The sequence below is a fragment of the Mya arenaria genome, chromosome 3 (assembly GCF_026914265.1).
Source record: "Mya arenaria isolate MELC-2E11 chromosome 3, ASM2691426v1".
NCBI classification, from domain to species: Eukaryota; Metazoa; Mollusca; class Bivalvia; order Myida; family Myidae; genus Mya; species Mya arenaria.
The window spans coordinates 27,459,323-27,579,882 of record NC_069124.1 but is presented as its reverse complement, the minus strand read 5'-3'; the positions used below and the strand labels follow the sequence as shown (position 1 = coordinate 27,579,882).

Below are 120,560 nucleotides of genomic sequence, written 5' to 3'. Positions count from 1 at the left end.
TATCTTTGTTTCTAAGTGTATCTATAAATATCTATTCGTTCGATGCTATATTGAGATACTATATTTATAATGGAATAATTATAGTAGCGCTGTCCATATACAGTATGGCTTTGTGATAGACGGTTGGTAGATGCCTTTATATGGTGCTCCACAGTGCTTTAGGAATACATAGTTCCACATATTATCTCAATGTTATAATTCAAAATGAGGTAAGCATTGGTATTTGTGAACGTATCATTCATAGTTTTCACTGGCGTAGCTCCATGCTGGCACTATAGGCCCGGACCTATATATGATTTACAAAAGCGTGTATTTTTTAAAAATCCAAAAATGCATTTACAACTGAATGGGTAGGTAGATACTTAAGATTTAAAAAAATAGACACTGTATTTTTAGCATATTATTTTTTGCTTTTCCATCTTTTGTGATATGTTATTGCAACATTATATATGAAAGAAATAGACGGGCACAATTCGCATCAAACCTATTAAGCGAAACGATTGTGAAGTAAAGATGATTAAAATGAAACTAGGATTTGTAAAATGAAACTTAAATAAAAATCAAATTTAATATTTCGTTCTTCAAGAAAGGCATACGGACCAAAATGCCATATACAACAATTTATGTTAATATTCTAATTCTGAATTCTGATTGTCGTACCGTTTTTTTTTATCGAATTTCGAAATTGAATTTAAATAATTGTAATTGTAATTCAGTAGCGATGCTCCGTTACAAAATCACCGCTATCCATCGAAAGGAAGATAACTCATTAATATAAGAAATGAAATTTATTGTAAGGGTTTTGTCCCCTCGCATTGTGCCAACCCAGAGTAACTTGATCGTTGCCGATTCGTATGGATCGGAGAAAACGTAAGTACACGAAATAACTTTTCCTGAACCCCACCGGTATGCAAACGAGCGAAAAACTTATGGTCTATTCAAATATTTTCAAATGTATTCAATTTGATGGCAAAACAATGTTTAAAAAGGCTAAAATGTGTTTTAATAGGTATAATGAATTTCGGGTTTAAAGCTATTGCAGCCTATATTGAGCGGACATAAGATGATCAAATACTAGCTCACGGTTGAATGGATGTATGCGCTGGTCACATGCACGCTCACGGTTGACCGTACATAAGCTGGTCACATGCAAGCTCACCGTTGAACGTACATAAGCTGGTCACATGCAAGCTCACGGTTGAACGTACATAAGCTGGTCACATGTAAGCTCACGGTTGAACGTACATAAGCTGGTCACATGTAAGCTCACGGTTGACCGTACATAAGCTGGTCACATGTAAGCTCACGGTTGACCGTACATAAGCTGGTCACATGTAAGCTCACGGTTGAACTTACATAAGCTGGTCACATGTGAGCTCACGGTTGAACGTACATAAGCTGGTCACATGTGAGCTCACGGTTGAACGTACATAAGCTGGTCACATGTGAGCTCACGGTTGAACGTACATAAGCTGGTCACATGTGAGCTCACGGTTGAACGTACATAAGCTGGTCACATGCACGCTCACGGTTGAACGTACATAAGCTGGTCACATGCACGCTCACGGTTGACCGTACATAAGCTGGTCACATGCACGCTCACGGTTGACCGTACATAAGCTGGTCACATGCACGCTCACGGTTGACCGTACATAAGCTGGTCACATGCACGCTCACGGTTGAACGTACATAAGCTGGTCACATGCACGCTCACGGTTGAACGTACATAAGCTGGTCACATGCACGCTCACGGTTGACCGTACATAAGCTGGTCACATGTGAGCTCACGGTTGACCGTACATAAGCTGGTCACATGCACGCTCACGGTTGACCGTACATAAGCTGGTCACATGCACGCTCACGGTTGAACGTACATAAGCTAGTCACATATAAGCTCACAGTCGAATGGACTTTGGCGGGTCCCATATAAGCTCACGGTGAACATACATAGACGAACAAATGCTGGTCACTAACATGTGCTCATTATTGTGTACGTTGTTTATGTTAACATGTGGTCAATATTTTTTGTTAACATGTGATCAATATTCTATGTTAACATGTGCTCAATATTATGTATCTTGTTCATGTTAACATGTGCTCAATATTCTGTGTTAACATGTGCTCAGTATTCTGTATTTACATGCGCCTTATATAAATGTCAATCACATGCTCACATTTGAATGGACATAGGAATGAAGTACCGGAGTCGACGACAATGGCAAATAGCATGTTTTAAGAAAACTGAAAATTGCCTTTTTTTAGAAATGAGATATTTGTGGCCACGTAGCTATTAATTGAAAACCCCAGTTATGAAGGCTAATATGTTGTTGTTGTTTTTTATTTTGTACACAAATCAGATGCTTTTTTTTTGTTTTGATCATTAACGACTTTATAATTATAATACATTAAAACTAAAAGGTACGCTTCTTTTGTGTATCTATCTTGACCTTGTACGTTTTAATGTACAATCATTGGCTTAATGCTGATAATTAGATGCATTGTGAAAATTATTAGATAGGACTAATGTCCAGCTGACTCGTCTTGCCCTTTATGTAGATCTGAACGGACAGAGACTGGTCACACCAAAGGTTTGCTTTTTCGAATTTAAAGTGAGCTTACGTTTCTTTTGAATAAGTTTTAATTTATTTTTGCTGAGCCTCTCTTATGCCGAATGAATGGTTAAGCAAAGCAAAAATAAACAATAACTATTAGTTAAGAAAACCGGCTTGTTCGTAAACAGTAATATAACAATAATGATCCGGGCAACAAGCTAGGCTCCAGTAGGTAAGGTGGTGATATACTCTCACCAATGTGGTCATGCGTTCGAGCACCGACATGGACTTTTTTGTCCCCTCAAAATAGAAAACAGTTCTGGTTTCCAGCCAAGAAACATACTCCAGTGTAATATAGATTAGCTGATTAAATCGTATTCATAAACGAGCTAAATAGTTGCCTGGCATTTAAACTAGATATTTGATCTATATCAATAAGTCCCCTTCTTACGCTGCGCAGTCAAAACATTTGAAGACTTGAAGAAACAGAGTGAGATACAAGATATCCGGTGCGATACCTAGCTCTTTGCGCCGATATCTCTTTAACGTGCTCGATGTAGGGCACTGATACACGGGATACAACTTTCCTGGGTCGGACCATTTCTGTGTACACGATTTCCCAGTCCAACCATATACGAGCGCTAGGTAAGGGAGCTACTGGTACAATATTTTAGCGTTTTGACTCGGCCGGGGTTTGAACCCCGACCTTTCCGCACCCGAAGCGAACGCTATACCACTGAGCTATCGGGGCCGGTCAGTGTACATCTATGCTTTTGCTAAATATTATGTACGATGTTCATGTTAACATATGAACAATATTAAGTGTTAACTTGTGCTCAATAGTCTGTACGTTGCTCACGTGTACTTGAGTGTGTTTATCTCAGCAACAAATTGCTGGTATGGGAAATAAACAATAAAGATCATGACTAAGTTGAAATTATTTATTTGAAGACTAAACTTAATGTAATGAAAATTGTGTCAGCTGAGTTATAATGAACAGTCATGTCAATTCCAATTGTTTGAAATATGAATTGATGATCCAAAATTATATTTACCAATTACTACTAAAGATCTATATAGATTAACAATAATATTATATTTTTCAGAATTTTGATCAGCCGACATCATTTTCCTTTAAACCATATACGCTACAGTATATACACAAACATGTCTAAATATGTATTAAAATGTTGTAGAAAAATTATATAAAAAACTGCCTTAAAAATCCGAATAATTATTTAAAGTATATTATCCCAAAAAGCAAAGTCTAATGGAAATTTTATTGTACAACTGTATTGCGTATATATGACTTTGACATTCCAACTCGCTTTTTCTACTTGTTAATTGTTAAAGGAAAAATGATAAGGGTTTTCCAAAATGACATTTTAAGGGATAGATCATAAAATGGCGATGATTTCCATAGTGGCTGACATTTACTATTGGTAAAAAACGAGTTGCAATGTACGGAAACTAAACACTATTGCACATAAATTATCACACTAAACAACCGCCATACATGGTCCCAATACCCGACCCGCTCAACGCACTTTGCACTAAAAACTCTGTTCAGCCCGCATACACCAGGTGCAATAACTCCGGCACTTTATTAAGAGTATCTGACTATAAACCGGGCGGACCACTTAATAAGTAGATGATACACTAATCAACACCATCAACGGACCCTACAGACGGAAGCAAGAGACAGGAAATATACAGTTAAAAGTACAAATCATGTACAAGTAGTAATGATTGAATCTAGCAATAAGTCCAAAGTTCTGGCGGACGGGCCTCACAGGTGCAATAGTCTAGAGTACATAGTGTTTGAGCGGAGACAGACAACCAACACCAGGACCCTCACACCCCCTAAAATATCATCAAAGAGCTCCGCCTCAAGTCGACAGCTGAAAAATAATATATAGAACACATCAGTACGATTTATTATATTTTCATCAGATGACGGAATAATGAGTTTGTTTCAACAACAAATGATTAAACGTGTCTTTATATATAACTCAAAAGTCTAATTAAAGGTATGCAGCCAAAAGTAATTTAACAAAGTCTAGCGAATCAATACACAGTTTTATATCATTTAATATATAATTATATATTTGTCCTTTCTACGCGTGCAGTTTCTTTCAAAAGAAAGCCATCTTCATATCTCTTTTCAGTCTAAACTTAAAAGCTACATATTAACAATACGCCAAAATTCTCGAAAGTTCTTAAGTGTTTTTCCTTGTGCAGAATTTCTAACTTTATCTTGATTTTACAATTAAAAATTAGTTTATCGTTATTATCATAACGATTTATTATCTTTCAAGTTCAAAAACTCTTCTGAGTGTAAATATATACCAATTTTACCGAAACAAAAAGGTGAGCTTTGCTCCTGTTGTAAGAGACTAAAACATTTGGAGATATTGAGGCCACATTATTATATGGAATCAAGAGGTCCTTACCTTCAGCATGTCCTTCCTGTTCATCTTACTGGTGTTGAAGCTCGAAATGGTCACCCACTCCTTGTGGCAAGGATCAGGCTAAAAACAGCAAGGTCACAAATATTCAGACTTATACTAGACATTCAACAATTTTGATATAATGTGAATGACTTTAAACTTCAAGGTATTCACATTAAACATGAATAGAAACCGATAATTAGGCGCTTCTTAAAGTTAAGTTCTTACCGAGACCTTTTCAAAGCAATAGGAGCGGGAAGTCATGCCGTAGATTTGCCTGGCAAATTCCGCAACCTGCTCAGCGCTGAAATACAGTAAGGACATTTACATTCCAGACTTTTCTGTGTAAAACAGGTTTCACCCACTTTAAAAATACTGTAGTACTTAACACATCTTCGTTGAGGTATAAGCATCCTTGTTTCATGTAATTAACCTTAAGCACATTGTTTCATGAAAATATTGTGCATGTGTTTAGTGGAAAATCATATTTGTAACCAACTTTCCAGACGAAATCAACAGACGCGTAAGTATTTTTTTTAATCCAGTAGGCAATAGAACTGTACAAATGCCATATTCATAAAGCATAAAGTGATCGGTCTACCAAAAACAACAAATTAACCAACCTCACGTCCTGCCTGTTTGTCCTCATCAGGCGGCTTATTGCTGTCTCCATTTCAAACATGATCTCTCTCTGAACGTCACCAGCTAGCTGCAGGTAATAAACAACAAACATTAGAATCGACAATCTAAACCTTTTAATGGGCAAATCAAATTGTTATGTAAACTTTCACATTATACAATAGGAACTAGAGGAACGAACTCTATGAAGAGGTTAAAGGAACAAAATTCAAGGCCAAACAGACACTCTGTAGTGACTCAACGAAACAAACAAGAACCAAGTTCTACACACATTCAACGGACACTAAACGAGAAACACACGAATCAAGGCTCAACGGACACAAAACGGACACTCGACACACACGCATAATGTCCAACAAAACACACGAAAATCAAGGCAAAACAGACGCTCAATGTACACACTAGAATCAAGGCCAAACAGACACTTAATGTACACACTAGAATCAAGGCCAAACAGTCACTCAATGTACACACATGAATCAAGGCCCAACATACGTTCATGTACACACAGGAAATTAGGCAAAACAGACACTCGATGTACACACATCAATCAAGGCCAAACAGACAATGTACACACAAGAATCAAGGCAAAACAGACACTCAAACGTACACACAAGAATCAAGGCCTGATGGACACTCAACGAGACGGACACGAATCAAGGCCAAACATACACTCATTGTACACACCCGAATCAAAGACCAAAATACACAAGGTACACTCAAGAGTTAATGCCCAACAGACACTTAATGTACACACAAGAATCAAGGCCTGATGGACACTCAATGTACACACAAGAATCAAGGCCTGATGGACACTTAATGTACACACAAGAATCAGGGCCTGACGGACACTTAATGTACACACAAGAATCAAGGCCTGACGGACACTTAATGTACACACAAGAATCAAGGCCTGATGGACACTCAATGTACACACAAGAATCAAGGCCTGACGGACACTCAATGTACACACAAGAATCAAGGCCTGATGGACACTTAATGTACACACAAGAATCAGGGCCTGACGGACACTCAATGTACACACAAGAATCAAGGCCTGACGGACACTTAATGTACACACAAGAATCAAGGCCTGATGGACACTTAATGTACACACAAGAATCAGGGCCTGATGGACACTTAATGTACACACAAGAATCAAGGCCTGATGGACACTTAATGTACACACAAGAATCAAGGCCTGATGGACACTCAATGTACACACAAGAATCAGGGCCTGACGGACACTCAATGTACACACAAGAATCAAGGCCTGATGGACACTTAATGTACACACAAGAATCAGGGCCTGACGGACACTCAATGTACACACAAGAATCAAGGCCTGACGGACACTCAATGTACACACAAGAATCAAGGCCTGATGGACACTCAATGTACACACAAGAATCAGGGCCTGACGGACACTCAATGTACACACAAGAATCAAGGCCTGACGGACACGAATCAAGGCCAAACATACACTCATTGTACACACCCGAATCAAAGACCAAATACACAAGGTACACTCAAGAGTCAATGCCCAACAGACACTTAATGTACACACAAGAATCAAGGCCCAACTTACACTCAATGTGCACTCAAGAGTTAATGCCCAACTGACACTCAATGTACACACAATAATCAAGGACACACAGACACTCAAAGGACACTCACAATCACAACGTAACAAGGCCACCTTCACAGATGACATACGTATAAACATATCTCGCCTGAACAAGTCTTTCTTAGTAAAACTTACCTGAACGACAGAATCCCTTGCAAATATTTCATGCAGGAATTTATCCTTAAATGCATCCATGTTTTTAATATGCACCATCTGTTTTTTATTGAGGACGCCCTCCATCTCCTGTTCATCCAAAACATGAAAATGTTTAAATGTATACATACCATTTTATACATACAAATTTACATATTTAAAATCATTTCAATTACATACTTCATAAAGCTCGACCTTTGGGTAATTCTTGAGTAAGTTTAAATAAAAAATTGACTAATGAGAGTGTTTTGCCAGTAAAATGTACAGTTAAACATGCTCAGATTGCTGTTGTTATTGTTTAATAACAAGAACATCAGTGCGTATTTCATTGTCATTAATGTGTAAACCTTTAAGGCTTTTGTCCTAGCCTCCTTTTGGCCAGGGTTGTGCCGGAGAGCGGATCGCTGAGTGAATATGATCAGTTGATACTTCTTTACTTTGGCTTCGCTCTTCCAACAAGCCTGCAAAAATATTGGTTTGTATGTTAAACCCATTTTATCTTACACACAGCCGATGTACAACCTCATACAAGATGAATATGTCTGCCTGAAAATGGAATATGTCTGAAACAAGTAAAACTGTCTTCGACCCCACCTTTCTGGCTTCTCGGAGGCCTGAGAGGGCGTCCTGGTGGCGGTACATCCTTGTAAGGAGGGTTTTCTTGGTCTTCCTCCATTCCTGCATGGTCTCGTATGAAAACCTTTAGAAATAAGACAGAGTTTTTTGTCAGTTCCAATTGGCAAAACAAAGGCATATTAACACAAAGTAGACAAGTAAAATATTTTGATTCGTTTTGCATCTAGGAAGAACATTTTAAGGACAGAACTCCGAACAAGATCAGACTGCAATAAAGCTTACAGCTGCAGAGCCGGCTTGTCTGTAAGTGTGTCATAGTGTTTGTGGCTGCTCTTGCTGGGTAGAACAGAGCGTTTGAGGCCACGGAACACACTGCCAAGAGCACGAACTGGAGACGGGTGGAGGGAGAGACAGAATGAGATGGAGATACAGGAATAGAAAAAATGAAGGCTAAAAGATGTCAAGAAAAATCAACGAAATTACCATATATGTGTACCATTTGCTGAGGGAGAAATACAATTGGACAGACCAACAGAGACATACAACAATGAAAACCTACGTTTTGACTTGAGCAGTAGAGCAGTAACATACACAAGCATAAAGTAATATAATATTTATTTTAAAAGAAGTAGCTAAAAAATAATGACATTGAGATGATGATCGATCTGGAATCAATAACCAAGGACTAACATTAACTTCAGAGAATATGAAGTCTTGGTTCATACCTTGAGCGATGATTTTGGGCACCTTTGTTGTCACCCTGGTCACTTGGGAGGTCGGTATGAAACCTGTAAGCTTGCTGAACGTCCTTAGATCGGAGAAGCTGTATAAGAATGAAATACATTAACGTATTGTTCAAAATACAATATATATGAAACCAATTCACAGTCGGGGACTATATATATACATTGGCACTATTGTTGATGCTCTTTGTCACTCCACAACTTTTAAAATGTGGATTACATTTGTGACTGCTACTAAAAAAGACAATTCGTATCATTTCCTTAAAATCTTAGAACTATCATATATATAGAACATTGGAATATCTAGTTTCCTCTAAGAATAACTTACACGTCCATGTTCGATGTAAAGACCTTCGGTCTCGGTATGAACACGACCTCCTGTGAGCCGGTGACGACATCACCAGACTGCAGACTAGGTGAGACAGACTCTAAAGGCAGAGGAACCTCAGTGGCTTCAAAGCAGGCAACCTGAGCAGGGTGGACTTCAATTGTTGACAGAGGGACATCCTCCATTTGCAAGGTGTAACTCGAGCCCAAAGCCTGAGCAAAGCAGATATCTCCAAAGACACCTTTGATAGAACATCTGCCCGAACTATCACTCGACAGCTTGGTAGCGGATTTCTGATCGCGTTGACCCAGTGGGTCAAACTGCTGCAGAACCTCTGCAGCGATTGTGATGGGCTGGAAGGCTGGAATCTCTACAGCACAAGTAGATGATACTGAAGTAGCCATCTGAAAATAGAATGATAAATGATCAAATATATTTCAATGGTATGCATAGACAATTTCAAAGTAACACATTAAAGCACATTCTTCAGAAAAAAGACTAAACAGAATATTGTGGTTTTAGGTTCTTTATACCATCAGGAAGGGCAGTGGGATGGTGTAATGGACACGATAAACCCAAACAATGATGCGCTTGTATAAAGCAATTGAATGTTAGCCAAAACCTATCCGGACCTGACCATACCCCACCCAGTAGTACGCAAAGCTTCAATTTGTATTGCTTTTAACGATGAGCGACTTGTTATATATGTTTTAGGTTAAAGTCTATCAAAACGCAACAAATCAAATTAATGATAGGAGTCAACAACTACAATGATCATTTTAACTTTGAAATGAAAACATGTCAAATTCACTGAACTGAAAAACTGCAAATTGTCACTTAGCGAAAAGTAACGTTATTAATTTCATCTTAACAACAATGAAATAATATCAAAATATTTATCAAATAAATGCATGAACATTGAATACAGTGATATGATACCATTATTCAAATCAAATCGCAGTGTGTGCACGAATATTCGCAAAATTGCAAGAGCTTGAAAATCACTTCTTTTGTGTTTCCAAATGTAAACAGAAACTGCTTGGAAACGTGACGTCACTTCCTATGACCTCATAATTGAACATGTTTATTTGCCGGTAACCTCGATTTTCAGATTGCACATTCAGTTGATTACCGGTGCACTCTAATTTTGTATATTAGGCAAAACGGTTGTGTTTTTTATAAATAAATTAAATGCATTAGATTAAAAGTAAAACAAATACAATTTGTATCATTATAGTTATAGATTGTTTTGATTTTTTCACATGTATTGTTTGTTGTTGTTATCACGCTCCTTGATTATCCTTGATAAAAGTGTCAATGTTTTGTTCTTCAAATTTGATTGACTCTTGTGGAATTTATTGTTTCTGTTTTAAATTTTATTATTAAAGTTTACTTTGTGATAATTCAATTGTTGATTTCCGTGCCATATATAAAATGCTACATCACTGCCAAAAAGCTTGGTTTCTTTTCTTTCAGTATGCCCATGTTAGAATAAAATATGCCAAATTCCATTTAATTCTAATTTAATAAAGTGCACCATTTAATACTTAAAATAGCTCATTCTTTAGGGGAGGACAAACGTTCATGTTTAAAGCCTAATTATGAGGATCTTTTGGAAGGTGAAGCAAACCACAGGTTGATCGCCCAGATTGCGCACCCGCACCCACGAGGATGACAATGTTATATTATTATTGTAAACATTGTTATATGCTATATTATGGGCCTAAGACCTTTATTTACAACAAAAGTGAGTTGATTTGATTGAGTTACAAGCACCCAAATCCATCCAGTCCACCCAATCAAAACAGACACAGCCAACACAAAAACAAAATCGTAAAATTTGAGAAACTGACATAAAATAAAAATGAAAAGAAAAAGTCATTTTAACTTAATTAAATTAAGATAAAAACAGAAGCGATTCTCCGGATACGGTCCCGAATCTCTCCTTGAATTATTTCTCATTTGGGAGATCAAACAATAGTTAAAAACACGTGTGTCTCTAAGACAATTTTCAACAACTGTTGGCCACACAAAAATACACCAGAATAGCTCTCCAATGTTCATTTAATATAAACTAAATCCTTAAACATCTTTGAACAATCTCATAACTTGATAAGAGGTCTCTTTTTTTAATGTTTACACACTGACTATGTGTTGTCAATTCTTATATAGTGTAGTAATACAATGAAAACTACAGGTACAGGCCCAGTATTCGATAATTAAAAAATAAACTTTGTTTTGAGGCACAAGGCAACAAGGCTGTTAAGCCCATAAGCCCAAGGGCGGGAAGAACCCTGAACCCATGTGACGAGATTAAAATAAACCTGGGAGAATTATTTTATCTATTTTACTTGCTTTTAAAGTTAAGTGAACAAGGACAAAACAGCAACAACCAAATAGTGGGCAGTAATTTCTCTGGTGTAATTTACTGCCTTCTAAAGGCTGTTTCCCCTTGCGAAAAGATGTCCATTTTTCCCAAAATTTTATATTTTTTTCCCAATTTGGTTAATGTAGATTACATTAATGAATGAAAAAGAAATGAATTTCTTAAAAACAAAATCTTGACAATACTTACTCTTTCACAGCATAATGTATGCATAAAAAGTAAGAACATGTATATTTACCATTATATTTACTGTTTTGTCTTGATACTCATTTTAGTCAAATTTTGTAAATCAAAGCCTAAAGTCATTCGATTTCAAATAATCATATATAGTACTGAGCAGCTCTAATTTAAAATGTTGATGATGATTTCTAAAATACACAAACTATATTTCGCTGTCTTAATGTATACAATTTGAAAACGAATCACCACCATCAACATCTCCAGCAGTAACAAGGTAAGTTGAACAACAAACGCCAATAGATCAAGTAGAGTACTCAATAACTCTTACGATATAAACAATGTCGTAGAACATTCTAATAATTATACAGCCTTCAGATGATTTTGTAATCATTTACAGTCTACTATCAATCTACAGCGACAGGCTGATCAGTGACTCATGTTAAGTGGGTGGGGAAATATGTTCGATGAATTACAATTAAACACTTTAAACAAGAGTGTTTTCTTGTTAAAAAGTTTAATAAGAAGAGATGGTCAATGATAAACCAATATTGTTTTATGAAAATACCTTTTTACAATACTTGTTGCGTCTAGGAGTTAAATTTCTGAAAATTTGTAAGAGCTTGTTAACAAGTCTTGGTTTCGTTGTCACAATAGAGTAACTAGGGAAATTTTCTGCTTGATACTTGAAGTCACTTCCGGCGTGACGTCACAGTAGGAAATTTGTTCACGGTCACACACAATCAATTTTACATACAATGACTCCCACGCAGTGATCTCCCCTCACGAATTTTGATGAAGTATCGCTGAGTGGTTCTTGAACTTTAATCGAACATATAAACATATTTTTCAATGTATGCTCAAATTACAAATGTAATTGTGCTTTTTTTATGAATCTTCGTGACTGTACAAGTATGATTATCAATGTGTAACTGTTTGCGTATTTAGAAAATGCTGGCTCAGTAAATGGTATTGAATATTTTCATTGATGGTTAGTCGGTCGGTCGGTCTGCAGATCAAATCTTGTCCACACAACTTTTGTCTGCGCAAAAAATCTACATAACAGGTTGACAAATGACAATGAAACTTCAGTGCAAGGCTGCGTAGATAATCATTATTGCTTTTGAGGTCAGTAGGTCAACCGTGAAGGTCAACAGTCTTATCAAAACTTGGTCAACAAATAACTCAAGAACAATTAGACCTAGGACCATGAAACTTTAGTGGTAGGTGAATTGAACAGTAGATGACTCATGTTGTTTTTACCTCAGAACGTCTATTGGTCACAGTCATGAATCTATGTACACATGTTCTGCACCAAACTCCAGAACGGTTGCATATGCGTTCATGACACGTAAATGTCAGTTTGACCAAAAGATGTTCCCTATTGTTTTTGGGGACGGTTTCAAAGTGGGAGGTCACGGTCAACAGTTTGTAAAATAATTTTGGGCCATCAATAATCACTCAAGAACGCTTGAACTACAAGCATGAACATTCAATGACAGTTTGCCCTGGTCAAGTTTCCTATTTTTGGCGAGACGTCAGTCTATTAAAGGTCAAAGTCACGGACATCAAAATCTCACAAAATCCTTGTCCGATGATAAATGTATGAAATGTTTGTCTTCACTTTCAAATATAACCCGAAACACTAGCGCTTTTTTAAGATATGCAAAATGGCGAGCGAGCATTCATACTGCATGACAGCACGAACAAATCAGAATCAAACCTAAGATTTGCATTTCCAATTTCATATTTTTAATTTTGTGAAAGAAATGATTTTGGTTTCATTTCGCGTTTATTAAGAAAACTGTCGTTATTATTTAATTCTTATTTTATATATGCATATTCAGGTCTAATTTGCAAACATTTGCTTACAGAGGTCACGAAAGGTCGACCGGATCATGCAAAATGAACGACAAGTTTATCGTACAGAAAATGAATTGCGAATATAAATATTGGGTCTTCTTTATTCGATAAAGATCTTTGGTTCTGACAGTTGCTCAGTAGTTCTTACATGTGACCCAGTGTCTTTGATGTCTTACAATGAATATAGGAGAAAAAACAAACAAACACAAAATGCTGCATCAATTGAGGTAGTATCGAGACATTTACTTTGTCCGATTGCAATCTAACACCATTTTTTGGTTAAACTAAAGCGCCATTTCAAACGATTGCAACAAAGGTGTCTGCTCTCTACCATGACCATTTTCTTCCGACTTCAATTTAACCGAAAATATCTAAAGATTTAAAGCCTATCCATCAAGCATTGTTGTATGGCCCACGATCCAAAAAATGGTCAGTTTCTTTTTCAAATGGGCCCGAAAGTTTTTTCGTGAACTTGACCATCACGAGACCATGACTTCAGGTTTGAGGTCTAATCATCGTATCGCAAAAACAGTTTGTAAATTGAAACCACAAAATGCCAATTTCCCATTTTATTTTCATTGTCTCATCACAGAATATTTGTAAGTGGTCTATATACAAAGTCGAGCTCAAAGTTGTTCGGTCATTCGATCGTCCCGCCAGTCTCCTCAATGCTGGTCTTGCTGCCACTCTCACCATGTCTCTCCATTAATTTTCCCACAAGGAAGGTTAAAATTACTGGGCTGCGACCAAAAGTCAATATTGCGTGGTATTAAAAAAACAGAAAAAACAACAACAATATGTCCTTAACAAAATGGATAATGCAGCTTTAATTTATGGTATATTCATAAACGAGGTGCGGTCAAAAACTCCCCGGTAAGACTCTGTACGGTGATGGAACGAACAAACTTCCTAGATCGGGTTTGAAGGGAAATGTTCGTGAGAAATATGTCATTTTACATCTCTATGTCACTGTAGATTTATATATATAGTTGAATGGACTGTAAGTGCATCCTCGGTACCAAATATATTCATAAGGTTATGATGAATAGAAATATTGGAATACTAGAGTGGGTCCGACAACGCTATAATATATGCTTTAGAAACGTACTCTGCGAACAGTTATTGGCATTTATCGAAACCATAATCACTGCGTAGCGTCTGTGGAAATTCATGGATCAGAACGGAATATCGACGGTCATGGTGCAGGTTAACAGGCAATTATGACCGGAGCTGACAGAGATAACATCACGAGGAGCGAAAAAGCAGGTAGTTATTAGCATGTAATTTAAATATAACATAAAACTAAATTGAATGTTGCCACTTCTTAAATGTTAGTTCCATTCGATGTATATATATATATATATATATATATATATCAATGGTGTTCGTTAATATTTCGATGTGAACATGGAAAAGGGAACGGGTAAACTGTGAACACCACCACAGAACAATTCAAGCAAAAGGGTAAGCTGTAAACACCACCAAAGAACAATTAAAGCAAACGGGTAACGTGTGAACACCACCACAGAACAATAAAAACAAACGGGTAACGTGTGAATACCACCACAGAACAATTCAAGCAAACGGGTAACGTGTGAAAACCACCACAGCACAAATAAAGCAAACGGGTAACGTGTGAACACCACCACACAACAATAAAAGCAAAAGGGTAACGTGTGAACACCACCACAGAACAATAAAAGCAAACGGGTAAAGTGTGAACACCACCACAGAACAATAAAAACAAACGGGTAACGTGTGAATACCACCACAGAACAATTCAAGCAAACGGGTAACGTGTGAAAACCACCACAGAACAATTCAAGCAAACGGGCAACGTGTGAACACCACCACAGAACAATTAAAGCAAACGGGTAACGTGTGAACACCACCACAGAACAATAAAAGCAAACGGGTAACGTGAGAACACCACCACCGAACAATAAAAGCAAACGGGTAACGTTTGAACACCACCACAGAGCAATAAAAGCAAACGGGTAATGTGTGAACGCCACAACAGAACAATAAAAACAAACTGGAAATTTGTGAACACCACCTCAGAGCAATTAAAGCAAACGGGAAATTTGGCAGCTGACATTTGTTTCACTTTGAATTTTTATTTTCAATTAGAGCCAGGTGCTATCTTCTTTTTTCCATACAGAAATCATTCTTGCTGGTAAAGATTTTCGAATATTTAACAATGAATATTTTAGATATTCTCTATTGATCATCAAGTGTATTTATATAATTCTATATGATTGATCTTTTTCCTACTTTTTCCCATATATTTGCTGTAAAATTATCGCTAACTTTCTTTGAATTGAACTTTTTTTTAATTATTAAGTTAATTTTTTACTTAGATGTTGAATAAGGCTCCTAAGGGCTGTATAGTTCCTTTGAATACCGCGGACCAAAACTGTTGTATGAAAGATGGAGCATTTTTTATATTAAACACATGCTCGAAACGCTTCATTAATATACAAACATGCCGGTGAAGAGATATTCATAATTTCATTTTAATAGAAAGAAGATGCAAATTAGGCTCTTAACTTATGTGCTAAAAGTGTACTAGTATACATTTTTAAAGACTTTCCTCATTACATTTTTGGCACTGCTCTTGCACGAACATTCTCCCATTTCAGGGCCGCCTCCTGGCAAATCTCCACCAACGTACGAACAGGCGACTGATGGAAATCGACAGCTCCAACTTCGAGATCCTATGAACGAGCCACCCCTAGGTCCCACTTGCCCGTTGCCCCAAGCCACCGGACCGTTTCCTCTCACGTCACGTGACATCAACGCCGGGGTCCCATATCCCCCTGGCCACTTCCAAACGACGGCGACGTATGCACCGCCGGTCTTGCATGTCGTACGTAAACGTTTTTTTGGGGGAACTATTTCTAAACGTTTATATAATGATTTACACGCTGTATAAACAAGTCGTTATGGAACCAGTTTGAATTATTTTGCATGTATAGATACTGGTTACAAATATACGAAACAATATCTAAAGAAAATAAGGTCGATCTACGTTTTCGAGCAAGCTCATATTTTCTATTTTGAATTTCAATTGTCGTTTGTCGAATCAGCTCTCCATTCTCTGCCGAATTTCGATTTTTATCTTCTGATCAAACTTCTCTCAGCTAAACATTTGTAAGCTTTGACAAAAATGACAAATTACATTGTAAATAGTAGTGATAAAAAATCAAAGACATATTTTGAAAAATATGCTTCATCGTAAAAATTATACATGTTGAAATTGCCCTATCGAACATACACACGTTATTTGGTAATGATGTGGTATAACATAACTGTAGAATAAGAAACTTTAATTTGCGAAATGTATGAAATGTATATGACCTGTGCTGCTGTACATATGCTTATTATCATTGTTATCAAGATGAAACATTTATGTTTTAATGTTAGAACATGGTAGTCCTGAAGAAGGAACCCTGCGTATCAGCTGTGTATCCCCAGCGAATCAGCTGTTTATTGTGTACATTAAAGATTGATGGTCATTTCTGGAAACTCGCGTAGCTTTAGGCTCAGGAGTGTCAACGCAAGTATAGAGAGCATCATACGATGTGTGCACACGATAATTGCTAATGCCTCCGTCAATGGACGTATTAAGAAGAGCTCTCACAACCAGATTACAAACCGTAAAAAATCCATTTCGTCATTACTTGTTTTTTTCAAGTGAGTTATGTAGAAGCTCACGCATGTGGACTGGCTTATATAAAGGCATTTGCGCAACATAAGTCGGCGCCCGATTACACACGACCGATCAACGTAACGTTGAGGAGACCAAAAGTAAACACTAACTATAACATACTCGTATTGTCATTTGAGAAAATATGTTGGAATTCGTATAGAAGATGACTTATTACTCATAAATGTAACATCCTCTCTTGATGTATGGCCATTTATATCAATTAATTCAAGAACCCAGTCGCTAATTGTTCATCTTCCATTGTTAAAAGAAATGGAAAATCATTGTTTTAATGCTTTCTAAAATGATTTTGTCACTTCGTGCTAACTCTCTGAATATTTTCAGTTGTTAAGATTCTTAATGGCCAGACGAGAAATTCGTGCTTCGAAATAATTTATGACACGGGACGCCAATTTAAATCAATGCCTTGAATATACAGGCAGTTATTGTTTGTCCGCATGATTTCTTAGAAGCAAGATAAGCTTCTTATACAGGAGTAGTTTAAAACTGATATTTGCTGCATGGAAATTAAATATATATTTGAAGATCATTAAAAGATAGCATAGAATGTTTGTTTCGAACACGTTGCAAGTCTCGTGATAGTTTCAAACACTAACCGGTCAAAGACGTTTTAGCCAATGCGCTGTCATTTTCAGCAGTAGTTATCTCTTTCAAACGTTTCAATATATCAATTTAATCACCGACGTTCATCTGTCGGGCTCTGTGTCTTCCTTGTTGTTGCATTTTTCTGCTTCATTGCCCCGTCCGTTCTTTTAGAACACATACTGCGTGCATATTTATTATGTGCAAGTCAAGTGATGGATGTCAATAAAAATACTGACACTTTTTTCAAACTAACTGTGTTTGTCTACCCAGTAGATTTCAACTTGAAAAATACGCAAACATTGCGAAAGATAAATGTGTCTTACGCGACGTTGTTCATCAGGAAGTAAGATTCAATCTACACAACAATATAAATGGTCATGGAAACTACAGCAATTTCAAATTAGTAACTACATCTTTTTCAACTTTCGAACATTACTTTCCACTTTTGGAATACTACCATTAAATAACATTAAAAGAACAGGAAACTGTTTTAATTTTAAAAATATTATGTAAGAAATCAAAGTACATGTAATATGTTTTCAGATATAAAAATGTTTCATGACCCACAATTACCAGCACACACTTCGCATCAGGTGTGCGTGAGACCCGGTTCTGTTGGTAAGGTTAATAAACATTATGACAACCGAAATTCACCAATATTTATTTTACAACTTATACAACTGGTAGTTTATAGATACATTAAATAGATTTGTAAGATGGCAGAAAATTGCACGACTTGATTGATTATGGCGGGAGACTCGGTGTACAGTTAACCTGTCGTCCCTAACAACACCAAGGGTCACCAACATTAACCCTACCTAGCGTCACCATAGAGACGCACCAGTTAGTGGAGAAGACACCATCAGCAGATGGCCTCTGAAGACAGCAACACTAAACTGCCTAGATGCGTATTATTATCAGTTTTTCTCAAGTAATGACTTGACGTAAATCGCCACCGTGTGTTCCCGCCACAGCCACGGTTCGTGGAGGCGTGCGGACTCGGCTTACGGCTGCACTTGAATGTGATACACAATAGCCGTTGACTTGAAGCCGTGCAGGTGGGACGGTGAGGTTTGCAATGGCATCTTGACTGAAATATTGAGGAAACACAAATTTAATAAAAGTGGCCGATTTATGCCTTAATTCTGTTACATAATAAGAAGTATAAGTAACAGAAGAATCATACCATTATACTATCGTAAGTGAGCAAATTCGAGAGACAGGTAATCATTACGACCAACAGTATAATTATAGTTTGTTTACTATTAAAAACATACTATTAAAAGGCAAGGGTGAGCGGGGTTGTGGTTTGAGAAATTTTGACGGCTACTTTTTCGAATAGTCGTAGAAGAAAGAGGAAATAGCGAGGAAAAGGATGACGTTAATGTCTATTTTAAGCTTGGCTACAAACAACTAAATTAAAACAAAATAAGTACTGGCGCCTCGATAACGCTGGCTACATAAAGTTGTAACGGGAATTATGTAATTTTCTTAACGTCATTACTGTCAATATTTTATGATGAACAACAAGCATCAAAAGAATCCTTATCGGTTTTTCGAGTATTTTCTATTTAGCCATAACTTCATACAGTACTTATGAATAAGATATACATGTTCTGTCATGTATGCCTTCACATGTTTATCACATCACATCAAAGGACAAGTATGTTACCTGTTTTATTCATATATGAAACAAATAATGCATTTGAGCAGTGAGCATTTGACGTAATCTTGCAGACGTATGTGTAAAATTATCCTTGATTATGCCAAAAAGTGAACTCCACACATTATTAAGAAAAAGTAATCACATACTCTGATGAATATGTATATAAAGTATTGTGATGCTTAGTAAAAAAACTACGTAACAAACAAACTAAAAGACAGAACAATATGATTTGACTTACCACTTTTCTCAATACAAACTCTATTATGTTATGCAGGGTTTAATTGCGTAGGGCGAGTGACACTACAATTTAGAGATATCTTGCACAAATACTAATCTGTATATAAAATGCCTCAAATTTCAAAAATATAACTTGACATCTAATTTAGATAAAAAAAACTAAATTAAATTCTATAACGGATACAATATTGCAGCCGATAATTGTTGTTAACCTGAGAGTAGTTTACAAAAAAATCAGTAATTATGCAAAATTCCTTTATTATATGTATTACTGTACAAAGATTGCTAAAAAAATCCACCCTTGAAAGAAACAGAGTCATCTAAAGTTTTCTTCCATTATTTTAAAACAATTTCACAGTTGCTAACATTATATGTCTAAGATACGATAACATGCATACATCTTACCATTTATGCGTACTTTTCGTGAATAAATATGGCTACACATGTATAAGATTTATATAGTCGTAAATAAAAACAAAAACACACCGGTTCTCTTCAATGGAGCCAAATTATCTTATTTCAATCAGATATGCTCGTCTTATAGGAACTTCATGCTCTTGTCGGAATTAAGTTTGTCTTCAAACAAGATGTCCACCATAGAATCAAAATTAACTTCGCCATCGTCTTCTTCATGGAGTCATGGAATTCACATTTTCACTAGTACGCAATATGTCAACAATTTTGTGTGGAACAAAGTCACCACTAGTCCACTCGTATTCGATACCATTTGCCCCCTTTACCAATCACTACATTCTACATCTGGAAGTCGTCGTTAATGTTCATGGGAGTGATGTCAGACGTACACTTAAAAGTTGACCCGGCGAACAAGGGATTCCCTACATGGCTGCACTAAACTTATGTCATTACTGTTATAAAAGTCTAGAATGTTGCCATGACCATGGTTCGTTTTGCAGAATGTGTCAAATCTTTTTTTTAAACTTTGTTTATTTTGACGAAGCGTTCGATTCCTTCAAGGAGGTCGTCATTGCATTTGTGTTCATGACCTTGTTTAGACAGTATATCAATGTGATATTGGTTCTGTTCTAAGATTTCAATAGGAACAATATTTCCTTGCCTCACAAACGCACTTGTTGCATCCCACCATAGAAAAGTTGCTGCTCCTAGCCATCTCCAGTATCAAATAAAACGGTCTTTCTTATTTCTCTAGGATACTTCGTTAGCAGCACTAGGACATATGTGTCTTGAGATCTTACAATGACCTTCGCGTGTCAAGCTGTTTATCTTTTATGTGCATACAGAAAGGACAGTGTTAGCTCCATATCAATGTCATGCAACACTGACAAAAGCACCAACTGACCTTAAATATTTCGTTAAGCTTTCTGAGAGACATTGTTCCGAGTAATTCAAACCGTTTTATTGACCTCAGTGAGATCGGCTTCCCTGTTTCATATTTGAGAAGGTTGGAGTTGTGTATGGACCAATGCCTCTTCGGATTTATGTCTGTTAGCGGCAGGAAATCTAAATCATATTTTTCTTTGCAATGACGAGTTGTGCACCAGCGATAGTAACCTGAGTAATTCCGACTGAAACCAATGATACAGCCTTGCCATTTTGCGTGTTCGTTGTTGTTTGCTCGATCGTCATATTAACAGGATTTCTGAAGTTGGGTACAGCGGGCCCCGAAATACTAAATACACTGTGTTTCAGCAGCGCTGTGACACCTGGATGTGTACTGACCTGATACAGTATTATCACCGCTTGAAAAAATATGGCGTAGATTTTCCTTTTTTGTATAAGTTTATGTATGTTCTTGTAAACTCCATTTCACGTTTTATGGTGTATGAATGAAATATTACCTGTTATATGCCATTTTAAAACTTTGTTGAACAGATTTGTATTATTGAATGATTATTAATTAAAATAAAATACATCTTCTTTTGTTAGATTAACCCCTTTTTAAAATTAAATTTGTAATATTCAAAACGTAATTTTAAGTTACGAAAATAAGGAAACATTGGTTTCAAATTTGATGACAAACCTCTTTTAAAACAAATATAACATAATTTTATTTGTGTTAGCAATCTGTGTAATATATATTTTTTGTTATGTTATTAGTTACGTTATAAACTCTATATTCATATTTTTGAATTATTTATAAACCTTCATAGCACTTTACAACGATAAGTTACAAACTTGCGCACAAATAAAATAAGTAAATACGATCATAATGCATGGAATAATAAAGAGCGAGAACACTCTTGAAAAAAAGAAAGGGTATCGTAAAATAAATGCTCGCTACTCATGCAGCCTCCATCAGAACGTGAGCATATTTTATTTTGTGGCGTTTTGCTAAAGCGTTTGCTGAACCCATACCCTACAAAAATGCCCGGGGGAAGCAGGGTCAATTGACAGCTAGAGATCTATACCCGCTCAATGTGTGATATTTTGACAAGTCGAACCAATGCGCCGCAAATCCGTCGTTCATCAGTTCACATTTGATTCACCGATATCGCCTTTAGAGGTTTATGCAATTTATGTTCAATGTTGGATAACGAATTGGATCTCACGCTAACTATGGTTGCAATGGCAACGAAATAAAAAAAAATCTAAATAATGTTCACAGTGGGCCCGAAAAAAAGTACTTATTAACACGATATTGTAATAAGAAGGGCTATAATTTACAGGTTTCCACTCAACCTGTCCCAGACCGGGTCAACAACCAAAGGCCGCCAGACTACATGATTCCTTCGATCATCGTTTGCTTTTGCTGCTTTTGTCCCACCGGTATTCTTGCTGTCTGCTTTGCAAATCAGGTAACTACGACAATACTTATATACGCCATGTGGCAGCTAAAAAAAACGACGGATTACTGCGTATTTTCGCGCCGCTAAAAGGCATGTCTTAGGGTGAAGGTCAATGTAACAGTTACTAATAATTGGAAAAAGTTGAATATGAATATCCCCAGATAAAAAATAAGTCAAATATTTGATAATTTTCGATTCAAAACAGTTATATAGCCAGTGAAACGGTTCGTCATCCTCATAACACAGGCTGAGTTTCTTCTTTCAATCATTAAAAAGAACAGAACTGACATTTTATTAAGACTTATACTAACGTACATCGTTTAAACCCATAATTATTCACTTAAATATGTCGAGTGTATGTACAAGGTAAGTTTAAAGTTGAACAAATGTTTGTTTTACAGAAGCGTAATGCAATACTGATTAACAAAATATAAGGTATACATATGTAAACGCAGTAATGTAACAGCTTAATACACAGCTTGTAAAAGGGGATGAATAGAATGATGTACCATTGCTAAGAATACAGGTACGAATACATAGTGATTCATTAATGTATTTATAGAGCTTGATAAGCTCAAATCTATTAACATAGTTTACCTATTGACAGAGTTTAATAGTTGATATTTAAACACGGAGGAGTGAACATAATAATGACTCTCTATATACTTCTGTCTAATAACTAAATAACATGGGCATTTACATAAAACATGGTATTCATTTTAAATATCAAAATGGTTACAACTCTGAAGGTAGCGTTCATTACGCGGAATATTATTTCTGGCATGTCGTCCAGTTTGTATCCTTAATGTATGTACAGATAATCGTAATCTACAACTATAATTTCGGTATTTTTTGGTGATATATTCAGATATTCGTCATACTGGCATGCATTTGTAAATACCTTATACATTTCTAGAACAGAGCTAGTAGATAATAACAATTCAGTTTTCATTGCATTGAGAGCTTTCTTGTCCTGTATGTTAATTGAAGCAAGGTAATTTAACAACATTATACACTTTGATAGAAATTTGACGCCGCTTTTGTTCAAACTTCTACAATATTTTGGAGAAACGAAACGTTTTTAGATAGAGAGATACTTCTTGTTTATGTTCTGGAATAATATTCAACATTTTAGAGGGACGAATATCCTCACGGCTATAGTCGAGGTAAATTCGGTGAAGAAACCCCTCAAAATCATTAAGAATGCAAAAGACACAGCATGACATTTTGTTAAAACATTTGAGTGCTGTGATATAAACATTTTTAAATATATTGGGTTTTGAAAACTGACTAAATAGAAAAAAGCGTTTAGTGTTAGTTAGTCGATTTTAGATTGGCACAGGTAAGGTACATTTCAATATGTTGTCTATTAAAGTAGCAGAGTAGTTTTAAACATGTGTATTAGCCAAATTCATTTCTTCGCTTCATCCAACACTTGAGTAGGTTTTATTGCTAACACTCGAAACACCGCGCTGACACAAAAGTACTTTGAATGCACTTACATTACTCTGATGAAGTCATATTTGGTTCCACTGTGAAGATGCAAATGGATCGATCAATACAAGCTCTTGCTGAAACTATAAATCAAACGTACTTATATGAAAGTCAAATTTGTCTGGGAAATTACTTTCATCGATTGCCAAGCATCTTTGGCCTGGGTTGCGTGTTTATGGTGACGTAGATAAATGTGATTCACCATGCATGTTTCTTCCGCCATAGCAACTACACATTGTATAAATAACAAGAAGAACGCTTTTTTACTTTGAAATTGCCTTCCTTTTGTGTAAAAATGCATAATGCTGTCGTGTCCACCTCTCACTTCTTCTTAACATGAAGTATGTCCATCTCTCACTTTTTGTATACATGCATGTGTCCACCTCGGAGCAATAGTATTCATTTGGACGTCCGCCTCTTCCTAATGTTAAACATGTACATGTCAAAGACTCACGTATCCTATAGCTAAAAGTGTCAGCCTCTAACGTTATGGTATATATGTAATACGACATCCTTTCACAAATGGAATACATGTATTCGTCAACCTTTCACTAAGGGTATACAAGTAGGTGTCCCTCTGTCACAAATAGTATAAATGTAGGTGTCCATCTGTCACAAATGGTCTACATGTAGGTTTCCACCTCTCATTAATGGTATACCTGAAGGCATCAATCTCTCACTAATGGCATACGTGAAGGCGTCAATGTCTAACTAATGGTACACATATTGGTGAAAACCCCTTGCTAATGTGGTACATATGTAGGTACCCGACTCTAACAAGTGTGTTTGTATGTGTCCTAGTCTCACTAATGAAACATATTTTTGGTCCATTTTTTCAGCTAACCGGTTATGTGATTGAACCAATCTGTTGGCATTTCTCGTGGCCTCACAAACGGCATGATTTATTTCATGTTACAGGTGCATTGACAATAATATTCTAGAGTAATTTAAACTAATACAAAATGTATGAGCTGTAAAATTAGTTGCGACGTCTACACATTTCATGGTCCGGTGCAAAAAAACAAACCGTGTTAAGGTGTGTGCTTTGGTTAGTACAAAAAGTTAATTAAAAATAGAAGTAATGATTTATTTGAAAGTATTTGTGAATAATATATGATCGCACAGGATGTGCTACCTTAAAACGTTTACTTTAATTTACATAAATAATCCCAAACAAATAAACTTATATGCGTGTTACACTGATAAATATCTTCAAAACCACGGAGAACATATACATTGTTTTCATTTCAGGCCAACAAGTTGACATTTGAAGGTGACATCGAGGGTTCCTTAAGGGCCGCTTCCAAGGCACGAAACATGATCATTCTTAGTGTCCTAGTAGGAATCGTCTGCTTTATTGTCACCGTTGTGCAGACCACACTCGGTTTTCTCCAACTCACGTGACTAAAGAGCAACACAGACATAATTGCATAGTAGTACTTGCTCATGGTAAAACATAGGACATTGATCGCCATGAGTTTACTGTTCACAGACTATATGAGACGTTTATTTAAGGAATGAATTGCGGGGTTTATGTCATTATCGGGTTATGGACGCTATTGGGCTTGTCAAAGTGTGTGGAGTCCGAAGAAGTATTTGTGATTCTGAGCATCATTCAGCACGCATTTTTGTAAAAAAGTACGGTAATGTTAAACATTATATCCAGAAGTGCAGAGCATAATTTTGCTTTTATGATATACTTCAAAGTTCTGGATAAATGCGTTTCTTAAACCGTAACAGGCGGTTATCAATACGAACGTGTTAAATAACGTTTATAAGCAATTGTCTTAAATATCAAAGGCATTAGAGCGCAGTCAGTGTTGCGGTTTTTATTTCATTTGAGACTATTTTAAACGTAATTGGATAGGTCATGTTGTCCCCGTATCAGACAATATTCTCAACAACCATTATTCACTAACTTGTAAACGAGAGTTTGGGAAACCGAGAAATGTACTTAGATGACAACTAGTTCTCATAGTATGAGTATTTTTATGCGTCAAAATGATGATCATGGTGGCATGTAATCCCTTTTCTGGATGTTTGGAAAATGCTTAAGTTAACGAGCGTATTTTTTTCTCAATTTTGACAAATATTGAAACTTGACGGGCTCCAATTCAATCATAAAAAGTTCGATCTGACTTTTGATCCAACTTGGTCGAGCTAGAGTACACACATTGTAACCATATTGAAATTGGACCGGCTGTTTAGAACTTTGTAAAAGTAAACAACCCTGTTTACATTTTCGTTGTGAAATAATTTATGATATGCTCATTAATATTTAATAACAGCACATACAACTAAAACAGTCTCGAACTGTATAAGATATGCTATAGATCATGACTGTTTCTGAGCAATACAAAACTGAAAATGTTGAATAATGACGTTTGCTTTAACGCCATTTTAATCAATTGGCCTCATGCATTAGCCAAGGTTAAGCTAGAGAGCGAGTACAAATGTGTGATGCCGGGGACGAACACTAAGCCGAGGCCACTCAGCGTACATGCAATATATAAGTTTTAGGGATGCAAACGAACATTCGAATATTCGAATATTCGATCGAACGTTGTTTCGATGTTTTTGGCTTGATTTCTTTTTAAACTTTTTGACTACAACTCTCTTGTAAATATTCGCTTGTCTTGTTTTTACAACGATTGATCCCTAATGCCAGAGGCGTGAACGTGATGACACTATACACGCGTCATAATTATGCTAGTTAGGGACAATTCGTCGGGACTATAAACAATACCCGTAATTTTACGAAAATTGGCTATTAGACAAGTGACATCAAACAAATTTCAATTATTTTCGGTAAATTTTAATGACCATGCCAATAAAGGATAAACGGAATCAGCCACCAAAGTGGTGTCATGGCTGCCAATTAAGCTGTGCAATATTGCTGAAAACGCCGTAATGATATGAATGACATGTGTTAGTCATGTGCTCTTAACTATTTTTCATGTTTCAATATAACGTCCGTGCTTTGAAATGTAACTGTATGGAAACGCGTTTTAGGACATTGTTGTACAATAGATGAGTAAAATATTCAGGGTTATTTTCGTTTTATTATTTAACTTATTCCCGTGTAGGTTTGGTTTTTCCACGTATATTGGTTCAGTAGAGATCAATCCCAGAACGAGGCTGCGCAACCATCCGTTGGTGTTTCACGACATTCAACCGGGAATTTACGATCATGGCCTTGTTTACAAATATGAATGTTGTGGAATTTAAATTATTTTGGATTTTTGTTTGTCTCAAACTCTATTGTTTTTCGTTCGATTTATTTTCTGTAAATGGGGAATTTCAGAGTCTAAATTTAGGGAAAATCAGGTTCCGTCGCGTGAATCGGTTATTACAAAGGCACGGCTTTAACTGTAGCAAATAATAACAATAGTTTACGACATTTCTTAAATATTCATTTTGGTTAATATCGAATATTCGAATATTCGATCGAAAGATTTACCGAATATTCGAATATCAATTTTGCTATTCGATTGCATCCCTAATAAGTTTATAAATTTAACAAAAATACCTTGTACACGACGTTGATACGGGCACAATGACACGCAGTAATTCAGGGATATATTGACGTCTTATGTTTACCAGAAATTGTGTTTATAAAGACTTTTAAATTTATATTGCACTTATTCTTTATGTCAAATTAAAAAAATAGCACTCTACTAAAGTTTCCCTACGACATTTGTTTGCAAATAATACTTTTTTTTACATTTTAGAGATCAAATCGCGCTCTATTGAATTGATCATATTTATTTTTTAATAAATTGACAGTTAAAAAAATAATAAATGGCATACGTTGCGGGAGGTTCATTTGTCATGAGGTGCCGGACACGATCAAATTTACCCGAAATGCTGGTGTGGTGTGCAAGGAAATATTTATTTCTATACCTACCAATGCTACGCATGCAAAATGAAATTATATCCGCTGTGTAAGTTCAGATAGGGCTTACATACACCTATGATATTTGTTGTATACTTACTGAATACATGGATGGAAACATAAACAGTATAACCGGTATCGTTTAAAAGCCACAAAAGGCTGTCAGTTGAGCTGAGTTGAGAGACAAATTTAATGAATTACTAGTTTTCTGTTATTTTTGTTCATATGCCTACACTTTTAACCATGGCTTACATTTTACCAATGTCTTATATATTTATTATATAACATTTCTGTTCTTTATGTACTTTACCAGATTTGTGTCAATGAACGTGTCCAACTTTTTTTCATAATTTGATGTAAGTTCATATGAACACAATGATTGCTAAAAGTTCATTTTAATCATAGTCCATTTTGTCCAGCATACTTTCAAAGGAGCAAAGTTATGCAATTGATACACTAGTTAGGAAGCACTTTTTCGCCCGTACCAACTAGTCGCCCGCGTTTTTTTTTTATACAAATTAAGTTTGTGTCGAAATGAATCTTCAAGCAAAGAAAAATTATTTTCCCCTGAAAATAAGAAAATTAGCTTCAATATTGAAATTGCACCAGGTTGCACCATATATCTTCCAGCGGATGATTATCTAGATTTTACCACTCAACAAAATGGAAAATATTTCATCCCGAGATACTCTTTAAAACCGAGACGAATGCCCAGATTTATTGAAAGTAGAAATAAATGATATATATTGATGTTAGTCGGGAACATTTGTGGTATTTGTTTAAGAAAATAGAAGTCTGAAGTGGGCGAATTATTGGTACCGTACACTGTGGTTTTGGTGATTTTAATGAGTGTGTTAGACACATGTATTCGTTCTTAAAATAGGTTTTATCTATAAATCTTATCACACTTTAGATCAAGAGCTTAGAATTTTCAGTTGAAAACGTGATTTGTATTTTTTCTCATTTCATGCAAGAAAATCCTCCATTTGTTATGTATATGGTCTTTCATGAGTCGTTATCTATACACATTCAGTTGTTCAAAGTTCAGGGGCAATGATAATTTTACTAGCATTTGAAAGTAGTACAGCTGTTTTGATAGGCCTTTTAACACTTGATATGTAGTAACATGTTTAGTCCTTGTGAAGCTGACCCTAAACATGGATAGTAGAAACCAATATATGCATGGCATGGTATCTGTATAGTTTGATTTTACCCAAGAAACCTGGGACATATTTTATGGGTGTCAATACCTACCAATTATATTACCATGTAGTTGATTGCTGAAAAGGGAGTGTTAAACATTCATTAGACGTGCTTTGTACCAATTGGTTGTCCATATTGGGGTTCTCGACAATAGTGTTTGCCATTTTTCTTAAGGTTTAAATATAAATATAATTAAAAAACAAACACAATATGGGCATTGATACAACTTCTTAGACAATTTCCATAATCCAAATGTATGACTTGTTTACTATTCAATGTTTTTGTTTTCTTTTAGACAGTGATCAGTGACCAAATACTTGTATACGAATATTATTCAGCTCTAATGTCGTATGTTGCATTCGTTTTCTTGTTGTTCTGGAAGTTGACCTCAATTATCTTCAATATGGCGGCTCCAACCTTCTTTCATATCATACTGAGGGATTTAACAGCAATATTAGCAGCTGAGCATAACCATTTATACAATGAAACAGAGACTGCGTTCGAATTTTTATTGACAAATCGTCGCAAAAGTTTGCGGGGAAATCACATGCAAAAATTATTTCAGAACAAATGTAAAAGATCTCTGCATTACAGTAGTATTTTAACATTTAACAGGTCAGCGAGCGGTACAAGACATCAATTACATCACAAAAATGCGATACTAGTAGTGCACTTGAAATATGTTCGTTTAAGTAGATTCTTTGAATAATGTATTTATTATGTACGCAATAACGTATTCTACGTATATGTTGTGTTCCGTGTATGTATAAATAACAAAAGCCAATTCCAAGACATATAACACATATACATAAAATCTGATTATAAGTATAGCACAAACAAATGTGTAACAGTCTCATCTTTCTGTAAACATAATACGTAAATGGTTTCTTTGTCTCAAGTAACTATCATCAAACAAGTATCTAGCTTTGTGTAGACCATCCATACAAAAACAACAACACATGAACAAAAATGCAATACGTCACTTTGACAAACGGGAAACATTCATGTATAGGTCATATAGCTAGCATTTTGATTAGCATGATAAGATTTCTAAACTTGCGACTAACCATGCAATAGAACAAAACATGTATCCAGCTTCGGCTAAGCTAGCCATTCAAAAACAAATAAACAAAATTAAATTACGATTACAAATGTGAAACAATTATAATTATGTCATATAATTAGCATTTTGAAATGCGTTCTAAGATTTTCATTACCAAAACAAGCTATGCGTTAGAATAATAACTGATTATTTATACTAAAACACACACGTACACACACGCACTCACGTTTATAATTTTCAAGGAAGCAATGGGGTTGTAGCGTAAGTATGATCTGTGTTGTTTTGATAATAAATTCGATAAAAAACGTATTTTTTCTCGGATACCACAGTACTAGGACATTGTCAATTTTAAGAACTTTAGCAGGTTTTCTTTAAACGTTCTCATAGTCCGTTATGTTCCTGGCATGTTCCAAAAGTGAATCGTAGATGAATTTGTATTGGACCTGAAAAAAGTCAAAGGTCAAAAGAGTTACAAAGACTTTAAAGGTGGTGAGAACCATATAAGAAACAATTTACAGATTTTTCATGCTTAGAATGAGCAAGTCAACTACCGAAACTGTTGAATTAAGATAAGTTCCTTGACACTGTCCCTGACACATATATTATCTTGGAAACTTGTTGACAAAAACAAACATTTATAAACCTAATGCAAACATGTTATATATAAATGCTACTCACAGTATTAGGTATGATGTCTCTGTTTCTCTGTTTCATTGTCTTCACAGTTTCCACGATGTTTATCTGACCTCGTGTCTTTTCCATGCGATGAAGCTCATTCAAAAGTACTGCGGTCAATCCACTCCGCTCATGTCCCATCCTTGTTATAAGATTATATGTTGGTATTAAGCTGGTTCATCAAAATGTGTTTTAAACATATGTTTTTTGTTCTATGATTACCAGGATTAATTTCAAAAGACATGTCCAATTTCAAAAATATCATTTCAGTACTACCAATAATTAAAACGAGAGCACACATGAATTGAATGAAAGAAATTGAAATATGAACTCAATCGAAAACCATATTCGACCGCTTTAATAAGGTACCTACTCGCAGTGAATCAAAACAGGTCTGTTTTCGGCTAGGTGCGGCTGCCACTTTCTGACAGCATCGAGGCAGTCCAACATGTTTTGTATTGGCGGGAGTGGTTCGTTTTCAGTCCAACCGCTGACTTGAAACTGTTTTATTGTTGTCAGATATTCTTCGTCCTTAAATGGATATGTAAATTCAAAATGTACATTTATATTTTCCATTATAAAATTCAATTAAATACAAATGTTTACTTATAAAGAATAGTGTTAAAGCGCTCGAAATAAGTATACACCTATATATTATGGTGATCTTTTTCACTACAAGTTTACATAGCATTATCACCTCATTGTTCTCGTCCCGAAATGAAAAGCTCCTTTCATTAAATGTTTTGGTCTTCCGTTCTTGTATGAAGTTAACGGAATACCTTCCAACTTTCCCATCTCCATTTCCGCCCATGTACACACAGGTCTAAGATACAAACCAAACAAAATGAGTTTTAATTTAAAATAGACAATTAACGTTATCGGTTGTGTGCTTATAACGTTCTAAAAATGGCCAAACTATCATCGAGAACCGTGTTCAGAGTCACAAGGTTTAGGCCTAGGAGACACCAAACAGGTCGTTTGGTACATTATATCATTCATTTACTATACCTCGTGTGCTCGGCTGGAAGTAGAGGTCAGCATTATGACGGTGATCACGTGCTGCTCTTCTACAAGAGACCAAAACTCGTCCAACTGCTCTCTACATGGTGATTTACACATCAAGAACGTGTTCTTTCCGGAAAAGTTCTAAAATATTCACATTCCAAATAGCAAGGCATCCGATACTTGTAATACCCGAACAAATGGACTAGTGGAATGGGAAGTGGTATATGTATTTTTACCAATTCTGCATTCAATGTTTTGGCAAAATTCTTTGAGTAATAAATTGAATGGAAATGAGATAAATTACTAAATAATACTACATGTCATTTGCATTGGAATATACATGTTTATGCAAAAAACAAATTCATTAAATGAGTCAACGTCAACTTTATATAGCACAGTTCGATTGCATTAAAATTGATATGAAAATTTTGCATACGGTTTAAGCGGGTCATTCGCTGAATACTTACTGGTAACAAGATTGTGCCGAGCTGTTGTGTAAAGTTTGAACAAAGTTTCTTCAATTTCGGGCAGTATGCGTCGACTACAATTAAGGAGCAACGGTTATAGATGATATAATTGCGTTCAACAACTGTTCAAACGGGTCATTTTATTTTGTTTTATATATTTAAAAAGATTTCAGGGTAGACAGAGCACATATATAACAAATTGCACTATTTGTAATTCTAACTTTCTGAAAGAATTGTTTCCATGTTTCCATATTCTGGCCCATTCTGGACCTGCTGGACCGCATTGGTAAGACTTTTTTCAATCAACTGTAATCAATATATATGTATAACTTAAACAATGATATAAAATTATAATTAACAACACAACAATAAAATAATACGGTACTGGTAACTAACAAAAAAGGAATATCCAGCTAACGTACAAGAACTAAACTAATAAAAAACAAGGAACCGAACAAATAAAACACTGGTTTTTAACAAGTACTCTCTGAAAACTGATACATAAAACAATATATCGGCATTGTTTACTTAGTTGTTACATCATCTTACCAGAAACTGTTTAACTAGCCGTGACTGTTTCTCTCCCGTTTCCCTTTCTATCATGAAGGGATGAACCTCTTCAAACTGTCTATGCCAGACGTGATCAGTGCCCATCAGCAGAGCTTCGGCAAGCGCCTCGTGCAAGTAAATATACTGATCCTGAAAAGTAAGAATATGTTTACAAAACATGGACTTTCGAACAAGTATAAAATTAGATCCTGGGGTTTCTTAAGTATCGGGTATCTCAAACGTTCAGGACGCCCCCATGTGTCTTCGAGGTAAATTTAAATATTACGTCAGATGGCAGTTAAATTCGTCCTCTATGCAAATAGTATTCGAAGCATGTACACATTCATATTACGAAAAAACTTCAGGTACAGGCCTGTACGCATAACCTTGGTCTGAACCATGTTGACTCGCTGCCGCCTCAGAGCTTCTACCATTTGCAAAGGTCTAACACAGTTTTCGGTCTTTGCTTGATCTACGAGGTTGTCAAGAGCAATAAACGTGCCTGTCCGTCCCACACCGGCACTATGAAAATAAATTCAAATAATTTCAAAAGAGAATACATTTTAAAGGTAAGTTCAAGGTCTTTCTATTAAACATATAATAAAACAAATGATATAAATCTCACTTTGAGTGTAAGTTATTTAAATAATATATCTCACTTTGAGTTTGAGTTATTTAAATACTATGGAACTTATATCTACCTGCAGTGTACTATAATTGGATCATTTGTAGACTGTGTTTCAACAGCATTCAGAAACTCAACAATGCACCATCCATTGTCAGGGACATCTTTATCGGGCCAGGCCTTGAAATGATACTGTTGAATTTGCCTGAATTCACTTTGTGCCTGGAAAAATATTAAACATCATAACGGTCACTGAAACCATTCACAAAATTAAATTCATGTGAGTAAACATTTGGTGACAATAACTAAGAATTTGATATATGCACTATTTCAAATATAGAAACAAACCTTTTTGGCAATCAATGTTCTTATTTCATAATCTCGAAACTTTTTCACATCAGTTATGGATATGTCGATTCCAGCGAAGGAGCAGGTTTGGCCCATTTCTGGCCAGTATCGAAGGCACTTTACCTGATACAATTTAGGCAATTTGTAACATATAATTATTTTTGGCATTGCAATATGGTAAAATAGTATTTAAGCAAGCCAAACTAGATGATTGTAAATACGAAATTACCTCATATCAGCGTATAAATTAAAGAAAAGTTGCTGTGATTCCAAACATAATGACGCCACACATAGTTTAACATGTTTAGAATGGCAAATACTAGTATATTCTTTAAAGGGTATCCAAAAATAGGTTAAACATATTTGATATAATGATAAAAATGTTTGAAAATATTATTTTATATTGATCGCGGTTTAAACGTTCATATTAATATTGACATATCACATGATAGTAATATCTTAAGAAAATGCCAATGGTGTGCTATTATATTAAGTAAAGTCGCCAGGCCAAATAAAACAATAACAAATCATAGAAAACAAGTTACACAATCATAGATAAGCAAAGATTATTATTCAAGTTGATATTACCGTCGCCATTTCAATTAGATTGGTAAGCATTACAATCTTTTCAGCATTTTCTTGCCAGACCATTCGCCAGAAATCGTCGATCATGTTTTTGGTTGGACCTTCAGAAAAGAATTCATAAAAAGAGGTTTGCATTGAACCATTGATACATTACCTTTTTAACAGTCATGTGTTGCAAAGTTAACTGTATAGAAAAATGTATTGTAATATGAACATATATCGAAAATTTCGTTTTTTTTTTCTCACAAAAAAGTAGAAAAGTAACTGTTCTGTACTGTAAATTTGGTTACAATTGATATTATATCATAGACAAAATGGTGTTCATGAGTTACCTTGAGAAGCGATAAACTTTCGAGCTTTACCGTAACCCTGTCAAGACAAAACAGAAAAATAAACTTTATCAGTAACTGCAGGATGCCTTCTAGTAGGAATGTTTTACATGTGTTAAACAAGAATCATTGTATTTGTTATGTTATTTAAGATAAATGAATTTGCTTACGTCTATGTAGCTCGCATTAATGTAATCGCAGTCGTCATTCTTTTCCTTTTGTAACGGCACGCGGGAGTGGTCATCTAAACAAAAGAAGAAAACGCATGCGTGACAGACAGTGAAGTCACTTGAAAAGTACTTGTTTGTGTCTGGGACGAAGTTCTTTTCAAAAATAAACTACTTTCAGCTTAGACGAGAATTCTTCCAAAAACCTTTTTATGATAAATTTAGGATGTAGTCTGGTGTAACGAAAGATATATGTGGCTATATGTTCGTATTATCTCACATACTAATAACTTATTGCTAAAGTTCAATTAAGAGTAATTTCTAAGCATACTGTTTTTATGTTTAATTTTAGTGTTCAGAAAATTCCCTCATGGATGGTAATCAGTTATACAAGTTAGCCATTTACTTAATTCTTCAGGCATCATCTTCCTCTTTTCTTTTTAAGTTAGGACTGAATGATTTGGTGAATGCTCAAATTACCCATTTTACAAATGCTCAAATTGCCGATGATTAAGTTCGATGTTCTTCTATTTAAATATTCAACCTTCTATCTTACATCAAACAACTGCATGTTTTGTTCTTGTAAATCTAGACTTACATGCATACATCTCCCTGTATCTGTTCTTTCCCTTGCATTCTTCTCTTTCAGCCACTTCGTGTTTATGAACAAGTCCTGTTGGAAGCTTCTGTTGGCCAGATTAATATTATTAATGGTACTGTTTATAATTAAAGATACTAATGCCGATTTTTTACATACCCCAGGTTGTATTTTCTTTTAGATTTATAATTCTAGAAAACGCTTACACCATCCACAAACTTCAGTACCCAAAGTCTTAAATGTCCTACACGAAAGATAAAGCAATGCAGAGGTTGTTTGCTTGTTAAATTCTTCCAGCTACATATCAGACCGAAGATCGGTTGATCAAAGGCTGTGGTCTCTGTATGGTTTCTTGAGGTAACTTACATACTAGTTGGGATCTCCTACATAAGAGTTGGGGTCTCTCAAATGTTAACTTATACAATATTGTGTGTCTCTTGAGTATCTCTAGCACTGAGTGAATTTATACTCCATCCGTTTTAAATATGTTATCTCTACATACCTGAGAAGGATAAGAGTCGCAAGAAGTAATGTAAACATTACAGCTAATATGTTAAAAATACATGATAAAGGTGACACTTTTCTTAAGTAAATAACAATCCTTTGATTTTAAAATTGTAGCAATATATTCAACTGATGAGAACAGATGCACCAATCAGTCTAAACCATTGGCCGATTTGGCCTACGCACACGATTTACACAGCAAACCTGATAACTGCAAGGTATATTTCTTAATATTGAAGAAAAACGAATAATATAACACAATTGGAATCGGAATTTAATTACATCCGTACACATGTCATCGCTTATTGAAATATTGATAATAAGAGTAATATAATCAACACATACAAAACCATAATAAGGCGTTTTGAAAACTTACTGCAAATTCGTCAGTAAAGAGTTGGTATCCTTTTTTGTTGTTGTCTCTGATGTAATCCCAAAGATTGTGAATCTGTATGCCAGGTATGTTATCTTCAAACTTATAGTAATTGACATCTGTGTCCGTTTTATGTGCAACTGAAATATGTTTTTGTTGTGTTAACTGTTACATAACACAGTCTGACGTGGGATAAATGAGTTTGACCCAGGCATATTTGAAAATGCTTCCAAAAGTGAAAAGATAAGTTTAATCTTAGAGGGGACGGTATACAGTGTGTGTATATCAGGACTAGGTATGCGAAGTACACAACATTTTGTTTATTTTAAAAAGGTGAATAAATAGTAAAACGTTATCATTGTAAAAAGGCTGCAAGAATCTAAAAAAATTTTTTGTTATTTTGAAGGTTTCTCTTAGAAATGTAATGTTTTACCAACAATTAAATTTGGATAATCACTTACTTTCTGATGTTTTGGAAGATATGTGCTTCGACGGAAGTGTCTGCTTTGGTGTAATAAACTCAGCATTTTCGTACGTTTTACTTGATTCGTTTGCTTGCGGTTTTCTGAAAGAATCAAAATATACTCGTGACAAGTCAGTCATTGTTATTTAAAAAGTTGAGCCGAATCACAACAATTACTCAGTGGCTACTGACATTATTCGATGTAGCAATGGCTTACCGAGGTCTTCTTCTATAGAAGAAAAATGCCACGCCACAGACGGCCGCGACAACACAAAGAGCTCCAATTACACCTCCAGCAACTGCACCAGAGTGAAAGGACTGTTCTTCATTGTCAACTTCAATGAGGGCTAAAACATCGAAAGCTTACCCTTTATGTTGACTGACACAACTATTGCGATTAAGTGACATAACAGTTTTTAAGTATATCTTAAAGGTGTATTGATGCTTCAAGCACATTCAATCTCCGAAAAATTGAAGAAACCTTTTCGACCTTATGCCACAGGCTATGACATTTCTGCAATGTTATTTTTAAACTTTTTTAAAGATTTTATCCCTTTAAATCTACGAGTATGTCAATGTCTTGTATGTCTGTTCAGGTAATATATTAAAACAATTACAAGCGATTTCTTTGTATTTGTTATATCAGTACTCAGTGGTATCATTAAAACTTACGGGAGTTACATGATGATCCTGTCCATCCCTGTTCACACTCCAGTGAGGCACATTCACCTGTAACACCGTCACATATTGCTCCATTTGCACAGTGACAATCGCGCATGCAGCCTTCTCCATAACTGCCAAGTTCGCATTCTGTAAAATGTATTGACTGGTGATAATAACAAAACAGTTTGATGTAAAAAACGATTAAACACATTCGTGGTATATGGTATTTTAAACAACATAAAATATTTCCAGGTTTTAGTTCAATATACGTACCCCCGTAGTATAACTTAACTTCGCATATTGTCAAAGTACTGCCTTGTGTTCTATTTATCGTTATTATCTGTACAATTCTTAGCACCGAAAATCTGTTGATATGTCCATCATGATGTTGGGTTGATTCGACATGTTCTACAAAGTCCCTAAATGTTGATGCGTTTGACACGTAGACATCTAAGTTGCTGCTTTCTCCTGCCTCTTCTGGATGATGATTATTATTATTATTATTATTATTATTATTATTATTATTATTATTATTATTGTTGTTATTATTAATTATTATTATCTAACTTCAAAGTAATTCTTCGACCTTTATATTGGATAGTAATATATTATTGAGGCTTACCATCCGTTTGGCCATATATTCTGTATCCCTGCATAAGGACTTGCCGTCCTAAATTCAGCTGCCATTCTGGTGGTTCGTTTCCAGACGTAACACTGCAAACATCGCATATTCTGACCTCGCTAATGTAAAGTAGACCATCAATAGCCTTTTCAGGGCTGCAGTCTAAAAATTGACTAGACTGATTAGCAAACGGCTTCACACTACCACTTGATATGATATCCAAATCTGAAAGTAAATACTTCCGTCAATAAATACTCATAAAACACATCATTACAGATATTAACAAACAACAAGACATACTTAAAACGATTTATATCACTTCGCCAATATTTTTTATTAATGTACACACCTATACTGCAGTTGAGTCCTCCATATCCGAATGAACAACCACTGGAGCAATTCCCATAGCGAGTATCACACACGAAATCAGAGCCATTGCAATGACATGGCGAAGAACAGTTGTATCCGAAGAAGCCTTTCTTGCAAGCTGAGGAATGAGAAATTAATAATATTGCTTAAAATTGGTTCTTTGAATGCTGTACTCCAAATAAGGTATTTTCAAAGTTTATTTCATTGGGATTTTAAAAATGAAGCATATATATGCATAATGAAAAAATAAACAATAACATACGGTCTTTACAAATGCTTCCAGTAAACCCCAAGTCACATCCGTTTGCACATTGACCGGTGTCCTTTTCGCATGCTATGCCGTTCCGACAATTTCCACAAACATGTGAACAATTTGCGCCATAGGTTTCATCTTTACATGCTATGAAATACAAAGAAAATAATTATTTAAAACACACCGTTCGTTTTAAGGAAATATATTGTTATGATCAACAAATTATAAAAAATTAAACATAAACGATTTTACCGATGGGGTTTAAAAGGGATGCGCATAGGAAGATTTATACTTACGGTAATTGCACTGTGGATCCGTATGGTAGTCATATCCAGACGAACAACCTCCATTGCAAACCCCGGTGATGTGGTCGCACAATCCATCAACACAGAACGAACTACAATTGCTGGAACAGTTTTCGCCATAAGTTCCGTTCGAACAAGCTGAAATGAACGAGGGTACTTCAAAAAATTAAAATTACTGGTTGATGACATACAAGCAATGAATAATACATGGATTCGGCTTGTTTTTAACCCGTACATATGCCGTTTCTAAAACAAAATCACAGTTTGCTTTATGGGCCTTTTCTTATATTACACTGAATTACATTATGTTTACCGCATACTATATGCCGCATGTATACACAAGCATATTTAATCTAGCTAGCCATTGTCTAAAACGCCAAAGTCATTTAAACTTAGTATTTGGTTAAGGAACTGATTCATTTTGCTTCCTGTTAATTTTCTAGCGCTATTGTCTCGCCCTAAAAATGAACATTTGTGAGACTATTAAGACTAAATAGTGCACGTGAGTTCGAGCACAGCTTTTTTTGTCTAGAATTGCAACAACCGCTTTAATTGTATTGACAGAGAAAGTATCATATGACAGAAAAAATATTTCGAAATCCAATGGTCTTATTCAGAATACTATTTATACCCTCTCCTGAGAACCAAACTCTATATGCAAAACCTCAAACCATTTTTCATATATTTCTTTTTATATCTTTTATTTTCTCTTCTATCTTTTATTTTCTCTAACGCAGCAATATGATATACAGTCAAATTTGTTTTGGCCTCCAAAACAGTGGCTATCTTTAAAATACATTAAATATCTACAAACATATACACATTTTGATGAACATGATATTTAATGAAACTCCATTTATATCAGTCAAATCTTATAGACGCTATTTCTGATTGAGTTGACAATACAATTTGATCTATCATTTATTGACTGAAAGTGCTTTACTCTTACACAATCAGAGTATTGACCAATGTATATAAAAATACTTAAAATAAAATGCATCAAATGCTTCGAAATATTCTAGATTATACAGAAATTGAATTGGCGATTATAGTAGAACACTCATTTTGAGTAAAATGGACAAAAAGAGTATGTATGTGAAATCATTTATTACATAAGCTTTTGGAGCTCATGGCATAATAATACATAATGCAATACTCAATTTAGTCTTTTTGATTTATTTCCAAAATGTATTTGAATTGTAAAATGCAAAATATTGCATAAATTCAAATTTACCAAGTTGACAATTATCTCCTTTGAATCCGACAGCACATCCTCCGTCACAATGCCCGTCTACTGTGTTACAAGGCGGGGATTTGCAGTACCCACAATGTTGGGAACAGTTACCGTAAAAACCTTTTTGACATTCTGAAATAAACCATAGCATTTCCTACCATAGCAATGTCACAATAGAAACGCGCCTTACAAGCACAAAAAGTGAAGCATAAAACAACGCACACGTTTAACAAACATGCTTCAAATTATTCTTCAATTTTCTATCAGTGATGTAAAGTTGTATGAGATAAGGTACTAAAATAAACCCAAAAGGTTTTACAAGCCAAGATTTCTTTTCAGGTAAAGTACAGTACTTGCTCTTTTAAGAACTAAGTACACATCATTGATTATGATTTTGAAAAGATATCGATCTATTATATTCTTACCGATAGAACAATCATCGCTTGCCATGAAATTAAATCCGGGCTGGCAACCCTCCATGCATGTAGACCCACTTACGGCATTACAGTGATTGTACAAGCAATTTAAATGGCAACTTTGGCTGCAGTTTTGTCCATAAGTTCCTTTCTGGCATTCTGTGAAAACAATGATGGCCGAATACAACAAAATTCAATAAGAGCAGAACATTCCATTTTGTCAATATGTGATTTCGTTCGTAAACTAATAATCGGGTTACGCCCGTATTCGATATTAAATTACAGTATTTAACAAAATATAACAATATATTGAGCCTAAGTACACGTCAATTTGCATGTCCATAAAACTACGGTAAGGATGCATTATTATCAGATTTTTAAGTTGCCGATTTCCTTTAATCGTATTCAATAAGCAATGTATGGCATGACATATAGAGCATATAATCAACGTAATGATAAATCGGGTATTATTAATTGATTTTTATTTGCATTTAAGATAGAATCTCTCTGCAATGTCTTCGATAACCTGTTTCACATGTAGGTGACATCCATCCTGATTCACATTGTGGACAGTGCCCATTTAAACTGTCGCAGCACATGGTACAGTGACAGGTTCGTTCACATTTGTCACTAAACTGTTCACATGGGCATTCTGCAGTCAATGTAAAAAGTTCAAATAAATAAAACGTCCTATATTGGAACAAGCATAAACGGGGTCCGACTGTTCTTCATTAAATTAAGAAAATGAACAACAATTGTAAATTGGACTGGAACTAGACCGTTACTAGCATAGTTGCATGGATCTCATTTCAGACAGGTTGTGAAATGCCACACAGACAAAAACGTGCACATGTGAACTACGTCATCAAAATATGTCTACTTTGTATAAGCTTAAGTATAAAGCGTGTAGTCGTAAACCACGATACATCAAAATATTGTGATCCACGACATACAGGTTGGTATACTTAACAACTTTTATAATTGTTCAGTTTTCAAACATCAATACATTTGCAGATTTATTAAAAATATTATTTCTGACGCGATAACGAAATGCCGCTTACCTCTAGAGATTGTACTAAATTGAATAAAGTACAATTATTTATTTATTGACAATGATATTCATGTTCTCCATCGTGTAACAATTGAATCGTGTGATTAATTAATCGCGGTCCAAAATAAGGTTTTTGCCTGACTATTTTCGTATTTAATAGAGTATTTTAACCAGAATGGCAGGGTAAAAGAGTTATGAAACGGGCAAGGCGTTTTACATTGTGAATGATACCGTCACAAATTAGCGACCGTTTCAGTATTGCATCAATGTCTTTGATTTACTTTTTCAAATTTCATATTGAAAAGCAGACTTTGAAGAATATGTGTAAGCCCGAAATAAACTAAATTGTAACGTATCATTTGAAATTTACATAGTTTTACCTGTGTTAAATATCTCAACCTCACATATTGTCATAACATTTACGTTATCCGGTTTCTTAATGTTGATGTACCGCGCCAATCGGGGAGGATCAAGATGTATATACAGGCCAGTTTTGCTGTGGTCTGGGGAGTTCAGCTGTGTTCCGTTTTGAAATCCCATCGTTGAATCTCCAATGTAGGCAACAAGGGATTTACTCTGGCTTTGTTGATCTGATTTACCTGCAGTGTTTCAAGAATGTACAAACACTATGACGCGATGTATGTATTATATTGAACAATTGTTGATAAAATATGCAATGAAGTGAACACCAAATTATATTATGTTTAAGTTCTGATATCTGTTTCCTTAATGATATGCGTTATTTTCGGTTTCAACAATATCTATATTTTCAAATTCAAAATATTCACAGTTTTAGTACAATCACAAAAATAAATGTGGTAATCAAGTAATAGAAAATCATTATTATGCACAAAACAATCATGGAAGCTTTGAATCTTAAACTACGTATCGATGCTGTCACTCTGTCAAGCTGTTTATACTGGTGTTAAGTTTTTTGTTATCTGTTAAGATTTTTTGTTATTTGTTAAGTTTTTTGTTATTTGTTTTGATGCTGCTTTAATGAGTTATGCTGACTACTTTAAAAGGCGTTAGACAAGTGTATATGGTTATATGCGATGGAAATGAAATGAATTGAGGAAACAGAAAAAGGGAAGGAACGATGGACGTGGACAGGTCAGGTTAGTAGCATTCACAGCACAGGTTTGCTTTAATTAACAAGGACCTTAAAGGCGTTAAGTCTTGAAAATGTAGTGATAAATATGGTTGAATATCATTGTGCTAGTATCGTACTTGGCTTTTTGTATTCAAATAGTTTTCAAAAGGTGTTATTACAGAAATAGCACAACTATTTGGCCATGATCTTAAAAATATATTTGGAAGAAAGATTTTTCTTACGATTACCACGGAGCATATACAGCTTTACATGTCTGACAATCGATACGCGATCACATTTATAGTAGGACTGAGATACTAAGTGTTGTGTCCTTGCCCTTGTCAGGGTTATAGCTGGAGGACTTTTGCTGGTGGTGCATTCAATGCGGATATTATAGATGGCAGGCTTGATAATAATTTCGATTTATACAAACTATTACTTGAGAAGTAACATGTGGTAAGATAAGCAGGTTTAAGAAAATTAAGCATTTTGTATTCTATAAGGAACTTTTGCCTCCTGTAAAAATAAGCCGATTGATTGTGAAAGCTTGTTGTGTTGCATCGGAAGTGTTCGCAGTACCTTATGTTGTAATGTCTCTGGGTAGTCGTCGACTTCCTGTGGATTTGTATCTCAGTCAACGTCTGTATATTCTTAAAACTGGCCTAATTAATTTTAAATTTATAACTTTAAGAGTTCCACGACGTACTTAATAAGTTCATAAAGCATACACACTGCTGCCGGACCTTCTTTTTGAACAGATTGAACATATGTTATGCCACGAGTATTAAGAAGAATGTCGTCATATGCTTTATGAGCGTTATACACGCATTCTTAAGATAATTTGGATATAGATGTCGCCCAGTATCTATTCTGTATATTGTGTATGTGATCCAAAACTATTATGGTAAATGTGTAGTACTAACTACCACAAAAAGTTAACACCATAATATGAGGAATAGCTGCATTGTCAACGTTGGTACATAAGGACTTTACCCGATCACAAGTGGTTCCAAATGAAAAAAAACTGTTCACTTATTTATTTAATACTGTTCTCTTTACATTAAAATTACTTAAAACATCATACATAATCATACGACGGTTATGTGAATTAGAAACCTAGCGAGAAATAAAGTTAAAGAGACACATACTTACACTATTTCTAATGTCATCTTCTGGTGATACTTAAATACTCTGTAACTGATGTGTTTCACTAGTTCACTCATCAGACTTCATTTGAATACAAGTTTGATAAACCTATGCTGCTACATATATGATACAATGCTAATTATCTTGGTCGTCTCGAATCTTACATATAGATGTAGCGAACATAACATAATGTTAAACCCCATTTTAACTTGTTTATTCATAGAATACAATGGTGAAATCAAGATCAGAAATTTGCAGATATTACCGAAAAAGAGAAGGAAAATGAAGGAGACCTACGTAGGGAACGAGTAAGAAGAAGAAGAACCTTTGTGCCAACAAAACAACTTAGTGAAATTGAAAAACCTGAAAGGCGGCGAAATTGTCGAGAGGCTGTAAGAATATGCCGTGAACGAAAGAAATAAAAGAAACAATACATATACAGAGATGAGAAAGATGAGAAGTAATTCGGGTTTTGCTGGATTTAATGATACAAGCAACCCTTCAGCTCACATACGAATCTTTCCCTATTTATACGAAAACATGTCATCTCTGTAGTTGTTGGGAAGCAGATAGAGTCAATGACGGCGAAGTTTAAAGTATTGTCGTCTGCATATACATTGTATTTCACGTATATAAATCGGACTCCTAATAAAAACACAGACATGAGCCAGTTATCACCTGCTTTCGTCTTCAATGGTTTGTTCCGTTTTTGCAAACTAGCTATGTTTATTTTCATATCGTGTCTGGACCTGACATGTGAATGTCTGTGTCATATCGTGTCTGGACTAATGAATGTAAGATATTGAGTATCGTATGCGCAGAATGCGAGTCGATCATAACTTCTTTTTTCTTCTAAGTTTTTTAGCTTTAAGCTTATATTACTTTTTAACCTGATAATATGTCCCTACCTCTGCGACCGGTCACTACTATGTGCTCAATTAGATGCTGTGTGGATAAATCTATTTCCCAGAAAGCATTTTTATTGCTGTTTTTAGTAACACTACAAGTACAAGATGAGGTGGTCTCGGAAAATATCCTTTTGCCATCTAGTGCCTTGTCAGCAGTACATTGCATGTAAGTTTCTGATTGCCGTGCATTGCCACTTATTATTGCGCCAAACCCTAAAATAAATTAAGATGGCTTAATTCCAATGTCATACATGCGAAATATTATTCTTACTTAGTTTCCTATTAATGCCCTATATCATATGCCACCATATGATAAAAATATATCAATGCTTTTAAGTAAAAGTCTTCTAAAATTTCTAAAATTTCTTTTGCTTATTTAACAGGGTGGGGTGATTTCTCGAAAAATGTTTAACCTGTTTTGGTGGCTTAATAATGAGATTGTGCAAACCAACTATTTTGTTTGAAATCAACTGCTTTGGTATATTTGTTTAAGGTCGAATTGTCAAAGCTGTCTACGCAAAACTACCAAAGAATGAAGATATTAGACAAATAATATTATGTGAAATAAAGCTGAAATATGCTTGTTATGCTTAATTGTGATGGGGACTTAAATTCGTCATGTTTTCCGAGAACTCCGCCTCTCCGTAAAGATTGTATAAATATTGCATGCCGTGTAACATTTTCATCTATTTCCTTAATGCAAAATTTGTTACATCTTTTACTTATTAAAATAAATGACCAGCCTAACTTTTTTCATTTTGCGTATTTGCCATCGTATTAAACGACAAAAACGAAATTTAAGCAAAATAAAGGCAACAGAAAGTACGTTTCGTGAAAGAATAAGGTATACTTACTATATGCAAATAAATGCATTTCACAAATAGTCAATACAGATGATGGCGATGAAACAGTAAGATCTTGCAGAAAAAGTGGTGGAAAAGGTTTCGCAATTAGATATGTAGTGTTTGACAAAATATAACCCGCGTACAAAACTTCTAAATCCGTCCGGCCTGTTGACACCGTAATGTTGTGAAACTGCTCCCCAACTGTAAAACAGCTAAGATGATGTGTATACAGAACATTAAAGAGAACATAAACATTGCATTAAGTTTATATGTTCGCCATTCGCCAGTTACAACATTGTATTTCTACGGTACTGCCTTACTTATTATAATTAATTACCTTTTTTGTCTTAGACTCTTAATACTTTTACATATTCCACTATCATAATTTGTTAAATGGTTGAAATGAAAAGTGATATCAATAGTATGTATTTTCACCCTTACAACTTCAAATAGCCGAACTCATAGTAACTGGACTGATGTTACGTATTGTAGCGATTGCGTTCAATGGAGAATCTATCAATGTGTAAAAGGATATTCACCCTTTTCGTCATCGGTTCTTCCGAAAACTTCGAATCTTGATATTAAAAAGGGTGAGGTGAGGTCTAGATTTGCCCAAGCTGGTGTTTTTAACGCCGCACAACAGGTACATGCTGTTGCTTTCCCGCCACCGTAGATGCCATCGATAATCTTGTCAGGCTTCCAGTCAGACCAGTGGTTAGATCCCGTTACAAGTGGTAGCTGGTCTGTGTCTTTTAGCATTGCTATCACATCAAATTCTGTAGCTGTAGGTTTCAAAATAGTAAAATTTAATTTGAATTTATAATACAATATTACATAATGAGCACGATTTTTATGCGCGAAATATCTTCCAATAGTAGTCTTTAACCCATTAAGTTTGATTTGATGATTAGCTTACAAGTTATAACTAAGACAAAATGTATTACAGAGCAATATTGTGCATCATTGACCTCCAAGCCCTGCCAAGCTCGTTAATTCCCATTAATTTTCAAAATGTTATAGCTATGGAACATTGTCAATCATGTCTAATGACGCAAATATATAAATACCAGTTTCCGTTGAATCTCTAAGCACACTCATGATAATAAATGAGAAAAGCACCGAATCCATCGTTAGTCTTCCGGGGTTTTGGAAAAAATTATATCAGCAGTCTACCAGAAACTGAAATACATGGTTTGGAAAATTGATTTAAAATGGGCGATACATGTTTAATAAAACACATTTGGTAGGTCGGGATAAAAATCAAACTTCGTTACCGCTTGAATGCAATGTCATAGCATCGCAGTTTACCACACCTCTTTTGATAAGCCAACGTAAAAAGACAAGGAGAACACCTTAAAAATATCACTAGCCAAAACATAGAGGGTGATTGTTTGTTTCAGTGATAGTTGGTAATGTTATTCAACGAGCAGCTTTTTTACGACTAATATTTACTTCTGGAATTTACAAGATGGAATATATATAATGATCTTGAGCTTAAACAACGTTGTTGTTGTTTTCAATAGTGTGATCCATCGGAAATGTAATTGATATTTAATTGGAAACAAAACGCAATAAAATCAATCCAAAAGCCGTAATATCAGAAATGACGTCATTGATTCTTCTTCGCAATTTTACATTTTAGTACATGAACACATACAGTAAATATGTGTATGGGTACTTGTCGAAATGGAAAGTTTTCGGAGATAGTTGTAGAAATAAACACGACTATTAACAATAAGGTAAAGACTGGTTATAACTCTAAGCGTTTGTCCTGTAAGACTACGGAAGAAATTTTTAAATGCTTATCAAATATACGATTGGGTAAAAAATGATGTTATTAGTTTTCATTTTAATAAATTTCACAAGATTGTTATCAATTAAAACTATCTCATGAAATAAAGAAAAACGTTTATGACGTTTTAATTGATAAAGAAACATATTGTTTTCAAATTCATTTTTTCTCATTGTACGATGGGGTAATTAATGATGTTATTACTTTTCATTCCAATAAATTTACAAGATTGTTATCAAATTGAAACTATTTCATGAAATAAAGATAAATTGTTATGACGTTTAATTGATAAGAGAAACATATTGTTTTCAATTTCATTTTTTTAATTAAAAGATATATAACTATTATTAACATTGCTCTTATATATTAAATAAATGTACCTGGATTTCTAACTGACAGTGAAACACAGCTAAACACACCGATATAAAATCAAAGTGCTGAAAGCACTGATGGACTAGGGCCTCATTTAGGGGAATGTAGACTACCATGTTATAAGCATTTAAAAAATCGGCTCACATCACAAGGGGTCACTGTTTAATGGGCTAACTTAAACTTTTGACTTAAATTGCTTGCAAGCTGCAAAGGAAATTTGAAAAATCTCATTAAGTGTGTGTATAGTGAAGGGGGGGGGGGGGGGCTTAAGCGTTAAATCAGATAAAGTCATAGTTCTTTTAAATTTCTTAAAGTTGTTTAATCAGACTTGTACAAATTAATTTACGTGTTTGGCGTATGTTAACCAAAGTACACATACTTTTTAATTTGGTCAATTCTTTTATAACAAAGGTCTGTTATTTGCAGTTTCAGAGAAGATTTTCAATGATGTAATTATATACTATATAGAAAACCTGTCACCTCTTTTTCAGGGGAGCTTTAAACCACAGGGCCATACTTTGAACACTCTTTGAAAAGGCATCTACATTGTACACGTACGTCAGACTGCATGCACAATGCTATTAGGAAGTAGTTTTTATTTGAAAAGTGAAGAATTATTTTCTCACTCTTAATTAGTGCTTTGTATTCAATTAATATAAAATGTTACCATGATAACTTAGTGCTGTTGATAAATATTATGCACTGCCTTCTGTCTCATGCTATTCTTATTACTGCTGCAGACTTTTGTACAAAGCAAGTTGAGTAGACTAAGATGAGACGAATATCGTTTATCAAGTATGAACTATTGAAATGTCTTTTAAATACAATGTATTTAAAAGACATTTCAATATTTCATACTTGATAAACGATATTCATTATATACATTGACCATCAAATTTCATAACATGGTGTCAGCATTTCATCACACTGCTTGTGAGAATGGAATACCAATTATAATCATATTCTTTATTATATACCCATCATCAATCCACATGCAATACGTATCACAAAATACTTTAACCCATATTCCGCTCCAGTGCATTACGGCCATATAGCACTCTTGTGACTTCACGCGTCATAACAAGTATGTTGCGCAATATTAAATTGACCAATGAGTGCATCCTTAAAATGCAATTTATTATGCAAAGATGTGGCTTCTAAGTGATCTAATCAGTAATGTATATAATAAAATATAATATTAGTACTGCGTTTTGATCCGGATATGGCGGAATGTCATGTTCGATTCTGGTAGTTTTTTGTAGATTTTGATTTTACTCGGCTGTGCCTTGTGAAACCGAATCTGAAAAAAACTACTTGAGTCGAATACAACCTCCTGGATCAAAACGCAGTACTTATAACCCTATCATGTACAAAACCTGTTACCCCATGGACAGAGCATCTTTAACCCACAGGGCCATTGTAACTAACTTTGAACAATCATTGTTTGCATGCAGTACTTATAACCCTATTATGTACAAAACCTGTTACCCCATGGACAGAGCATCTTTAACCAACAGGGCCATTGTAACTTTGAACGATCATTGTATGCAGTACTTATAACCCTATTATGTACAAAACTTGTCACCCCATGGACAGAGCATCTTTAACCCACAGGGCCATTGTAACTTTGAACAATCATTGTATGCAGTACTTATAACCCTATAATGTACAAAACCTGTTACCCCATGGACAGAGCATCTTTAACCAACAGGGCCATTGTAACTTTGAACAATCATTGTAAGCAGTACTTATAACCCTATTATGTACAAAACCTGTTACCCCATGGACAGAGCATCTTTAACCAACAGGGCCATTGTAACTTTGAACAATCATTGTAAAAGACAACTACATGTCAGACTACATACAAGATGCTAAGGAAGTAGTTTGGAAAAATGAGAATTATTTTCTCCGTCTTAATTTGTATGCATTAGATAACTCAATAAATGCAGCAGTTGACCATTCATATATTGTCCTCTGTCACTGTCCTGATAGCTCCCTATCTCAATAGATGCAAAAGGTTGTAGGTTCATGATTCCCTGGCCCAATATGCCATACAGAAAGAAGATGTTGAATGTAGAATCAAGAAGCTTTCTTTTCAGGCACTTCAAATTGAATAGTACTGGACATTTGGAATGCAAAGAATTTGTTGGATTCGTAGGCAACATGTATCAGGTGTTGCAGTACATTTGGCAAGTACTTTCACCACCTTTTTAGGTTGCTAAATCAGAGTTTGAATAATTCTGAAAACTAGATGTGCCTTTAATTGCAGTAATTTGAACTCATAATGTCGATTAAGCTGGTTAAGCAATACTGCAGTTCCTTGGTATGGGGATTGCTTTATTTACTTGAATAAACAAACATTTTCTGCTTTGGATAGTACAATGTATCTTTGATTTGGATTATAAAGTATAACTTATATAAATAAATATATATTCTTAACTTTTAATATGTAATTAGACAATTAGTTAATTTTTCAACCGCGCACCAAAACCCGGAATCTGAATACACAAGCTAATGCATCAGTCATAATCAGATAATCTGGTGGTTAAGTCCCCACCAAATGCACCCGCACCCAAGGTACATTAGGTTAATAGGTTAAGCCCCATCAACACTGTATTTTCCGGGAAGACCCGGCACTGCGGGGCCTACTGAAAGGTAAGAACTCTGCGAGGCCTACTGAAAGGTAAGAACTATCCCCGGTAAACCCCCGGATGTGGGAGCCGTGGTTTCAATTGACTGGTGCATAATGATCCTTGTGATCCAATCTCATGCCAAGACGATTTCTGTTCTAACATTGCCAGGTTAGTTATTCTTAAGCATAAAAAAGCCTGGACAGTATTTGAGAAAGACTGTTGTGAGGTTAAATCTTCATTACTTCACTATTCCACAACATAATTGGGTGATAATGGAAATTTATTGAATATTTTGATTTCAATTTTGTTCCCTAAACGCCACAAGTCAACTTATTAATACAAATTAATTCAATTCTATCTCCACAATATTCGACACGGAATAGTTAAATAATACTCAAAAGTTACACTTGTAAATTATATAACCAAATACCTTTCCCTCAAATATTTCACAAATTTATATTGATATATCAACAACAATGTATCACCATACTGTATCTCTGACTGATTATTGATTTTCATTCTTGGCTAGAAAACAAAAAGTGAGCACAAAGCGTCTTCAGAAAAAGAACTTGTAAAGTATGCATCAGTCAATTGTAACCCCCCCCACAGTGAACTGCAGGTACTTTGACTTACTTTCGGTCCAGCCAGTCCCCGGTAAAATCCCTGCCCTGCGGGAACGAACTGGTGGTAAAATCCCGTGAATAACCCCGCACCCCTGGGATCTAAGGTAAGAGCAATTCCCTGATATAATTTGCGGGAAGACAAAACCACCGCAATCTCCCGGCTTTGCGAGGACACTAGTTCAGGCTTCCATAACTTTAATGTAGATATTTATATTTTTTTATGTTTACAACACATTGAACAAGTCCAAAAAGGTAATATATAATGTGTTCGCTGAAGTTCTTTAGCTACGTGGACACCTGTAAGGTTTAAACACAGCACTTCCCCATCACCCGGTATATCCCCAAGGGGCCGTGGTAACAATTGACTGGTGCATTATACGAGAGGAAATCAAAATTGAGCAGGCAAGATTGTTTTACCTACAGCGATGGTTTATCACAATGTCATTGAACAAAATGTACTTACACTGAGAGTAGCTCCAAGACTTTTCTATGCACATAGGTAAACAATCATCTTATTCATAAGCCTGATGCTGTGCACATATTAATACATTTGGCTTCATTTAGAATGAAACTTCATAAATAAGTATGCGCATATTTGATATTTTTTATCTCCATTTTGCAAAATTGAAATCACTTGATTTTATCAAACGAACTTGTGCTGCTTGAAAATTTACGTGTCAAATTAAAAATGCTACCCACGGTAAGTTGAAAATAAATCCGTTTGATGGTGGTAATCATTCAATGGCGGCTTTATTGATAAATTTCTTCAATAAAACACGTATGAAATTCACATCATCAACATCCGGAAGTAGAGATAACATACATGTCTGAATCATTCGCCGCTCTGATCAGAGTAAATGAGGTCAATACAGTAGACTGGTACCCTGATTTACTTTTCCTCAAAAATATAAAGTTATACAGGTACGCGGCATATGGGTTTTAGTTAACATTAATAGTATATTTGAACAATAAATACCAAAAATCATGTTTTGTTTGAAAAAGTGCTTAGTGCCATGCAATGATTAGTTAAAAAATAAACTTTGTATCGAAAAGAAAATATCGCGGAAACATGCAAATTATGTCCAAAAAAAAGAACAGGGACCGACTTCGGATATCGTTTTTATAAATAAATACCAACATTCTATACAAAGGATATTAACAATACTTTTTAAACAAACTTTCCTGGTTGTTTTCTACTTAGGCCGCACACTTTAGTCGCTTTACGTATGAATTCACAAGACATTACGAATGCGCGATGGGCACCGCGGTTATCTGATACTGGTTTCTTTTCGGATAAAAGAGAAAGAGGGTACCAGTCTATCAATACAGAGCATTGAACGGAAAAATTTCGATGCGTACTTTTCCAATATGTTCATATTCTTATTGCATTTAATCTGACCGTATGCAAGAATATTCATGTAGTTAACCCGATTAACTCACTCGCTACGTATGACTTTCTTGTGCTTCATTAAAAGAACATACGGTTAGCTTAAATTGTTAGGAGAACTATTTTTATTGGATTTTTTTCATTGTAATCAGTTCCGGTACTTCTTTGATTATTCAAATTCGCTAACGGCAATCCAATCAAAATACAGCGTATGAATACATTACGTCAGTGAACCCCCAGATGCAGCTTGAAAATGCAGACATCACGGTTATGGCTATGAACTAGGCCACAAGTGCCCTAGTCCAAAAATTCTTTTTAGCCTTAAGGCAATAACGAAAAACAACAAGCTATACTCGGCGCTGCTCAGCGGCAGTGGTTATTTCCCTTTCCAATCGACTTTACGTTTTTTGAACATTTTCCACCTAATAACCTCTTAAAATGAGGTATTTAATGCGAAATGAACTCATTGGCTGCCATTCGGGTTGTGGGAGGTACATGTTTTATTTGATACTTAGCAGTTTTACCCACATTCAATTCATTTAATAAATAATATTTATCAATGATCCTATTCAGCTGTGTCTTTGATGTATAGCATCAAAATTCGTATTGCTCTTGTATTGTTTACGATACTTTAAACCGGAATATAATACAAAGCCAGAGACGCTAATCACCACCGCTAAGTCGGTATGCGACCTAATAAAAAAGTATTTGATTTCGCCAAAGTGCTTCCATGTCTGATATTTAACCATAAATTTGTTATTTTATTATTATGCAAATTCAAGTTGCAGTAATTCATTGCGATTCATTAACAATACCATTTTTCACAATATTTGAATAAACGAAGGGTCTGTGCTTATAAGGTAATACACAATAACAAACCAAATATGTGCTACTGAAGGGCTTATCTATTATGGTACGATACGGTCTTGCGCGTGCAAGTATGACTCCTTGAGGTTGCTAATACTTTTGAATTCTCTGTACACTTTTTACAGCAAAATAACGATGATTGTAAGTAAGAACAATCATTAAAAAAGCTTGATTTACTGATAACAATGATTTAAGTCACATTCATACAGCATTTGCTGTTTAAAGATTTAAAATGTTATTAAAGAGTCTCGAGTAACTGTAACACTGGAACGGTTGGATATGAACGTTTACAATTATTAAATCAAAACCGGTTTAAATGCATGTCAAATACTTCATCCAAAAGTTGTTACCTAATTCAATCTCTATTATAGGAAAAACTATATATATTTCGTTTGCGGAGAAGAACGTAAACATTAACTAGTGCTTATCTAGAGTGATGCAAACGTTCTACAAGATTTATTCGAAATCAGAAACAAATTCAATAACACAATGAAAAAGACAGGGACAAGCTAAGAAGACGTTAATTCGAAAAAAATAAACCCTGCTTAGTGGCACAAGGCAAGGGCCCAAACTACAATGAACTATAGACACAAATGATTAATATCACATACACAAATGCAAACACCAAAAAATAATTACACCACATATAAAAGTCATTTTACCTATTGTCACGAAAAAAATGAACATGCCTGAAATAAACATTTATTTCATTTTTTTTGTTTAGTATGTGTTGTCATATAACATGATAACGTAATTTGAAAGATTACGGTTATACTTAACATGCGACCTTTTTCAAAAAGCAATTGACCACTTATTTTTTATTGAACTGTATTTAATATATGTCTCATGGAACTCTCATGGAACTATGCATGTAGTAAGTTCAATAGTTGAGTTAATTTCATTTTTTTAGTTTTAAAACACGTTTGGCTTTTTGTTCTATTGGGCATTTGGTGTTTATTGATGTAAAATAGAGATGGAAAATAGCATCCTTCCGATTATCTTATATATTAATAAATAAGTGATTTGATTCGACTGTCCCGAGGATAAATAACAGGGCCAATATCGAATCACCTTTGTATTGACAAGTTTATTAAATAACTTCATGCACTTAAAGGATTCAAGTTTTAAACACTAAATCTATTAAAAAAACTATTAACGTTTTAATACTGACTATAAAACAAAATGACTGCCGTTTCCGAAATTCCAGCTGCGAATCTATATCATGTTTTGGCCTTGTTTAATTAGCCAATACGATTCTTAAAAATGCGCGCTTAATATCTTTATCACTTTTCGGCCCAGGGTCGCTAACTGATATATATATATATATATATATATATATATATATATATATATATATATATATATATATATATATATATATATATATATATATATATATATATATTGGCACTGTTGTAGGAGGCCTTTGTATTATTGGAAGAGGCAAATGCTGTGTTTAAGGGCTAATAATTAATAGTTATTTAATAAAATCAGTTATTAAACACCAAGGAGGCCTTTCAGGAAGACGATATACATGCCGATTAAAATGAGATTAATATTTGCTTTACACTGCTCTCAAGACTATTAACGCAGGCATTCAACTTACGGTAGTATTCTTGTCGGTTTAATGATTTGAACTTGTACATTAATGTGAGTTAGCCAATAATTAAGTTCATTGACATGTAAATAGCCTCAGTAGTGGATGTGTTTGAAATTCACTTGACAGCTTGTACATTTTTCGTTTTTTATCACTAAAATGAATAAGTTCTGCAATTAAACCCAAATTACATTATTTTCTGTTAAGGAAGGGTTTTCTTTAAATTCTGTCGTTTCTCAATGCTGGAAACCCTTTGTTGGTTTTCTGGCATGCTGGCAAGCGATTTGGTTTATAGGAGAAGTAATTGTTTGTCTGAGATTTTTGTCTTCAATGTCCTTGGTCGAAATTAGCACTAATCCGCTTGTAAGCTATGCGCTGCATAAATGCCAAATTTTAAACTGTAACAAGGCTTCTTGGTTCTTTATAGCAAGCTAGTTCATCCTAATGTTGTATTATTTAAAGTCAGCAATAGGAAAGGAAATGTTTTGTTATATGTTTTCCGGTGGTTTACAGAGATATATCAGTGAATTAAATTAGTATTTCTTTGTTTTGAACAGTGAAAATATCAAATAAATATTTACTGTTTTGAAACTTAAGCCGGTGCTTGGTTCCAAATCAAACATCAGCGTACTCAGGGCTGGCACACAATATCTACAACGTCATTTCCGAAATGACGTAACGTGCGCTTAGAATTTGACATATTTTTTGTAAAAATGACTTTAAATTACATGTTTAGGCACAAACTATAAAGACATAGTTTGTTTCAGTGTAGGATATAGGAGGTATTATATTGGGACGCTCTTCACGTGACTTTTATCACGTCGAGGTCGGTGTGTAAACACGTATCCGAACGAGACGTGATGCAGGTTACCAGAAAATCGTTATATCGTAATATTCCGTTTATTATATACCTGCCTATTTAATTATTCCTATTTATTTTTCCTTTTAAATTTGAGTAAAATTACCGCCATCTGTCAAATAAGCCTATGAATTGAAATGTTACGTTGTTTTGTGAAATGGAGTCAATGAGGCTACTACAGCGCAAGGAAGTCAGAAGTTACAGATTTCCCTTTATTGAGCAAATTAAGAACAAAATAATTCAAACATCTTAGCAAAATTAACAAATTACTAGTACGAAAACAATTATTTAATGACACAGCACAAAAACAAAAACACAAAAACGGTACTAACTTTACGAGTATACACTAATCGTAATTTCCTGTAGACGAAAAACAAAGTAAATATTCGTGGGAGTTTTTGACGATCATAATAATATTATGCAGAATTGAGGGAAGTTCGTGAGTCAATCGCTATTTCTATCGATGACGCGAATTCGCCTTCTTCTTTGTATTGGCGAGTTGCTCAGATTTATGATAATAAACATAGATAATGCAACAATTTATGAACTTCAATGGCAAACAACTAGTTCACTGAAGTAGCTGTCTAGAAAGATTTGAAGTGCTCTCTGCTTCTTGCTTATACTCTTGTTTATTTTAAGAATCATGTTCTTAAATATTTACATGCCTTTTGAGCGTGAGTAAAGTTAGATATATTAATGTAATTACAAGTTGGCAGATACGGAATCAGAAACGGCGATCAGATACGGAGCTTTCAATACGGCGTGCTGTATTTTCATTGTTGGATATGGAAAAGGAATTTGATGAGCATAGTATAAATCAATTTATTATATGCTCACCTTTAGTTTATAGAGATAAATCAATGAAATCTATCTGATATTGACTGTAGGGAACAGTGGAAATAGCAATTTGATATTTCGCAATGTTTGGAAATTTATGACCGCTCTCGGCTCCGGATCAAACGTCAGCGCGCACAGGACTGGGACAAACTTTTAACGGTGTCATTTTCGAAATGACGTTACCTTCGCATACAAATTGGCGCGTTTTTTTTGAATTATCAATACAAAATTCAATAGTCATTATTATCTTAAAAGATACAAACACTGCCTATTCTGTTTAAAATAACAATGCTTAAATATTGCCTGTTTCCGATGAATGTCAAATCATAACCAGAACAGTTACAAATCAATATACAACAGTATAAATCCGTATTATTAGGAATGTGTGACGTGACATTTTAAGATATTGTAATATAAATAACATGTATTTAAACTCCGAATGCAAACATATATGATGCAAACTAATTCTATACATTAACATGAACGTACCTGACATCAAACTTTAAACGAAACAAAGCTGTCAAATGCAATTTAAAATACAACACTTTAAGTATCCTGTGTTATATCGAACTAATTTCAAGTACTGTATTCCACGTAAATGTTCACTTTAAGATTTTAAATCACAAAAACAGTTTTATTATAGCCATACTAAAAGTTTTATGTTTACCTCCGCTTAATCTATGACTCAGCAATCAAGGTTTTTATTACGGTGAGTATCTTTTCTTTCATTTAAATAAACATAATAAATTATCAATTCAGCAATAGGCCTAATATATCGTATATCAGTAATAAAGAATACCCCAAAAACTATATAGCAAAAGATAAAATTTTGTGACATCTTTTCATGAAATACTGTTACTTTAAAATAGATTAACAAGGAAGTTGGCGCGTTTGAATTAATTTAAGAAAACCGTCAGATAATGAGAGGAATATACCTATGAATATGTAGCACAGGTTCAATTCAACCGAGGATATATAAAAGTTAATAAATGAAGCTATTAATGTGGAGAAAGCCAATCAAATTTTACATCGTTTTTACAGCAATTATTTAAGCTATCAGAGCAACTCTGATACACATTGGTAATGACTCATAACATCATGTTTCATAATGATATCAAATGTTAAGGTTGACATTATGACGATCTTTCTTAAGATATATAGTATATATTACGTGCACAAATGCTTTTATCCGTTAGTATACAGTGGATGGTATCCAACGATTTTGTTGACAATCTGCTGACCATCGGCCTGACAGACGAGAGCTTGGATATGCAGCAGGTTTCAGCATCCTCATAAAAAATCTTAGTATTTACTGTCTACATTCGTATATCCATAGAGAACTTCCTCATATATACCAAGTCGGTTAAATATTGAAAATGATAATAAAGGTGTTGTAGTCGAAAGTGACTTAATATTATAAATAGTGTGCAAACAGGTGTGCTGACTTATCACCAAACGTGTTTACACTTTATGGTGTATATGTCGTAGACTACCAATATGTTTTTGTCCATTATGTTAGAGGAAGAACAGACCGAGGCACGCAGTGTCGAGGATGTTTTTTCTCTGAAACAATGGACTGTTTTAGGCGTTTCGCGTACTTAAAACATGTAAACAACGAGGTTCAAATCATGAACTTATTGGCGATATTGTCAAGTTATTGGACACTGTCCCCACCATTGAAAATATACTTACCCGAGTGAATCTCAGGAAATCAGAATAATTTTGCGCTTATTTTATATAAAATTGTCAATAGTTACTATTGTCATTATCTAACAGAATCATCTTCAAAATGAAACCGCTATGTATATATTTACGTGCTTAATGTGTTATCAGTGTGCATTATTAGACAATAACGGGAATCTAACACATGGTCACTCAGCGTGTACGGGAACTTTGTATATTTTCCCTATAATATACGGGAATTTTACACGCCAGTATATTCATCGTTTACAGGAATGGTATAATCCCGTATTTTCAAATAGTACGGAAGAACATAAATTCCAGTACACTCAACATGTACCGTGTCGTACATCCATCATAATAGTATAAGTTTTAGTCGTTAGTCAATCCACACAGCATTGCCGAATTTATTTATTTGTTATCAATAAGACCTTTTTTAATTTCATCAAAAGCTGTTAAAATCCATTAAAGCATTAAATGTTCTACAAAGGTGATTTTTACTATAACACTCCTGTTTTTCTACGTGTTTTTTAAGTCAATGGTATAAATGTTGTTCATATCATATAAGCTATCAAATTAAACACCAAACGACCTAACTAGATTACAGAATTTATTTCCTTTTATTATTACATTTGTGTACGGTTTAGTACATAGCCGTACATCGAATCCAGTATACTCAAGATGTATGAGTTATATCAATATTTGGGCCAAAACACACCCAAATATTCAACATCCCGTACACTTACCGTACACGTTGGATGTACGGTTTTCAGTACATTCCCGTATATTAAACCATTTTCCGCAGTGTCAGAGACGTTTATCACCTACGCCTGGTCGGTAAATGGCCTTGTCCAGTTTATTAGTGATGTGGTTTCTTGATCTTTTTAAGCTTAACTGCTTTCATAACAAATATAAATCAACAGAAGTTTGTTATTGTGTTCATAGATGCAAATTTATGATGCAGTATTTAATTTCGTCCTAAAACAGCATCCGGATTAAGTTTGCAAATCCGGAATTTTTGCACTTATTTTTTTTATTTTTCACCCAATGTTTTTTTTTATTTTTGTATTTTTAAAATGTGTTAGGTAATATTAATAAGAGATATTTTTTGTTTCCTGAAATTTAATTTAGAAATATGTTTTTTTGGCATATAAAGTCAACTTTTCCAATGGGAATCCCATTGGAAAATGGCCTTCCCATTGGAAAATGGCTTTTTCAAGCTTTTCCAATTGGAAAACTGGCTCTATTAAAATTGTGGGAGAATTTGGAACATATTTTTTAAAATTGAAATTGACTGTTTAATTAAGAATATTTTACACTAAAAGGCATTTGTTTGTGAATCCTTCCCATGAGTGAATCTTTCCAATTGGAGGATACCACATTCAAAGTGGGAAAGCATGAACATTGGAAAATTCCAATTGGAATATTTGGTTAATGGGAAAACTCCAATTGGAGAATAAAGTTCAGTTTTAAAATGGGAAATTTCCAATTGTAAGGACATGTAGGATTTTGTAATGGGAACATGTAGGAAATGGGAATAAAGAAAAATGTTGTCATATTTCTGTATCTGTATCTGTATCTGTATGGGTATGTCGTAGGAACCAATTCAGGCTTTAACACGACGGGGGGAGTGCGCAAATTAGTCACAAAATGAAATTCTATTCTTAAAAGAGTCTATTGATGTTGCATTCACTTGTTCTTCACTGAGGTTATTCCAGTCTATCACTGTTCTAACAAAGAATGAGTTTTTAAAGTTTAAGGTATTTGCAAACACTGGTTTATAACACTTGCTATTGTTACACACTGATCTTTCTACAATATTATCACTGATATAGTCTTTATAATTTCGTGTTCTGATAGAACGTCTATTGCCCTGAGGAGAGAGATACTCCCGTATGTTAATGGCCGGTACTAGCCCTTCCACCACCTTATACATGAAGGTCAATCGTAGCTGTTTACGCCGATCTTGGAGGCTTGGTAGTTCTAGTTGTTCTAGCATAGATGTTACGCAGCCTGCGGATCTGGATCTGTAGTCGTTGGTGATGAATCTTGCAGCCTTTCTTTGTATCTTTTCAATTTTCTCGGTTTCAGATTTAGTATAAGGGGGTCCATATTCTAGCTTTGATCGAACTAGTGCTAAGTATGCATTCTTTCGACATGATGTTGGACAATGGTGTAAATTTCTTCTTAGGAAGCCGATGGAAGAGTTAGCCTTTTTGCAGATGTTGTTGATGTGAGTGGACCATTTCATATCTTCTGCGAGTGTAATTCCTAGGTATGGGTTGACTTGAACTTGTTGTAGAATGGAGCCGTTGATGTTATAAAAATGACTGGACTTGGATTTGGAGCTTAGAACGAAGCATTTCTTTGAGTTGAATCTCATTCCCCATGTAGAAGCCCATTGGTGTAAACTGTCTAGGTCTTTTTGGAGTAATATATGGTCAAGTGTGCTCTAACACTTGTGTTTTTTTAAAGCATTAATTAGCAAAATGACACTTCTTACAATGTCCTTACCTGTCAACTGTCGACTCATCCATATTCCTCATCGCTGTTATACTATACAATGGTTAGCATGACGTCTAACCATCGCATTGCTTCATAAACCCTGTATCAGATACTAGTACAATTTTTTATCCGATTGAAAAAAGACAAACCAAAAAAATCCATCTTTCATCAATGTCACAAAAACGCTGTCGTTAAGCTTGATTACAAACATCTTGTCATTTAACCGATTATTTTCAAGGTTAAAGGCAACTAAAATTTGGTCAAGAATTAGCATTAATGAAGTTCTTTGAAGTCGAAGATATAAACTTTTTTACACTTCTATCTTTGTTAAAGACTGTTGCAGATTCTAGAAACAGACTATACTTTATATCTTTATCTGTTTGCATGCTGAATATTCCTGGTCAGTCTGTTGGTGTACATTGCGTAGTGTAGTTCATAATAAATAGTTAGCAGGGGCGTACCTGAAGCATTTTGAAATGTACGCCCGTACACTTGAGAGCGGTGAACAAAAGTTAAGGTATTTCTATATTCTGGTCCCAATATGATATATGGGGTTGGAGCGGGAATAGTCCATATAAACAGACGCTTCAGAGTCTTTGACGATTTTTGTGTTGGCGACTCTACGTTAAAGGGAACACAATACATATCCAAATGCTAAAAAACGTTCCCTATACGCGCATTATTGTGGCTAGAGCGGTACCGATATCCCCTGACGTGGGACTTTTTTACTGGCCGTTTCGCGGGAACCTTAATTCATTTGTACGCCTGATCGTACTGGAGTATGCCTAGGTACGCCCCTGGTTAGAGCACACTTGTGTTTCTTATTTATTAAATCACATTAGTGAACATAGAAAACGCACACTACAACAAGGAAAACAAAACAAAGACCACATGATTATGTTCATATATTTACACAAATTATAAAGGAGTCGGAGAGGTGATGGGTAAAAATAGTGAAGGAACGACTCGCCATACTGTCATTATTTCATGTACATTGTGCTATATGAAATTATTCTCGTTCACCAGAGTGATGGTGCCATGCGTTCCACATTTGATTTATCACTATCAAACCTCTTGTAAATGAGAATGTGTGAATATGGTGTTGATAAATCAATTAATGGTGTAGAAAATAAACATTTTGAATTTTGAAAAAAAGAAGCCTGAACTTGAAGAATACTGTCATGACTGATGAGATGCAATGTGCCAGGCCGCAAAAGTTTTATCAGTGAACATATTAACAGACAATTAAGATATTACATTCAAACGGGGAAAAGTAATAAAAAAATCTATCGCTGTCGCTAAAGTAATGCACCAGTCAATGGTAAGCATGCCCCCCCCCCCCCCCAGGTCCGGGGGGACAGTCGGTGGTTTTGTGTTCACGCCAAAATAGCGGGGAATTGACTGTGTAGCTCAAGTAATTTGGTCGAAGCACTAGCAGTTTAAGCGCCCGGCGTGCGCCACCTCTAAAATAATCAAAGTTTACTGTTTTCATCAATATCGGAGAAACAAAGGTAATAAAATACGCTCATAATGCACCATTTCTGACTTCATACATGAGGGAGTAACCCCAAATTCCCGTAAAACAGTTTATGCCATATACTTTCGGTTCTGAGGGAGGAGCACATGTCAAAAGTTGCGCCCCTAAGTTACTACCCCTCTAACATCAATTCCTGGATCCGCACCTGCGATGTGCCATGTTTCCGCAACCTTGGAGATTTAATAAAAACGCTTCAGTTTCTGGGGCTGTGATTACGAAGTTCGTAATCACTGCTTCTGCTGTAATAAACCAAGATGATACTTGACTTCTACTACTACAAGTTACCTACATTCACGTGCATTATTTAGCACGTTATTGCTATGTGTTTCACAAGATTTATACCCTGTGTACTGCTAAGATTTAGCATTCTCAAACATTTATTGTTGAATAAGATTTTAGCTGATTTTCTATTTGTCTGAAGATGATGAAATACATAATCTTATATATTCAACCTCAAGTCAGTTTCCTAGTCTGAATTTTGAGAGGATACAAAAAGTATTCCTGGTGGGTACAACCTTTAAGGTAAAAGACAGACACAAATACATGCATGCCATGTTTTTGAGAGGCTTTGCAGTGGATTTTAGTCTGAATTCCAGGGAATATTGGTCTAAAGTCCAGCGGATTTTGATCTTAATTCCAAGAGATTTTGGTCTGAATTCCAGGGGATTTTCGTTTAAATTCCAGGGGATTTTGGTCTTAATTTCAGGGAATTTTGATATTAGACCAAGGGATTTAATGAAACTAAGCGCAATATCAACATTTATTATTTAAGACTAAATACAGAAATCTGAATGCATATTTACTTATATTTATTTAATGATCTAGAATACATACAATAAAAGAATAAATAATACATTATGAAATAATAATCAATTGTCAATGCATATGATAAATAAATAATACATAAAAAAACAAGACAGAATTTTACAAATTTTACTCAGATCTGTATTATAAGATAGCACAATTTGAAAAAAAGAGAAAAAAATACTTTTATTACTTAATTAATTGCTTAAACAATAAACATACATTTTTTCCATCCTTTTCTTTTATGAAATTCAAAAGCCATTGCATTACTCTTCATATTGACAAACAAGAAATAAAAATAGTTCATGTATGTAATCATCTATTTGATTTAATTTAAACAATCATTTGATATCAATATAGTTCAGTTCTTACAAATCATGTAAATAATTTCACTTCCAATAAATTGAGAGTTAATAAACAGTCACATGCCAAAATCCTTTTATTGGACCTTGTCAGATGGAAAGCTATTATTAAGGACCCAAGTGATGTTTGTTCCTGCATCTGAACTGCCATTTAGAAATTTTGCATTGAATGTTACATATTTGGGTTAATTAAGGGCTATAATCCCTGTTCTGACAATTTTGAAGATAGAACTAGTTATTGACTGGCTAAAAGAAAAATAAAAAGTGAGGAATATAGGCAATGTAATCTTTACAGATATACAACAAGAGCTGTCACAGAGACAGCGCGCTCGACTATTCCGCCGCTTTTCAGTGTAAGGATTGAAAAGTTTTGGCGAAACATGCATGGATCACTGTTAGATTAGATTTTAATGCAATACATGATGTGCGGAGATATTAACATAAATGTGGTTATATGCAAAATTTTTACGAGAATTTTTCAGTGTAATAATAAAGGGCCATTATTTGCAAAACACAGTTATCTACAGTAACTTGATTATTCAATTAGATTGGGTGGTTGAATACCATTGTATAAAGTCTCAATGCAATACATCAAGTAGTTGCTGAGATATTATCCTATGTGTGCTAACATGCAAGACCTTAACCAGAATTTCTAAGTCGCATAAAAAAGGGGCAAAAATTATATAATATGAAAGATAGAGTTATCTTACTTGATTAAATAAGAAGGTTAAATGGTTGGGAGCCTGTGTCTGTAAAGTTGCAATGCAATACATGATGTATTTGCTGAAGCATTGACTTAAAAGTGGTTACATGCAAAACCTTAAACAGAATTTCTATGTTGAATAAAAAAATGGGCCATTATTTGAATTTAATGCAAACTAGAGATATCTTACTTGGTTATTTAAGTAGATTGGATGATTGAGTACCATTTTATAAAGTCTCAATGCAATTCATCCAGTAGTTGCTGTGATATTAACATATGTGTGCTTACATGCAAAACCTTAACCAGAGTTTCTGAGTCGAATAATAAAGGGCAATTATTTGCATTAAATGCAAACTAGAGTTATCTAACTTGGTTAATTAAGTAGGTTGGATGGTTGAGTACCATTGTATCAAGTCTCAATGCAATACCTAAAGTAGTTGCTGAAATAATAACCTATGTGTGCTTGCACAAAAAACCTTAACCAGAATTTCTAATTCAAATAATAAAGGCCAATTATTTGCATTAAATGCAAAGTAGAGTTATCTAACTTGGTAAATTAAGTAGGTTGGATGGTTGAGTACCATTGTATCAAGTCTCAATGCAATACCTAAAGTAGTTGCTGAAATATTAATCTATGTGTGCTTGCACAAAAAACCTTAACCAGAATTTCTAAGTCAAATAATAAAGGCCTATAATTGGCATTAAATGCAAAGTAGAGTTATCAAACTTGGTTAATTAAGTAGGTTGGATGGTTGAGTACCATTGTATAAGTCTCAATGCAATACCTCAAGTAGTTGCTGAGATATTAACTTATGTGTGCTTGCACGCAAAACCTTAACCAAGGGGTGACGCCGACGCTTGGGTGAGTAGTATAGCTCTCCTTATTCTTCGAATAGTCGAGCTAAAAATGATTAACATTTACTCGGAAAAATTGAATATGTGTTCGCGAAGACATGATTGTGTATATACATGTATCGTTAATGACGTATATTGTGCGTTGGTCGTATTTTTGTTTATTTTCACCTTTTAAGGAAACTTTCATTACATATTTTAACAATAAATGATATATAAAGAAAACAAATGTTGTTTCAGGCTTTTCATTTGTCTTATTCGTTTCATTTTATACAAGTACGCACTGCAGAAATCAGAATTACAATGAACAAAAATTAATAGCATACATAAAAATAGTGAATGAAATTCAATACGAAGTTCGGTTGTTCATTTGTTTACTCTACAATTTTTTTTTAAAATGATAGTTTTTCATACTGTGTAATTGTTGTTTACCTCATTATTATTCATAATTCTTGATTTAAAATATCAACCAATTAATTGTGATAATCATTGCAAAAATAGTTAAAATACGCCCATTAAGAAATCAATTCTCGTAACGGTCGATACTCTTTCGCTCGTAAGCGTCCATTGTTGGTTGAAAGGTCTATTTGGTATACAATAGAATTGTGTAGGTGAAAAATACCGCTATCAAAACTTCGCTAATTGACATCAGTGCTAATTTGAAATAGGGGTCCTTTGTTGACAGTTTGCAACTATCACTGTCAACTGTCAACTAATTTATTGAGGTCAATTGTGTACACAGCGGGGATTAGAGGGACCGTAAATTGTCCTCTTGGCAATCTGATCTGATATTTTATTTGTAAATCGTATATTTGGTGATTTTTATAGATTTTTTTTTTCTGATTACTCGAGTAGTGATTTGGTACTCGAGTACTCGGACGTTCGATCGAGTACTCGAGTACTCGGGTACTCGTTGCCATCCCTATTATTTAGTAAACAGTACTGTTTCAACAATTCAAACAAATACATAGTTACAAATCAAATGTTGCTGTATTATGGCAAACACTTGGTGTTCCATCAGTACTTTAACTGAACTGGAACATCAGATCAACCCATAAAGAAATGGAGTCTAGTAACTTCCCACTCGCCTGCCTCTTGGAACAACTGGGCCATGATTTTACCAGTTACCAGTAAGTATTCTTTTAGACCATCATGTTGGTCAGAAATGTAATCAAACAAATCAAGACTGTCCGTAACTGGAATGTCGGACCAGTTTCAACACATAGGCCACACTTTTTTTATCCAACTCCTTCCAAATGATGGGTAGTGACATGGACATTCCTCAATCCAACTTCTGCAGTGACTTCATTCATTCCTTTAGTCAAATACGGACAGTGTGAGCTGTTGAGATAGACAGCATGTCCAGCATAGATGGCTTGTCATCTAATGTCGCTGGCAGCCTGCTCTGAAGCTTGTCCATAGCCCCATATGAGTGGCCAGTCATCCTTTATCCCCATTTTAATGATTATCTGAAAATAATCCCAAGCACATTTATATGCATATTCATTATATCATATCCGCTTCTATACACTTATCTTTTCTAGGATGTTCAAACAGCCTTGATGTGACAATACAAAATGTGAAGACAAATAAACAATGAGATACTACAAGTATATTGAATTTTCTGTCTGATTTAAAATGATTTGTTATATAAACAGGACAGGTGAAACTTCCTATTCGACAAATATCTTTCTTTATTTTCATTTCCAAGCATTTTTATGATTAGATTATTTAATATTTCACAACTTAAATACTATCAGGAAGTCATAAGATTAACCATCTATATATATAATCATAATATATATATATATATTTAATATATAAAAACAAGTCATTATACAATTGATATACACAAATTAAAAAGGTATTTATACTTCTGAAACACTGTTGCACAAGCCACTGGGCACAAAGAGGTGATGAAGGTTTTCCTGATGCCCTTTGAGGTTTCTCCACAATAATGAGAAAGACGACCTCTGAGAGAGATGGTGGTTATTTCCTGAAACATGAATATTTTATACATTTTGTATATAATTTTCAAAAAAGGACACTTGACAATATACAGAATGCTGTACATAAAATTTATAAGTCCTATAAATAAATGCTTTGGAAAAATCCCAGAACGTATAAACAGCAAAACCAAAACCTCTTGATTTTGTTATCAATTGGCCAACAGAGGAAGTAATTTTTTGATTTTTTTTCAAGAATCCATGAAAACCAGTGATATAAAACTGCTGACAAAAAAATAGATCATGCATTTTTCTTTAACCGTTAGTAATAGTTTAACCCACGAAACATTTTAACCGTTAGTAATAGTTTAACCCACGAAACATTGGCTTTCAAACGAAAATATGCAAATCTGCGATATGATCTATGTCAGCAGTTTTTTATCATTGGTTTGCAGATACTTACCCCAAAATTTGCTCTTTCCAAGACAAAAAAATAAAAAAAGTAAAAACGGTAAATTTGTGAAAGTGCAGCTTTAATAATAATTAATATATTCTTGTAATGAAGCTGTTATGTGCTAAAAATAGAAACCAATGAAAAATAAGCATATCCTAATAAGCCTAGCTTTATATGAAGTATTTACTGAATCAAATAGACATATCGGCAAATGACTGAAAAGATTCCATAATTAAAGCTGCACTCTCACAGATTAAACATTTTGACAACTTTTTAATTTTTGTCTTGGAACAAGCCAATTTTTGCTACAGTCCATGGAAACTAGTTATATAAGACTGCTGACAAAAAATTAGATCGCTGATTTTTATATTTAAGTTCATAAATTGATGTTTTATGCATTTTTCTTAAACCGTTAGTAAGGGTTTAAGCTCTAAAACATTAATTTTTGAAAATATGAAAATCTAAGATCTGTTTTTTTATCAACAATCTTACATCAATGGGTTGCAGATATTTACACAAAAATTTGCTCTTTCCAAGACAAAAAAAAAAAGTTGTAAAAATGGTAAATCTGTGGGAATGCAGCTTTAAGAGTATTTTTTAAAACTTATAATGAAAGTCATTTGCATTTATTTAATATAAGCATGAAAACTAATGTATTATTTATTCTGAACTCCTTTATAAAAATGTAGGACAAAACATCCCATGTCATTTTTGACTAAGGGGACAAAACATATCCAACCAATTTAGACAGGGTTGACAAAACAACCCAGATCATTTTGACATAGTGGACAAAATAACCAGGAAAAAATTGGCAGTTCAAAAAGTTAAGACCCCCCTCCCATCCTACCAACACTTGAAAGATTAAAACTAATTGGTCATTATCAAGATGTGTTTTATTACCCCCAATAAACACCCTTTTTCACTTAATTTATTAGGTTTAGAAATGTTACTATGGAGATCTTTATCACAGCATAAGGAAGACACAGTGACTTTAATCATAAGGATTTGCTACAAAGCTACAGTATAATATTAAGTTCAGCATTATGACAATTATGATAATCCTTACTTCAAAACACTCTTCTTAAAAAGGTGTTCAAGGCCAAAATCTAATATTCGTATTAATATTTACGTTAGTCTTATATTAAAGCTGCAACCTCACAGATTGAACGTTTTGACAACTTTTTGTCTTCGAACAAGCCAATTTTTGCATAAATATCTGCAAACCAGTGATAAAAGACTGCTGACAAAATATCAGATTGCAGCTTTTCATACTTCCGTCCAAAATTGATGTTTTATGCATTTTTCTTAAACTGTTAGTAGCAGTTTAAGCTGTAAAACATTAAATTTGGAATGGAAATATCAAAATCTGAAATCTAATCTTTTGTCAGCAGGCTTTTATCACATAAGCAGGTATTTACGCAAAGAAATTCTAATACATAAAGTTTAAACAAAAAATAAAAAAGTTGGAAATCAATACATTACACATGTTGACTAACATATATTTTGGATAATAAACCTTAAATTACTTTCCAAAGAATGCATTTAAGGAAAAGTTACTTACTGAAAACAAGACTGTAACAATGCATGTATTTAAAAGTGAAAACGCACATATTAAATGACTGGTGGATTCTTAAAAATAATGAGATTATGTATTTTAAAAATGTAATCCTTTATACTTTTTACTCTTTCTGTTTTTAAAAAGGATGTAACCCTAACCAAATCATTTTATTTTTGGCCCTACTATAACACAATCCAGAATTTAGCCCCACATTCCAGAATGGGTAAACGGACATTTGCCCCCCCCGGACATTTGCCCCCCCGGATGTTTGCCCCCCTTTTGGACCATGGCGGACATTTGCCCCCCCCGCCGTTTTCGAGGGGGCGGACATTTGCCCCCCCCCTCAATGTTCGAGGGGGCGGACATTTGCCCCCCCTCCATTTTCGATGGGGCGGACATTTGCGATAACTTTAATAATCTTACAAACTATCAACACCAAACATGTGTTTGTATTAAAGTGCGATCCAACACTACAATTAAAGCAATCCCGATCGCGCTAATTACCTATGTGTGCATGATATCAAAGAAGTGTTAATTAATGAGAAACAATTAAAGCAATCTCGATCGCGCTATTTACCTCTGTTTGCAATATGATATGATGAATGTGCTAAAATGAATGTGCTATTTTGATCTTGATTAGTGAATTACTTATCATACCATTCAGAGAACAGAAACGTATTTTTTGCTGTATATACTTGTATATATGAGTGCTATAAATGTGCTATATGAATTCTGATTTGAAATAAAAATATTATAAAAGGATTTACATTGTTGTCTTACCTAAGCCTACATCGTCACATGTGTGACCTGAACGGTGTAATCTGTATTTATATGTAATTAGTGACAAACATACAAACTGGTGTAAATCGGTTGGCAGTTTGCACGTAAATTGAACAAATAGTTAAAGAAAAAAATGTTCATTTTTTAATAATTAATATATTTTTAATATCTTGGTATAAACTTATAAAACCGGGGGCAAATGTCCGCCCCCTTGAAAACGGCGGGGGGGGGGGGGCAAATGTCCGCCCCCTCGAAAACGGCGGGGGGGGGGCAAATGTCCGCCCCCTCGAAAACGGCGGGGGGGCAAATGTCCGCCATGGTCCAAAAGGGGGGCAAACATCTGGGGGGGCAAACATCCGGGGGGGCAAATGTCCTAGAATCTCCAGAATGCTGGGCTTAAATATTGTGTTATCATTTTGATCACTGACATGACATCATTGACAAAATAAGGATTAAAAAATCTTTGTTTCCGCCCAACTGACCCTATTTTTATCCTTCTGATTCTTTTTTGTTTTTGGTGTTTTAATCAATATGTGCTTTTTTAGTAAAGACCTTAATAATACCCTGATATAGGTCAGTTTGCTAAAGAAACGTCATCGTCCTCAAAAAAAACCCCAAAAACAGTTACCGTATGCCTACCTTTTCTTGATATTTAAATGGAAACTATGAATACTTTTTTTTGGCCTAAGCAACAATTTTTTGTTTGAAGCCAGATGTGCATACTGTGTTTTTTTTTACTTAATTATGTTGTATTGTCTGTGAATTACCAATATCAAATCCATTGTCCTATTTAACAGGATAATGGTTTTGATATTGGTCCCATGTATTATCATTATTAGAAATGTAGGAAATTTATTCAAGACCATTTGCAGGATGTGTCATGTTTGGTGTCAATATTATGCTTGAATTATCATACTTTATATTTGTCATTGTTAGATATTTAATTTGTATAAGAAAATGAGGAATAATAAAACCTTTAAAGTTTTTTCCTCAGTTGGTAAGAATTACACCTGTTGTTGTTGTTGGTTAATAAAAGTCTGCTTGCCTATGGCTCCATTATGGCTTGACCCTGTCACACCCCCTAGTGTGACTGAAACATATTTGTGAGGCCAAAGGGGGATCCACCTGGTGGTGTTAGTAGTTTATACTCCGGGTCCCGGCGTGAGCACATTGAAGGGTCCCAGAGTGACAGTTCAACCACCGCACACCTATCCTGGGCGGTGAACCAGTACTAGGTGCCTTCACTTCTGCAAGGAACTGACAACTTCTGTACATGCCAATCACAACAGAAGAGACCTGGTCCGCCCGGGAATCGAACCCGGGTTGTCCGATTAACAGTCCAACGCTCTACCGACAGAGCTAACCGGGCGGACCTAGGGGGGATCCACCTACATTGAATGTCAGTATTTATTTTAGCTCCACCCCTTTTACTTGACCTGACATCGCCCCTTTCACTGAACCTGACATCTGATTGGCTGAATGAATATGCCTTTTAAAGGTTTCCTTATGACTGACAGCCCCCACCCCCCACAGAGAAAGACTGGTCATTTGAGACAATCACAATCATATTTTGAAAAGGGGGCTATATGCATGACTATGAATTGGCTTGTAATTGATTTAAGATAATGATCATTATCTGCAGTTATGCACTTAAATTCATAAAAAAATCATGTTCCTTATACTATGAAAATTTTGGAAGAAATATATGACTGTCAATTTAGAATTGAACTTAATTTCCATGTAAATATCCTTAAATTGTATAACATGTCGAAGGCAAAATGTAGATTTTCACAGATTGATACAATTGCTAAAAGGCATGTTCAATTTTTCAAGATAATGACATTAATAGAAGGTTTCTACTTTGTGTAAGGTTTTCTGAATTTAAACATTTTTTTTGTCTTCAAGTCTCTTAACATTACCAAATAAAAAGAACTGTCCTCCAGTTTGTATTATGTAGAATAAGATGTAATTTGGAAGTAACTGTAATTTGTTACAAAGATGGTTTAACCAAAACTTAATGAAAATCCCACATTGATTTCGTGCATTTATATATATATATATATATATATATATTAATACATATAGCCCGGAATAGTTGTAGCCCGAAATTATAGCTACAGTCAAACCTGGTTGAACGGTCACCTGCTTTAAATGGCCACCAGTATTCTGGTTTTCCCAACCTAATTCTATGGTACAAATAAAATTTAACTGTTGTAATATATGCACGTTACTTCAGAAACAATAGAGTCATTGGACTGTTACATGAATTTCAATAGCTCGAAATTCACCTTTTATTTGTTACCGGCATGGGAAAACTATTTTTTAAAGTTTAAATTGAGACAATAAGGTGGATGATATGTTAAGTTATTGAAAGCTTTGAAGATTTTATACAAAAGTTATAAGTTGTCTCAATTTATGATTTCGAAAACCATTGAATTGGCAGGCCTAGCATCATAAGCCACTCACAGACTTTGATGGAATTGGTAAAAGACAAAAAATAAATATTTACTTTCTTAGTGTTGCAATGCAAAAGATACTGGGCCTACTTTCTATCGAGTAAAACATTCTTAATATATATAAACTTTTTTTCCATTTACCAAATAATGGAAAATTATTTGAACTTGATTTTGAAAAATTATTTTTTATCCTGACTATATAATTATTTAGTCTTTAAAACAGACTCTCTTCCTTTTAAACTCTAAACTATCTTTAAAAATAAAATAAAATACATTTAAACCCATTAAGATTTAATTAATTATTTAAACAGGCCATGCAGTCTGCACTGCTTTTTCAGTAAGGGTTTTGGTCAAAATCATATATGCGTAAGAACAAGACAGTACACCATAGGTAATTATGACCCCCTCCCCTCCCATAATTATGCATATTATGCATATTTGTATACATGTATTAGCTAGACAATATACAACGATAAGTGTATTGTATATATTAGTGAGCAAATAAATGCATTGATAAATAAATAAATACAGATTTATACCGGTAAATAGATTTATAAATATAAATATTTTAGGAAAGATAAACATTAGATAAAAAATATTATCAAAGCCTTTCTAAATAGCCAAATTGTATTGGCTGGTGGGGTTACTGAAAATTACCGTGCATGGTCCGCTTACAACCAATTAAATATTTTCAATAGCTCTGAGAATGATTCATACAATCTTTGATATGATGTCAGTTTTTTTTACATGGCATGGCTTGACTTGATCAATATAAATTTTATATTATATGACTTGCACCATTCACATGACTTTTCATATATATAAGTTTTGTGTGATAATAGAGCTTTGATCTAAATTTGTGATTCAAAACTTAAAATATATATATATATATATGTGTATTTACTGCTTTGGAATCACACTTTACACACAAGACATGTTAAAATGGATTATTGTACTCACTGTTTTTTAATTTAAGTTTATTCATCAAACTCTGTCACTCTAGCTGTCTCTGTATTATCAGCATCACACATCAACTAAAAAAATAAATAATAAGAATTATAACAAGAAAGGTTCAAGTAGTTAAAAAATATATGGGCTGTCATTGGACATAATATAACAATTTACCATGATTCCATGAAATATTTTTACAAACTAGCAAACCTGAACTCTTTAGTATTTTTTTTACATCTTTGTGAGATTTTGCATAAAGCATCCATCTAATTCTTTGTTAATTTACCACATTAAAATTAAAATATATTGATTAACTGTACTTTCATTTATTTTTTAAATATCTTATATGTTGTGCACCAGTCAATTGTAACCACGGCGCCCCCAGCTCCGGGGAATAGCGGGGACTTTGACTTTCGGTCCAGCCAACCCTGGGTCTATTATCCCCCTCCAAATGCCCCCGCACACCAGAGACTCTATATAAGGCCCAATCTCGGCTAAATTTGGCTCAAAGACAAAACCACCGCGGTCACTCGGCCCTGCGTGGCCACATAGAAAGTAAAAACACGGCCCATTTCCCCGACTATTCCTGGTATACCCCCGGACCTGGGGGGGGGGGGGGGGGGGGGGGGGGGGGGGCGTGGTTACAATTGACTGGTGCATTGGTTATAATAACTGAGAGGCCTCAAAGATGCTCACATGACTGTGACATTTTGACCTTTTAGCAGATTAGAACAAAAAAAGGATTTTTGAGAAATATACTCGATGAAACAGAGTCAAACTTTATTCAGGGGCTATACACCGTATGATGAAATAGCGAAAGAAGAGAAAATTGTCGAAAACTGACATGAACTTGGTATCAATGTGTACAATGCATTGAGACTAACTAACTAAAGTACCACATAGTTTACAATTAATTGATTTTTCACATTTTTTTCCATTAAAAAAGATTACTAGGTGGGTATACCTAGTATAATTAATTTTTATGTGTGATTGGCTAGTCAATGTTATCACTTAATGTTACCAAGCTAGGTATATATTAAATTAAATAAACAAATGTAAACTTTCGTAGCAGTGGATACAACACTGGACTGCAATTTTGGCGACCACAGTTTGAACCCGGTCTCTGTTATTTTTTCTTTACATTTTGATATTTTTTTTAACAATTATGATATCAAAAGGATAAACATTTTATTGAATAATTGTCCTGTATACTGGGTCTGACCCTACTGTTTGTATAGTCCATTGTTTAAAGAAAATAGATTAAAAAATATTTTTTTTTTTTTGTAAAGTGTGTGTTTAAGGTAGCACTACCCTAATGAAAACCTCCACTTGAAATGCTTCATTTTAATGCTTTATCCTTTATTGTTAAGCACATACCTACACATCTTTTGTGGGTTCATGTGAGCAATTCAACTTCAAAGCAACCCAGAAGCATCTTTTTATTTTCCATTTCATTAGCTTACATTTTTCAACAGTAGTTTTATTAAAAAAATAGTTATTTTCTTATACCGAAGGTAAAACATACTGTTTTTTTTGCATAATGTTCTAAAAAGGTTAAAGATATTTCATATTGATAAGGAACAGGTCATGAGTATTTTTTGAACTTGTTGATTTCGCTGTAAAATGACATTCACAAGGACCCATTTTTTATGCTGTCAAAACATTGTGTTAAAATTTTAATTACTATTTAAGTACAGTTTGATTATATTTGTTGATTTGACAGTAAAATTCTTCTAAATTTTAAACCAGGAAATGATACACATAATAATAAGAAATTATCAAGCTGATCATAGTTTGAAATGATGCCCATAAGGGGTATTCTACCTTTAAATATACATGCAGTTTAAAAAACCTTAAAAGCTTAATAAAGATATTACTTAAACGTTGTTCCTCTATGCTGTTATTACATATGCCTAACAAAAAATAAAACAGCTTTCCTTGTTTTAGGTGTGGGGGATAGCAGAGACTTTGTCTGAAATAGCTCATTTTGAACTAGTTTAATACTCTTTAGTCAACTATATTAAATTATTAAATAAGTAAATTCTTACACAATTTTAGTGGGAAATGCGCCATCTCTATCCCCCCCTTGCTACAATAATGCACCAGTCAATTGTAACCATGCCCCCCCTCAAGGTCCGGGGAATAGCCGGGACTTTTACTTTCGGTCCAGCCTACCCAGCTAAATCTGTTTTCCCGCGCTTTTGAGAACATGCGTTACAAAATATTTATTTTTTCATCACATTTAAAACGTTTGCAATTTATGACACACAATATTTTTCAGACGATAAAGAAGATTTTCCAGTCGATGAGCTTTTTCCGTATGGAGATGCATATAATTTTGATAGAGATGTGTCAACAATCGGCTGTATAAAGCGATCACGTGACTTACCATGGTCACGTGATTAAAGCACTCTATATAACCACCTGTAAACCCCATATCGTCAGTTATATTTCGGCGTAAAAATACACACGATAGTTCGGAAAAAGGTCAAAACACTAAAATTCCTTATGGACGCGTAAGTTGTTTAAAGTATAACGACGTATCGACTTTGAAATTGTGAAAGGAATATGGGATGTTTTCCGTGTTTTAATTTTGTTTTTTTACTCATTTTGTCACTTTCTTTGAACTTACCTTCATGCTCGTTTGTTGGTAAAATGTGTGAAAAATATCAATTCATCAATTAAAAGCTATATCATTCATAAGACCAAACAAATCCATATGAAAACAATGAATTTGTATACAAGAACCCTCCCCCACTCGTTAAGCACAACAATAGGCCGACAGATCAATTATCGGGTGATTGACGATGACCTCGACGACAAACGTACCAATTAACGGATTAGTGTCAACATGTCCTGTGTTTTACGACCAGTGTCCCGGACAGGCAAAATAGCTGACTTACCTTGGTAAAATTAAGATAATCGATTCCGATTCCGAGATTTTTATTTTCGTTTTTTTTTATGACTTTCCGGGACAAACATGCACCCTCCGTGACTCCGTGACAGAGATACGATTTCCGGGACAATCCCGGACGTCCGGGATGTTATCACATGTATGGTTTTAATGCAAAATAACTTTTCACTTACATTGTAAAATATGAATATAAACCTTAATGATCAATTGTAACCATAAAATACTTCACTTAATACAATTTCAATATATCAACACCCCCGTTTAGACGTTACAGTAAGGATTGGAAGAATCCTGTATTACACGTCTATAATTTTAGACTGGGGGGGGGGGGTAGCTACAATAATGAGTGATTAGGGATACTTTTTTATTATTTTGACATTTCATGTGTATCCCTGTAACTGCCATAGTCTAAAAATCGTCAAAAGACTCATTGACTGTCATTTAGGTGGACTATGGGGGTGGGGGTGGCGTTGTTACAATTGACTGGTGCAACCACTGGGACACCATTTTCTATTATTTTGATATTTCTTAAAATACTCGTTGACGGCTATTTAAGCAGAGTATCCCCACTCCCTGTCGAAGTGTGGATAAGAAGAGGCCAGTTTCAAGTGAACGTTCTTTACGAGATGTCCTACTTCTTGACTGTCTAGATATATTCAAAAATCAAGACAAAAAATTAAATGGAAAAAATAAATGACTTACCAATGGGTGTTTGAGATATCAATTTGGCACCACTTTAGTGCCATTCATCGCTCTTCAAAGCTCCATAAAACAAAATCATTCGTCTAACACATCCCCGACATCTTAACGCAGATGGTATTGATTACTGTGACATGTTTGTGTTAAACCGGTTTGAAGGTACATTCACTCGAGTAATAAAGATGCACTCTAAGGGCGTTTTTGTTGGTAGTAAACTGGTTTCGGTTTTATTTCGGTTTCACGAACTGTGTATTTGTTGTAACAGTTTCAAATAAAACCAAAACCAGTTTTAATCGTTTCTTAACGAAAACCGAAACCGGTTTTTGAAACTATCGAAACCCCTACCGGAGGCGGTTTCATCGGTTCGTTCCATCCGAAACCTAGTTTACTTCGAAAGCAACATGGCGGAAAGTGATCAACCACGTTTGTTGAAACTCAATATTTTAGATAACAATGCCTTACAATGGGCAAATGAGCTGAATGCAAAGGATTATATTAGTAATTGTTTGGCTCAGCAGCTCCGCCATGTTATTGATAATGTACACAAAACCATGCACTTGTTACTTTAAGCAAAACTATCAAAACCGGTTTCGAAACTGCTGAAACCATTGAAACCAAAACTGAAACTGGTTTGGTATCAACAAAAACGCCCTTAAGTACTCCCAGATAAGGTTTACCACAATTAATAATATTGTTTCAATATTCCTAAAAGGATGAATAAATGTCGAAAAAAAAGGTTCTTATGAAGGATATCGAGTTAGATTTGAAAGAAATGAGCATTACACACGGTATTTCTACCTTATGAGACTATAGTAGACCACAATAAATCTTTTAGCATTTACCAATCATATTTTTTGCGCTTTCTGCTATTAATAAACACGGTTACAATCTTGTTATCAGTAATAAATATTTTCAATAAATGCATTATTTAGTATGTAGTTAAAGGTTTATCAGTCACAATTGATGTTTGTTATGATTTTAAATAACAGTGTCACTAAACAAAAAATAATTCAACAAATTTTCGCAATTTCACAATCTAAAAGGTTGTCCTGTTTTTTCCAGTTCTTCTGGATTACCCTGTATCCCTTACCTCGAAACGAAAAGTTAACTTGGACGACATCGGTACGTTGTGGTTGGGGGGGGGGGTCACCCCCCCCCTCCCTTCTGGCCACTAGTGCAATTGCAAAATTAATTTTGATGCGTGAGGGATATACTTAAGCGACGATGTTAACCATTGCTTCAATATTTATGCATGCACATGTTCTTGTTGGCATTTTGGGTGCATGTTCTACCTCAAAAAGGCTAAACCAGGTATGAGTTTATTGTATAAGTTATAGCTCGTAGTATGTAAAATGTGGTTCTTTAGCAGATTTGTTTTAAATACGAAATAAAGGTGTTGCTTCCAAGGCATGCATGATCAAAATATCCATAAATTCTGTATGAGTCCCCTTTGCTGAGTGGTTATGCTATTTATCTGTCCTTGACATAACAAGCGTAGGTTCACCCCTGATTAAAACAAGACTTTATTTTCATACTTTCATTGTATTTTGTTCTGCAATTTCAGTATCAAAGAGTTAACTAATTATTTCAGACACATTACCTGGAAAATGATTATTTGGTGCCAATGAGGTACGAGTCCCTTTAAGAATGACAAAGTGTTTTTACAATCAGCTAGATAACAAGGTCAATTTTTTCCACATATACAAGATTTACAAGTAATCATCATATGTGAATTTTTGCTTCACTGCTATCTTGTAGGATGACTGGCTTATATATTACTACCGGGTATGTAGTAAAGTGACACCATGGCATTAATTACCAAAAGCGTTTATTTTGTAATGCAAAATTCACCAGCCTTATATTTTTGTACAGTTCGATATTTTTTTTCTAAAACATATACTAGTATTACTGTTTGAGGAAGGCATTTCATGGGCACATGATGCATGTTAACATTCTAAAATGCCTTCCAGCATTTTTAATGGTGTTTAGCTTGGACCAGCTCAATACCAAATAATAGGGGTTGGAAAGTCTTTGGTTTAGGAGTTAAAAAGTCTTTAATATGGTTATTAAAATAATTCAACTAGGGGTTGAAAAGTCTTTGATATAGGAGTTAAAAAGTCCAAACAGGTAGGGGTTGAAAAGTCTTTGAAATAGGGGTTTAAAAGTCTAAGGGTTGAAAACTGAAAAGTGTTCTTTTTTAAAAGGGTTTTCAACCTCTTGGGGTTGAAAGGCCTTGCCCCAGGCAGAACAGTGTGTATGAAATAAACTATTATCTTAGGTAAAACATTTCATATGGATTTCCATCAATTTATTACATCTTCATTAAAAATCAAGAAAATGAACATTTTTTTGCGTAAAGGTACTGGCAACCGAAATAACCTTTTTTAAGCGTATTTAACTGAGTATAGCTTTGGTCCCAAAATGAATAAGTTTTTAGTCGTTTGTAACCACAACTTAATCGATTAAAAATGGCGTCTGAGGAGATGAAACTAGTGTAAAGATATTTAAAAATTGGAATTTGTGTCACTGGTTGAGTAAGAATACTTCAGGTAATTTTTGATATGATTTATTGCATTCAAATTCATTAAAAGATGCTTAAATCTTATCGCTAAGATATCGGCACAGAAGTATTAGCTTGGAATTGGATGGATACGATGTCAGGACACAGGTAAACAATAAAACAAAACTTCAAATATATTCCTAAATAAATAAATAGGTATTCTTTTAAAAGATTTAGGAAAGTTGAAATATTTTTCCATTAAAATTTATTGCCAGAACCTCCAATTGGATAAAGCCCATTGCCAATGTTACCAACTGGAAGATTCCAATGGGACAATGTTCCAATTGGAGTTTTCCAATTTCCTGACTTTTCCCATATTGAATTGTGGGAAATATCCAATTGGAAAAATTGGTCGACAGGATTTTTTTTTACAAAAAATGATAAAAAGTACTATAAACGCACTTTTTCTAGATAAGATTTTAACCATTAATGATAATGATTGTTATTTATCACTAATTCCTTTTTTGAAAATGTGGGAGAAAATTTTCCAACAAAAAATGTTGGGCTGATTTTCCAATTGGAAAAAAACATTATCCAATGGGAAGGCCTTTTTCCAATGGGAATCCCATTGGAAAAATTTACTTTAAATGCAGAAAAAACATATTTACCGTCGAAGAAACCCTTAACCATCGCCATAATGAACGTGAACGCTCGGTGAGAATCGTGAACAAATAAAAAATCGAAGCACTAAATGGTTTTTTGTGTGTTTTAGTTTTAGAAACAGCCTTTTGTCTCTGATGCCGCGAAGCATGTTCATTTTTGCAGTGTTTCACAATATAGTTTATTAAAAACAAAAGGCATCTTTAATATAAAAAATAAAACTCGATACGTTGACCTTATTTGTTATTGTGTACTAGTAATTCAGTTCCGTGCATAAACAGTAATACACAATATATGAGCTTCATTTAGCCCGGTTGATTACTTATCCTCGAACTAGTTTGAAGTTTACGATACACATTTTACAACTCGAATCTTGTATCATCTACTTTACATCAAAGAATGGTATACGTCAAGTACATAAATCATTTGTCGAATAAAGGCTCAATATGTCATTGAAAACATGCCTGTTATAAATTATCTATGTTGCTGGCAAGGTTCAATCTTAACGTAATACTTAAAATATATATTCCAAATCGGCTGATATTCATATCAAACACTTTAACAATGAGTTATAACGTTATCTGCTCTCAAATGCAGTACACACTGTGCGGAAAAGACTGTCAACATCTAGAAGTGCATAACTAGAGTGATTTAAACGTTCTACAATACTTATTTGAAGTTGAAAACAAACACATGTCATTTTGTGCACTGTCACGAAGATGATCAAGATGTTTCAAATAATCATTTAGTTCAAATTGTTTTGTGTTAAGTGTTTCATTGTATTATTACGTTTGAGAGGCTGAACAGAATAGGTAGCATGGACTTTGCAAATAAGTGATTCGTAAAAAATGTGTCTGTTTTGCCAAACGGAGCTAAACATTGTCTAATGTAGTCTATAATGTAATATTCAGCAGCATTAGTTTTAAACTCGCGGCCCCACCGGAAACAACTTAGTCAATGGCGCCGTATTTTCAGTGTCGCACTCTTATAAACCGATTGTTGGTTAGTGTCTATGGTATGGGGGCTAATAAATGAATTGATATTATAGGTTCATGACATTTTTCTTAAAATATGATTCCTATTTAGAAATGCATAGTTTATGTGTTGTTCCTTTTTTGTTTAAAGTACCTTAAGGGATAGAATGCAAAAGTTTAAACAACTTGTTTCTGATTGTCTGGTTTTCATTTATGCCCAAATTATGGAAATCGGGAACCAGCAATTCATTTTTAGAACATGACATCGGATATTACTAAAGCTCCACTACGCAACCGTTGTCAATTAATGATATATTCATTGTTAATATATTAATATGAAATCCGTAACATAAACATACATTTTATTGCATTGCCTAACCAGGCGCTGCTGTAACCTGTTGCCTAACCAGGCTGTTGCCTGTGTTTTAGATTTGACGAGTCATCGCACAGAACGGGCTTATATCGATAATGATGTATGTAACTTTTGATCAGCTGACAAAAGAGGTTGTTCAGACAATCTGATGATGACTAACGACACACTATTATTATAATGGACTTATGTAGTGATAATATTAGTTTACAAATATTTATCTCAAATATGCTGATAATAATACACATATTAATAAATCTTATTAAATGGGTTTATTGCATATTATGTGTGCATATTATGTGTAAATACCAATGCACAACAATGTTGACGTTCCCAGATTAACTAGATACAAAGTGACTTACCATAAGCATGATACTTTCTGACTAAGGTTATTTAAAGGCATTCTGATATTTTTGTGATACGGGTAATATATACGGGTTATATATATTAAGTTTAATGATTCATTTGTTTTAAAAAAGCGTGCTGATCGCTCAAAATGAAACATATCAAATATAATGTTGACGCCATTATAACTGCCTTTCCTTTTTTTAAAGAACATATCCATGTAAAAGGAATGTTCTGACCAACATTTAAAACGCGAGGATATAAGGGGTCATACTGAAACAAATCAATCATAATGTTGACGCCAATATAACTGCCTGAACTTTTTTTTTAAAGATATGAAAAGGATGAATATTTTGAAATACATTTTAATGTAAAAGGAATGTTCCCAAGAAAATTAAAAACGCGCAGAAATTCAAGTGATTATATTTCATAAATGGTAGGAGCCGGTCTATTTCTGTTATTTTCTAAATAAAAACGTATATCATTTATACAAATATCTGGTTCGGGTAACCCGACACTATTGACGAAAGAGTCGACCGAACCGTAGCGAACGAGTCATTCTTAATCATTAAAAATTCACTTCATGTCATCTAACTGACTTAGAATACAACCCCATTGGTTGATACATTGTCAATGCAAAATCTGACGCAGGGAGTGTGTATCTGATGATTGGCAGTAGGCAGACCTTTAAACATGCGCGGAAGTTGAAAATCTTAATGATTAAGTCTACTACTTAATGATTGCCAATCTGCAATCTCATTTGCTGAAAATTTAGGTTGTATTTTAACATCCATTAACTCTTATTTTGTATACAAACAATTATGTAAACTACCCTTTAGTTGAGCCTGTAATTGTTTATGTATTCCGGTTTACCAGATTTAAATCAATAACAGCTGACTGCTGATTTACCGAAGGAAGTGTATTGGTGAATTTTAATCATAAGGCCTTCTCATTGGATAATAAAATATGTTCACCACTAATTTTATTTAGGATATTTTTTTGGAGTTCATGTTACGAAAATTTATATCATAAAAATAACGAGCCATCTAATGATAAAGAATGCAGCACTAAACCAAAACAGGTGTAGCATAATACTATTTTTGCTGTAGACATTTGTTTAAAGACTTTTTATTTAAATTGTATAGTGAAATTTGAGAGTGGAAGAGAATCAGATATTCGTACATACAACTTGTGAAATGGTTATGCTTACTGTAATAGGTATCTAGTAAAGGAAATGGAAAGGAAAATTGGCAACAGAAAGTTATTTACCGACTTTGCTTACTCTCACAATCTATTTTTAACTTTAAGGATAGTTAAGTAAGGTATCAATATGAAATGAATACAACTGGGGTTAAACTTTTTCAATTACAGTTAACAATCGAACAAAAACATATCTCGGACCGTTATGAGAACATCAGGTGAGTAAATAGGCTCCGTCTTGTATCTCTTAACATCTGGGTTACACACGCATATATATATATATATATACATACGTTACGCTACTAGGTTACGCTCTAAATGAACCCTATCAATTAAATGGAGGGTTTTTGTTCATACACATGAAGCGTTGTCATGGTATGATCTTGAACCACACAGGTTTAAGCCAAAGGTCATCAGATTGTCTTTGTTTTTTCAAAAGTCACAACTCGATACTTATTTAAGTGAGAGTAATTGGCCCTGCTAAAAATGCGCGTCTTGTCACTATTAATATGTTAACCATGTTTGGTGTGAATACACTGCACTTAAATTATATATGCATTGAGTTAAGGACAACACTTATACGATTATTAGACGCGGCCTCCTGGATGTAGGGATACATGTTTGCAATTGTCAATGGGGAAGTGTATACGGATAAATTTTAGTTATGAAAAAAAGAAGATTTGTTAATGATATCAACTCTTATTCAACTTTTCTTAAAATTTGTCGTCAATAACCGTTTTGTTGCGTGTAAAACTTCCAAAACGTCATACACGGCGGGTAATCATTGGAGCCATAACATTTTGTTATGTGTTGAAAATGCTCCAACGCGTCTTCCGTTATAGTGCCAATGAGTGGACTATGGATGTAAACAGTGAGTATGGTTTCTTATTTTTCATTTTAAGAGGTTTATACGAGTATATTTAAAAAAAATGTAGAATGTAGTTCCAAATAGGAATGGCCATGAGTTGTTCTAAATGTAACAGTTTTGAATAAAATACGGTCCTGTTGAATGTTAGTTGTTATAGCGATAATAGCATTCGTGTAACCATCCTGTGGGTTAAACATTTTTTGAGTTGTTTAATAGAAATCACTTCTCTAAACGTTCTTGTTTAAGAAAGTTACGTGATATGCAAATTTGGTTTTGACTTTTTCCTTGCTAAATCTAGAATATATTTTCAGTTGTGTTTTATGTTTTTTATTGTTACAAATGCTTTTTTTTAAATCATACTGTGGGGTTGAAAATGCCAAAAAACGTTTCGAGAAGTAATTTGAATATACATACATGTACATAAGTTTACATTACTGAAACATACTGGGCCATTTAAGGGCATTGACACGTTTAACATGAACTTATTAATACTGTTTTGTTTCGCACCAGATGTAACAAAATATACCTTTTTGTTAGAAGGCAAGACAAAAGGGTCACTCTGGATGATCTTAATTTGTAAAGAATACATGTGTTCATGCATTTTTGCTGTAAAATGTCTGAAGAAAACTCTGTTTGTTTATACCTGAATTAAGAGAGGCTGTGTAAAATTTTAATGACTTGAACATAAGTTCATTTTAATTTTAAAACTGTTAACATGATGTTCGTCTAACTCATTAACCATTTCAAATAATAAAAGATAATTTATAACTCTATATACCGATTCTCGACAAAATTTCTTTCGTGATTTGTCAATAATCATAGAAAATAACATTGGATTCATTCTGGATTTCTAAAAACAACGTTTCTATCTTGAACATGATTTTTGCGAACGTGCTTTTGTATCAAAGCTCTTCAAAAATGCAGCTTTGTATCCATTAATTTTGTTTTAATTCTTGAGATGATCAGGTTTATTATGCAATGATGAAACCAGTCATTCAAACCTTCTTATTATGTCAATACTAACCTCTATGCTAACCACTGTACTATACTATATAAACACTATCACGTTCTTGACCGTTATGCACCATCAATTGTAACCACGCCCCCCCCCCCCCAGGTCCGGGGAATAGCCGGGACTTTGACTTTCGGTCCAGCAAACCCCGGGTAAAATCCCCGCCCTGCGGGGACGAACTGATGGTTTAACCCCGGCCAAATGCCCCCGCACCCCAGAGACTCTATTTAAGGCCCAATCTCCGCTAATTTTAGCGCTATGACAAAACCACCGCGGTCACCCGGCCCTGCGGGGCACCTGGAAAGTAAAAACACGGCCCGTTTCCACGGCTATCCCCGGTATACCCCCGGACCTGGGGGCCGTGGTTACAATTGACTGCTGCATTACTGCCGCTTATGGTTATACTGTGATAGCTATGACGGACGAATGTCTTAACCTCGACATCCTTTATTCATATTATTCACAACGCTTAACGTACGCCATATTTATGTTTATAGATAGTCAAATAAACTTGTCTTCTATGTACTTCTACTGGCCCCAATTTCTCGAAACTTCTTAAGCTTAACAGGCTTAAGTCGCTTATTTCAATTAGCCAGAATACATACTTCAAATGGATTTTGATAAATGGAAAATGGTTTATTTTATCAGACTATTCCAATATAATTTCCAAAAATTCTTGAAGAAGTAAATATAACACATTTTATAGCACGTCAAAAATAGTGAGATTAACTTAATCCTGTTATAAAAGACTTAAGAAGTTTCGAGAAATTGGGGCCAGGTTAACAACTAGTAAAACCATCTCTGAATGCGGAAACACGTGTTTTTATAACAAAACTAAAATATAACCACGAATATACCATTTTCATAATTGGTTTATATAAGTAACCAAGCTATATTACAAAACAATAATTTACATTATAATATATGTTACCAAAAAAGATTAAAAATCAATACATTACCAACAGAAATGATAATTATGCAATATGCTTGCACACGATGTACAAAGCACATGCGTCTAATGATATTTGATAAAGAAATTGCCTTCTTAAATATTCCGAAATGTCACGCCATGGAGAAAACTCAAATTCTGACTTCTTAAAGATTTATACGACATTTGTATGTCATTATAAATCATTATATTTTTTTCTGTTTATCTTGAGCAAATAAAGTTAAAGACATAAATAGTTATTGATAAACAATGTTTAATATGTATGTATGTGAATTAATTTAACAAAGTAACCTAGTACAAAATTTCTGCTCAGTTGCTTTATTTCAAAATATAAAGTGGCCATCTTTTTCAAAAGATGTTCCTTTGCAAATTTTAGTTTGTCTTTCTGTAAACGATTTAATAAGAAGTCATATTCCCTTTTCAAACTAAAAGCTTACAGCTGCATGGTGAGTGCTATAATCGAATGCAAATAAAACATGTTCAAACCGGCAAAAATGTAATTAAATTGTATGTTGAGTGCATCCATATTTAAATAGTTGAACCAGTTGCAACATGCTTTGCTTGCCAGATTATAACTAGGTCCTGGAACAAATTATCTTTCGGTTACTCAGCAGTATCTAATTGATCATAACGTCTGCACATCTATATTTTTATTTAATCGAACTGAAGCAAAACATGATAATGAAAAGAAAAACTAATTACCTACTACCGAACAATTGGTGAAGAGGTTCAGAATCAACAAAACCAAAATACTGTTGAATTCTTGGTCCATTTTATTTTCGGTTAAAACATCGTTTTTGAAGAGAGGCAGGTGTCTGAAATAGAAATTATACAATACTTTTACATAATCTGGTATACTCCTATGTCTTAGCAATATGCAGTCATCGTTTATTATTCAGCACAGTTAATATACTTGTATGAAAAGGATTTAAACATTTAAAATTAAACAAAAATATCTTAAAATCAAAGCAATATTTTAATAAAATACCTCTTATCTAATTGTGGTCCCAAAATATAAAATACAACTACTTTTAGCGTAGACAGAAATTGCATAGTTAATTCTATCTATACTAATGTTTTGTTTTCAAGATTGTTAAAATATTGTTGAAGGATAAACAACTGAACGTATAAATATAGTTCAGAATACGATGAAATACGTACTTATCATAAAGAGGTCATGCTCTTTTGAATAACCTCAAGAAACCTGTTAGTAGATGTTTATGTGCACAGATAAACATAGTAGAACTCAGTTTCCAGTATCTCTGCATGTGACCAATTCGTGTAACAGCTCATTTCAATAAAATGGGTTTCATGTTATAACATTTTTAATGTGCCGAGTATGGGGCTTGAATCACTTGATCACAGGATAATGAGCTAGAGGTAGAGGCAGTTCTTACTGTGTTATCTTGTCGATATGTTAATTTTATTTAAAACAACAATTGTTAAACTAGATTTAAAAAAACACAATTAACTTAGATATTTACGATTTCCAAAACGACTGAGATTGAAATTACGAAACTATGTTTTTTTCTCAGCCATCTTCGTTTAAAACATGTTTTAAATATAACAAAAAGGAGTATACGCGATGGGAAAGCATAACGTATCACAAAAATACAAAATCAAATTCCAAGTCCAAATTTTCAATTACTGGCTAAAATCGAGGCGATCTAGTATTTCCAAATGTTGTTTGATACCACTGCATATAATGCATTTAGTTTCCCATTTTAAAATAGAATCGGCCATTAGGTATGGAGCTAAACATTCCAAAATGTGTTTTCAATTTATTGCTTTTTCCGACAGTTTTCGTTTAACTTAAGCATTGAGTATGTTATGATATGTACAGTAAAAGAAGTTCACTACATTGCATGTTATAAGGTATAACAGTCTTTGCTTTTGGCTGCCTTTAAGGATTATTTAACAGGCATATTAAAAATTCCCATTTTGATTAAACATAATTTATTCAATATGAATACACTTTTAACTGCAATTTAAATTTTGAACGTAATCAAAATCAATTTATGGATAAATTGACGTGAATGAAATGAAGTGATGAATTCACGAAACTAAATCGTGGCGAAGCGTTCATTCTATGTCTAGCTCCTGTCCGACTTAAAAGATGATTGCACTGTAAGTACTGTTAAATGTTAAATATGTTCTGAATATAATGTGGTGAATGAATTGAACGATATTAAACAAAGACATAATAAGGCTGCTTAGATAGTTCAGTATCGCAAATCAAAATCAAGTATCGTTAGATCTACTTTTTGACATGCCATGATAAAGGAATAAATGCGCCGGGTTTACAGAATGGCACATATTGTGTAATGTTGATTAAAATAGTGCAAATTAAAATACAAGTTTATTTAAAAATGCTCGTAAGATTGCAACGTGAATGTGAATTTGAAAGCAAGCCGAACAATCTTGATTAGGTAATTATAGATAATTTGGCAGAAAATTAAATATGTGTTCACTAAAATCAGTGATTGTTGCTAGTTATTTTTATTAAAAAATCACCGTTTTACATAACCTTTTATTATGTGTAATGACAGGCACCTATCGGTTTCAGTTTTAGGCCAGTGAAGAACAAATCTAAATTGCCTGTAAACAGAACTTTAAACAAGTAAATTCAGACTTGTCACGCCTACAGCCTTTCAACGCTTTCAGTGTTTGTATACGTTGGCGCCTAGGAGGGCTCCGACCAAGTTTGATATTGTCCAAAATGTAGCTTATACTAAGGGAACAGTTCATAAGTTGCAGAATGATGCTTTTTCACGTTGCACGATAAAATGTGAAGTGCAGTGTGTATTAAAAATGTATGCTTTAATTGACAATGAAGTCATAAATTCTAACGGCCCTGAATACTGTGTTTTTAATTATTGAGTTTAAATATAGACTTGTTTCCGAATAGATGAACACTTTATAGTACTCTAACAATTTTCTAAATGTTTCTCAATCTTTTAAGTAGTAATTTCACTTGGCGAGCAGCGACAAATGGAGTTTGAAAAAACAACAACATTAAGCTTAATTGCTTGTTTTGCAAATGTCATTCAAGATAATTAATTCTAGATAAGTCCCTCATAAAGTACGGTCTTTTGTAGTATCGTTTAATTGACTACTCGTAACAGTCAAGTGTTTACAAAAACAAATACAATTGTTACAATATTATCAACTATTATAATGTCTTTCGAACATATGTTTACTTAACATGTGATCATTGAAGTGAAAATCAACTTTCTTTAGTGATCTACATGCATGTTTTTTCTTTACTTTTATCGCGCCGACTTGATGCTGTACATCAATTGTTTTCTTGTATTTGAGTTAGATGAAAAGTAAACACGGTAGAGGAACGAATCGAGGTGGGGATAATGCGTATAGACTTGTCGTAGAATCAGTGTACATGTCATGTCAGTGAAAGAATCAGTGGTAGGATTTAGGATAACTAGCAATCATCAGTCACTTAAACTCTAAAATATCTATGTTGTATTGACTAATGAAGGAAAAATGTTAATGTTCTCAATGCAAACATTACAAATTCATATGCATTGCGTTTATACATAGATGTGAAAGTACCTGATATCCAACAGCATATGAAACGAGATGTAAATTGTTATTTAGAAGCAGAAGCAGATTCCAAGGCCTGTGATATTCCAGTCTAACATGTGTGGTTATATTTATGAGAAGTTCGTAAATGAATAAATCATAATGTTCACTTACTATTTCGAAGGAGGCCTGTTTCTGTGTTTTCGCTTTGAATTTATATTTCATGTAGTTTTCTTTTCGTATCTGATCAATTTAAGATAACAAATTAATGATAATGTAGTTCAGCAAACTAAAAAAGCTAAGTGTTTACATCCGTTTACTCTGCTATCACATTTGAATTTGATCAGTTTAAATATTCAGCTAAAATCCCTTTAGGAATAATCCGCTCGGTAGCACATATCGTAAATCAATGTTGAAGAAGACCGAAAAAAACACAAGAAGGACGGCACCTGTTAAACATTTTTAAAAAACTAGCTGAAAGGGCTTGTTACCAAGTGATAAACAAACAAGAAAAATTTCACTGAAGCCCAAGCCATATATATTAAATGATAAAAGGTTATGTGCTTGACGAGAAAGGTATCTATATATTGTACAGAGACATTTGCTGATTGCACTTTGTTCGTGACGATTGCACGATGTTTGAGAGGTTTTTTTCGTCTGTACATTAGCTCCAATATCGAAGCGGTTACAAGTAGGCGGATCTAAACCGTGCAATTTCTATCATTCGGATAAATTACAGCATTATTAACTTGAACACTTGCTAGTTATTGAATGTTGTCTTTGAATAAACTCGAACACAACCCTCGTGATTGCAACCAATTAACTCGTGCTCAGCGGTTTTGTATACTTAAAATAACACAAGTAGAGGGTTAAAACTGAGGATGTACTTATCCATACTTCTCTGCTACTGATCGGCCTCATAACATTATCTTAAATTTTGTATTATTCACAAGTTTGTCCGAGGCGAAGCCGAGGATAAATATTGGCGTTCGTCCTAGCGAAACGGTTACTTGCGTCTGTAAGAGGATACTTTTGAAGAAAAAACGAATAAATGTATCTGACTTATACGACGATAAGTGTATTGCATTTGTTACTGAGCAAATAAATGTAGTAATAAATAAATAATTACTGAGATAATAAAAGATAAATAGAAATATCTTGTTTCCGAAAGAAAAAAAAACATCAGATTGCTATCATGGCGTTTCTAAATACAATGTGTCGGCTTGAAGACACTTTTTCAATAGCTCTGCTGGAGGTAAAGTCGTTTATACACAGTGTCTTAATCCGTTAGTATGCACTGGATGAAATCGGAAACCTGTTTACTATTATTTTTGATAGAAATCTACGCAACCACCTGTTCACAGAGAGAAAAACCCGTCCGTCGATATCTAATGTCAAAGAGAAATGTCCCGGAAAATTCACACAATATTAACCGATTAACTGATGATGTTTACCTTGAAAACGAGAAAATCAGTGATTAATAAATTAATTAAACAAACTTTAAAACTAAGACAAAAGTTTTTAGGCAATGATTATCCGCACGTGTTATGCTAACACGTACGACCGTTCAAATGTTCATGCAGTAAATGTCGGCGTAATAATTAAGTCATTTATTCAAACCCTGTTTATTTTAAAGGTGCGTTTGTGATTTAACTGTAAGCTATTCCATGTTTACGATTTACCATCAATGAAACACATCGAAGACATCAGAAAAATAAATATGCCTACCCTTATATCAAGTTTTTTCTTTGTCAAACAATTTGTTTACACGGCTGTCTTGAGATTAAATTGGATTTATTTTACAACGATTGTGACAAAAGTTATATTCTGCTATGTCACTCTAGTTTGCACGATATTGCGCGTGATTTAGATCTTGTGTAGTGGGGTTGGAGGGGTCGAAAAACCTGATGAAATATTATTTGTTCGGCTTGGCTACCACGCAAAAAACGTTTTGAATGTTATCTAATAATATGTAGCAAAAGCTTCATCACTGTAATTTGAACGTTAACGGGACTTTAATACAGGCCAAAAACAGTCATAACCACCATCAATTCGGTGTCAGCTTCTTACACTATCTAACATATGTGTTTTCTATGGTAGTTTTATCAGGATAAAGAAGGCCAGTGAGCTGTCATACGTGTCGCCAGCTGTAATTCCTGTTACAGTAGAACTTGCCTATAACTTGCCTTTTACCATGTAGAAGTTGACATCGTTTAAAAATGAAAGTAAAAATATTCGATGCAGTGGGAACAGTATTAATCTGTTTTATATTGTATTAGTATCATGGACGTTTTGTTTCTGATGCAATGCAAAGTAGCTAGCTGAATATAAACGTACCTTTAAATATTCTACATCTCCTTTCAGCTCGAAATGACGACACTTTGACCCTATTTGTTCGTGAAGTGTACTTTGATACAGCAGAAACATTCTACATTTATACAAAAACGAGCTATTTTTATTTTGGCCTGATGAAAAAAGAATCCACCTAACACCATATGTTACGTCGAATACATCGTAATTGATAAATACACAACATGCCATTGGCGAGATTTGTATTACTTCAAACCGAGCACGGATGTTTCTGAACGTTTACAAACACTTCGGCTGAAATGCATGACAAACACTTTAACAAAAAGCTATATCGTCTTATGCCCTCAATACGGGACATTCAGCGTATATATCATTTTGCAGATGAGAATGTAAACATCTACAAGTGTCTTTCTAGAGTGATTTGGACCCTCTGTAATATATTTTTGAAATTGGAAAGTAAAGTCGATTTGTGCATTGATAAGAATAGGTTGAAAATAGCTAATATAATGCATTTGTTTCAAATTGACTTGTGCTTTAAGTATTTTCAATATTACATAATGTTGCAGTGAGTGTATTGATTAGATCTGCATTAACTAACTGTCTCTGCTTCGACTCACGGAAACACTCTTTGTTTCATGTAGTCCATGTTTCTTCGACCCCCCTTCACAATGCAGAAGAACACTCACAACAAATTCGTGGCTTCAGTTAATCACGACAGTCAACTTTCTTTATATAACAATAGAACTTATGTAAGCATGTGGTGAAAAACATTCAATCACGACAAGTTGAACAAATATACTACCAGGCATTTGCACACAAGTTGTTGTTTGTGTTGCCGATATTCGTAGTTCTTACATGGAACATTGATATGCATAAAAATACCAATAATATGAAAAGCACACTGATAAAAAAGCTATTAAAATGTTCATGTAGATCACACAAATTATTTAATTTATTAACATAACGATACGTATCCAGTAGTTTTAAAGCCAGCTTCTGATAAAGCCAAATAATTTGTTTAAAATAAACATGTCCCTATATTATATATGCTATAAAGGTGCAATATTTTGGACTGATATAATAAATACAGAAAAACACTGTATCAAAATCTGTAATGCAAAAAGTTACAATATATTGTAACTACTTTAAATGCAAATCAGTTATGGTCAGTTATGGTTATATAAAATACTCTAGAGATTTTTTATATTTTGCTATTGTTTGCGTACTTGATTACAGGTTACTTTATCATTGTCAAACGGTTTTTGTTTTATGTATTTATATATTAAATGCGCATAGTAAAAAGTTGAATGGCTATTATGACACAAATTACACAAGATCGTAAGTATTGTTTACAGGGTATATTTTTCAGCCCGTATCGATACTTATTATATTTCGCGGTACGACCGTTCAACGTTCGCACGTGAATTCATTTTTAATTTTTAAAATCAAAATGACTATTAGTGATGTCATATAATCATAATAACGTCTTATCTGTTAAACATAATATTCAAAATATTTAAAAGCGGATAAACAACGCCATCAAAGTTTAGGACAGTATGACAGTGATCGATAACCAAGCTGTTTAATAGGATGGCATTTTTTATTCAACATTGACATTGAAAAATTATACAAACATAGTGGCAACATTGATAGATCATTCCCTTATCTTTATTAAACTATGCATAAGTTCCACATCGAAAATACGAGGTGAATAATTATGTTAAAATATACAGCTTTTTTGCTAAGTACGAGTTTATTTGAAATCATTTTTATAGTGCAAGACTAATATGGTTAATGTAAGGTAACATAAATAGACAAATAATCGGTAATAGAAGTACCTGTCGAATGTTTCTGCTGACATTAATAGTTGTCCAGGAAGCAAATTAAATTATAGAAAAAATATTAAACAATTTTATTTGTCTTCAAGTGACAACATGATAATAATTTAATTGGCGGTAAACTTTGACAATTAAAGAAACTTTCACTGGAAGAAAAAAAATATGTATTATATCAGGTCTCGGATGGTATGAATCATTCGGGCCATGTATCCCGTAACGACCAGGCACCCCCATGTATCTTTACCTATCTGAACCCATTTTCAATAATCTATTTCATTTTCAAAGGACATGTTATATAATACTACATAAACATATAAAGTGATACTAAACGGTCGTTCCTTACGCTAAAAATAAACAGTGGCATTTTAATTTTAAACATGTGTAAATTGTGATGGTATTTTCTTGAACCTTACATTGTTTGGGCCAAAAGCATCAGTTTTTCTTTGCTTCACGTAAAGGCATAACTCGATACAACATTAATATGAAACTCCTTCTCCAGATGGCTATTCAGATAAAAGCAAAATTTATCTCATTAAATACGATCAAATAAAGACACCATTTCAGATAACATTCAATTTAAATACAGTCATACTTATATGTTACTTTAAATATTTTATTTTTATGACCAATCGATCAAGAGTGTGCGGGCCGCCTGCACGATAATGTAATATCTGCTATCCGTTATTGTACACAATTACTTCCCGTGCTATGATGCAATTATCACTACATAATCACAGCTCACTGATATATTCAAATATATACGCAAACAATAGGAAAACATTCGGACACAGTTTTTCATATTTGCGAAGTTTTATTAAGTCAACGCTCAATCTGAGCATCTGTCAAAACGAACATACACATTAGTATTACAGTGTTCGATAACCACACTGAGCAAGATGGAGGTGTCTTTTCCAGCGTTGGTTTAAACAATATTTATTTAAAAAACAAACAATTTAAGGAAACTCAAAGTTAAAGCATAAACAATAACAATTTACTGTATCCTATAAAAAAATATGTATCAGATAAATATATAGTTGTTAATGATTTAATTTGTATTCGAGAAGATGCAATCCAATACATTTTCAACGGAATATACTTATTTAAACAATAAAAAAACAAGTGAAAACAATAATAATACTTGGCTGTGGAAACGAAATTTGGGTGGCATTGTTACTATTAATGTGGTCGTCGCTTTGAAAAAAAAAATATTGGAAAGTCTGACCCGGTTATAGCCAAGATTGAATGCAATGCGAGAGTCTACCCGGGTGCACTTATAGGTTTCGAGAAGACTGCCGACGTGGATTGAGAAATAAATAACTATAACGTCAGGTGCTTGTCATTTCTGGTGCTGTATGCGCGCTAGAGAATACCAGCGATGAGATATCTGAATGATTAAAAATAAACTCTCGTTTTGGGGAATGAACCAACATTTCCGAATGCTTTCTTAAATACAATATACATTGTTATTTTAATACTCGATAAAATATCAACCTTGCTTCTGCTTTACGCTGGCGTATTTGATCTTCGTGCATAAATTTCTGCAAGAAACCGTAGGTCATGAATATGCGTCTGCTACTTATAAATAAGTATTAAAGATATAATGTTTGTGATAAATTGCTTTGTATTCTATTTGCACTGTATATATTGTATATATGCAAAGTGCCTACTGCAAATCATGTCCAAATATAAATAAAAACACACCTGATATTTTACCAATGTTCTGTTTAAATCAATACTTATTACATAATCAACATCTCGAGTAACGTATACCCTTGTTTTAATATGAAATAGACTACAGAGATAAAACCTTCATGTTTGTTTCCGAAAGAATGAGAAACATCAGGTTTATTACATTTATCTATTTGCCAGATGAAAACTGTTCAGTAAACAATTGCCAACTCTTCCTGTGAGTTTGGTTTGTGGTCACCAAGCCGGACAATTGGGTTTCCTCCGGGTACTCCGGTTTTCACCATATCACAACACCATACGTTCGCGTAAAATCGTATCACAGAAATATTAATATAATGTTGTTATAACTTTATTCACAATCGTTGTAAGATATATAAGGTTAAACTAACTCTTCCTGTTACAACGGATATGCCTAGAGTTGCCTTAGATTTTCAGTTATTTGTGAACAGCTTACTTAGCCAAACCAATGGCATTAGTTTTCTCTGGAAACCAAGCTCGTGATTTAGCAACCTTCTGTACTCCATAATAACCATCATTGGTTCATGACACTTTCAACAACTTGAACAATAGATTGTTATTAACCCTGAAATAACGTCGTGTGCTGCATGTACAAAACTCAGTTAGATGTTGGTTGGTAACACCGAGCAGCTATTTACTAGTTCACACGAACAATCGACCCTCATTCTTTATTTATTCATTTCTTTGGATGATTTTATCATATTCAGTTCTTATAACAGCAAATGCTCAGAAAAGAACAACGGGCAACTAGTCGCCTGCCGGAAAATATTCTAGAGAAAACAAACTCTCAAAAACAAGCATATAGCAAGAAAGCATCAACATTTAGTAAACTAACAATAAACAAAAAAATAGCAATAACATGCTAAATGATATCACATTTTTAACAAAACGGAAAGTTCAAGGATGTTTTATCTTGATTTGAAATTCTCCCATCTACCTAAGACTCATTTAAATGCATTTAACATTCATTTTCCTTCATTTTTGTGTTAGCACTTACGCCCTCAACATTTGTGTCCAAATATTACATTATGTTCATAAATAAATATGCATAAGTAATTAATTACACCGATCAAAAAACTAAATATAAAGATTCTTTTATGAACGTTTTTACCAATTACTACAACTAGCATTAACTAACGTGTGGTGAATGCATATTGTCGTTCAGAATAATAATTTAGGATTCAGTGCCTTTGATATCAATAATTATGCCATGATTATTTTCAAAAATAGAATACCTCCTAAGCCGGTGGTGAAAGAGTTGACACTTTGAACTAATAATTGATACCATTGAATCGCAATTTATTTAAAAACAATTATGGAAAATGAAATATAAAACTAAAAACTGACTATATCATTACTAAAACATGCAAACAAAATAGGAAAATATTGGTTAAATTATCGGTTCCAATTAACATCATTCAATTGTTGTAGAAATAATGCATACTATTCCTTATTGAAAGTGTAGCAATTGTAAAACAAATAAAGAATAAATTTCAAATAAGCAGCTCTGTAAATACGGGCCCTTGGTTTTAAGTAACAAGCACCACAAAAGTCAAATAGATAAATGTTTAATAGCGGGTGCCATATGTACATGTAGATAACAATAACAAGTTTTAACCGACAAAAACCTAAGGAATAACAACGGAGTTCATCAATTATACAAATATTAAATGCTGAAATGAAATAAAAACAATGGCTTCCATGTATAGTTAAAGACTAACATAAGTACATATTAATAGTGTTTGGTAACATAAACAGACACAAGACGCATACAATCATAACGCCATATAGACATATTGAACCATGCAATAGATAAATTTAATATCATAAGGATAAGATGGTACCATTTACATCAATTAAATCATGTAGCTCTACATTGTAATATAAGACGGCTCTTGTAATACCTGTTAATGTATCTGGGTCTCCCAACCTACATTGAAATACCATAAAACAGTTGTATAGTTCAACCAAAAGATAAGAATTAACAAAAGGTGTTCAAATATATTCAGCCTTTGATTTCACTTTTGATAAAACAGTATACGTCATACGTGTCACTCAAGCACACACATCATATAACGTGTCACTGATGCACAAGCAAAAGTGTCCGTGTCACTGAAGCACACACATAAGTATACTTGCCTCTAGAGCACACACACACGTTGCAGTTCAATTGAAATAAAGTAATATTTTCTTCGCATATTTACAAAGAGAACAATTCTTGACACGTGTCAGTTTTGGATTGTCTGGTAGATATGCTCATTGCTGTTTTTAAGTGGCATTTCATAGGGGCCTTCGTATCCTCTCCCAGTGTTAGCATATATTCTGTCCCTGAAATATGTTTTGTGTGCAATCTTACAATCTTTTTAACAAAAAAGTCATTTTAAGTATAAACGCTATCACAATATAACTATGTAAATTTGTTTTATTTTCATTTGGTTACAAGAACATTAAAAAGCAAACCCAGTAGGTCATAATTATTACCTGTAAACACCTTATGCCACACAAGATAGTATAATATAAAGTATAACAATACAAATGTATAAAACTCTGCTGTTTTACTGCAAGTGTGAACAATCTACCACACCTGGTGGCAAATCACTTAAAAGAAAAGGTTCTCTGGTGGATTTAAGACAATTTTCGATCATACTATTTAGTAGTCAAGATCTAATAAAATATTGTCATACTTGTGGACTGGATTTTAAAATATCTCAATAGTGATTTTAAATGCATCATTCTTTCGTCATGGAGAAACGTTTATGTTATAAAGAATCAATTCGTCATTAACTGAACACAGCACGTTTTGATACAGTTATTGCATTTCAAAACATTTCACTAACATATATCTAAATGTACATGTAATGCTCGCACATTATATCGAATGCAGCCTTCAGTATACTCATTATCAACTATTAGACTCAGACAGCGATATAAAAAAAAAATATGACACACTCACGGCACAACGCAAGTTGTGTCTTTTGTTTTCGATGCCGACATGTATCGTCTATATCCAAGAACACAAGCAAACACCAGTCCGAGAAGGAGAAGACAACCTCCAAGCGACCCTCCAGCCACCACGGCAACCTCAGAGATGGTAAACTTCTGCTCCTCCTTATCATCTTAAAGATTGAAGGTATTTAACTATAATTATGTTATCACTCATCGCTATATGAATGAAGTGCTACGGGTTTTCCTTAAAAAAACTGAGATTTACTCTGATTTAACCTGCAAGTCACCTTTTCGTAGTTAATAGGCTTTTAACAATCGTATTGTAACAGCTTAGTTTCCGATTTGAAATGTTTCGATAGTGACTTACATATGTTTTGTTTTCACCTACCGCAAAACTGTCCAGTCCAGCCGTCCACACAGCAATTGCATTCACCATCAACTTTTTTACATCCATATTTACATTTCTTACTGCAGCTGCTGTGGCACATGAAACCGTACGTGTCACCTGGACATTCTTTAGTGAAAAGATAAAATCGATAGGTTCAGAGAAACAGCCAAACGTATATAGACCAGTACCCAGAAACTACAGTGCCTATCCCTGTATCAATAAACTACAGAGATAATCCCAATAGTTGGCATTACACGGATCAAATAGTCTGTCATATGTCTGTCTAAACTAAACTTTAGAACATATATCTGATTAGAATTTTGGCTACCATAGATTGCTTTTGTTATTCTATTACTTTAGTTAAATATGTTTGTCATATCATGAGTCAATGTCGGGTAGTTTGTAAATTAGAATTATCTTTATAGTAAATCGGTTTTCCGGTTCAATTTTGGCATAGCTGAATATACCCGTTTGAGCCATATATATACTACCATCCGACCGGAAGTAAGTAAGTCCTTTTCCGACCACTTCGAAGCAAACTTAGGAGTAGTTAACTATAACTCGTCGTTTGAATGCTTGATTCTTGATAATCTGGCTGTCCATGTTTGAACACAGGACATTCCTCTATGTGGGGTAGAAACGCACAAGTCACTTGATATCAACCTGATTCTTAAGCGTTTCGGTTCAAGTACCAGTTACAAAGAGTATTGCGATCTAATTTGGTGAAAGGAGCTGTTGGCTAAAGACTCTTGGAAGCATGATACCTTGTAGTCACGGAACATTGCGTTTTGTGTGCTGACAAGGTTCCAAGAGTGTGATGTGGGATTGAAAGGTACGATGTGGCTATATTGTTGTTTTCTAATGTTCCAGTACAAGTAACTCGTTACATAGAGCCTTGCGCTCTAGTCTTTTGAACGGAGCTGGTTGTTAAGAAAGCCAGGAAACATGAATCAGTCTTGGTATCTGCGTTGACCTTAGTGCATTGCAATCTTTTAACAAAAGGTTCAGGTAATTTGTATCATCAACCCAAATCCCGTAATAGAAGGCATTAACGTTATTGAAACAATAAACATAATTATTGAGTGATTATTGAGATAATTCTTGTTAACCATTTAAGCTTTTTCTTATATTTTGTTCAAATTACAATGCAAATTATAAGGAAATGTATGCATAAGAGCGATAAATGTACGCTGTAAAAATCCGATTGAACATACAGCAATCACCTAAAAAATAAATACTAGATTACTTTGAATTTACAGAAATAAATTGTGTGATTTTAAATTTAGCACACAAAAGTACACTAATGGACGTGTGATATGTTAGAAAATACTGTAATGATAATGACCAAAGTACTTGGGATGTTGGTATTAACAAATATAATTGGCTGCATTCAAATCGTGAGCCAATTGTATAAAAAATAAAGGTTTAAAATTGGCCCAAATTAATGGTAAAACATTAGAAATGTTCAGACATACCATTTCGAGTTATGTTCAAGTGTGCAAACGAAATTAATAATACGCAAAAAACATTTTCGGATGGAAACACACGTTTAAACCCTAGATGTATATGACTCAAGGGGGATTGGGCGCACGGCAAAAGTTGCATTCTAACGTTGCGCTCCCTCTAACGTAGCCCGACACTGACCATTGTTCTTCCTTTTGTGAAATGTTCATAAATATAAACAAAAATGAACAAATTCATTGTTGCCAGCATAATGAATTTTTAAATTTAAACCGGGCGCTGTTTTGCCATAAAGAAAAGGCATTCATTATTTCGCCACAATACTGGGTGCAGTGACTGCCATAATTTCCATTTGTGCATGCTTTATAAGAAATGAACGAAAGAAGCCCATCGAAAAATTATTTCATACGACTTGTAATGACGACGAGTATGCTTAAAACAGTTTAAACGCATAAGGCCATACAAATGTACCATTAATAGCGCATCCAACATTGCGGTTATCAAATCATCCTGCCTCCTTAAATGATGTAACATCCTCGAGGTGGTACATTTATTTTTATTTCATTCATCAGAACAATAAAATAATTATTATCAATGTGCATTATTAACGCAAACTGTGCTCACCTCAATAAAACCATAATCGAATGTACAAAAAAAACAACATATCAATACTTACGAGTTTTACACTTTGGGTCGATCAGAAAAGTATAACCAGGCTTGCATCCAAGGTTGCACATTCCACTGACATGGTGACATTCATCAGCGATACACTGTTGACTACAATTGCTTGAGCATTTGTCGCCATAATTGCCGGTGCGGCATCCTTAAAACATGAAAAAACGATTGACAAATTGTATCCATTGGTACATCCTTAAACTAAAGTTTCGCGATTTTGATGTGTCGCCTGTCGGCAGCGCCCAATGCTGACGTGGCAATAGCAACAGGGGTCATTTACTGATCATAGCCAATATACATGCTCATGCACAGCCTGAAGACTTTACAACACTCCATACACAAGTAAATCATCGGAAACCTATTTTCCGTCGTATGTAAAGCATGGCAGACAAATTTAGATTATTTTGTTCAGCGTTTATACACCGCAATCCTTGTTCGCATCTTCGACTGCACGAACTCATTTACAAGCAAACACATTTGAATAAAATGCAGTAATGTATATATATATATATATATATATATATATATATATATATATATATATATATATATATATATATATATATATATATATATATATATATATACATTACAATGTATATATATGCACGACAAGGACGACGAAGCGGACGAGGAAGACACTCTGGACATAGTTATCCCTATGTGTTTGACATTATTCGGAGGTGACACCAACAAAAACTATTTTACCTACTTTAATATCTACTGATATGACTGTAGGAAACTGGAAGGGTTTTGAAATTTATAACGTATGAATTATTCAGTGAAACAAGCAATTAGAATACCAAGATTATATTACCTTTGTCACATTTATCTCCTGTGTATCCTTCTTCACAGCCGCTGCCTAAGCAATTGCCATCAGTTTTTCTACATGGTGGCTGTTTACATTGTCCACAAACCTTTTTGCAATTATCGTAAAATCCAGGTTGGCATTCTAAAATACAATCAATTTTATTGGTATGTAAAACTACCATTCACATAAATATTATTGATACGTGCTATTAAATCAAATAATCAATTCTTCTTGGTCAGAAGCATTAGAAATTCATTTGATTTCTCATTTAATATTCAACATATATCATATTTACATAATATATCAAGAACATATGTATGCTTAAACATTTCCATGTTGTGTAGAAAAAAACACAATTTTCTATCGTGCGCGCGCGCGCACACACACGCACACGCACACACACACACACACGCGCACAAGTGATGCCCCCTTTTATCTTCAAAATATTACTTTATTTATTTGAGGATAACAAACAATAATGTGATATGCGTTTTTTTAGGCCAGACGTGTCTTTCTATGTATATTAGTAGTTTAGAATAGTAATTACTTCCCATTAATTTCTATGGGTCTTATACTAATCATTTATGATGCTATTTGCTCTTCTATTTTGATTCTTAATTTCAGATAATGCAAAAATGCATCGAAAGATAATTGTCTGTCATTACATTTTGTTGAATTGATATAAAATTTCATTAAGATAATTAAAAAAATACAGATGTTACTCTACTTTCCGTTTTCACTATTCCCAATAGGGCTTCGTGTTTATAAATTGTTGCATTCATTACATTACAATTCATAACGGGAATGAAATAAGAATTTTGATTTTTACTCCATTTAGATGGGAACAAATATTTTATTCGGACTTTAAAGAAAGTACAATTTTTCCTGTATAAATTTTAGTAGAATTGCTTATTTTTTGTTCATTTTGTAAATATCCAATTGTAAAACATACATCCGTTTTAATTTAGTCTAGACAAACATTCAACTTATGAACTTTATGTTTATGCATATAAATTTGCATGTAAATAGTCCAATGGACAGGCAATTGTCATTGAAGGAGTACGTTACCGGATGAGCAGTTCGTGTTTATGGTAAAGTCGAATCCTGGTTTGCATCCTTGCACACAGGTGCCGTCCTCTGCGTTGCAATTATCATCCCTACACTTTTGTGAGCATTTTTTGCTGCAATTTGGTCCAAAATAGCCCTGTTTACATACTGTAATAAAATTAAATATACATTTCATGTAGGTTTAGATATTTGGTAAACACATGTCATAATTTAGGTTCTGTTGAAAAGTTCCAAAAAGGAATCAATAGAGGGTTGTGATTTATTTTACTCCATTTCGATGAAAACACACTTGTATTGTTCTGAATTTTGTGAAAATACAATTTGCCTCAATAAATGTGTAATAGATTGTATATTTATTGTATCTCTGACATTAAAAAAACAAACATATAACAGTATATCCTTTATCCTGACAAAGTTTTAATCATTAAGGTCATGTTTATGTATATAAATGTGCACACTAGTATTCCAATGGACAAGACGTTGGCATTTACGGAGTACACATTACCAGATGAGCAGTTTGGGTTTATTGTAAAATCGAATCCAGATTTGCATCCTAGCACGCAGTTGCCGTCCTGTGCGTTGCAAATTTCGTACCTACAATTCTGCGAACAATATTTGCTGCAATTTTGTCCATAATATCCTTGTCTACAGACTGAAACAAAATTTAATAGACCAGAATAGTTGTTCTAAATGTTTGATAATATTTAAATCATAATCATGGTTTTGTTAAAAAGTTGCAAACGGGAATCAATTCAGGGTTTTGATTCTTTGTTCCCCATTTTGATAAGATGAAACTACCAGCATCATGATTTCAACAAAACAAACAACTTTGCCAAAACAAATGTGTTGCAGTTTTGGCCATATTTAGAGCTTTTGTCAGCTGTCTCATTAAAAGGAACATAAATAAGTATTACCTCAGTCATAGAAAAATCCGATTATTAACGTTATGTTTGTGCATATAATTTGGACACGAATATTCTTAATCAATGACATTAACGGAGTAACTTACCAGATGAGCAGTTCTTGTTCATTGTAAAATCAAATCCTGGTTTGCAGCCTAGCAGACAGTTGCCGTCCACTGCGTTGCAATTATCATCCCTACAATTCTGTGAGCACTCTTTGCTGCAATTTTGTCCAAAATAGCCTTGTATACAGACTGTAACAAAATTCAACAGACTTTCATCATAGTGGTAAACATTTGATAAATAACGAAATTAATCAGTAAGGTTCTGTTGAGAATATCCAAAAAGGGAATCAATTAAGGGTTTCGATCTTAATTTCGATTTTACTCCATTTTGAAGTGAACAAACGTTTATCTTACTCTTTTGTAAAATAATACAATTTTGCCACATTATATGTGTATTAGATTGTCTATTACTTGTAGATGTCACATTATAAAACAAATCTGTATAACCTGAGTCTTTACAATGATTCACATTATTGAAGTCATGTGTATAATTTAAAATTGCGCACAAATATTCCAAGGCACAAAACACTGGTGTTAACGGAATACATTACCCCGTAAGCAATTCATGTTCAATACAAAATCGAATCCTGGTTTACATCCTAAAACACAGTTGCCGTCTTGTGCGTTGCAAATGTCGTTTCTACAATTCTGTGAACATTCTTCGCCGCAATTTTGTCCATGAAACCCTCGTGAACAGACTGTTACAGAATTCAACATATTAATAACGCGGTTATATGATTTGCTAAAAGATAACAACATCATGTTTCAGGTTTTGGGATTTATATCATTAATGTTCTTAGTCGTAAGTTGAAATAATCGTATCATAATTTGGTTATTTTTCTATGCATTGAGCAACATTTCTAATCGGTCACCTTATATCTGTAAAATGTATTGGCTGATATATTGTTGAGATAATTCATTAAATTTGTTTTAAAGTCTCGGCAATGATGTATATTCCGAATGTTACCATATATAGTAAAAACATAGGTAATATTGAAATACGAGTATATATGCAGAAAGCATATAGCCATTACATATCAAAATATATGAAGTATTGTTGAGGCAAAAGTATTGAAAACACACCTTGATTATAATTGTTTAAATATTATTTAAATAAATTCGTGCCCCTTTAACTTATTAATTTCATTTCAACTGTCATAAAATTAAATGAAGCATCGCTGGCATTGCCAAGAGTGACTTTCTTCCATCTTTGAGATCAAGATCCTTAAATGAAACACGATCATCATATACTACTTGAAATATTTAACATGCCACTGAAAGCCAGTAGTCACGTACTGTTAAGGAATAAAAATAGTAGAGTGCCATTGATAGTATTTTGAACAAAATTACTTATTTATTATAAATAGGTACATCTGTACAGGTCGTTGGTTTAACTTGTTATGGCACATGTTTTAATATTGGCCCTATATATATATATCTGTATAGGATCTATATCCTATATATATTAAGATTTTAAAATGGGCATTTATGAAATGAACGTATAAAAAGTCCAAGTTATACTCATTTATAATATGAGCTAGATTGTTGAAACAGCTGTAGCTGAATTACTCGCGATTCCGTTTACTTGGATGCAAAGCCTGATCTGGTTTCAGGGGAAAGTATCACTGTCTAGAGTAGGACAACTATACCACTAAACTACTCTCATCGTCAAGACCACTCGTACCCACTAGTGTCTTTGTAATTTTATAATTGATATAAATCTTAGATTTTGCCATCCTAGATAACATTTTATCACATTTATCATGTCAATTGCATACAAATCGGTCAAAAATGAAGGGTTATTTTGATAGTTGACCACGTAATGTTTTTCTACAGTAAGTTGGTCATGTTATCGGGAAAAAGGACCCCATTTATATTCTAAAATGTCAGGGGAAAAGCGCAGACAGTGCTTCAGAATCTCCTCAATACTCTACCAACTACCGACCTCATCGACCTTATGCAAGGAAAAGTTCATCACACATTATAATGGCATTGGCAAAAATTCTACATGTACACTTAATCCACTCAGAAAGGCTGAAAATGTGCAGCAGTAAACGACAGTTACTTCCATTTCGGTGCTAAATGACAACATCCCACATACAAATAAGTTCTCTTTTTGCCGGTGCAGTTCTAACCCCAATCCACATTTTTCTTTACTATCAACATCAAAATCCATTGAAAATGGGACGATTGTAATCTTGTTTGATTTGTGTAGGCTGTGCAAAATAATTGTTAAATGATTTGATTATGTTTAGTGACTGTATGTGCCGATGTCAAGAGTAAAAACTGTTGTGCCTTCTTTTTATAAATGTTCTTGATAATTTTAAGGTAATCTACGTTGTTTTTTATAAACATTGGCTCACAAAATAAATTTCCCCGCCTCGCCATAAAAACTTTATCCATCCACGGCACTAATCTAGTATTTATGTATATTTATACACAAAAATATAGTGTAATGGATATCGAGGCTATTGTTAAACACAATATTGATACATACACAATATTAATACATTTAAGGAAATACCAGTTTCACATGTAGGTAGCTCCCAACCCGGTTCACAAACGGTGCAGTTGCCAGAAATAACTTCACATTGGTTCTTACAATGACATCTTCGCAAACATTTGTCACCAAAATATCCAGACGGACAGGCTGTAATAATTTGAAAAAAAACATGTTGAAATAAGGTACCACGTTCAAGCCAAGACATGTGAAATCATCCATTTATGAAAACTTATCATGTTTTTATGGCTTCTCTAGTTGTTCTACATAGATTTGGGAGTATATAGCAAATGCTTCAATTTGTTTGTTAAAAATAATGGACTTAAACATTGTAGATCACGGTTATATAAGGAATAATGTAAATCATATTGGGCACATATTAAACGGAAACTGATTGAAAAGAGAATCAGAAATTCGGATACTCAAGCTTAATTTGTCTGCCTACAACTTTACTGAATCTTTTTGGGATATATTTTGAAAATTTGTATATTCTTTCATGTTAACAAATACTATGACAAACTATTTTTATCTTTGGAGCCGCTACTGTCAATTGTTTCAGCAGTTTGTACACATAACACAACATTCAACTTGTCGATACCGACAACGTAGGAGAGTGCTTTAAAAGTACGAATATCATGCCCTGCAAATAAAGTGGTAAACAATGATACATAAATCTCACAAAAAGTCTTACTTGCTCCAAATACTTCAACTTCACAAATAGTCATCACGTCTATAGTAAACGCTTGTTTTATGTTGATATACTGGGCAATCCTAGGAGTGTCATTAAACTGCACGATTAACCCAATAGTACTCACATCAGGTGAGTGAACGACTGTACCACTGTTATTTCTCATCGTGTCGTTACTTATATAAGCGGCAAGGTTTCGACTCTGTTCTAATGCGGTATCTGTTATAAAATAAAATAAAGCTGCGTCCAACGATGCTTCCTTATTGCAACCCCGGCCTCGGTCCTAATACCGTCAGAAATGGGACTTTCATCCCGTGCCAATGCCAGACCGTTATAAAACCTTTAACAAATTCTATCATTAACGGGCATGTTAATAATTAAACTTTTGATATCGAAATGAAATTAAGTAAAAGGGCAATGGTTAAAGCAGTCGTAAATAACCGATAACTTGAAGAAAGTAATTTTTTGTTGAAAGATTTTACTATTTGACGTGAACCATATACCTTTAAATCGAAATAGGCTAAACGGACCCGCATAGAATAAAACGAATGAATGTTTTAACAATATCGGTACAGGGATAGAAATTGCTTATATAATGTTTCCACGATCTTCATAGCGTTGTGTTCGCTATTACTACTGTTTGGAAATGAGCCCACTTATACCCACCAATTGAATCGTAAATTGTGTTGCCACTTGAAACCGACTATTCGAAAGGACACATTGACAGTGACGAGCACGTTTCGTAAAATTTGTTGGCAAACGGCAGTGAAAACATATGAAATAAAATGGACTTTTAACTTTCTGATTTGATAATGAACACTTGGATGTCGTCTGATTATTAATACCATAGTGTTTTATTCACTATTAAAACTCATTTAATAAAAAATATATGGGTTTCTATATAATGAGTGACATGAACAGGACAAGCGCCAAATGTCTCAATGTTAAAATCTAAGAGCTTATGCATTACATGAACAGACGCTGCAGCAATTTCTGTCTCATAGTCATAGAAGGGACACGATAAAAAGAGAAACAGATTGATATCCTTCCTAACACAAATGGAAGATATACATATAACAAACGTAATTGTAAAGTTGTGATACAATTTGAATCATTTTCGTCAACAACTTATAAATGGTTAATTGACCATTTACGCTATCAGTGTGTAAACCATGTGATAAATTACGTCATATATGCTACGTCGGAAGGCAACATTTTACCTAAATTAAAGACTTAAATCAAAGTTAACATTTCTTTAACTACACCAATTTAGATAAAACAAAGGGCAGTCTATGCCGGTTACAGAGCCCAACCTTCGTCGAAGTGTTTTAAAAAACTAAACTTTCAATCAAACTCTGGTAAAAAAACCGATGGGGGGCTCCGTAAGCGGCGTAGACTGCGCTATATTTCATTTAAAATGGTGAAGAAATGGTGAAGTAATCCTTGTTTAAAGACTTCATCCGAAGCAAAATATTGCCTTCCGACGTAGCATTTATGACGCAATTTATCATGTGGTATACACACACTGGCTATTACAAGCATGTTGATTTAAACATTAACATTATTAATTACCCGTCATTGGACGGAAATGTTCATTAGACTCCCTGTTAAGGTGTATTTTTTACACAGTTGGTTAAACAAGCTAGAGTATTTTCGGACGAGAGTGATTTCCGTAGTAAACTGATGACTGTTACACTGTTAAAGCAAGGTGCTAGATATAATAAATTGACGTTAACATGTCCACTGTTCTTCAATCAGAAATACAACTCATTTTCTAATTAATATGAAATAGAAATACATCCTTAAAATCATGATCGCTAATGGAGTAACCCATCCTGACCTATACGGCGATGTTCGAAAAACAATATGCGTAATTCTTCAGATAGAATAGCTGATCGGCTCAATGACCTTTCAAAACATCTTTAAACAGGCATTATACCTATTTTACATGATACCCGTGAGTATTTGATGAAGAAATTCCTTACGAAAGGCGAAATGCATGATGTTCTCAACCCTGCGATTTTTATTGAATCCCATTTATTACATTGATTAATTTTAGCGGGCGGTTGACTACTTTTGTGACGTTCTTATTTTTATTCCATGAATGCAGTTAACTCTAGCTTCAGTAATACAATTTAAGTAAATAGACCCATTTTGTTCGACTTCGGTGAGCTTTGACGTCCTTGAATAGGTTTGTAAGGGACATTATTTTATCCGTTTATCCGTCTTCAGACAGGCAACCATGTTTCATATATAATAGGCTAATCTCCGGGTTTAGGAGTCAATCCGTTTTTACTTTTAGCCGTGTTGATCCCATACATATTTGACAGCATGTTTTATTACTTGTGTTTGTTATAAGTGTGACTCCTCGTTTGCACAGGGAAACACTCAAAACAATCAGTTTTAAACCTTTAATGACAAATCAAATGCGAGCAATTTCGGATAGCTGTCTTGTATTGTAACTTTAAGGAGTACATAGTGTTGCTCCAACTATGAATGACCTCACAGTCAGTGTAATATCTAAATCTGTTTTGTAATTAACATTATCATTGAGAACTGATTACAACTGATGTTAAAACTAGCAGGAAGATGAAGATGTAAAGATAAACATACTTTTAATGTATTACATTAATAACCAATTGAATTTGGTCTTCCTTTTTGTTCTCATGATAATCTATTTAAAGTTTGGTATTGTTTCCGCACTTGATTTTTCTACGCCCAGCAATCACAATTATTATATTGGCGTAAATACGTTTACTCGCTAAAGTTGCGGTTGACCCTAAACACTGCGAAATTTATATACCTTTCAACATGTACTTATTTGCAAATATCAAGCGATATTGCTTCCTTTCTGAAGTAAAATCCTTGTGTCTTATTTTCAGACAGGCTAATTTTCGTTTTGTTTGGATTTGTAGTATGGCTGTGTTAACCTTATGTTGTGACAGATGCTTCAATAAATATAAATGTAAATTATGCAATGCGTTCTGCTTCGACCTGATTCATTAAAGTTGATGTTACTTATCAAATTTATTCATGGTATTTCGTTAATGCAATTAAGCTTGGATGTATCATACAGTAATGAGTTATAACGGGCGATGTTCTTTAACTTGTTGATAATACGGTATACATGTTTATATTTGGTGAGTATGGATACTACTCTGCGCTTACAAAATATAACTATATCTATGTTGTTTAGTAGGTATATTTTGGAATTTAAAACTGTGTACTCTTTTGTTGTTTTTCTCCCGATACATGTTGGAAATAAAATACTTGTTTCTCAATGCTTTAAATAACAAATGCACCAGCATGAAATTATAGCAATTTATTACATCATACATGTTTCATCAGTACTGTCTATTTAAACACATTTAGAATACCGTTTAGTAAAGCATAGATCTTTAACTAGCAAAATAACTTTAATTTTTTATGATAAACATACTTTCAATGTATTGCACAAATTGTCAATTGAATTCGGTCGTTCTGTTTGCGATTAAATGAAATATATGAACTGCCTACTCACAAATAATCAGACATGCAATATTATATAATGCAAATGCGGCGACTTCGGTGATTTGCAGTATTGTGTATATGTAAAACTATGCCTTGCTTACAAAATAAATGACTACCTCATACGTACCATAACGACCGCTGACTTGTATAGATCCAATCATATGCTTGGACCCAAAATTCATCTCCCACCAATGTGTAAATCGATTAAAATGTGTAATACTACATGTGCATGTATATTTCTCTTCCTGGAATATTTTAACACCATCGAAGGCTTTCTCTGCTGAACAGGACTGGTATGTTGAGGATTGATATGCGCTTCCATTCACTTTATACCGAATGGCTGGATTTAAAATAAAATAAAAAAAAGGTTTCCCAAACTGATCTATAAATACACCAGACAGATCCTTTAACAGTACGTATGGGCGGAAAAGCATGATCAAGGAGATCTTAAAAACCAACATGTCTCTCATTTGTATGATACATAGCAAATAATGTTTGCAAAATAGATATCTGACACAGTTATTTTCATTAAAACGCAAACATCAAGTCAAATTCCTTTTGATACTTTTAAGTGTTTGATTGCCATTGCTTGTGGAGTGAAAAAAATAGTGAAAGGACTGAGAATCTTCACAATGCGAAAGGTTTTAGAAAGGTCGATAGATAGTACAATTCAAAATGGATTTAAAAGTAAAATCCGGTTTCGAATTATAATAACGCCGGTAACCAGGTTTGCCTAGTTATCAGGCAATGCAGCATGTCAGAAACTCGGATTTCCCAAAGCAGTATTCGTTTTTCCTGCAAACCTTTATACCAATTATTGAGCACGTCAAGGGTTAACTTATTCGAAGAAAACAACGTTTTCTTATACTTTTGCTTACTATTTTCAAGTGGTGCATCTAGGAGTGAACATATACTTATTTGTATTTGTTTAGTAACGTATTTTCAAAAACAATCAACCCGACACAATGCTTACTACGCTCTATTTGTTAATCAATACAGGAGATTGTATCTGAACACATAATAGTAGTGAAAATGATATGGTATTTTACCCAAACATAACAACAATATGATTCACCCGAACTTGCTAGGCTGGACATCAGTTTACGTTGGGTATTCTCATTGCAAACCTTAGTTTGTTTTCTGTGACAAAAAACCGCGAACAATTTTGTTCATCTTTAAAGGAAGTCACAATGTTCTCATTTTTCGACGAAATCGCTTACGGCTAATTTAGTACGATCACATATCTTCACTAAAAGGAAGCGAAACAAGTTAAACATGTTTTTTATATATACAAGTTGTAAGTTCGCATGCATCGAATATGTATTGTGTAAACGTATTAAGTATAACAAACCGCGTTCCTTTAGTTTCGTAAAGGAATAATCCTCGAATTGCCATGTGGCTCCCATACCCAAAAGCGAAGACTACACTAATATTTTGCGCTTATGGAATAAGATAATCAATCGGAGTCATATCACACGACTGCAACAGTTTTGCACCAAGTTTAAACACTTTCCACAGCTGTATTGTTTGTTGCATTGTATTTTATGTTTTGAAAAGCATACAACTTCTTTACGGTTTTAGAACATATTGTTGAGAAAATCATTATAAATATGAAGAACTTTAAACACTTAAATATCGATCAAATAACTATAATTCTCTATAAGGAATTGACAGTGAGCCTGAAAAAGAAGTACCAGGGGTGCAGTCCAAGTATCTTCTACATTAGTTAAATAACACTTTTTAGAGAATTTCAAATATAATTTTCATTTATAAATCTCAAGTTGTTCTATAAAACAGCACAGGTACTACTATAGCTATCGTGTGCGATGATAGTTGGAATTGCACCATTCGGCACCATTGCAATTACTTACAAGCACGGACATCCTGCGTCGTGCTTAGTAACTACATCGACTATGAAACACATTTAAGCCGATTTTGTGGTCACAATGCTGCCAAACATTGTGAATTTGTTTTAAAGTCTATGAATGATTGAATTCAATTTGTTAGGCATTCATAGTTTCCTTCGAACAGAAAGCTGTCAGCTGAAAGACTATAAATTGATACTTATGAAAATTGTCAGAACAAGACTTTATTTACCAACACAAATAAGCAATTACAATTACATAAATTGTATTCATTTTTGAATAGTTGTCCAAGTTTAAATATTCCTTTAGCAGAGCAGGCTCTGAAAGCTGAATAATGTGACTAACGAATATAATTATCGTTACAAAATTGAATCGCATTAAAGGAGATATGACGTAAGCAAACAAAATTGCGTAAATGTTTGTTGTTATTGAAAATTGAAGTGCAGTTCTCATGGTGTGTTGTGTATTAGAGGTCAACAGTACTTCTTTGGTTGACTTTTTCATATGTTACACATATTTGTTATGGTACCAGACGCTTGTTATTAATAAAACCACTTCTGTTTGTCGCAAATCAGTTTTATGTTAAACTGACTATATTTGTATTCACTCAGGTGTAAGCATATTTCTGAGCTGGGCAGATGCGTGACAAATGGCCCGAGTGTTTAAAAACGACCCCAGACTTAAATACTGTAATTATAATGTTAATTTAATAAAAGATACAGAGGCACGTTCAGAAGTCGATACAGAGATACATGACAAGGGCTCAAACGGCAATGAATTAGGAACACGAACGTATCAACACCACAAAACCTTACACAAATTAAAATAGTTTTATCGATAAATTATAGGATTACTGCTATGGAACGGTGAGTGAAACATGACTTCACTGGTACACTTTAAGTCGGGCTTGACTAGTTTGCATTGAAATAACCCCACAATGTCCTATATTTTCATCTCAACTACCATTAATTAATGAACTGCCTTTCTGCAATTGCAAATATTTACCGATGGACGCAACATATTTGGAAATGTTCGGATAGCGAATCATCGCATAACAATATACATGCAATGTGGAACATGTTTATCTTGTTATTATTAAATCAACATGTTAGAAGGTGTAAATAGTTGCGCGACTGATGTCATTATCGGGGATATTTACGAAGTTGGGCTAGTTAATATATACACACACTTTAAAAAGCCCAGCTGCGTTCATACCTCGATAATGACATCAATATTTATTAAATTAAAGCGATTTTTTACCTTTGTGGTCCAAGTCTAAAATGACCATATTTAATTATTTATACATGTAAAGATTTTAAACTGCATTCAAATGGAGTGAAAACTTACCTAATACCGTTACCACGGTAAAGATGTTCAAAATCAACAAAACCAACAGACTGTACAGATTTCGGTCCATTATCTCTTCTGTTCATACATTCTATGAACCCTAGCTGAAATAGAAATTATATGAAATCAAAACTTAGTATTACAAAGTAACGGATGGCCCACGATATTGTTATAAAACAAAATTTGTTTTCAGTGATATCGACATTCTAGAGCTCATTGATATGAGGGTACACATTTTATGCGCCACACACCTTCAAATGATGCTCTGCATTTTAATGTTGTTCAGTTGAGTTCAATTTCCATAGATAATAACAACGTTATGGCTGCGAAATTTTGTGCCGCGTTTGCCACTTAGTTTTAATAAGAGAACCTTGGAATTAAGCCTAACGCATGTTACCTTTAGTACTACTCATGAATTACAGATCACAAAGCACAATCAGAATAGTTACGTATGCAAACAACACAGATTACGTTGTCAGTATCCTGGTATAAGAAATGTTTAACTTGACTTTTAGAAACTGTTATGTGAATATGATGCATGATCTAATGGAGGAATAAAGAAATCTGACGGCAAATATTTATTATACATATGAGTTGCTTTTGCAGATATAGCTGAAATAACCTGAAATCCAGTTGCAAATGAAACAAAAAGGCTATTACAATGCAAGTTGCTGTTTCAGATACCTGTGTTATATCATTGGAATTTCTCCCATGTGTCGTTCTAATCTTAGATTAAATAATAATTTATTTAATTATAATGTTAACTAATACTTACAGATATAAATATTGAAGAAAGCTATTTCCTGCAGTAGTTTCCTTACTTTGATATCCTTTCTAAATTCAAATTATGTATTCCTCGTATCTGTACACTTTAAAACTTTAAATAACAAATGAACGTAAGTATTAGAGCAAACTAATGTTTTGATAGGGTAAAGTCGTTTTTTTTCTTCAGTTAAATTGCCATAATAAATAATCAACACAGCAGTAAATATCGTAAATCAGTGTTGAGGTACTCTCAACCATTTAGCAAATAGAGGATTTTTTTACATCTCTTCTTCTAATAATGTTACATAAAAACAGAAGAAAAAGGGAACTTGCTCATATATACCTGAACTCAAACATTCTCGTTGAACTAATACTACAATGAACGTGAAGTTGTTGAACTTAGTAGTGACTTAAATTTCATTTATACAGGTGCGCTGTAATAGTATTTAACCATGTCAGTTGATGGTTATTATGTCTCAGACTACAAATATAGATTCGTTATCAATTAATTATTTTACTTTTTACGTATTTCGAAATCGAACTTTATGACAATAAAATAATTTGATCTGTATGGCGATGTGTGCGCCGGGGGGGGGGGGGGGTAGGGGGACGGGAAGAGGGAATCGGATCGGGCGTATTTTATAATAAGCGTCATTCGTCAAAGATCCTGGAGCCGGACATCCAGGTAGCTTTTGCAACGAGTTTCATGAAAATTCTTATTCATTTTGAAATAGTTCATTTGTTTGGATAAGTATTTCACTGTACGAGTTAACTAAGGCTATTTCAGTTAGCAAATGGTCTTTTAATAACAAAATATACACATGAAATATAGTTATATGTTCAAGATGAACATGAAGTAGAAATTTTCAAAATCAAAGAATGAATATGCAAAATCAAATACCTAAGAAGCTTTATTGTCGCAAATTGCAATTTTTCCATGGATGTTTATCAGTGTTTACCAATATAATTTAACGCCGGTTTCATCGCTGTAAATTTGACGTAAAGGGGAACCTAAAACAAGGTCAGAGACGGTTATCAATCAAGTCACTTTACGGCTTTGTCCCGTGCTTTGTTTTGCTTTCACTACAAGGAGAAAAAACAGATGTGTTTTCTTTTGTTTAAGGATGCAAATTCATGATGCAGTTAATCATTGCGTCCTAAATAGCTGCCAAAAGCGTTTTAAATATAATACTTGCATTGGCTTACTAACTGCTAACACGTGTTCCCTCACGGAAGCGAAACTTCTTACATGTGTGTTGCAATACACCCGTCTAATCCAGCCAACTACTGGCCTATTTCGTTGCTCAGCTGTCTTGGAAAACTGATGGAGCGCTGTATCCATAAGGTTCTTTATAACTATCTCGTTAGTAACAAACTTTTATCCACTCTCCAATCAGGCTTTATCAAGGGTGACTCTACAATCAACCAGCTCACATTGTTATACAATGACGTATGCAAAGCGCTTGACGATGGCAAAGAAGTCCGCGCAGTCTTCTGTGATATTTCTAAAGCGTTCGATAGGGTTTGGCATCGAGGTCTCCTCCACAAACTATCTGCTCTTGGTATTTCTGGCTCTTTGCTTCGTTGGTTCTCTTCCTATCTATCATTTCGCCAACAGCGTGTGTTATATGCTGGTTTCTCGTCATCTTTGTCTTCTGTCAACGCCGGTGTCCCCTGGGGTCAATTCTCTTCCCACTTCTCTTTCTCGTTTATATAAAAGACATCACAACGGACATCAATGCCAATATTCGCTTATTTGCTGACAATACAAGTTTATACATCGTGGTCGACCATCCCGACACAGCTAGCACTGCACTTAACAGAGATCTTCAAACCGTCTACTCCTGGTCCCGAACATGGCTTGTTTCCTTCAATCCAGCCAAGTCTAAGTCTATGATATTTTCTAGAAAACACAATAAGCCTGTACATCCACAACTTTACATGAACCATTTTCCAATAGAACAAGTCGAGTCACATAAACATCTCAGTATAACACTCTCAAACGATGCCAAATGGACACAGCACATCACTCTAGTGTTGGGAAAAGCTTGGCAACGTATCGGTCTGCTTAGGTCCTTAAAGTATCACTTTAATCGTCCCTCTTTACAAAAAAATGTACATGTCTTTTATTCGACCGCTTTTGGAGTATGGTGACATCTTATTGGAAAACTGCACAAATCAGCAAATATCTGATATAGAGTCTGTGCAAAATGAGGCTGCTCGTATAGTTTCAGGTGCAACTCAATACTGTTATATCAACTCAATGCTCGCTGAACTAAAATGGGACTCCCTAGCAGACAGGCGTAGAAAACACAAGCTTATTACCTTTTACAAAATATATCACTCACTTTCTCCTTAATATCTAACAGATCTTATTCCTGCACAAGAACAAATACGATACAATCTTCGAACTGCCAACAACACCCCAACTATTATAGTAAAAACACAACTTTACCAAAACTCTTTCCTTCCAGCAACTATATGTGAATGGAATAAACTTCCATACAACATCAGAAATCTGCCGTCTTTGATATCATTTAAGAAATCTCTTAATCCAAACATGTCCAAAGCCAAACCAATATTCAGCTTTGGATCACGCACTGGACAAATATTATACACCAGATTAAGACTTGGCTGCAGCTCACTTCGACTATGACCTCCATCGAAGATCAATAGATTCCCCTTTGTGTCGTTGCGGATCCGTCGAAACTGCCGAACACTTCTTACTTTATTGTCCACTGCTTGTAGACATTCGACGCCGCTTCTTGAGCACTATGCCATGTGCACCTATTTATCAAAATCTCCTCTCTGGAAACTAATCTCTTTCATTTGAACAAAACAAAGTAATATTTTCACTTGTGCAATCGTACATAACTGCCTCTAGGCGGTTCGGTTAGCAATGAGCAGCAACAAACAATTCACGAAGACCAACCCTCCCTGGCGTATCGGGCTGATCATGCCTGCCCCATAATCGGTGTGCGACCAACAATTTTCATTTTTTATCATTTTTAGATAATATTAAAAGACAAAATCTATCAATTATAATCATTTTCAACGTAGCATATGCCATGTCTCATCTGTTTCTTATGCACTTTATCTAAGTAGAGGAGCAGAATTAATATAAGTTATTTCTTGTTTTCTAATCCTCGAACATATTGTGATGTATTTCATTTCTATACATATAACGTATGTATGTTTGTATGCTATTTGTTAAATAAATAAAGTTTAAACTAATACATCCATAGTGTCGAAGAAATCCTCAAATTCAATCATGTAGAAGTTGACAACTCGGAGAGAATAGGTTATCGAGGCCCTAAAAATATTGTTATTATTTTCGTATAGCTTTTATGAGCATCATTTTGTCTCCGATTCCGTGTACCACGTTGTGTTGCTGCACAAAATAGTTTGTTAAAATGCATTTGAAACATATTTATGTCAACTTGAGGCTTCGATACTTTGACCTTGTTTGTTCGTGAAGGGTTAGTTTGATTTAATACCATTTGTATAGATACTCAAAAGATAGGAGCTACATATAACCAGGTTGATTACAACCAGGAAGAAGATGTCCTCGAAACACCTGGTAGTTTTTAGATCCCGATATACTTCTTTGCATAAAAACGGTGTTTGTGTTCACCTTATTTAGTGCAAAAATTGATATATGTCGATTAAATTAATCATTTGCCGGATAAAGAATCAACAGGTCATTGATATTCCTGTAATACATTATCTGTATATCTGGCACGGTTGAATCTGAAAGTCTTGTCGAACACTTCAGCGATAAATTATAACTTGATATGCTCTCAATTGCATCACACACTGCTTATACCTTTTTCAACAAGTGCATTACTAGAGTGATTTAGAAGCTTTACAAGATTTATTTGAAGTTTGAAACAAGCACAAGTAATTGTGTGCACTGTCACGAAGGGGTTCGAGCATTTAAGCATTTGCTTCAAATTGTTTTGTAGTTAAGTGTTTTAAATAAAACACAATGTTTAAGAAGCGTGGATAAGGCGTGCATTGAATTTGCACTAATTAATAAACACTGTTTCTGTTTGCTTTCAGAAATATTCGTTGTTTAATATAGTCTATGCTTCTTTTAGACAATCCCGGCGCAATGTATAACAGCACTCTTAAAAATTCGCGGCCTCACTGAGACCATGTAAATTGATGGTGCCGTATTTTCATTATTTTAAATTTGATTTCTATAAACACAAAAAAATACTGTCTGTATTGTTTGTTTTGGTTAAAGCTTTAACTTGACCCTGATTTTTTTAGTTTTTGGTCGTGCCATAAAAAAATAGAAAAAGTGAACCAGTAATTAAAATGCTCATCGTATAGTACTAAAGCCCGATTAGTACGCAGTGCCGTACAAATTGTTCATTTTGAGGAAATTACCATTGTTGTTTGAATTATGAATATTATGTATGTTAATAAGATCATATTTGCACATATTTAACGGAAACATACATTTTATTGCATTCCCTTACCAGACGCCGCTGTTATTTTAGAAGAACGTTGGTTGATTGAACGTCCATTGATTACTGATAAAAACATGACGTGTCATCGTAATAAAAGGTATTCAGGGCAGTTAAATGATGACACAGCAACGCCAACGTATTATTATAATGGAATTAAGATATTTTTCTCAAATATACTGATAATTTTACCTTAAATTTATATATCATAACAATTTAATAGATTTATGGCATATCATGTAGTTATACCAGTGCGCTGCAAACGAAACAATCTAGATGACCGTCCTAGATAAAATTAATATGTTACCTGCCATGCACTTGCTACTTACGGACTGAGGTTATTTAAAAGAATTTTCTGATATGCGTTAGTTTTGATGATAAATTATCAGTTTAATGAGTCTCAGTATTTATCCCTACCTGATTTAAAACAGTTAATTTGAACAGCATCATATAGCTGCAATGGTAGCACTGCAATAGTTGCATAGCGATCTCGATGCGTAATAATTGTATCTTGGGATGCCATATGTTTGTCGGACCAATAGCATGATTTTCTACTGAGCCTTAACCTGTACGTATGTTATCCAGTTATTTTGTACAATTGTTTTCCAATTGTTTTTGAAGTTTGCAGTATATTACACTGTTATCCAGTACATATGTTCGAAACGAAAATTGTTAAAATATATTCATAGTCTGTCCGTGTATTCATTTGTCGTAGAATCGCATCGAATATAAAATTGTATTGTACCTGAAAGGCAAGGAAATGATATGTTCAGAGGTATGGGAATGAATTCAAGTAGTGTTGCCAAATGCCGTATGAGCATTGTGACAACAACGGACCATCGACAGTGCGTACAAAAAACAAAGCTTATACTATACATTTCCACATTCACCTACCCTAACATAAGTATACGTGTAATTGCTTTAAAAGTGAGTCATGATTTTTTAAAATAAAAGATAGGAACAGACCACTGACCAAGACTCAAAGATAAAGGTTTATTTAGCAACGCAAAAATCTAAAGAAGTCATAATGGTTTTGACGTACTCCTAGATAAGTTTTAAACTAGCTTTGGTTGACTCATTTTGACTGGATCGAGACAGTTCAACGGTTTTGGACCGGAGGGAGTGTTTCGTGTGCATCTCATTCGGTGCATTGGAAAGTGTTTAACTTTTATCGGGTCCTTGATGTACTGAAATAACAATGTAAGCCCTTTTTGTAGGATCTTTATATGTATGTGAAATGATTAGATTAATACAATTAAATACATCAACAGTATCATTAAAGTTAATCTTAGGCTTCAATTTGAAAATTTTCGCAAATCAATAAGCTTTAAGTATTTTATCGCACTGTAAAGAAGCCGGCAATACCACAGTGTGGATTGGCTACCTCAATTATCTAAATATGTTAATGCTGATTAACAAAAATAATGAGCTGTCATTGCTCAAAAATATCTTATAAAATGACTTGTAATTCTTACTTGAGGCATATAATAAAAAAAAATGTTTCAGTGTAAGATAGCAATACTTCAGCTAGTGAACACCAAAAGTGAATATTTCGCTCGTGGCTACGTTTTGCTGCTTTATTTTGTTCATGAGTCAATAAGAACTTAGAAGTCGCTACCCAGAATTAAATGTTTTGTGTCCTTTTTAACACATGACTGTAAAGCAAAACATGGTTATATCTTTTTAGACTATTGACTGCTTTCCTTTTATATGTCTGTAGTTTATAAAACTTATTGCATGTACTTGAACTATTTATTCTGATTTTGAATTTCATCGCATTGTTTTTATACATCAGATGCCATCACTTTATCGAATACATAATGGGTACCGTCTTCCAATTTATTTTTTCTTCAAAGAAAGTTATGTTTTTAAACCAAACCATCAAAAAACATTTACAAAACAGTGGTTCAAGTACATCCAGCTTTTTC

The 120,560-nt window shown here is 34.2% G+C and overlaps 3 protein-coding genes across 4 annotated transcripts; all 3 read right to left on the bottom strand.

Moving 5' to 3' along the window:
• Positions 1-29,613: 29,613 nt before the first annotated feature.
• LOC128227229 (receptor-type tyrosine-protein phosphatase epsilon-like) lies at positions 29,614-37,949 on the bottom strand. Its single transcript, XM_052937536.1, has 20 exons — positions 37,842-37,949; positions 37,493-37,630; positions 37,038-37,167; positions 36,819-36,922; positions 36,361-36,497; positions 35,481-35,568; positions 34,886-34,959; positions 34,719-34,755; positions 34,390-34,487; positions 33,802-33,924; positions 33,530-33,675; positions 33,215-33,350; positions 32,829-32,978; positions 32,501-32,585; positions 32,280-32,353; positions 31,816-31,953; positions 31,505-31,630; positions 31,181-31,338; positions 30,811-30,949; positions 29,614-30,575 (listed from the first exon to the last, which is right to left on the bottom strand). The coding sequence occupies exons 2-20, from the start codon at positions 37,596-37,598 to the stop codon at positions 30,504-30,506; spliced, it is 2,121 nt and encodes a 706-aa protein (XP_052793496.1). The 5' UTR covers positions 37,599-37,630; positions 37,842-37,949; the 3' UTR covers positions 29,614-30,503.
• A 6,058-nt stretch (positions 37,950-44,007) lies between these two features.
• Positions 44,008-89,626, bottom strand: LOC128227231 (uncharacterized). Of its 2 annotated transcripts, XM_052937539.1 has the most exons (6): positions 89,486-89,626; positions 86,474-86,586; positions 46,793-46,904; positions 46,265-46,507; positions 45,735-45,926; positions 44,008-45,093 (listed from the first exon to the last, which is right to left on the bottom strand). In XM_052937539.1, the coding sequence occupies exons 3-6, from the start codon at positions 46,851-46,853 to the stop codon at positions 44,858-44,860; spliced, it is 732 nt and encodes a 243-aa protein (XP_052793499.1). In that variant the 5' UTR covers positions 46,854-46,904; positions 86,474-86,586; positions 89,486-89,626; the 3' UTR covers positions 44,008-44,857. The 2 variants fall into 2 exon arrangements, with proteins under 2 accessions (XP_052793499.1, XP_052793500.1); XM_052937540.1 differs by lacking the exons at positions 86,474-86,586; positions 89,486-89,626 and adding an exon at positions 57,182-57,309.
• Positions 89,627-97,291: 7,665 nt separating this feature from the next.
• Positions 97,292-106,836, bottom strand: LOC128225913 (multiple epidermal growth factor-like domains protein 10). Its single transcript, XM_052935810.1, has 5 exons — positions 106,674-106,836; positions 100,638-100,784; positions 98,501-98,626; positions 98,120-98,282; positions 97,292-97,494 (listed from the first exon to the last, which is right to left on the bottom strand). The coding sequence occupies exons 1-5, from the start codon at positions 106,834-106,836 to the stop codon at positions 97,395-97,397; spliced, it is 699 nt and encodes a 232-aa protein (XP_052791770.1). The 3' UTR covers positions 97,292-97,394.
• Between the last annotated feature and the right edge of the window lie 13,724 nt (positions 106,837-120,560).

Coding starts and splice junctions, on each gene's coding strand:
- LOC128227229 (XM_052937536.1), bottom strand. CDS start 37,598: ATGCGCGATTGTCACTGTGCAAATGGAGCAATATGTGACGGTGTTACA. Junction 36,923..37,037: donor TTCTATAGAAGAAGACCTCG/GTAAGCCATTGC, acceptor TGATTCTTTCAG/AAAACCGCAAGCAAACGAAT. Junction 33,925..34,389: donor ATCTAATTGAAATGGCGACG/GTAATATCAACT, acceptor AAATTGTATCAG/GTAAAGTGCCTTCGATACTG.
- LOC128227231 (XM_052937539.1), bottom strand. CDS start 46,853: ATGGATTCGGTGCTTTTCTCATTTATTATCATGAGTGTGCTTAGAGAT. Junction 46,508..46,792: donor TAGAGATTCAACGGAAACTG/GTATTTATATAT, acceptor TGAAACCTACAG/CTACAGAATTTGATGTGATA. Junction 45,094..45,734: donor AATGCATTTATTTGCATATA/GTAAGTATACCT, acceptor AATTTATTTTAG/GGTTTGGCGCAATAATAAGT.
- LOC128225913 (XM_052935810.1), bottom strand. CDS start 106,836: ATGAGAAATAACAGTGGTACAGTCGTTCACTCACCTGATGTGAGTACT. Junction 98,283..98,500: donor CTGGACTGGACAGTTTTGCG/GTAGGTGAAAAC, acceptor TCAATCTTTAAG/ATGATAAGGAGGAGCAGAAG. Junction 97,495..98,119: donor GACACAACTTGCGTTGTGCC/GTGAGTGTGTCA, acceptor AACATATTTCAG/GGACAGAATATATGCTAACA.